Source organism: Saccopteryx bilineata, chromosome 6, assembly GCF_036850765.1.
Source record: "Saccopteryx bilineata isolate mSacBil1 chromosome 6, mSacBil1_pri_phased_curated, whole genome shotgun sequence".
NCBI lineage: Eukaryota > Metazoa > Chordata > Mammalia > Chiroptera > Emballonuridae > Saccopteryx > Saccopteryx bilineata.
The window spans coordinates 61117482-61261660 of NC_089495.1; positions in this window are offsets into that span (position 1 = coordinate 61117482).

A 144179-nucleotide genomic window follows, 5' to 3' on the forward strand; every position below is an offset into this window, starting at 1 on the left:
TCTTATCTTCATTCTTGATACTTTTTTTTCCTCCTCCAATTTGGCCGATTAACTCTCTACCGGACTTACTTTCTCCTCTCCTTGAACTACACTACCCATAAGTGTTACATCTCCCATTATCTTTTCTCTTCTCTTCCTTTCTCTCTATGAGGGTTGCACTCCAAAACCCTTAACTCTCTCTATCTCTCTCTCCTTTCTTTTTTCTTCTTTTAGTGGTTACCTCTTTTTTTCTCTCTCTTTCTTTTCTCCCTCTATATTAGTTTCTTCCTTCCTCCTTTACATCTCCTCTCATTCAAACCTCAATAACAAACAAATTATCTTATCTGGGACTCAAACCTATGTTTGTGGCATTTTGGGGGGTTTTTACTTCACCTTTTTAACTCACTAGCAGTGCTCTCATCCCTGGCTCTCCATATTATCTAGTTCTTGTTCCACTAAATACAATAGTAATTTTTTAATTTGTCCCCCCATTTTTCCGTTTTCCTCTTATTCCTCTCATCATAACTCTTACACAACCAACACCTAAAAGCAAATAATTTCATTCTTTTTTTTTTTTTAAGATTTTCTTTTTTTTTTTTTTTTAATTTTTTTTAATTTATTTATTCATTTTTAGGAAGGAGGGAGAGGGAGAGAGAGAGAGGGAGAGAGAGAGGAGAGAGACAGAGAGAGAAGGAGGGAGGAGCAGGAAGCATCAACTCCCATATTTGCCTTGACCAGGCAAGCCCAGGGTTTTGAACCGGCGACCTCGGCATTTCCAGGTCGACGCTTTACCCACTGCGCCACCACAGGTCAGGCCATTTCATTCTTGACCAAAATTTTTTCCTTATTTGCTTTTTGTGGGTCCATACGCTCTTTTTTTTTCTTTTTTCTTTCCTTTTTTTTTTTTATCTTTTTTTTTTTTTTTTTTGCCCCTTTATTACTTTTCCCCAATTCAGGCCCTCCATCACAGGCACTGTTTGTTATAATACACAGTCCACCACAAGATTTTCTCAAAAAAGAGGGGAGAGGAGAGGAGAGGAAAAAAGGAGGGGGGGAATAATTTCCTTTTTTTTTAATTTTTATTTTATTTTTCTTTATTTCATTATTAATTTTTTTTTTAAAAAAACAACTCTTTTCGATTTTTTATTTTTTTATTGTTATTTTTTTTAACTTTTTATTCTTTATTAAATCTCATTAATACTATCAACAAAACCACCCTCAGATGCCATTAAGGAAGAGAAAATCGAATATCATGGATACAAAAGAAAGAGAGGTAACACAGCTAGATGAGGAAAAATCTATGGAGAAAAAATTTAATATATTGGAAACCTTGGAGCTAAATGAGAGAGAATTCAAGATAGAAATCCTAAAAATCCTCCGAGATATACAAGAAAACACAGAAAGGCAATTTAGGGAGCTCAGAAAACAACTCAATGAACACAAAGAATATATGTCCAAGGAAATTGAAACTATAAAAACAAATCAAACAGAGATGAAAAACTCAATTCACGAGCTGAAAAACGAAGTAACAAGCTTAGCTAATAGAATAGGTCAGATAGAAGAGAGGATTAGTGAAATAGAAGACAAGCAACTTGAGGCACAAGAGAGAGAAGAAGAAAGAGACTCAAAAATTAAAAAAAATGAAATAGCCCTACAAGAATTATCTGACTCCATCAAAAAGAATAACATAAGAATAATAGGTATATCAGAGGGAGAAGAGAGAGAAAATGGAATGGAGAACATACTCAAACAAATAATAGATGAGAACTTCCCAAGCCTGTGGAAAGAACTAAAGCCTCAAGTTCAAGAAGCAAACAGAATTCCGAGTTTTCTTAACCCCAACAAACCTACTCCAAGGCATATCATAATGAAATTGACACAAACAAACAGCAAAGAAAAAATTCTCAAGGCAGCCAGGGAAAAGAAGAATACAACATATAAAGGAAGGCCCATTAGATTATCATCAGATTTCTCAGCAGAAACTCTACAAGCTAGAAGAGAGTGGACCCCAATATTTAAAGTCCTGAAAGAGAGGAACTTTCAGCCATGAATACTATACCCATCAAAGCTATCCTTCAAATATGAAGGAGAAATAAAAACATTCACAGATACAGAAAAGATGAGGGAATTTATCATCAGAAAACCCCCACTCCAGGAATTACTAAAGGGGGTTCTCCAATCAGATACAAAGAACAAAAAAAAAAAACAGAGCCACAAGTAAAAGCTCCAAGAAGAACACAATAAAACCAAATTTAAACTGTGACAACAACAAAAAGAAAGAGGGGGAGAAGATGGAGATTAACAGTAGCAAAGGGCGATGGAGTGCAAAAGTACTCACAAAATAGTTCGCTACAATGAACAGGGTAGGGACCCTTTTCATTACTCAAAGGTAACAACCATTGAAAAAACCACCACAGAAGCACATGAGATAAAAAAGATAGCAACAGAGGAAAGATGTTTGGAATACAACCAAATAAAAACAAAAGATAGAAAAATGAAAGAGAAGGATCAAACAAGACACAAAACTAACAGAACGCAAGATATAAAATGGCAATAGGGAACTCAAAAGTATCAATAATTACACTAAATGTAAACGAATTAAACTCACCAATAAAAAGGCACAGAGTAGCAGAATGGATTAAAAAAGAAAAGAAAATCCAACTGTATGCTGCCTACAGGAAACTCATCTAAGTAACAAGGATAAAAACAAATTCAAAGTGAAAGGCTGGAAAACAATACTCCAAGCAAATAACATCCAAAAAAAAGCAGGTGTAGCAATACTTATATCGGATAATGCAGATTACAAGACAGGAAAAGTACTCAGAGACAAAAATGGCCATTTCATAATGGCTAAGGGGACACTGAATCAAGAAGACATAACAATTCTTAATATATATGCACCAAACCAAGGAGCACCAAAATATATAAGACAGCTACTTATTGACCTTAAAACAAAAACTGACAAAAATACAATCATACTTGGAGACCTCAATACACCGCTGACGGCTCTAGATCGGTCATCCAAACAGAGAATCAACAAAGACATAGTGGCCTTAAACAAAACACTAGAGCACCTGGATATGATAGACATCTACAGGACATTTCATCCCAAAGTGACTGAGTATACATTTTTCTCCAGTTTATATGGATCATTCTCAAGAATTGACCATATGTTGGGCCACAAAAACAACATAAGCAAATTCAGAAAAATTGAAGTTGTACCAAGCATATTTTCTGATCATAAAGCCTTGAAACTAGAATTCAACTGCAAAAAAGAGGAAAAAAATCCCACAAAAATGTGGAAACTAAACAACATACTTTTAAAAAATGAATGGGTCAAAGAAGAAATAAGTGCAGAGATCAAAAGATATATACAGACTAATGAAAATGACAATACGACATATCAGAATCTATGGGATGCAGCAAAAGCAGTGATAAGAGGGAAGTTCATATCGCTTCAGGCATATATGAACAAACAAGAGAGAGCCCAAGTGAACAACTTAACTTCTCACCTTAAGGAACTAGAAAAAGAAGAACAAAGACAACCCAAAACCAGCCGAAGAAAGGAGATAATAAAAATCAGAGCAGAAATAAATGAATTAGAGAACAGAAAAACTATAGAAAAAATTAATAGAACAAGGAGCTGGTTCTTTGAAAAGATCAACAAAATTGACAAACCCTTGGCAAGACTTACCAAGGAAAAAAGAGAAAGAACTCATAAACAAAATCCAAAATGAAAGAGGAGAAATCACCACGGACACCGTAGATATACAAAGAATTATTGTAGAATACTATGAAAAACTTTATGCCACTAAATTCAACAACCTAGAAGAAATGGATAAATTCCTAGAAAAATACAACCTTCCTAGACTGAGTCAAGAAGAAGCAGAAAGCCTAAACAGACCTATCAGTAGAGAAGAAATAGAAAAAAACCATTAAAAACCTCCCCCAAAATAAAAGTCCAGGCCCTGACGGCTATACCAGCGAATTTTATCAAACATTCAAAGAAGACTTGGTTCCTATTCTACTCAAAGTCTTCCAAAAAATTGAAGAAGAAGCAATACTTCCAAACACATTTTATGAGGCCAACATAACCCTCATACCAAAACCAGGCAAGGATGGCACAAAAAAAGAAAACTACAGACCAATATCTCTAATGAATACTGATGCTAAAATACTAAACAAAATACTAGCAAATCGAATACAACAACATATTAAAAAAATAATACATCATGATCAAGTGGGATTCATCCCAGAATCTCAAGGATGGTTCAACATACGTAAAACGGTTAATGTAATACACCATATCAACAAAACAAAGAACAAAAACCACATGATCTTATCAATAGATGCAGAAAAGGCTTTCGATAAAATACAACACAATTTTATGTTTAAGACTCTCAACAAAATAGGTATAGAAGGAAAATATCTCAACATGATAAAGGCCATATATGATAAACCATCAGCTAACATCATATTAAATGGCACTAAACTGAAGGCTTTCCCCCTTAAATCAGGAACAAGACAGGGTTGTCCACTCTCTCCACTCTTATTTAATATGGTACTAGAGGTTCTAGCCAGAGCAATCAGACAGGACAAAGAAATAAAAGGCATCCATATCGGAAAAGAAGAAGTAAAGGTATCACTTTTTGCAGATGATATGATCCTATACATCGAAAACCCCAAAGAATCCACAAAAAGACTACTAGAAACAATAAGCCAATACAGTAAGGTCGCAGGATACAAAATTAACATACAGAAGTCAATAGCCTTTCTATATGCCAACAATGAAACAACTGAGAAGGAACTCAAAAGAATAATCCCCTTCACGATTGCAACAAAAAAAATAAAATACTTAGGAATAAACATAACAAAGAATGTAAAGGACTTATATAATGAAAACTATAAACCATTGTTAAGGGAAATTGAAAAAGATATAATGAGATGGAAGAATATACCTTGTTCTTGGCTAGGAAGAATAAATATAATCAAGATGGCTATATTACCCAAAGCAATATACAAATTCAATGCAATTCCCATCAAACTTCCAATGACATTTTTTAAAGAAATAGAGCAAAAAATCATCAGATTTATATGAAACTATAAAAAACCCCGAATAGCCAAAGCAATTCTAAGGAAAAAGAATGAAGCTGGAGGCATAACAATACCTGACTTCAAACTCTATTATAGGGTCACGATAATCAAAACAGCATGGTATTGGCAGAAAAATAGACACTCAGACCAATGGAACAGAATAGAAAATCCAGAAATAAAACCACATATATATAGTCAAATAATTTTTGATAAAGGGGCCAACAACACACAATGGAGAAAAGAAAGCCTCTTCAATAAATGGTGCTGGGAAAACTGGAAAGCCACATGCAAAAGAATGAAACTGGACTACAGTCTCTCCCCCTGTACAAAAGTTAACTCAAAATGGATCAAAGATCTAAACATAAGACCTGAAACAATTAAGTACATAGAAGAAGACATAGGTACTCAACTCATGGACCTGGGTTTTAAAGAGCATTTTATGAATTTGACTCCAATGGCAAGAGAAGTGAAGGCAAAAATTAATGAATGGGACTACATCAGACTAAGAAGTTTTTGCTCAGCAAGAGAAACTGATAACAAAATAAACAGAAAGCCAACTAAATGGGAAATGATATTTTCAAACAACAGCTCAGATAAGGGCTTAATATCCAAAATATACAAAGAACTCATAAAACTCAACAACAAACAAACAAACAAACAATCCAATAAAAAAATGGGAAGAGGATATGAATAGACACTTCTCCCCGGAAGAAATACAAATGGCCAACAGATATATGAAAAGATGCTCATCTTCTTTAGCTATTAGAGAAATGCAAATCAAAACGGCAATGAGATACCACCTCACACCTGTTCGATTAGCTGTTATTAGCAAGTCAGGTAATAGCAAATGTTGGAGAGGCTGTGGAGAAAAAGGAACCCTCATCCACTGTTGGTGGGAATGTAAAGTAGTACAACCATTATGGAAGAAAGTATGGTGGTTCCTCAAAAAACTGAAAATAGAACTACCTTATGACCCAGCAATTCCTCTACTGGGTATATATCCCCAAAACTCAGAAACATTGATACGTAAAGACACATGCAGCCCCATGTTTATTGCAGCATTGTTCACAGTGGCCAGGACATGGAAACAACCAAAAAGCCCATCAATAGATGACTGGATAAAGAAGATGTGGCACATATACACTATGGAATACTACTCAGCCATAAGAAATGATGACATCGGAACATTTACAGCCAAATGGTGGGATCTTGATAACATGATACGAAGCGAAATAAGTAAATCAGAAAAAAAACAGGAATTGTATTATTCCATACGTAGGTGGGACATAATAGTGAAACTAAGAGACATTGATAAGGGTGTGGTGGTTACGGGGGGAGGGGGGAATGGGGGAGGGAAAGGGGGAGGGGGAGGGGCACAGAGAGAACAAGATAGAGGGTGACGGAGGACAATCTGACTTTGGGTGGTGGGTATGCAACATAATTGAACGACAAGATAACCTGGACTTGTTATCTTTGAATATATGTATCCTGATTTATTGATGTCACCCCATTAAAAAAATAAAATTATAAATAAAAAAAAAAGATATTGGGTTTATATAGCTTTAATAATTTAATCCTATTTATAAATTACTTTTTAAAAAACCATGTTGTTATGAACATTACCATTCCCCATATTCAATGAATCACACAATTCTACTCATATCTAATGTTCAAATAATTTACTACAATTGATACATGTACATTTCTGGGAGATATACTGTTAAAAATTACCTTCCCATGTTCATTCAAGTAAATGCCACATATTTTTTAGTTGTTTGGATTATAAATTGGAGACAACTAATCTTAACGAAGGCAATATAGGACTGTAAATTAAACACAACTTATTATAGTGTAAAACATATTGAAGATGCCAACAAAAATACACACAAAACACTGAATTAGACCAGAAACCAAAATGAAAAATGAGAAATAGAAACTCTAGAACCCTCAACATATATTAAGCAGGATTAACAGGGATAGATCAAAGCAATACAAAATAAAGGAAATAAAAATCATCTTTTATTTAATGCTATAGTAAGCTCATAACTCAAAAATACAGAAGGATAAGTGAAAAAGACATATCATGTCTTTCCTTTCTAATCTATCTAATCAAAGACTTGGGTCCTGCACCAGAAAATTAGATCTTAGTCTTTTCTAAAACATCCAAAAAATACAGAGTGAAAGAATAAGGAAGACAGTCATTTTAGCTCTGATTTCTATTCTTGAAGATGAAGACTCCATGAGAAATAGAAGTAGTAATGGGAAGAGAAGTGCAAAAAGACTTTCAGCTCTACAAACTGTAGTTTATTTGTTGATGTTTTCCATCAGTTCAAATTGCTTGATAACAATGCAGTGAGACTCTAAGAAACCATTACCGTGTGTGTGTGTGTGTGTGTGTGTGTGTGTGTGTGTGTGTGTGTGTGTGTGTAAGTACATGGAGTGAGGGCATCAGGAAAATAAGAGTTTGAATGGAAGTTTTAGGTACCAGTCTGACATCTACCTCAACTGGAACTGTTAAATACAATACTATATGGATGCTTGGAGTGATATGTTCAAGATGCAGTGTGCAGATGTTTTATTGAGTTGTACACTTGAAACCTTTATGATTTTCAAACCAACATTATCACAATGAAGTCAACTAATTAATAAAAAATAAAATTAAAATTAAAATTTAAAATATGTAGTATCAGGGAAAGGGTAATTCATTCATATGAGCCATTATAAATACCTTGAAGTTTGACCAGTACTCAATATGGTATGATGTTGGTTTAGGAAACAAATAAAACATGAGACATACTCATTGAATTCAACACATTTCACAGGAGTGTTTAATAAAGGAAAGAAAGAAACATAAATGTAAACAAACAAAATGATATCTGAAAAGATGCAGAATGCAGAAGAAAATTCCACAAATCTTAATTAAACTTCAGCCATAGAATGTAAAAAGAATTGGTCAATATGAAACAGGAATATACAGAGATAAGAACAATGTTCAGATAACAAAATAAAAAAATAAAAAGAGAATAGTTTACAATGAAAATAAAATAAAAGATAAATGGGTAAAATATGGCAGGTTTACAAGGGAATTAAATTTGTGCTGCATAAATCTGAGTGAAATAAACAACAGATTTAATTATTCTGAGGAAAAGGCAGAAGGTATTAATAGAGATGACAGATAATAAAGAAACAATAAACCACAGACTTGTTTACTTGAAAAAGAGAAAACTAGTAGATCAGAAGCAAGAATTTCATTAAGGAAAAACCTCTGAGGGAAAAAAGACCAACGTGTATGTAGATGAAATGCAATTGCCACATTGATGGCAAATTTTAATTTTTCTAAACTGAGCTGTAAAATCTTTAAAAAAGGTTTTAAAAACTAAGAATAATATTTTTACTAAGTAATAAAGTTTTCCTTAGAGATTTATCTATTTTTTTTTATTGGAATCTATGTGCCTCTCACAGTCCAAAATTCTGGTGGAAAATGGCTAAAACTTGAGTAAGTACACTATGTGCAGGACACAAAGAAGATGCATAAATTACTATAAGATATTACAGTCATGTTAATTAATTTTGAATTTGTTAATTATATCCCAATCATTGTAGTAAGATACGTACTCCTTTCATAGAAAATTTGTAAACAATGACATATGTAGTTCTTCATGAATATTACTGAAATAAAAAATATGACATTTAAAATAAAATACTTCCAAAAGTAATTAATATTATTAAATTAAATTAAAATGATATGTTTTATTAAAATAAGTTTATATTTTTTGAGTGATATTGTTTTTCTGTCTGATTTCAGGTTACATTAAAATAATTTGTTGAATTTTTTCTTCTACTCTTCCAGGCAGGGCTGCTCATAGGCATGAGGTCTATTCAATCAAATAGGATTCACTTCTTTGTTGTTGGCATTGTACAGTTCTTAATAAATTGGGGCCCTGTGTTTTCATTGTGCATTCCCTGGGCCTTGTAAACAATGCCATCAGTACTAGTGCTGCATTTAGGTTCTCTAATTATGTTTATTTACTTCCCTCTCTTCCTTCTTTATTCTTTTTCTTTCTTTAATGATACGGTTATAATTATTTGAGAAGGCAGATATTTTGATCAACTGGAAAAATGTAGCAAATAATAAGATGAACACACATATACTCACACCCCAGCAAGTATTAAATAACCACATAATCTCATGAAAGGAAGCAGACAGAACAAAGTAAGTAGAAGGATATTAATTAAAAAGATTTTTATAAAGATGTATAAAGGAGAATTTCTTCAAAAACTATTGTTAAAATGCTGTGTACATCTACTCTTTTTACCATAATGTAGATAAGTGCACCTCACCTCAAGCCTAGAGACTGTGTTAAGAGATAAATGGTTATTTCTTCCTGGGTACAAATGGCCAACAGATATATGAAAAGATGCTCATCTTCTTTAGCTATTAGAGAAATGCAAATCAAAACTGCAATGAGATACCACCTCATACCTGTTAGATTAGCTATTATTAACAAGACAGGTAATAGCAAATGTTGGAGAGGCTGTGGAGAAAAAGGAACCCTCATACACTGTTGGTGGGAATGTAAAGTAGTACAACCATTATGGAAGAAAGTATGGTGGTTCCTCAAAAAACTGAAAATAGAACTACCTTATGACCCAGCAATTCCTCTACTGGGTATATATCCCCAAAACTCAGAAACATTGATACGTAAAGACACATGCAGCCCCATGTTCATTGCAGCATTGTTCACAGTGGCCACGACATGGAAACAACCAAAAAGCCCATCAATAGATGACTGGATAAAGAAGATGTGGTACATATACACTATGGAATACTACTCAGCCATAAGAACTGATGACATCGGATCATTTACAGCAAAATGGTGGGATCTTGATAACATAATACAAAGCGAAATAAGTAAATCAGAAAAAACCAGGAACTGCATTATTCCATACGTAGGTGGGACATAAAAGTGAAACTAAGAGACATTGATAAGAGTGTGGTGGTTATGGGGGGAGGGGGAAAGGATGAGGGAAAGGGGGAGGGGGAGGGGCACAAAGAAAACTAGATAGAAGGTGACAGAGGACAATCTGACTTTGGGTGATGGGTATGCAACATAATTGAACGACAAGATAACCTGGACTTGTTATCTTTGAATATATGTATCCTGATTTATTGATGTCGCCCTATTAAAAAAATAAAATTATTTTAAAAAAGAGAGATAAATGGTTAGAGAGTTTGACTGTGTCCATTGTTCTTTAAAACAGTGGTCCCCAACCTTTTTGGGGTCATGAGCCGGTTTAATGACAGAAAATATTTTCACGGACCGGCCTTTAGGGTGGGACAGATAAATGTATCACGTGACCAAGACGAGCGTCAAGAGTAAGTCCTAGATGGATGTAACAGAGGGAATCTGGTCATTTTTTTTTTTAATAAAACATAGTTCAGACTTAAATATAAATAAAACGGAAATAATGTAAGTTAGTTACTCTTTCTCTGTGGACCGGTTCCAAATGGCCCACGGACCTGTACCGGTCCATGGCCTGGGGGTTGGGGACCACTGCTTTAAGAGATACAAATTTGGTGTCTTGACCTCATTTGAAAGAACAAGATATGAAAGAGTGGCCTGACCAACCCTGTAACTATAAGCAGAGAGGAAAGCATGCATACTTAAGGTAAGGATAGGGATTTTTCTTATGCTTAGTGATTCTGTAAAAAATCTTACCCTAGATTTTTCTCTCAGTGGTAAGACTACCCAACAAGCACAACATATAAAACTTGAAAGGCAACAAAGGACACAAAGGGTAGGTTAGCTTTGAGGGAGCAGATCACCTCACCATTGCCAGAGAGCTCAGCAGTTGTCCCTAGCAGAGAGAATTCCTTATAGAATCCATAAATTTCGTACACTGGTTATTTGAATCTTTCTCAAATGTCTCCATGTTCTTGCTAATTTTTTTGAGTTTACAGTGCTTAGCAATAATATTTTTATTATTTTTCTTAATTTATGTTTTTATTTTCTGTTGTTATTTATAAGTTTAAGGGGGAGGAAACTCTTTGACATCCCAGTCTCTGGCTTACAGCCCTTCAATTATAGGGAACAAAATCATAAATTAGACTCTGCAGCACTGAATTCCTAACATCAACTTTCTAACCTGGGACAGTCCAATTTAGTGCAAATATGTAGAAGAGGAAACATCAATTATCTGAATTGCTGGTACAAGAAAGGAAAGAGCATGACCAGGATGTGGCACAGTACATAGTGTTTGGGACATGGAAGACACAGGTTCAAAACCCGAAGTTGCCAGCTTGAGCATGCAATCATAGACATGACTCCATGATCACTGGCTTGAGCCCAGGGTTGCAGGCCTGAGCAAGGAGTCACTGGTTTTGTTGTAGTCTCCCAGTCAAGGCAAGGCACATATGAGAAAACAACTGATGAACAACTAAGGTACTGCAATAAAGAATAGATGTTTCCCATTTCTCTCCCTTCCTCTCTGTCTGTCTTCTTTATCCCTCTCTCTGACTCTCTCTCTGTTTCTATATATAAAAAAAAAATAAGTAAAAAGACTAGGACATAGTAAATTGATTTCAAATGTACTTCTTTAATATCCTAAGCATATATTATTTTTAAAAAGTCTTTTGAGACATAAAATTGAAGAACAGGGCTGTGCATACTTCCTAGATTACATGCATTATGTTTTTTAAGACTGCAGAATCACTGTTCATCTCCCATCCAAACTATGTGGTGAAGATAATGATGGTAGGGTATGTAAAATGTAGTAGTTCATTGCTGTTTGCCCCACCCCCAGAAATTACTGTATATCTTGCTTTATATCTTTTAGTCTATTTTTCAAAATCCTTATTCTACCTTTCTCTTAATCAGTGTATTTTCTCTACTGGCTTCCTTCTTCTGCTACCATTATATGACCCCTAGCCTTTCCTTCCTCTGTGTTCGAAGGTTTCAAATTTTTTGAAAGAGAGTATGCATATAATCATGCCTGGTGTTGGGCCACTTCACCAAATCCAAAAGGATCAGAGTAAATACCAAGTTACAAGGTCAGAAAGTTTTCATCTCTGGAGCTGATGTGTGCATGAACAGAACTAAAGTAAGTCTTTTTTTTTTTAAAAAAAAAACCCCACACATTCTAGGTTAAAGGTTATAACAAGAAGCAAAGAATACCTACCAAATCTTTACTTTCCAGCCTTAATTCTTATACAGATTACTATTTAAATCAAAGAAACATATTATATCAAATTTGTGAGTTTAAGTTCAAAATAAGTAACTTTTTTTCCAAAAGAATTAAGTTTGTGAAAGTGATATTTACACACATCAGAAAAGATATTTTATTGAAACTAAATAATGTATTTCAAAGGAAATATTTTATTATATTCTACTTAATTTTTTTCTTAAGTTATGTGATTCTTATCTATTGTTCACTTTGTGGCTAGCAACCCTGTTAAAGAAAAAATATTCTCAAAAACATGGATTTAAGGACAGATGCACCTCCATGTTCATCATAGCATTATTCACAGTGGCCAAGACATAGAAACAACCAAAGTGTCTTCAGTAGAGAATTAGGTAAAGAAGATGTGGTACACTCATAAAATGGCATACATTCAGTCATAAGAAATGATGACATGGTGACATTTATGACTGCATGGATGGACCTTGAGAACATTAGACTGGGTGAAATAAGTAAATCAGAAAAAGCTAAGAACTGTATGATTTCACACTTAGGTGGGATATAAAACTGGGAATCATGGACATAGATAAAAGTGAAATGGTTGCCAGGGAGAGGGGGACATGGGAGAGAGAGATGTGGGGGACACATTTAAAGAAGGACAAATACAAGGCGACAGAAAATGATTTGACTTTGTGTGATGGGTATGCAACATAATCAAGAGTTCAAATGCTATAGAAATATTCACCTGAAATCTATGTACACATATTGATAAACGTCACCCTGTTAGATTTAATTTTCTAAATAAAATTTTTTTAAAAAGAAAAAAATATCCCAATGCTTGGTAAAACAGTAAGTCAGACTTTCTTCAGGAAGGCTTCTACAGTGGGTTTTGTAGGAGGAAAGTAGAACTCAACCTCTGTCCGTTATGACAAAATCTCATTGCAGGAATCCCTATAGAGGGTATCATAGCCACCTTTGTCCTACCAACACATTAGAAGAGAGTTCTCAAATCTGAATATATTTCAAAATGGACTCAGTCTTGAGCGTCAAAATTGATCAAAGTGTTATAATTTTATTGCTCCTTTTCTTATATCTAGCTGTTTTTAAATGATTATCATGTGAAAATCTTTATGTTCCTTTTTTATTAGACAATATTTTCTTATGCTACAATTATTACTACTACTATTATCTAATAACAATTTATAATTACTACTAGTAGTGCTTATTAATGTTAATATTAGCTAATATCTATATATTTTTAAGTAATTTAAACTCATTCTCAAATATCACCTTATTTAATTTTTAATAATATATCAGTGAAATTATTATTCCAAATTTTAGGTTAATACATGTGCTGACTGGAGGCATCAAGTAATATTTTTTCAACACCAAAATGCTACCTTGTAGGCTAAAATTCTCAACAAAATATTAGCAAACTGGATTCAGCAATACATTATAAAGATGATACATCATGATCAACTGGAATTTATTCCTGTGAGGCAGGCTGGTACAGTATTCCCAAATCAATAAATGTGATTCATCACATAAACAAAATGAAAGCTAAAAATCACATGATTATATCAATAGATACAGGAAAAGCATTTGATAAAATCCAGCACCCATTTATGATCAAAACTCTGAGCAAAGTGGAAATATGGGGAAAATACTTCAACATAATAAAAACCATCTATGACTAATTAACAGCCAACATCACATTCAATGGACAAATTAAAAACAATATCCTAAGATCAGGAAGAAGACAGGGATGCCCCCTTTCACCATTGTTATTCAACATTGCAACCAGAAATAAAAGGCATCCAAATTGGAAAAGAAGAAGTAAAACTGTCATTATTTGCTGCTGACATAATACTGCACACAAAAATCCCTTAAGTCTCAGTCAAAAAACTACTAGACCGGATAAATGAATTCGACATGGTGGCAGGATATAAAATTAATATTTAGAAATCAGTGACATTTTTATACACCAACAATAAACTGTCAGAAAGAAAAATTAAAAAAACAATCCCCTACACAAAAAAATAAAGTACCTAAGAATAAACTTATCCAAGGAGATAAAAGTCTTGTACTCAGAAAATTAGAAGACATTGAAAAAAGAAATCAAGGAAGATCCAAATGATTGGAAGCATATACTGTGCTCATGGATAAGAAGAATTAACATCATTAAAATGTCTATATTACCCAAAGAAATTTATAAATTCAGTGCAATTCTTATTAAACTACCAATGGCATACTTCAATGATGTATTAATAGAAGAAATATTCCAAAAATTTATATGGAACCAAAAAATAATGCAAATAGACTCAGTAATCTTGAAAATAAAGAACAAAGTCGGAGATATCACACTTACTGATATCAAGTTATACAACAAGGACATTGTAATCAAAATAGCTTGGTATTGGCTTAAGAAGAAGCATACAGATCAATGAAATACAACAGAGAATCCCAAAATAAACCCACACCTTTACAGTCAATTGATATTTGACAAAGAAGGCAAGAGTTTAAAGACAGTCTCGTTAATAAATGGTTTTGAAAAAATTTAACAGATACATGAAAAAAAAATAAAAGTAGACCACCAACTTACATCATTCACTAAAATAAACTCAAAATGGATAAAAAACTTAAATGTAAGTTGTGAAACCATAAAAGTCTTGGAATAAAATATGGGTAGCAAACTCTCTGATATTTCTAATAGCAATATTTTTGCCAATGTATCTCCATGGGCAAGTCAAATAAAAGGCAGAATAAACAAATGGGACTATATAAAACTAAAAAGCTTTTGCACAGCAAAAGACACCATTAAAAAAATAAAAAGGCAAACCACACAATGAGAGAACATATTCACCATTATGTCTGATAAGGGTTTAATAACCAGAATTTATAAAAAAAAAACTTCTAAAACTCAACACTAGGAAGGTAAGCAATTAAGAAATGGGAAAAGAAACTGAGTAAACACTTCACTAAAAAGGACATGCAGATGTCCAAAAAACATATGAAAAAATGTTTAATGCCACTAATATTCAGAGGAATGTAACTTAAAACCACAATGATATACCACCTCACACCTGTCAGAATGGCGCTCATTAACAAATCAACACACAACAAATGCTGGCGAGAGTGTGGAGAAAAGGGAACCCTCCTGCACTGCTGGTGGGAATGTAGACTTGTGCTGCCACTGTGGAAATCAGTATGTAACTGCTTTTTGACCCAGCTATCCCACTTTAAGGAATATATTTCAAGAATCCGAAAACACTGATTCAAACGGAGATATGCACCCACATGTTTACTGCAACATTGTTTACAATAACCAAGATCTGGAAATAGCCCAAGTGTCCATCAGTGGATGAGTGAATTAAAAAGCTATAGTACATATACACAATGGAATACTATGTGGCCATAAAAAAAGGAAATCTTACTTTTGTGATGGCATGGATGGACCCGGATATAATTATAATAAGTGAAATAAGCCAGGCAGAGAAAAACAAATATATTATTTCATTTTTATGTGAAATCTAATGAAGGTGAACTGAGAAACGGAATAGAGGCAAAGGTCAGGTTGCAGGCAGCAGAGGGGCAACTATCAGAGGAAAGGGTTTGAGGAGACAGGATCAGAGAAAGTGAAGGGATTAGTGAAATAACATATACATAACACATAGATACATATAACAGGACAACAAATCCAGATGGAAGAGGGAGAGGGAGTCCAGAGGAGGGAGGCAAAGGGCGTGTAATGTAATGGAGGCAAGTTGTTGGGGGGTGAGGGTGTTATATTGACTGAGACACTGGAATCCATGTTAATACAATAAATTTAAAATATTTAATAAAAAAATGAATTTTAAAACATGCTACCTTGTGACTAAGCCTAGACTTGAACCAATAAATTAAGAACTGTTGTTATTAGTGCATTCTATTGTTTCTTATACAAAACAATGAAAATCTTAGGTTTCAGAAATTTTTATTAGTACTAATTCTCAGACACCTCATATAGACATTTTTTTTAATGTAAACCTAAATTAGAAATGTTTTTTTATCAAGGGAATAACAAGAAATCGTATAGCAACTGAATTTCTCCTTTGTGGTAAACTCATTCTAGTTGCTTTAATAAGTATCATCTCAATTGTTTATCTTCACAAAAAAGTTTGGAGTTATGTATTATCTATTTTTTTTCATATAAGAAAACTAAGGTACAAGGAGGTTAATGGGCAATTATCTTTTTAAAAGCCTGTGATGCTTATCTAATAAGGATGATGAATAACCACTTACTTAGTGGTAAGACACAATAAATAAATGAGAGGATAAAAGGAATTTAGTTGAATAAAAAGTTCAAAATTTTATCAAAGTAATATTCTTTAGAAAATATTATAATTAGAAAACCTAATTTCTCCTTTGTTTTACCCTGGATGATTGCAATTCAATGAGAGTCTTTGATATTTCCTGTTTATTTTAGGCATTTTTAATGCAATACATAAATATTCTTTCTTTTTTGTTTATTTAATTTTTTAGTGAGAGGAAGGGAGGCAGAGAGACAGATTCTCACCCACACCCTCACCAGAATACACCCAGCAAGCCCAGCTAGGGAGGGGCCAATGCTCTGCCCTACTGGAGCCGTTGCCCAGCAACCTAGCAATTTTTTTAGCAATTTTTTTTTTTTTTTTTAGCAGCTGACGTAGAGGCCACAGAGCTATCCTCAGCACATAGGACTAAACCTGGGACATCCACACACTGGGCCAACTCTTTACCATTGACCCAGCTAGCTAGGGGTATATGTACGTTCTTTAATAATGGTGTTTTTCTTGTATCTATATTGAGTTTATTTTTTAGATTCTTACATTTTATAACATCAACTCTGTTAGATGAGAACAGGTTCCCCAAATCTAGCAATGCTTTGCAAAATGACACAAGAGTTTAAGTTATTATATATAAAATGTACTAGTATTTTATTAGTTATGTCATAACTTTATAATTTTTCAATAAAAAGTTATATCTTCAATAAAAAGTAGAGATAGAGTGTATAGTTATTTTTCAAACCATTATAGTAATCCCTCTATATCAGGGAGAAGAAAAGGTGGTGTTGGGTACAGGAGCCCAGTAGATACCAAAATTCATTAATGATCAAATCTCTTATGTAAAAATGTGGAACAATGCATGCAGTGATTCTCTGCATTTGCAGATTCCCAACCCCAGTTGAAAAATACTGTTTACCCTGGAGACAGAGAGCTGACTTTCCTTTTTTTCTTCTTCAGGTTTTAATAATTTTAGAGAGCAGAGACAGAGAGAGTGAGAGACAAGGTGGGAGAACAGGAAGCATCAACTCCCCACATGTGCCTTGAAGGTGCAAGGTCAGGGCTCTGAACCAGCCACCTCAAGTGTCCCAAGTCGATGCTTTATCCACTGTACCACCACAGGTCACTGACTTTACTTTTCATGCTATTATTTTCCCTTATATGGTTTATATGTAATTCTTACATATACATTGAAAATATCTGGTCATATATTTTTGTTGTAAGCTCTTCTAAAACTTTGTGGTTTTAGAGATGCCCACACATATTTATACATGTTTATATTAACCACGTTAACATCTCTCCTCTCTGTACAATTCTATAGTAATTACTCTTGATTCTTTTTTCCTTCATATGTTTTAATTTATAAACACTATTTTCTCTTTCATTTCTTTTTAATCTCTTGTTTCTTTATTAAAATATTATTTTAATGGTTAAGTATTAGAAAATGTGCATATTTAAAAATCAAAGCAAACAAATAATTACTATGATGGAGTTCAAAATTTACAAGTTATAGTACTAAATTAAAAAAATCTATGATGAAGCAAATGTGAGTTTCTATTTTTATTTTTTAACATTTTTATAAAAATTATTCAGTTTATGCATAAACATACATGTAAATCCAATGTATGTTTAGTAATAAGCAATGTCCAAATATCTCAGAGTTAAGAATACTTTTAAAAGGCATTATCATGCATTAAGAAAGTGTTCAACACTATCACTTATAGGCTTTGACTCATGACAGATGAAATAAACCAATCTATTTTTTAAAGACTTAGAGGGAATCAGTAATTTCTTTTTTAATTCATATATTGCTGTCTATTCTAATATGCAGTTAATTAACTAAGAAAATATTTAGACTTAACTCTTCAAAACTTTCTCAATTTATTCAAAGGTCACCAATATTGAAAGAAAAGTCATTAATTTATGTTTGTCTCCCATTCTCCTCTCTATTCCCTACCCTTTCTTCTTCCTTTTTCTCCCTATTTTCAAGAATTGTTTATAAGATTTACATACTGTCTTTATAATTGAATTATATGTAATTAAATAATTGTTACAACTTTACTGCTGAATCTAAGATCTCTTCCATATCAAGTTATGTTAAGACATATTTCAGCTGAGAGAGTTAAGTAATTTACATAAAATTCTTTCTTTCCCACATAAAATGGCCAAGGTGGGTCTTCCATCATGCGCCAACTCAGTTCCCAGTGTTACTCAAGTGACTGCTCCACCTCCAGATTTCTTTATCAACATTCCGAATAGTAGAAGGAAGTTTCCTCTTAATGGAAACTCTTGCAAATCGTATTCACACTTTTATTTATATTCCATGGCCAGTGTCACACTAAGTTTTAAAAGTGTTGGCAAAATGAGACAATTGCTGTATATAACCAAGTCCCCAACTAAACACTGGCAATTATACGTCTCTGTAAACATGTAAGACAGATTTTGTTTGACTCACCCCATCTCTATCAAAACATCAAACTGTTTAATAAATTCTAGTAAATAAAATTGTTATACAGCTTTAGTTAATCCTGATTGATAAATTACATTCTTCTAATCCTAAAGCTGTAACAGCCAGCCATTTGTTTTATAAGTTTAGCTCTAAGATAAATTTTCTAAATGTGTAATTGATTGTGCTACAGGCACACACAAAAAAATTCCTTATTTAAAAATTAACAGTTACTTCAGTAAACTAGAGTATTATCTACAATCTTAACATTTAGGTTTAGATTTCTATGTCAATAATTAATCTTTCTAAGGCCAGAAGTGTCATTAGATTTTAGTTTTTGAAAATGGTAATTTGTTTGGAAATTGCATAAGTATTTATTTTTCATTGTGATTTCTCACCAGCAACTTAATATACTGAGAAGACTATACTGTGATTTCAACATTTTAAAAACAATACATAAATCAATGTCATTGCCATCAGATAAACAAATAAAAATAAACATAATGAGTCATCATACTTTCACACTACAGTTTCTGGCTTTTCTGTAGTTATTCTGGATTTTACTATGCATTGAGTCAAAACGACTAATGCAAACAGATATAATAAATGGCAGCTTCAAACAAAAGTATAAGAAATTAGATTTGCTGTGCCTAGTGTAATCATTTTATATGAGAATTAATCTGAACATAAAAATTGGCTTGTTACTATATACTAATGGATTTTAAAAGTGTATTTTTCTGTGTAAATTTTTTTTTTATATTTTATTTATTGATTTTTAGAGAGAAAAGGGGGAGGAGCAGGAAGCGTCAACTCCCATATGTGCCTTGACCAAGCAAGCCCAAGATTTTGAACCGGCAACCTCAGTGTTCCAGGTCGACGCTTTATCCCACTGTGTCACCACAGGTCAGGCTTTCTATGTAAAATTTTACTAGTTAGAATGATAATTTATTTTCTATCATATAATTTTCCAGTATAAATAAAATAATGAGAAAAATTAAAAAATAGGGAAAAACACCTTATACTTTAAAATATATTAACTATTTCTGAGACTAATCTCTTTATGATATATTAAATATTACATATGAATATTAATACAAAGAAAACTAATTTAAATCCCCTATAGGCTAAATTATACCTGGTTGTCCTTATTAAGATGCTTTACTTCTGGTACCCGTGTGGTATAATTTCCATGGCAATCCTGCTTGAGAAGGATTTTTTTACTTTTTAATCATCATTATTACAAATTTTAATCCTGCTGCTACTTTGGACTCCACTTTGGGGATAAACATTAGGTCCCATATACTTACAAATTAGTTGTCAGTGGATATTGACAGCTATTCAACATAAACTAGATGCTACTCTTTTTCTTAGCACATAGTCTCATTTACAATGTGTTTCACCATGCTACAAAATCAAGCCAAAAGAATGTGAGACATATTTTATGAATTATCCAAACGAATATGTTGAAGAAGGTGTGCCTCCTCCACAATTTCTCTTTCTTTCTCTGAGCAGATAATTCTAAGAATAAGTTACAGTGATTGACAAAACCATAAGATGAAAAGTACTTCAATACCTAAAGTGGCCCCAACCACCACCCCATGGAGAAGATCCACCAGCTACCCTGTAGCATGATTCTCTATCAATGGAGTGGAAATGTACTTCATCATGTTCAGTGTTTATACTATATAGGTTTATTTGTCACTGCCTATTCTACTCTAGCTGTACAGAGCCAAATTTACTCTTTTTAAGGTTAATCTTTTATTTTAATTCTTTTTTTACAAACTCCTCATGTATTTATACCACTCTTAATGGACCAAAGTGTGATTTTCTAAGATAAAAAATAATATGATTAAAACAAAGTAAAAATAAAGATTTCTAGTGTAACAAATATACACTATAAAAATATGATAAATGATAAATACTTATCTACCAATTACTTGGATTAATATATAAATACATGTTAATACTGCTAATTTAATGTGGAAAATGAGTCTGTCTGCATTTTGATGTTTGATAACAGGTTTAAAGCCTACCTCTCCCCCTTTGTCTCCACATTTAAGCAAGTCAATAAAAATGTCTGGGTCCTCTCTCATTTGACACTGACAATCCTTTGACACTGATTCAGACCACACAACCATGGCCAGTGTGAGAATTGTCACCATGGCCCTACTCTTTAAACACAATAAAAGCCAAAAGCAGTTTCTCCTCTTGGGTTTTTCTAACCTTTTATAGACCATCTTGAGTTCTGCCTTGCTTTCTCCAGAAAATCTTATTATATAAATCATACAAAATTCTCTTGTGTTTGTGTATTGTAATCAGTATCAAATCTAATGTACTGACTAAAAGGAAGTCAATTTCACATCCGCAGGGTGACCACAAAACAACATGTTTTATTTTATTCATAAAAACAAATACCCATATATAACGTAGTCTTTAAATTGATTGCACGTTTTGGCTACAAGCTTACTCTTATTTTGCTTGTTCTCTTAGTTACATAAAATTTCACTTCCCAGCTTGTACAACATGAGAAAAATATAACTTATTTTGAAATAACTAAGTACAATATTTAATTTTTATCATTGTATTCATTTATTGTCAATTTTCTAAGCATGTTAAAAATGTATATTGCCACCTGACTAGGCGGTGGTGTAGTGCATAGAGCATTGCCTTGGCTTGAGCCCAAGGTTGCTGGCTTGAGCAAGGGGTCACTGGCTCATAACCCCCCCCCCCATTCTAGGCACATATGAGAAAGCAATCAATGAATAACTAAGGTGCTGCAACACGAATTGATGCTTCTCTTACCTCTCTCTTCCTATCTGTTTGTATCTTTCTGTTCTTCTCTCTTTCTTTGTCTCTGGCAAAGAAAAGACTATTACCAATATAGAGAGTCCTCAGGTTATGGCACAGTTCCATTTCAGTGTAAGTCAAAATACACCATAGCCTAGGTCACTTACCTATCATAACACAGTTGTAAAATCATAATCTAGAACATAAAAACACAACTAAGCCACAGTAAAAGGAAAAGGACATAAATATACTGTACTGTACACTGTACTGTAGTAACAGAAAAAAAATAAGTATAAAAAAATTTCCTTACCTTTATTCCTGTGGTTGGTTTGCACACTGGAAAGGGCATTGCAAGATAAGAGAAGATGACATATTGGAAGAAGGAAGCTGGAGAGGCAGGAGAACCTGCAGAAAATGCTGGAGATACTGGGTCAGGTGAATCAGGATTGTGTAAGGAACATGCAGGAGATGCTGGAAATTATTCTACCTGAACTATAGGTGTTTTGTCTTGAGAAGCAGGGCACAAGATCTGTTGCAGGCATCTCTACCTTCATGAAGAATGGTTCCAGGCTAGTTTGGAAGGATGACTTCTTCTCTTCCAAGATCTGTTTATAGCACTGCAAGGCATCCCCTACAGCTCTGTAGACCTTAATAAATCTGTCATTGCTGGAGTCCTCAGCTTGAAATTTTGCCAACCCATCCTCTACCATAGAAAAACCTACACTAACAGTGTAAGCCAAAACACTTCGTCTCAATTTTTTTTAAGTTTTTATGGGAATGAGCATCATAAACTCGAAACACTGCATGTCATGACTATCCTAACCTGAGGAACTCCTGTATACTAGAGCTTCTTTCACTAAAGTTAGATATACTTTATCTGTCATAGAAAAATACTGGCGTTACTAGCCCACTTACTCCTAAACAAGTAGTATTGACCTATACCTGTCTGCATCTCCTAAGGGCTATATAAAGTAGAAATAATAATTTCAAGTATATCTATCTGTGTTCAAACCACTTTGCAATGAAAATAGTTTTATATAAGTTAAATACAATGTAAGAGTTAATGCTCTATCAAAGGAAAAACAAAAACAAATGGAAGATGAGCTTTTCTACTAATAGTATCTAGCTAAACTATTATGCTTTGGATAAGAAACAATTTTAATGTCTTATTATTTGGGTGTTAATATATTTTATGGTCTAAATTAAGACAGTTTGAATAGTGAAATGGAATGTTAACTCTTATGCCAAGATTACATGTATAAACTAAGACATTTTTTATAAACTATTCCCTACATTCACTTTACGTACAGTAAATAGGAAGAGGTCAGCTGATCTTCAGCCAGATCTAAATGTAAAACTCAGAATTATCAATTTTCTAGAACAAAGCAAGAAAAAAGTAATTAAATAGCTACCAATAGGAAATTTAATAAGTGCAAGATATGTTTACATGATGGAGTAATTTACTTCTCTTCAGATGAATTAAGAGAATTAAATGTATCTTCAGAGGTGGATATCAAAAACATGATAATGAGTGAAAATAAGTGAATTAACAGGTTGAATAATGATAACACATATTGTATTGTATAATAACTTCATGTTTTAAAAATGTCTAAAAAATGTATATAATCATTAGGAGAAAAGAAATTTTGATAATTGTCAAATATAAGCTTGGAAATGTTATTACCAATTTAAATTACATTGATAGGTACAGACAGCCACTACCTATTTAGTTGGAAAGAGACTTTACTACACGGATAGCAATAAAGTTCAATGTTAGGTGGAAATTAGTTTTATAACTTAGTGGTGAACTCACTTTCTAAGACAGATTTTAAAACTCTTTGTAATTATTTGAACACCTCATGTTTATGTATCTGAGAATTTGCACCTAATTTTACCCCTCCTAGAATCACATTTGCAGTCTTGGTCACCTGGTAAACTAAGTGAGGTTCTAACATAACCTCATCGTTAATATTTCTAAAGCCTTTCCTGAATGGATCTTTCATTTTCTCTGCTCCTATGATAAGCACCAAGTGCCGATAATACTTGGTGCACTGTAATTACTCAGATTTTCTACTAAAACCTGAGATCTTTTGCAGAAGAATTCTGATGCATCATTTTTATGAGACAGTACAATATTTAGTATGTATTGATAAATACTGATAATAATAAATTACACTTTTATAATGAGATAAATATATTACTGATCCAGATAAAAGATTTTATGTACATCTGAATCACTAGACTTTAATAAAATGAGGTAGATAGAATCAGAACGAGCCAGAATTATGCTTTAATATACTAGTAATTTGCTGCAGAAAATGATTCTTAAGTAAACTATAAATTAGCTGTCAATGTTTATTTCATTGTATAATTTATTATTCTGTTGCACAGAATAGTGCACATTAAATATTCTCTAGGTACTATTAAAGAGTACATTCAAAATGTTCAGATAAGAAAGCCAAGAATGCATATTCTACAAATCTGAAAAAAAGAGACAGTTGTTTTCTAACTATGTAAAATTTTATAAATTTTATTTTATATTATAAAATTAATAAAATTTTATTTTATATTATAAAATTTATAAGATTTTATTTTATATTATAAAATTTATAAGATTTTATTTTATATTATAAAATTTATAAAATTTTATTTTATAAATTATAAAATTTTGTGGGAAATGTTCTTTCTACTCACTCTTATAATAATCCTATGATTCAAGCTATTCCAAATTTTAGTATCTTCTTAAATACTGGAATTAATTTTTTTCTTTTTTTACTTATTTTTTATCTTATATTTATTCATTTTAATGCAGTGACATTGATAAATCAGGGTACATATGTTCAGAGAAAACATCTTTACATTATTTTGACATTTGATTATGCTGCATTCCTATCACCCAAAGTCCAATTGTCTTCCGTCACCTTCTAACTGGTTTTCTTCATGCCCATCCCCTCCCCCAACTCCTCCCCCTCACCCATAAGCCCCACACTCTTGTCCATGTCTCTGAGTCTCATTTTTATGTACCACCTTTGTATGGAAACATACAGTTCTTAGTTTTTTCTGATATACTTATTTCGCTCAGTATAATGTTATCAAGGTCCATCCATGTTATTGTAAATGATCTGATGTCATCATTTCTTATGCCTGAGTAGTATTCCATAGTATATATGTACCAAAGCTTTTTAATCCACTTGTACACTGACGGACACTTGGGCTGTTTCTAGATCTTTGCTATTGTGAACAATGCTGCCATAAACATGGGGGTGCATTTCTTCTTTTCAAACAGTGCTATGGTGTTCTTGGGGTATATTCCTAAAAGTGGGATAGCTGGGTCAAAAGGCAGTTCGATTTTTAATTTCTTGAGGAAACTCCATACTGTTTTCCACAGTGGCTGCACAAGTCTGCATTCCCACCAGCAGTGCAGGAGGGTTCCCTTTCCTCCACATCCTCGCCAGCACTTATTCTGTGTTGTTTTTTTGATGAGAGCCATTTTGACTGGTGTGAGGTGATATCTCATTGTGGTTTTAATTTGCATTTCTCTAATGATTAGTGATGTTGAACATTTTTTATATGCCTTTTAGTCATCTGTATGTCCTTTCTGGAGAAGTTTCTATTCATTTCTTGTGCCCATTTTTTGACTGGATTGTTTGTCTTCCTGGTGTTGAGATTTACAAGTTCTTTATAAATTTTGGTTATTAACCCCGTATCAGACGTATTATCAAATATGTTCTCCCATTGTGTAGTTTGTCTTTTTATTCTGTTCTTATTGTCTTTAGCTATGCAAAAGCTTTTTAGTTTGATATAATCCCATTTGTTTATCCTGTTTTTTATTTCGTGAATCTGTAGAGATCAATCTGCAAATATATCGCTCCGAGAGATGTCAGAGAGCTTACTGCCTATGTTTTCTTCTAAGATGCTTATGGTTTCATGGCTTATATTTAAGTCCTTTATCAATTTTTAGTTTATTTTTGTGAATGGTCTAAGTTGGTGGTCTAGTTTCATTTCTTTTGCAAGTAGCTGTTCAATTTTCTCAACACAACTTATTGAAGAGGCTGTCTTTACTCCATTGTATGCCCTTACCTCCTTTGTCAAATATCAGATGTCCATACAGCTGTGGGCTTATTTCTGGGTTTTCTGTTCTGTTCCATTGATCTATATACCTGTTCTTATACCAGTACCAGGCTGTTTTGAGTACAATGGCTTTGTAATATGACTTGATATCAGAAAGTGTGATACTGCCCACTTTATTCTTATTTTTTAAGATTGCTGAGGCTATTTGTGTTCTTTTTTGGTTCCATATAAATTTTTGGAATATGTGATCTATATCTTTAAAGTATGTCATTGATATTTAATTGGTATTGCATTGAATTTATAAATTGCTTTGGGTAATATAGACATTTTAATGATGTTTATTCTTCCTAACCATGAGCACAGTATATGCTTCCACTTGTTTGTATCTTCCTTGATTTCTTTTATCAATGTTTTATAAATTTTTGAGTACAAGTCTTTAGTTTCCTTGTTAAAATACTCCTAGGTACTTTATTTTTATGGTTGTAATAGTGAAGGGAATTGTTTCCTTAATTTCTCTTTCTGACTGTTCTGACACATTGTTGGTGTATAAAAATGTCTCTGGTTTCTGAGCATTAATTTTATATCATGCCACTTTGCTGAATTCATTTATCAGGTCCAGTAGTTTTTTGACTGAGACTTTAGGTTTTTCTATATACAGTATCATATCATCTGCAAATAATGATAGTTTTACTTCTTCTTTTCCAACTAAAATGCCTTTTATTTCTTCTTCTTGTCTGATTGCTGTGGCTAGGACTTCCAGGACTATGTTGAATAAGAGTGGTGAAATGGGGCACCCCTGCCTTGTTCCTGATCTTAATGGGATTGCTTTTAATTTTTGTCCATTGAGTATAATGCTGGCTGTGGGTCTGTCATAGATGGCTTCTATTATGTTGAGGTATGCTCCCTGTATTCCCACTGTGATGAAAGTTTTGATCATGAATGGGTGCTGGATTTTATCAAATGCTTTTTCTGCATCATTGAAATTATCATGTGGTTTTTCTCCTTCCTTTTGTTTATGTAATGAATCATATTGATTGATTTGCAAATATTGTACCAGCCTTACCTCCCCAGAATAAATCCCACTTGATCGTGGTGTATGACTTTTTTCATATAGTGTTGGATCTGGTTTGCTAATATTTTGTTAAGGATGTTAGCATCTATATTCCTCAAGGATATTGGCCTATAATTTTCTTTCTTTGTGTTGTCTTTTCCTGGTTTTGGAATCAGAATTGTGCTTGCCTCATAAAATGAACTTGGAAGTCTTCCTTCCTCTTGCATTTTTTGAAATAGCTTGAGAAGGATAGGAGTTAGTTCTTCTTTGAATATTTGGTAGAATTCACTTGTGAAGCCATCAGGCCCAGGACTTTTCATTTTGGGGAGTTTTTATATCTCATTTGTTTTAATCTGTCTGTAGATTTTCTGATTCTTCCAGATTGATTTTTGGAAAATTGTATGTTTCAAGGAATTTGTCCATTTCATCTAGGTTGTCTAGTTTTTTGGCATACAGTTCTTCATAGTATTTTCTTATAATATTTTGTATTTCCATTGTGTCAGTTGTTATTTCTCTACTCCCATTTCTAATTTTATTTATTTGAGTCCTCTTTCTGTTCTTCTTGCTGAGTCTAGTTAAAGGTTCATCGATCTTGTTTACCTTTTCAAAGATTCAGCCCCTAGTTTCATTGATCCTCTGTATTGATTCTTTACCTCTATGTCATTTATTTCTGCTCTGATCTTTATTATTTCCTTCCTTCTACTTTATTTGGGCTTTACTTGTTGTTTTCTTTTTGTAGTTCTTTTAAATGCAGGGTAAAGTTGTTTGTTTGAGCATTTTCTAGCTTCTTAAAGTTTGACTGTAGTGCTTTGAACTTTCCTCTCAGCACTGCTTTTGCTGTGTCCCATAAATTTTGAGTTGATATATGTTCATTATCATTCATTTCTAGGAATATTTATTTCTTTTTTGATCTCAACCTTAATCCATTTGTTATTTAACAACCTGCTATTTACTTTCCATGTGTTTGAGAATTTTTGAGTTTCTCTGTTGTGGTTGATTTCTAGTTTCATGACATTGTGATCAGAGAAAGTGCTTGATATGATTTCAATCATCTTAAATTTGTTGAGACCACCTTTGTGCCTTAACATGTGGTCTATCCTAGAGAATGTACCATGAGCACTTAAAATGAATGTATATTCTGCTGCTTTAGGGTGAATGGTTCTGAAGATATCTATTAAATCAAGTTGATCTAGTGTGTCTTTTAAGTCTGCTGTTTCTTTGTTAATTTTCTTTCTTGAAAATATACCTAGTGATGTTAGTGGGGTATTTAAATCTCCTACTATTATAGTATAGCTGTTGATCTCACCTTTTATATCCATCATAGTCTGCTTCATATATTTAGATGCTCCTATATTAGGTGCGTAGATATTTATATAGTTATAACTTCCTGTTGGATTGCTCCCTTTATCATTATGTAGTGTCTTTTTTTTATTTATTCATTTTAGAGAGGAGGAGGGAGAGAGAGAGAGAGAGAGAGAGAGAGAGGAGAGAGAGACAGGGGGGAGGAGCTGGAAGCATCAACTCTCATATGTGCCTTGACCAGGCAAGCCCAGGGTTTCGAACCGGCGACCTCAGCATTTCTAGGTCGACGCTTTATCCACTGCGCCACCACAGGTCAGGTTGCAGTGTCTTTCTTTATATCTTACTATATCCTTTGTTTTAAAGTCCATTTTGTCTGATATAAGTATTGCTACCTCAGATTTTTTTTCATTTCTATTTGCATAAATTGTTTTTTTTTCCCATCCTTTTACCTTCAGTCTATGTGCATCTTTTGTTTTAAGGTGTATCTCTTGTAGACAGCATATGTACGAGTCCTGTTTTCTTATTCATGCAGCTACCCTATGTCTTTGGATTGGATCACTTAATCCATTTACATTTAAGGTTATTATTGATATGTAGTTGTTTATTGCCATTTTATTCTTTAAAACTGTATTCTTCTTTCGCTCTATTCTTTCCCACTTTGATCTGTCTACAACAGGCCTCTTAACATTTCCTGCAACATTGGTTTGGTTGTAATGAATTCCTTGAGTTTTTTTTTTTTTTTTTTTGTCTACAAAGCTTTTTATTTCTCCTTCAATTTTAAATGATAGCCTTGCTGGATAAAGTAGTCTTGGTTGTAGGTTCTTGTTCTGCATTACTTTGAATATTTCTTGCATTCCCTTCTGGCCTCAAGTATTTCTGTTGAGAAGACTGATATCATCCTTATGGGGGCTCCTTTGTAGGTGATAGCCTTTTCTTCTCTAGCAGCTTTTAATATTTTCTCTTTATCACTTAGCTTTGGTATTTTAATTATGATGTGTCTTGGTATATGTTTCTTTGGGTTTCTCTTCAATGGAGTTCTCTGTGCTTCTTGAACTTGTAAGAGTTTCTCCTGCATTAATTTAGCAAAGTTTTCAGCTATGATATGATTGAATAAAGTCTCTATCTCTTGTTCTTTCTCTTCTTCAGGAACCCCTATGATGTGGATGTTATTTCTCTTCATGTTGTTACAGAACTCTCTAAGAGTTTTCTCAGACTTTTTGAGTCTCTTTTCTTTTTTCTTCTCGGCTTTCATTCCTTCATTCAACTTGTTCTCCAACTCACTGATTTGATCCTCAGCTCCATCCATCCTGTTTTTCATTCCTTCCATTGTGGTGTTCATTTCTGATACTGTATTTGTCATCTCTGACTGATTCTTTTTTAATATTTCAATATCCTTTTTTATACTTGCTATTTCTTTATTTAGGTGTTTGTAATGACCATCCATTGTTGTTCTACAATTCCTAAGCATCCTTACAATCATTATTTTGTACTTCGCATCCGGAAGTTTAGTTATTTTCATATCACTCAGTTCATTTCCTGGAAGTTTCTCCTGGGGTTTTATTTGGATTGCACTTCTCTGTCTACTCATTATGTCTGTGTGTTTGGGTGTTTTGTTTGTAGAGCTGGTTGAGTCTAGGCTTGGTGTTGTCTGCCTCCAGTTTTCAATTGTGTTATTTCTAGGTCTTCTTGGGTTGGCATCAGCTATTATTTGTAATCCGCTTTTGGATTTGGGCCACTTTGAAGTCTTGATTTGTTTGTTTTCTTAACAGGTGATAGTCTTTTTACTGATCTCAGCAGGGGGCTTCTTTGAAACTGTATACAGTAATGCAGTGGCTGTAACCTGAGACTCTGAAGGCCTCTTCTACCAGTTAATCTCTCTGGGGGCAGGGTGTATTCTCAGTGTCAGTAGGGGGAGGTGTATCTCATATCTCCATGGAGACCTGAGTTACTGCCCCTCCTCTCCACTTCTTGTTTTCAACTGTGTCTTGTTGTGCTGATTGGAGCTGGAGAGATGTCTTGAGGTCTTTGATTCAGAAGCACTTAAGTATTTTGTTTTGTGGAATACTCAGCCCTTCCTCCAGCTCTGGCCACCTTCAGCACTGGAAGATTCAGCTTCTCAGGTCATCCCCTGCATTCTTCTGGCCCTCACCATCTGTTTCTCTCTCTCCCCTTCCTTTTTGGAAGACAAGCCAGTCCTTTCAATACACCTTGTTTCCTGGTCACCAGGCAAGTGGCTGTGAGCAGTATTTTCTGCTCTTTTCCTTGAAGTGAGATCCTTTCTGGGCTCTCAGCCTCAGCCCCTCTCTGTTCCTGTAAGCAGAAGAGATTCAGGTGCTCCATACCAGGTTTGTTGTGGCTTTTTCTTTGCTCATTGGTTTTTGAGAGCTGTTCTTATAGTCCAGAGCTGGTTTTTCATGCTGATTATTCATAAATTAGTTTGTAATCCAGTTTGGTAGTGTGAGCTGAGAGTCTGTGCATCTGCCTACTTCACTGCCATCTTGAGAACAATCCTGGAATTAATTTAAAGTAATATTTATCTTAAATTTCAAGTGTAGAAAGTAAAGTTTAGCAATATTAAGTCCTTTCCAAACCACACACTAAATAGGTGTAGATAAGATTAAGGGACAAGGTGAATGATTTTAATTAGGTTCAGTTTGCATTTCAAATATTGCATTGCTTCTCTTTCTTTAATACAGTAAATGTAAATGTGTACAAAAATATTGAAATATGTGCTTAAAATCAGAATAATTATACTACTGATAAGATATTTACTGAGCAATAGCCATGTGGCAGTGTGCATTCATTCAGTTCTTTCTAAAGTTTTATTAGCTATAGATATAATTATAGATATAGATATACAATTTATCAAATAGCTACTCTCAGCAGTTCTTTTCTGAGTTGCTGATTGCTTTATTCACTGAAGCTAACATCTTGATAAAACATCTGTATTATAGTTAGCATATGATCTAATTTCAAGTTTCCTGTTTTTATTTATTGGGAAACACAATAGATGAGGCCTTATTTGGTCTCTGGATGGGGTCAGAAAGATACACATGTGGAAAATCCTTATCTTTCATTGGAATTTAGAGTTCTTGTGTTATATTTGCTTTTTGTTCTTTTGGCCAACATGACCCCTGAACATAAGAAGCACAGGCCTATTGGTAGGGATCATCAGTGAAAAGCAATTAAGTAAGAAAAAGCCTAATAGAGATCGACAGGTCTTGCTAATGTTTTCTTGTGTAAGTACATGCCATGTTCTAATAATTATAATAACCTTGTTTTATAATTTTACAGTACAGTAATTCTTCATCTGTAATAGGATATCAACACAGCATCCAGTTTCCCTCACACATACTTATGCAAAATTTGTGCTGTTTCAGTATGAAGTTGCTCAAATAAGAAAAGGGAAGTGCTCCATGGAGCTGGAGTGTTAGATATGAGCTGGCAAGGCAAGTAGTGTCTTCACTGTAGCTCAGTTAGGATTTTTACAGTTTTGATAACATAAGTAACTCAGAGTGTATAAAATAGCTACATAATTTGCTTCATCTAACATACATTCACTGATAAGTAAATGTGTATAAAGCAAATCTAATTCCTGTAAATTATAAAATTTTCATAATCACTAATAATAATACAACACTAGTTATACAGAGAAGATAACACAAGAATCAAAAGTAATTTCCTCTAAGATTATATTAAAAATATTATAAAGCAAATACAAGTAGGAAATTCTAAAATCAGCAAGATACCAATGAGCATCCAGAGAAAAAAAATTGTTCACATGCAAATGGACATAAATCTGAATAATGATACTGTGGAAAATAAGGTAACAGATTAATAATTGTTTGCCATGTTAAAGATAACATGTAAGCCTAAAATTTCATGTCCAGGCAAATTGTCATTTAAAAGGAAGGGTATAATATTTTCAAACATATAATGCCTAAGAAATATTGTACAACAAAGATAAAACATTTTGGAAACATTCTTAAGAAAAAATATCATCTAGACAGATAATGCAAGAGATATGGGAAGCAAAAATGATAACTTAATATAAAAATAAAGAGGAGAGTATATCCATAACAACCAAGAATTAAAATTCTAAAGAATACCAATCCAGTTATGTGTATATGATTAAAACAGACCAACAAATAAACAGAGAAACTCAGAGATAATTAAAACACACCCACACACATACACATAGTATCAACAAAATTATTTAAGCACTCCTAACAAAACAGCTGTGAAAAGTTGAAAATCAAAGGTTGGGAAAGATATACTAGGCAAATATAGAACATAAGAATACTGGGGTAAAAATATCTAACAATTATAGGCCCAGCAACTGAGGTATGAGCAGTTCAGGCCAGAGAAAAGGACCTTGGTGAAGTCAGACAATATCTACTATAATCCTATCCAACCTCAATCCTATATTTTTACTTCCATAGTAAATTAACCTATCTGTAAATAGGATTATTGTTCATCTGTTTTTGAAAAACTTACAAGATAACAACTAATGAAACAAAATTGATCACAAGGTAATACCTGAAATTCAGCATCTCCTTATTCTATCATTTATTTTAGGTTTCTCTCACCATTAACCAGCACTTACACTGGTCTAGGTTGAACGCCTGGGCTAAGACTCAAGAATGTGTCTTTGGGGAGTACAAGACTCTGAAGAGGTTTATTTATTCCTGTCATAATTATTATATTTGTGTGTGAATTGACAATGAAAATTGGGCATGTGAGGTCAAAATATGCCCCCAGTGGATCACATGAGCAAAACATTTCTCCCTTGCCCCATTGTATAGCAACAGCCCTGCTTTTCTCTGATGGTGATAGTTATAACCCTTGTCATTATGGTGACTATATTTCTTACCAAATGGTCTTCTGGTAGGAAGAGACTGAAGTGACCAGGAAGCAGCCACAGTTCACAATTAAGTAATACTCTTAAAATGCTTTTCAGTGAGAATATTTTCTCTTTGGAAAGCAGAACATCTAGTACTTTATTGCCTAGAGTTTCAGAATAATAACTTAATCTGTTTGGACAGTTATAACAAAAATCTGGGTGATTTATAAACAAAAAAAAATTTATTTCTTATAGTTCTGGTAGCTGGGAATTAAGGCACTAGCAGTTTTGATATCTAGTGAGAGTCTGCTTTCTCTTTGAGTCACTATAACCTTACAAAATGGAAGGGACAAGTGAGCTTTCTCAATTTGATTTTATGAGGACACTAATGTAATTCTTTATGGCTCCACTCTCATGACCTATTTATGACTTAAATTTTTGAGTGGAAGAGACTCAAATAAAATTGAATTCTAACCCCAATGAGTTAATTTCAGCCAAGGTAAAAAAATTGGTAAAGATAGGTGGGATCTTTAGTCTTGTCATTAATGTACCAGAGTCCCCTGAGCATGTTAGACCCAAGGAAGAGTACACTTTGTAGTGACGGAACGTGGTGGCTCCTCATACTGAAATATACACAGGCCTTAAATAAGACAAATTCCTTATAAGACAATCTTCTCCACCTCCCTTGCTGGTAACCAGGTCAATTATAAGAGTCAAATCTTAGTTTAATTCAACTGGGGTATGAAAACGGATTATATGATATATCAAAAGAGATAAAAATTTTCTCTATATACAAGGGACATCTGAGAAAATAAGGGACTGGGCTTGAGGATGATGTATCAAGGAATAAAGAATATAAATTTGGATTAGAGAGCTTTTGACAATATACTATTTGTGATACAATATTTAACACTTTGGATAGATCTTCCCTTGGAGATAGTGCTAATAAACAGCTGAGATAATTATCAGAAGTGAGGAAAATATGATCGTCCACACTAAATGGAATAGAAATGTTAGACTTACTCATGCACAGGATAAATGGGTCTAAAGGCAATAAACAAATAAAATGTGTATGTTAATGTAGATATTCTACCAAATGTTAGAAAATCTGAGTAGTTTACAGATTTCTGTTGATGGGCCAAGAGGATAGATATTCCATTTGTCAAAGTAATAAGGAATGCACTGATGTCAAGGCAACAGTTTTATTAAGATATTAAGCTATCATTTGGGGTTGGGTGAAACAGCTGATGGGATTGATAAAAAAAGATCTTATAGATAACAGTGTGGAGATTGTAGGAGAAAAAGGATGTTGGGGAAGGTAGAGAAAAAAAGAGGGGGAAGAGAGTGATGGAAGGATAATTGACTTCAGGGTGTAAATACATAATTCAGAGTACAAATGTGTTACAGTATTATAAACCTGAAACTTGTTTAATTTTAATAATCAATGCCACCCCAATAAACTCAATAAATTTTTTTTAAAAAGAAAAATAAATTGTTATGATAGTTCTCTAAAGTTCAGTGCTAATGTTAAGAAATGCTATTACAGAATTTGGGCATTTGAATCTAAGTGCAATAATAAAACCTGGATTAAAAAAAATAAATGATGAGACTTAACTCTCAGAAGCAAAATGGGCAAAAATTTTGAAATCAATGGCAAAATCTACGTGGCGTTGAGTCCTAAACATAAATATTTATGGAGATAGTTTATAGAATATGGTCTCTCTAAGATATAATAAATGAGTAGTCACCAATGGTATTACTTAATTTATGCAATAAAAATATTACAGAGGATAATAAGGATACTAATTTTAAAAGTAATAATGCTTGATTGGTTTCCAACCTGAGCTATTTTGCATATTTATACTTACTATCTGAAGGTGGGAACTCCATTCTGTTCATCTTCTGGTTAGTGAAGGTTAGAACTTTCTGAAACACTGTCAGGGATGCTTTCTGGTTTTTACATTTTTTCTTTAAATTGATGATTTGAACATGATAATTTTCTTTTTTAGTGTATCTGCTCAAGATGAGACATCAAGTTACATAGATATAATTAAATTTCTCCATCTTGTCCATACTTAAAGATGTTTCTACAACCAATATTTGTCCTTCCTTTCATAAAAAAACTTAATAACTGTCCTGCTAGAGCATTGCAGGAACCCCTATATACTCTAGCCAAGTGATATATTCTTAAGTTCTCATTGTAAAATTTGCTTTCTAAGATCTAATATACCCCAAATGTGGTACAAATTATTTTAAAATCATTTTCTGAAAAACAGACTCTGTTGTGTGAAATACCATACAGAAGTTAAATTCAAGAGTACTCTTAGCAAATATACCTAAAGGGAAATCAGGAATGCAGGAGGAGCTAGAAAGAGAATCTGTCACATTGTGCAATGCCATGTGAAGCTGTGAAGTTTTGGTGGTTCTTCTGAGTTGACACAAATTTAGGGGAAAAGACAGACCTTTGTATCTGTCATTGGCCTTGTTGTCTCCAGAAAGCAAGAGAAGGGTTTCTCAGCTCGTAGGGTGTCTGAAGAGAACATCATAATAGCCACTACAATAGTGATATTTCTGCCTTTAATTTGTATTTTCACATTGATTTATGAATTTTACCACTTTATCAGAAATTTTACTTTTTAAAAAGATTCTCTACATTTAATTAGTTTGTTGTCTCTTTTTTCTATCACTTATATTTGAGATGTATAAAAGTATTAAACTATGATTATAAATTTATTACTTCTTAATTCTGTTAAATTTTGCTTTATATAATTTCAAGCTGTTTTGAGTGCATGAGTTTTCAATATTGTTAATATTCTTGTTGAACTGATGTTTTTATAATTTATTAATATCATATAGATACACTTAGCAATGGCCAATAATTTGCTTTATTCTTTGTTATAGAAATGATTTGAATTTTGTTGTATGTAAGTTGGAACAGAAACAAAATGATGAACATCTGGTCAACATTAATAAGACTGTGGTATTGATTCAATCATTTAAAGTCTTTAAATTAGCCTGACCAGGTAGTGGTGCAGTGGATAGAGCGTCAAACTGGGATGCAGAGGACCCAGGTTCAAAACCCCAGGGTTGCTGGCTTGAGAGCAGACTCATTTAGTTTGAATGCAGACTCACCTGCATTCAGGTGAAGGCGGAGTTGTTGTCTTGAATGGAGGCTCATCAGGGTGAGCACAGGTTGCTGGCTTGAACCCAAAGGTTGCTGGCTTGAAGACCAAGGTTGCTAGCTTGAGCAAGGGGTCACTCTGTTCTGCTGTAAACCCCTACTCGCAGTCAAGGCACATATGAGAAAGCAATTACTGAACAACTAAAGAGCTGCAATGAAGAATTGATGCTTGTCATCTATCTCCATTCCTGTCTGACTGTCCCTGTCTGGCCCTCTTTCTGTCTCTGTCTCTGTCACACACACACAAAAAGAGTGTTTTAAATTATAGTTGATTATAAGAAAGGTCACTCATAACAAAGTAAATAAAAAGATGCACTCACTTTTCCTACAAGATTATGAAAAAATATATTCAGATTAATCTTCTCAAATTGCCTCAGTTGTTAAATATATACCATAATTAACTTTTTTATTCATTTCTGAATATTTCTGAGACATATAGTTCTATAGTTTGACATCTTTGAACTGTTACAAATAGAATCAAAATAACTTTAATAATTTACTAGATAGATTCATGCATCTTTGAGTTTTTGAAAATTAGAAATGGACTGACCTGTGGTGGTGCTGTGGATAAAGCATCAACCTGGAATGCTGAGGTTGCCAGTTCAAAACCCTGAGCTTACCCTGTCAAGACACATATGAGAGTTGATGCTTCCTGCTCCTCACCCCTTATCTCTCTCTTTCTCTCTCTCCCTCCCTCTTACCTCTTTAAAGTGAATAAATAAATTTAAAAAAATGATTTTTTAAAAAATTAAAAATTTCTAGAAACTTATTAATTCAAATTAAATGAAAAATAATATAATGGCTATTTCAGAGCACCACAGAAAAGCAATAGAGGATGATAAATCTTGAAGATGTGCATTTCTACATTTTCTTCTATTTTGTAATAAATAAATAAATAAATAAATACAGAATGTTGACTACTGATCGACAGGTCATGAGTTATTTGAGTGGCAAAAATAGGTCCAGGATCCATGTCATGTGATTCCAACCCACTAAATATTTAATAAAAGTTTATTTTAATTTGATTTCTTTCACTCATCAACACTGAACTTGTTTCTCTAAAGAGAAATTGGGCATTGATATATTATGTGACAGTAAATATTCATTATATTTTCATATAATTAAATAATTAATTGAGCATAAAATTACTGAATCATGTTATGTAGTGATCGTTTAGAGTACATTGATTTGGAAATGTTTATCACTTATATTAAAAAGTAGTTGAAAGTAATCTGAATTTATTTTTGAACTGTATTTTACCCTGTAGAGCTGTACTGCATATGCAGGAGAAAATAACACTAGGAAGACTTCATATTATTTTGATCAAGGAGCAATAATTTTGAAAATATAAACATGAATTTTATATCTAGATGAAATAATTCCAACACTAAGTAGAAAACTGGAGGAGGGAAGGGCAAAGTAGACTCTCAACAGTTAAATTTAAGGGATGTAAAAACCACCAAAAACAAATAAAAGAATAGATATACTCCCTTTTGATTTCTGCCAGCAGCTAAGGTTAAATTGCCACATGTTTAAAAAATGCACAAAAGGGAGTTAAACGTTGATAAGAGCATAAGTACATAAGAAACAATTCTATACCTTAATTGAGAAACTAAACATGTTTATCTATGTTTCAGCAATAGGTACATACTGGTTCAACAAAGGTAATTTTGTATTCTTAAAGTGAATAGCTACGAGAAAAAATAAAGACTAGAAATGATGGTTTAGTGTTCAAATTAGAATGGAGGAGATAGATTTATGACTTTTATTAGTGTTCATTTGAATTATCTTGTTGAAAAATCAGTACTGTACCATTGACTTTGAATGTTTCATATTCTTCCTGTTGAAAACACATTGAAAATGTTTTCTCTACTCTCAATATCTTTGAAATCCCACACAAAAATCAAATCTTAATAAAGAGAGTAAAATCTCTGGCATTAATTAGGTTAGAATTCCAGATAGCTGGTTATATAATCTGTTCCATGGGAATTGATTCCAAATTAACTCAATTTTTTTTTAATTTTTTTTTTATTCATTTTATAGAGGAGAGGGAGAGACAGAGAGAGAGAAGGTGGGGAGGAGCTGGAAGCATCAACTCCCATATGTGCCTTAACCAGGCAAGCCCAGGGTTTCGAACCGGTGACCTCAGCATTTCCAGGTCGATGCTTTATCCACTGTGCCACCACAGGTCAGGCCTAAATTAACTCAATTTAAGGACATCCATCTCAGATATTTGTTATATTTAATAAAATTGATAACATTAAGCATCTACTCTTCTCTCTTTTAAAGAGTAGTACAAAAAGTTATAAAATATTGAACACTTTGATCTAATTGAAAACCATAGCATCAGTGTAACATCTGAAGAATTCAGAAATATATTATGGCTGAGATCTGAAAATACCTCGCTCAGTTCTCTCTCCAAGAGAAAGAATTCTGTGAAGCAGAATTAACCATCAGTTCAGCTGCTATGCCTTTGGAATTCATTGCAGCACTCAAGCGAAGGGCATGCTATCCCAGGGATGCTCCAGGCCAATGACTGAGAATGGCAGCAGTTCCAGATCTGATACTTTCCTGTCCAATGATGGACTCTTCTAACAGCCAATCTTAGTTATATACTTTGTCATTAGTCTGGCTAAACTCTCTCAGAGATATACCACAGTTTCTGAGGCTTTCAATATCGTCTTCTTCTTCCTTCCCAATTTATTTTTAGTGAAGCAAAACCTGAACCATGATCAGAGGCTTTCCTTGCCTATGTCTTTACAGAGTGCCCAATAAACCTTTTATATTCTGATTCAGCCTCATCATCTGATTTCTGGAGAATCGAAACTCTCACATACACACACACATTAGATTTAAATCAAAATTGGAAAACCTTTTAAAGCTTGCAGTGGATGCAGACACAAACAGAACCAACAGCAACAACATATGCAAACAATGAGTGAGGAACTTAAATAAACAAGGCTGCCAATAATTGCAAGACGATTAGCTTAAAAAAAAAAAAGAAAGGTGGTGGTCTTCTTGTGTGTCACTTCCTCATTTGCCAATAGTCTTCTGCATTTGAATTTGGACTAATACACTTGAGAGCAGTTTGGTAAATAATTTTTCTGGATGTTCTAGAGCAGTGGTAGTCAACCTGGTCCCTACCGCCCACTAGTGGCATTCCAGCTTTCATGGTGGGCAGTAGCAGAGCAACCAAAGTATAAATAAAAAGATAGATTTAACTATAGTAAGTTGTTTTATAAAGATTTATTCTGCCAAAATTAGCAAAAATCTGACATGAAGTACTTGGTAAGTAATTATTATTATATGCTTTATCTTGCTGTAACTCTGCTTTATAAATTATATAAAGTTACTTTTCTACTTTATAAATCACCATTACTGTAGAACCAGTGGGCGGTTAGAAAATTTTACTACTAACCGAGATACAAAACTGGGCGATAGGTATAAAAAGGTTGACTACCCCTGTTCTAGAGTAAATTTTTAATACTGAGGAAGAATTAAGAGAGTCTTAAATAAGATTGACTGCCATGATAGACAAAGAACCATTTCTTCCAAAATTATAGTGTCATACATAAACTAATACAAAGCATGCCCGGCTTCATTTCCCTTTGAATTGCATTTTTTTATTTTAATCTATTGTGTTTATGTAGATTCTAGTGTCCCTCCAAATGACTCCCCCTCAACCCTGTGTTCCCCACAACATCCCCCTTTCTCCCCTTCCCGCAATGCCTTCACCCTTTCCATTCAGGATTAGCTTTTCTGCTCTCTATAACATTGTGTTATGTGTGTATAATTTCACCAATCTCTTTCCCTTTTCTGATCCCTTCCTATCATCCCCTTTCCCTCTGTCTGCTTTTCCTCTGGACCCTTTGATACCCTCTGGATCCTGAGCTGCCATAAACATGGGGGTGCACTTATTCTTTTGAATAATTGATGTGGTACTCTTGGAATGTATTCATAAAAGTGGGATGGCTGGTTCAAAAGGCAGCTCCATTTTTAATTTTTTGAGGAATCTCTATACTGTTTTCAACAGTTGCTGTACCAATCTGCATTCCCACCAGCAGTGCAGGAGGGTTCCCTTTTCTCCACATCCTCACCAGCATTTATTATGTGTTGTTTTCTTAATGAGCACCATTCTGACTGGTATGAGGTAATATCTCATTGTGGTTTTAATTTGCATTTCTCTAAAGATTAATAATGTTGAGTATTTTTTCATATGTCTATTGGCCATCTGTATGTCCTCTTTAGAGAAATGTCTATTCATTTCTTGTGCCCATTTTTTGATTGGATTGTTTATTTTCCTGGTGTTGAGTTTTACAAATTTTTTATAAATTTTGGTTATTAATTCCTTATCAGACATATTGTCGAATATGTTTTCCCATTGTGTGGTTTGTCTTTTTATTTTGTTCATGTTGTCTTTTGCTGTGCAAAAGCTTTTTAGTTTGATAAAGTCTCATTTGTTTATCCAGTTCTTTATTACCCCTTGCTCATGGAGATAAATCAGCAAATATATTACTGTGAGTGATGTCGGAAAGCTTACTGCCTATGTTTTCTTTTAGGATACTTATGGTTACACAACTTACATTTAAGCAGAAATACAAAGGATAGTAAGAAAATACTATGAAGAAAAGTATGTCAAAAAATTAGACAATATAGGTGAAATGAACAAATTCTTTGAAATACATAATCTCTCAAAAATCAATCAGACGACCTAAATAGACTGATTGCAAATAATGAGATTGAAACAGTTATAAAAAACCTCCCAACAAACAAAAGCCCTGAGCCAGACAGTTTCACAGGTAAATGCTATTGAACATTCAAAGAAGAATTATCTCCTATTCTTCTCAAGCTATTTCAAAAAATTCAAGAGAAGGGAAGACTTCCAAGCTCCTTTTATGAGGTGAGCATAATTCTGATCCCAAAACCAGCCAAAGACAACACAAAAAAAGAAAAGTTAGTCCAATATCCCTGATGAATTTAAATGCTATAATTCTAAACCAAATATTAGCAAACTGGATCCAGCAATAAATAAAAAAAATCATACATCATGATCAAGTAAATTTATTCTGGGGAGTCAAGGCTGGTACAATATTTAGAAATCAGTCAATGTGATTCATCACATAAAATAAAGGAAGGAGAAAAACCACATGATAATATCAATAGATGCAGAAAAAGCATTTGATAAAATCCAGCACACATTTATGATCAAAACTCTCAACAAAATGGGAATACAGGGAACATACCTCAACATGATAAAAAGCCATCTATGACAGACCCACAGCCAAAATCATACTCAATGGGCAAAAGTTAAAAGCAATCCCCTTAAGATCAGGAACAAGGCAGGGGTACCCCCTTTCACCACTCTTATTCAACATATTTCTGGAAGTCCTAGCCACAGCAATCAGATAAGAAGAAGAAATAAAAGGCATCCAAATTGGAAAAGAAGAAATAAAGCTATCATTATTTGCTGATGATATAATACTGTACATAGAAAACCCTAAAGTCTCAGTCAAAAAACTACTGGACCTGATGAATGAATTCAGCAAGGTGGTAGGATATAAAATTAATATTCAGAAATCAGAGGCATTTTTATACATCGACAATGATCTGTCTGAAAGATAAATTAAAGAAACAATCCCCTTTGCTATTGCAACAACAACAAAAAATAATGTACCTAGGAGTAAATTTAACCAAAGCGGTTAATGACTTGTACTCAGAAAATTATAAAACATTGATAAAAGAAATCAAGGAAGATACAAACAAGTGGAAGCATATACCGTTCTCATGGTTAGGAAGAATAAACATCATTAAAATGTCTATATTATCCAAAGAAATTTATAAATTTAATGTAATTCCTATTAAAATACTTCAAAGATAGAGAACAAATATTCCAAAAATTCATATGGAAGCAAAGAGAAACATGAATAGCCTCAGCAATCTTGAAAAAGAAGAATAAAGTGGAAGGTATCACACTTCCTGATATCAAGTTATACTACAAGGCCATTGTACTCAAAACAGCTTGGTACTGGCATAAGAACAGGCATATAGATCAATGAAACAGAACAGATAACCCAGAAATAAACCTGCACCTTTATGGATAATTGATATTTGACAAAGGAAGTAAAGTAATAGCATCCAATGTTGGGAAAATTGGACAGTTACCTGCAAAAAAATAAAACAAGACCACCAACTTAAACCATTCACACACACACACACACACACACACACACACAAACGAATTGCATTTTATATCAGTCACTTTAAAACATCAGTCTCTCCCAAGGAAAAAGGGATTTCCACTTAATCTGTTAACTAAGAATTTAAAAATATCTCAGAAAATTACAACATAGAAAAACAAAACTAGCCTGGGTAAATAAAAGAAAAAAAGACTTAAAGACAGAGATAAGATAAATTATGTGTGCATGTTCATTTAAGTATATATGTGTATATTGCAAAATTTATTAGTTGATTAGTAAATAACATTATCTTCAGAGAGATGATAAGCTATTGCTTCAATTAATCCTAGCAACATTGCTTTGCAGTATAAAAAAAGTATATACTTTTATATATATATAACAACACCAAGTTTTGAATAGGCTAAAAATAAAACAATTTTTTTTTATAATCTATCCAGATTTCCCCAAAATCTGTAAATGATTTCCATATTAAGAAGTGATTTCTACGCAAAAATCACATTAAGCTTGCTGTCATGAGAAACATAGTAAAAAGATACCAATTATGTGAATCTAAAATCCTTGGTTGAGTTCTCAAAAAATTTACAATGGTATCTCAAAAACAATTCAAACAAAGAGCAGTTGATACACAAAGAGTGTGCCGCACAAATCTTATTTATTTATTTATTTATTTATTTATTTATTTATTTATTTTTGACTGAGACAGAGAGATAGAGAAAAGAACAGTAGGGATAGACTGACGGGAAGAGAGAGAAATATGAAGCATCAATTCTTCTTTGTGGCACCTTAGGTGTTCATTGATTGCTCTCATATATGCAATCAACCAGGGGGCTACAGCAGAGTGAATGACCCCTTGCTTAAGCCAGCAACCTTGGACTTAAACCAGTTATCTTGCATTTCAAACCAGTGATCCCGCACTCAAGCTGGTGAGCCCATGCTCCAGCCTGATGAGCCCATGCTCAATCCGGGGACTTTGGGGTTTGAACCTGGGTGCTCTGCATCTCAGTCTGATGCTCTATCCATTGTGCCACTGCCTGGTCAGGCTGCACATATCTCTATTAATATAATGTTTCTAAGAATTCTATAATTGAACAAGCTATAATGAGACATAGAATAGTCACAGAGTATTTAAGAAAGTTTCATTACTGAGAATACTGCAACTTAGACTGAAAGAGAAAGAGATAGTGCAAAATTGAAGGGTATTTTGAGTCTCCAAACTACAAGAGGCAGAAAGCAAACCAAGACAAATCACCTATAAACCTAAGTTACATTTAATACTAAAGAAAGTCTCACCTGACCAGGCAGAAGCACAGTGGATAGAGTGTCAGACTGGGATGCAGAGGATCCGGGTTCAAAACCCCGAGGTTGCCAGCTTGAGCATGGGCTCATCTTGTTTGAGCAAAGCTCACCAGCTTGGACCCAAGGTCACTGGCTCAAGCAAGGGGTTACTCGGTCTGCTGTAGCCCCACAGTCAAGGTACATATGATAAAGCAATCAATGAACAACTAAGGTGTCACAATGAAAAACTAATGATTGATGTTTCTCATCTCTCTCCGTTCCTGTCTGTCTGTCCCTATCTATCTATCATCTATCTATCTTTCCCTCTCTTTCTCTCTCTGACTCTCTCTCTGTCTCTGTATAAAAAAAGAAAGAAAAAAAGTCTAATTCAAAGGGTGGAAACCAAAGCCCTGAAGCAGAACCAACATTCATGAAAAACTCTCGCAGGCAATAGGATTGAGCACTAAGTAAGAAACTGCCAACATATGCCAGGCTGGATTTCAGAATTGCTATAGACTAGTAGTTCTCTGTGCCTTTCCCCCCCTCTCTCTTTAGAATGGAAGTGTCTATAGTAGTTTTATTAATCCTACTATTGAATGTTGAAATTGACAGGGGTCAATACCTTGACAGGACTTTTCATTAAGAATAATGATATTCAGCTTCACCAGGTGGTGGCGCAGTGGATAGAGTGTCGGACTGGGATGTGGAGGCTTAAGTATGGGCTCACCAGCTTGAGCGTGGGTTCACTGGCTTGAGTTTAGGATCATAGACGTTACCCCATGGTCACTAGCTTAAGCCCAAAGATTGCTGGCTTGAAGCCCAAGGTCACTGGCTTGAAGCCCAAGGTCACTGGCTTGAACCCAATTTCACTTTCTTGAGTAAGGGGTTACTCGCTCTGCTGCAGCCACCCCCCAACCTCCATCAACACACATATGTAAAAGCAATCAATGAACAACTAAAGAGAGTAAGGAGTCGCACAAAGAATTGGTTCTTCTCATCTCTTTCCTTTTCTGCCTGCCCCATCTGCCCTCTCTCTCTCTCTGTATCTTTCACCAAAAAATAAAAATAAAAAATAATAATAATGATATTTAAGAAGTAGTACTCTGAATATTGTACCCAGGAAACCTCATCTGTATCTGAATTTAAATTAATGACAAGACCCTAAAGCTCAAACCTGATACTAATGATGTAATAAATGAGACTTTAGAAAACATTGGGAAGTGCAAGTTGAATATGCATGTGGGAGGAAAGTGAATAATTTGTAGTCAGAAACTAACTGTGATTATTTAAAAATATTTCAGTAAATCACTTGATATACCTTTCATCAAGATCAGGGTCTAATTCCTTTTCTTGAATGTGAGCTGGCCTTGGAAACTCATTTTTAACCAATGGAAGATAGTTACTTGCGAGACTGACATGTTACTTGCGAGGTTGTGTTACCAATGGTGAGACGGATTTTACCTGGTTCCTATACTATTCGGATGTATAAATATATTTTTTATTTTCAAGTGGGCATAAATTATACACGGTGGGGCAAAAGTATGTTTATAGATGTTCATATGAAAAATAATACAATCATTCCCCTATTTCCTCATAAAATGATAATACATCATAACTCAGAACAGCCAGCAAAATCACAGGTTTTTCTGAGTATCACTCATAAATTTTTCTATTTGCATATCTGGAGATATCAAAAACAAAAAAATTAAATCAAATAAAAATATCTCCACACAAAATAGAAAATACAATCTGAGTGTTTAGCACAAGTTTCTAATTCTGACAAAGATACACTTAAAACAAGGAAGTCTTTCTTTGGAATTATATAAAAATCAAATAAAATGAGCAAACCTTTGTATATCCATTTTCTTTTTAAATGGGAACTGATTTTTCTACTTTTGATTGTTTCCCATTATGTAGAAAGAATACTACAGAGAAATGAAAAGATTTCTAGTACAAAGTACACGGCATGTGTCCATTCAACTGACCGCAGGATGCTGCTACATCTCTGCTGGATTCAAACTTCAAATCCATTAAACAGGGATGAAGTACTATAACTTCCAAAGTCAAAAGTTCAGCAGGGAGTGTTTCAGAATGCTTCCCACCTCTAATTTTCTCTAATAATCCAGATATGGTTGTCTTCTCTCAGGGCACAGTGGTCAATAACAGCAGTGGTATTCTGTCTACAGTTGGTCAGATAAGAAGCTAATTTCCCCATTAATTGGTGGAAGCAGCAGCAACTTTTAACGAAAAAAAAAAAGAAAAAAAAAGAAAAAAAGAAATAAAAACTTCTTTATAATATACTGTGATAAGTTTTCATTCTGAAGTCAGATGAGGAAGCTATGTGTGATACTGTTGCCTTTCACCCCTTACCTTTCCCCGCTGATTATAGCTTTAAAGTAAAAAAAAAAAAAAAAAAAAAAAAAGAATTAGTCCCATTTTGTGAGACTGATGCTCTCTTCTCTAACCATGTAGGAAAACTGAAGAAATAACTAGGGCATGATTTCTAATTTCCTAGCTGTGTATCTAGCAAGCAGTTTTTCTAAAGCAAGAATTTCTTAAATCCATATAATGGGCACATTTTTCTGAATAACTTTTACAGACAAAATGCTTTAGAAAAATAACAATGTTTATGTCTTCATAAAGTACTCAATTTTAATACCTCTATAATAATTTACATATATCTGTATGTTTTTATGTGTATAGTCTCTATCTAATCTAATAAAAATATACTGATTATTAATATCTGGAATTTACTGCCAAGTCCCTAAGTTTCCTACAGTTGAATTACTCAAGTAGTTTTTAGCAATGGTTTAATAGATAATTAGATAGATAGATAGATAGATAGATAGATAGATAGTTGATAGATAGATGATAGATAGGTGCATTTCAGTGAATATTGGTCCCAAACATTTGAAAACAATCTTTTTATTTTGATTTATACATAAATATATATACACATTAGGATATCTATATAACTTAAGTTTCAGAAATATTAGAAAGAATGAGTATTTTTTCATGTGTTCTGATTTTTCAGATGGTGAAAATATTTACTAATAAAATAAAATTAATTTTATAAAGTAGTTGTGTGCAAATTTTTGAAGCAAAGTGTTAGTAGTTATGTATATAAAGTATACTTTTTAAAATTTTATATTTAGATTAATAAGTTAAGGTTTTCTTAAGTAGTACATATAGATAGAATACCAAATCTAATTAAAAGGTAATAATAAATAACAGAATACCCTTTTTATCTACCACTATATTTATAAGTATTTTCCAGAGACAAGTTCAACTTTTTATTTTTAAATGCATAGACTTGCTCAATTCTTCACTGATTTTTTATTTATTATTATTTTTTTTTTTTGTATTTTTCTGAAGCTGGAAACGGGGAGAGACAGACAGACTCCTGCATGCGCCTGACCGGAATCCACCCAGCACGCCCACCAGGGGGCGACACTCTGTCCACCAGGGGGCGACGCTCTGACCCTCCGGGGCGTCGCTCTGTCACGACCAGAGCCACTCTAGCGCCTGGGTCAGAGGACAAGGAGCCATCCCCAGCGCCCGGGCCATCTTTGCTACAATGGAGCCTCGCTACGGGAGGGGAAGAGAGAAAGAGGAAGGAGAGGGGGAGGGGTGGAGAAGCAGATGGGCGTTTCTCCTGTGTGCCCTGGCCAGGAACCAAACCCGGGACCTCTATACGCCAGGCTGACTCTCTACCACTGAGCCAACTGGCCAGGGCCTTCACTGATGTTTTAATTTTAGCTTTTTTTTTCTCCTGTGGAACATATCTATTAAAAATGGAAAATTTACCTATCTGAAACCACTTCTCTTTATACTCCTCACATATTTTGAATTCTTCTAGTCTCCTCATTTTCTCCAAAACATTAACAATTAATCATATAATAACAAATACAATTATATATTTAGACACATAACTTCTATTATTCTCCAGTGAGTATGCTTTCTGGAACCATCCAGTTTGTTCTCATAATTCTCTTTTCTCTTTTTTCTTTTTGTCTGATAGTTTTCTGGAACTTCTTCCTATCTTTTCTATGACATATAACCTGTTTTATTGATTTGCTAACTTTATTGATAATAATAAATATAACATTTTCTATAACTGGTCAATGAAATCCTGACTAAATTTACATAAGTCATGACAAAAGATACATGACAAAATTTGGAGATTTTTTTTGGTTATATTTATCAGTATGTAAAGAATATGCCCTGGCCGGTTGGCTCAGCGGTAGAGCGTCGGCCTGGCGTGCGGGGGACCCGGGTTCGATTCCCGGCCAGGGCACATAGGAGAAGCGCCCATTTGCTTCTCCACCCCGACCCCCTCCTTCCTCTCTGTCTCTCTCTTCCCCTCCCGCAGCCGAGGCTCCATTGGAGCAAAAGATGGCCCGGGCACTGGGGATGGCTCCTTGGCCTCTGCCCCAGGCGCTGGAGTGGCTCTGGTCGCAGCAGAGCGACGCCCCAGAAGGGCAGAGCATCGCCCCCTGGTGGGCAGAGCGTCGCCCCTGGTGGGCGTGCCGGGTGGATCCCGGTCGGGCGTATGCGGGAGTCTGACTGTCTCTCCCCGTTTCCAGCTTAAAAAAAAAAAAAAAAAAAAAAAAAGAATAATATCACTTCAGGGTCATAAACTGGTAGATGATCCAGTTATCTTATTATTAGGCACAAGATAATGAGTTATTTGTCCCTAATATTTCTCAAAATTTATATATATATATATATATATATATATATTTTTATGTAATTCTCATACTGTTTCTGTACACTGGATAAAGTGAAAAGCACACATAGGTAAAAATATATTTCTTATATAATTACATGCATTTCTTACTTATGGAGAACATGTTTTTAAAATAAAATCAACCATCTTTAATAATGCTTAAATAGTACCAACATTCAGTCTTTTAACACAATATTAGATCTCAAAAATCAGACCATTAAATTTTCAAATGGCCTAAATGTGTATATAATGTAAATTTATATATAAATATATGTTATTATAATAATATACATAATACTTCATATGTATACATGCTTGCTATTTCATTTCAGAACTTCAACAAATGCACATTTATAATAACAGTCTTTAATGACAGTCTTTAAACAGAAATTGGCTCTGTTGAATAAATTCCATTTATAGAGCCATTCAGAGAGGTATTGCTGTATTAATTTTCCATCAGGTTTTCTTCCAATGAATTGTAATATCAATGTATTGAAAAATAATATTCGTTTCCCATATAATACCATAGCAATCCAACACTTTTAAATTATTTTCAAGTCTAATATAAATACTTCCTCAGATTTTACCAGTTCCAAATCCTGATAACTGTATTATGCTTATTATTTCACCTATAGAAGAAGGTAACACTACTACATAGTACCTTTTTCAATATATTAACTATATTTGTATGTGAAATTTAAAGAAGTCACAGATTCCAAGATGGCACAAGAGTAGGCAGACGCACTGACTGCCACCTCCAATGACCAAACTGGATTACAAATTAATTTAAGAAAAATCATCATGAAAAACTAACTCTCAACTTAAAAAACAGGACTCAAAAACCAAGGAGTACAGAAGAATCTAAACTGAGCCTGGTAGGGAGTGTGGGGGCATGGTGGGGACTCCCTTGCTCCCAGGAGTGAGGTGAGGCTAAGGCTGAAGGTCCAGAAGGTCTCTCATTGTGAGTCAAGAGACCCTGAGAGGCAAGGATCCTTAGTCCCAGGACTGGAGCCCCAGCCTAGAAACCCAGGGACTGGAGGAGACAGGCTGACAGTATTGAGTGGGGAGAAGCGAGAGTTCTGTGTGTGGGAAGCAGCTGGTGAAAGAAGTTACAGCCTTAAAGGACTAGTGCAGAAAATATTGCTCTCAGCCACTTGCTTAGGGTTTTGGGGGCAAGAAGGGCTGAGAAAACTGGTCTTGCTTGAGGAGAATGGGAAGATTGAGACACAGGGACACAAATGGCGATGGGGAAAAGAACACTTAAGCTGAGTCATTCTCCAGTTCTGAGGCGGCCATAGCTAGGGGAGAGGTCATTCCCTCCATCCTGCACAAACCTAGTGTGGAACCAGTTGACCCATCTCCAAAAAGCTCTCCAGCGCCAAACAGTGCAAAAGGTTGTTCAGAAAAAAGAAAGTAAAGGGAAGGGGCAGTAACTCAGGTTTCCAGGGAGACCTGAGCTACACCTCCTCCTTCCGATATGGAGAACACATCCTCCCCCAGAGAATCACTGGGCATACCACACGTTCAGATTTGCAGAGGTCACACCTACTGCATTTCTGGATAAGAGTTTCAACTGAGGTCAAAAAACAAGATACACCCACTTTCACCCTCCTAAACACAGACGCTCCCTGCTGGGCTCAGCAAACAAACAGCAGGGGAATTAAAACTTTTAAGTAGCTGTACTTGTTAAGGAGAATTAAAGTCTGAGCATTCAGCAGAGGCTGAGGGATAAAGTCCTGGAGGAGAAGCCATATTCCATAAACCAACCTCAGACCAACAACTCTAAAAAGCTTGCAAACCTCACACAGAAAAAACAGGAAGACAGGGGAATGTAAACTACAGGAATCAACAAGAGAAATCCCTAGAAAGAGAACTGAATGAGATGGAAGTAACCAAATTGCTGGATGCAGAGTTTAATATAATGATTGCAAGGATGCTTAAGGATCTCAGAGCTATAATGGATGGACTTGATAAGCACCTAAATAAAGAAATTGCAAGCATCAAAAAGAACACTGAAATCATAAGAAAAATTAATCAGAAGTGGCAATTATAATATCAGAAATGAAGACTATACTAGAAGGAAGCAACAGTAGGCTGAATGAAGCAGAGGACTGAATCAGTGAATTAGAGGACAAGATAAATAAAAACACAGAAATAGAGCAGCAAAAAGAAAAGAAGCTCAAAAAGGTCTGAGGAAAAGATAACAGAACTCTGTGACAATTTGAAGAGAAATAACATCTGTATCATAGGGGTTCCTCAAGAAGAAGAGAAAGAACAAGGGATAGAGAACCTGTTTGAAGAAATTATAGCTGAAAACTTTCCTAAATTAATAAAGAAAAAAGTCACACAAGTTCAAGAAGCACAGAAAGTCCCAATAAAGAAAATCCCAAATGAGGCCTATATCAAGACATTTCATAATTAAAATATCAAAGTTAAGAGATAAAGAAAAAATACTAAAAAGAGCAAGAAAAAAGAAGTCAATTACTTATAGAGGAGCCCCCATAAAGATGATATCAGACTTCTCAACAGAAACACTTGAGGCCAGAAGGTAATGGCAAGAGATATATTCAAAGTAATGCAAAATAAGAGCCTATAATCAAAACTTCTTGCCTGACCAAGGCAGTGGCACAGTGGATAGAGCATCAAACTGAGATGTGGAGGGCCCAGGTTCGAGACCCTGAAGTCAACAGCTTGAGTGCGAGCTTATCTGGTTTGAGCAAATCTCACCAGCTTGAGCCCAAGGTTGCACGCTCAAGCAAGGGGTCACTTGGTCTGCTGTAGCACCTCATTCAAATCACATATGAGAAATCAATCAATGAACAACTAAGGAACTGTAACAAAGAATTGATGTTTCTCATCTCTCTCCCTTCCCTTCTATCTGTCCCTATCTGTCCCTCTCTTTGACTCTCTCTGTCTCTCCTACAAAAATAAATAAATAAATAAAAAGAAAAAGAAAAAAGACTTCTTTATCCAGCAGGATTATTGTTTAAAATTGAAGGAGAAATAAAAAGCTTCCCAGAAAAAAACAAAACTAAACAAAACTCAAGTAATTCATTGCAACCAAACAAATACTGCAGGAAATGTTAAGGAGCTTGATGTAAAAAGAGCAAAAGAAAACAAAATTGAGAAAAAGAGGATTATAATGTAAAGAATAAAATGGCAGTAAACAACTACATATCAATAATACCCTTAAATGTAAACAATTAAATTCTCCAATCAAAAGACATAGGGTAGCTGCATGGATAAGAAAACAGGACCTGTACATATGCTGTCTCCAAGAGACCCACCTCAGAACAAAAGATACACATAGACTGAGAGTATAGCAATTGAAAAAAATATTTCACACAAAGAGAAATGAAAAAAAAAAAAGCTGGGGTAGCAATACTAATATCTGACAAAATTAACTTTAAAACAAAGACTATAGTAAGGCATAGAAAAGGTCACTATATAATGAAAAAAGGAGCATTGCAATAGGAAGCTATAACTATTATAAATATATATGTGCCTAATATAGGAGCAACTAAATATGTAAAACAGATTTTGATGGACAAAAGGGTGAGATCAACAGCAATACTATAATATTAGGGAATTTTAATAACCCACTAACATCAATGGATAGAACTTCCAGGTAAAAAATCAACAAAGAAACAGCAGACTTGAAGGACATAGTAGATCAATTGAATTTAATAGATATCTTCAAAACCTTTCACCACAAAGCAGCAGAATATAAATTTTTTTCAAGTGCTCATGGTACATTCTTTAGGATAGACCACATGATATTGCATAAAGCAAGTCTTAATAAATTGAAGAATAAAATCATATCAAGCACTTTCTCTGACCACAATGCATAAAACTATAAATCAACTACAATAGAAAAACTAAAAAACATTCAAACCCTTGGAGACTAAATAGCATACCATTAAACAATGAATGGTTTAACAATGAAATCAAGGAAGAAATAAAAAAACTTCCTTGAAACAAATGAAAATGAACATACAACAACTCAAAATTTATGGGACACAGCTAAAGCAGTCCTAAGAGGGAAGTTCATAGTATTACAGGCATACCATGAGACACAAGGAAAATCTCTAATTAACAAATTAACCTTGCACCTAAAAGAACTAGAAAAAGAACAGCAAGTAAAGCCCACAGGAAGTTGAAGGAAAGAAATAATAAAAATCAGAGTGGAAATAAATGGCATAAAGGCAAGAAAAAATATACAGATCAATGAAACCAAGAGCTGGTTCCTTGAAAAGGTAAAAAAAAAATTGATGAACCTTTAACCAGAGTCACTAAGAAAAAAAGAGAGAGGGCTCAAATAAATAAAATTAGAAATGAGAGAGGAGAATAACAACTGACACAGTAGAAATTCAAAGAATTGTAAAAAAATACTATGGAAAACTGTATGCCCCAAAATGGGACAACCTAGATGAAATAGATAAATTACTTAAAAACTTTAATCATTCAAAAATCAATTTGGAAGAATTAGAAAACGTAATTTGACTGATTACACCAAAAGAGATTGCAACAGTTATCAAAAAATTCCCCAAAAAACAAAAGTTCTGGGCCTCATGGTTTCACAGGCAAAATTTACCAAATATTCAAATAAGAACTAACGCCTATTCTTCTCAAGCTATTTCAAAAAATTCAAGAGAAGGGAAAACATCCAAACTCTTTTTATGAAGCGGACATAATCCTCATTCCAAAACCAGGCAGAGACACTACAATGAAAGAAAACTATAGGCCAATATCCCTGATGAATGTAGATGCTAAAATTCTAAACAAAATTTAGCAAATCAGTTCCAGCAATATATGAAAAAATCATGCATCATGATCAACTGGGATTTATTCTGGGGAGGCAAGGCTGGTACAATATTTGCAAATCAATCAATGTGATTTATCACATTTTATAAAATCCAGTGCCCATTCATGATCAAAACTCTCAGCAAAGTGGAAATACAGAGAACATATCTCAATATGATAAAGGTCATCTATGACTAACATAAGAGAACATCATACTCAATGGGCAAAAATTAAAAGCAATTCCCTTAAAAACAGGAAAAGGAAGGAGTGTCCCCTTTTACCACTCTTATTCAACATAGTTATAAAGTCCTAGCTACAGCAATCAGACAAGAAGAAATAAAGGGCATTCAAGTTAGAAAAGAAGAAGTAAAACTATCATTATTTGCTGATAACTTGATCCTGTACATAGAAAACCCAAAATCTCAGTCAAAAAACTACTAGAACTGATAAATGAATTCAGCAAGGTGGTAGGGTATAAAATCAATATTCAGAAATCAGTGGCATTTATATACACCAACAATGAACTGTCAAAAGAGAAATTTAAAAAAATCTCCTTCACTATTACAACAACAAAAAAATAAAGTACTTAGAAGTGAATTTAACCAAGGACGTTAAAACTATAAAACATTGATAAAAAAAAATCAAGGAAGATACAAACAACTGGAAGCACATACCGTGTTCATGGACAGGAAAAATAAATATAATTAAAATGTCTAAACTACTCAAAGCAATATATAAATTCAATGCAATTCCTATTAAATTACCAATGGAATACTTCAAATTTATAGAATATATATTTCAAAAACTTATATGGAACTGAAAGAAAAACATGAATAGCCTCAGCAAACTTGAAAAAAAAATGAAATGGCGGGTATCACACTTGCTGATATCAAGTTATACTACAAGGTCATTGACTTAAAACAACTTGTTACTGGCATAAGAACAGGCATATAGATCAATGGAACAGAACAGAGAACCCAGAAATAAACCCACACCTTTATGGTCAATTGATATTTGACTAAGGAGATAAAAGCATACAATGGAGTGAAGACAGTCTCTTTAACAAATGGTGCTGGAAAAATTAGATAAATAAATGCAAAAAATTTAAAGTAGACTACCAACTTACACAATTAACAAAAATAAACTCAAAATGGATAAAAGACTTGAATGTAAGTTATGAAACCATGATAATCTTGGAAGAAAACAGTCAGTAAGCTCTCCGACATCTCTCACAGCAATATATTTGGTGATTTAATTTTACAGGTAAGTGAAATAAAGGACAGGATGAACAAATGGGACTATATCAAACCAAAAAGCTTTTGCACAGCAAAAGACAACATGAACAAAATAAAAAGACAACCCACACAATGGGAGCACATATTCCCCAATACATCTGATAAGGGGTTAATAACCAAAATCTATACAGAAGTTGTAAAACTCAAGACCAAAAAAATAAACAATTCAATAAAAAATTGTGCAAAAGAACTGAATAGGCACTTCTCCAAAGTGGACATACAGATTGCCAATGGGCAGATGAAAAAAGGCTCAACATCGCTAATCATTAGAGAAACTCAGATTAAAACCACAATGAGATACCACCTCACACCAGTCAGAATGGCGCTCGTTAACAAAACAACACATAATAAGTGCTGGCATGGATATGGAGAAAAGGGAACCCTCCTGCACTGCTGGTGGGAATACAGACTGGTGCAGCCATGTGGAAAAACAATATGGAGATTCCTCAAAAAATTAAAACTGGAACTGCCTTTTGACCCAGCTATCCCACTTCCAGAAATATATCCTAAGAATAACAAATCACTCATTCAAAATTAGAAATGCATCCCCATGTTTATTGCAGCATTGTTTACAATAGCCAAGATCTGGAAACGCCCAAGTGTTCATCAGTAGATGAATGTATTAAAAAGCAGTGGTACATATACAGAATGGACTACCATGTGGCTGTGGAAAAAAAAAAAAGGAAATCTTACCCTTTGCAACAACATGGATAAACCTGGAGTCTATTACCTAAGCGAAATAAGCCAGGCAGAGAAAGAAAAATATCATATGACTTCAGTCATATGAGGAATGCAAAGAACAATGTGAACTGAGGAATGGAAGAGAGGCAGAGAATGGGTCAAAGAGTCCAGAGGGAAACGGGATGAGTGGAGGGGATCAAAGAAAGGAAAGACATTAGTGAAAGTATATAAACAGAACACAGAGAGATAGAGGGCAGGATAGTTAATTATAGAGGAAACAAGGGAAGGCGGTGGGGGGAAGGGGCAAAGGAGGTATCAAGGAGAACAAGGGGGGGGATGGAGAGAGATATATTCAGGGGTACACTTTTAACTATGCAAACATAATAAATTAAAATCGATTAAAAAATTAAAGAAAACACTGCTAATAAACTAAAAATGTACAAAAATTACCAGAAAAGCTCTGGAATATATTGAAAAAATTCATATTAAATAATTGCTCTGGTGTGTGCATTTTCACAAGCTCTGAAAGTCCACTAAAATTATAGTAAAAAATAAAAAAGAATATTAATGTATAAAGGCAGATATCATGAGACAAAAGATAATAATGAATTAGTGAGACTGACAATTTTTTAGAAGATGGAAAGAAGTAAAATTGGACAAATTACTTCACCAAATGTAGAACTTGAAAAGGCTAATGGCTAAGAGGCCCAAGAGTATAGGGTGAGTAACAACATCTGGCATTAATTATGTTTAAAGCTATTTAAAGAGCTAGGATCCTCAGGTTTGTATTACGTCCTCCTTATCTTGAAAGTAAAAAGAGCATTTGTTCCTGAGAAACTGAAGAGCCTTCCACTCAATTTATAGCAGAAAGTGAATATGCATGTCATTTCATAGAAACCCATATGTATCATTCTTTCTCTCTTCTATCTAGAATTCTGATAGCCAAGTTCACAAAAGTACTTGTGCACATCCACCTATACACAAACACATGTCTAGGAAGAGACTGGAGTACCTTCTCATCCAGGGAGAATCTGAATTATCCTTGAAAAAAGATCTAGAATTATTGGCATGAAGTTCTTTTAACAATAAAAGTAGCTTGTTACACAGTCATTTTGCAAAGACCAATCACTCTATAATTTTCAATATTTCACATAAATTTTCCAATCTCCTTGTAATGAATTTTCGTTAATGTATACTAGGGAAGCAGCAGGTCATCAAATGTTACAGGACAAATTAATACTTGAAAAAGAGGACAAAATAAATAAAACAGAAATCAGGCAAAAAACTTAGATGATTCAGGAAGCAGGCAAAAATATATTTTAAAACATTATGAGTAAACCAGAGCTATGAAAGGAAGTATATATATGAAACAAGAACATAAACTTATTTTTTTCTTATTTTCAAAGAAAAAATGTTAAAGATCCACTTGAAAGATTCAAATAAGATAAAAATGGAGGTGGGAAATAGAGCTAAAATTATTTTTTCTTAGAAAGTAGAACAAAATAACAAATAATGAAGAATATAGAAAAAAATTAAAGATTTATTCAGAAAATTCTAATTATCAAGAACTGAAGTTTAGAATATAGGAAAAGGTTAAATAAACAATCTAAGAACATTTTCCTCAGGTGAAAGCATGGATTTCAAAAATAAAACGGCATGAGATCCTAGCATGCTGAAAGAAATTTGACATGAAATGAGGTATATCAGTCTAATGGAGCACTGCTCATGTCAATCCTCCCTTCAAGACTGAATTATACACTCCCCCAGTGGCTGTAAGGTTTGACAGCTGACAGTTTATATAATCTCAATATTTGGCAATTGCCCTTGGCAGAAGAGAATCATCATACGAAAATATACTCTATTCTCACTTTCTGCCACTTCCTGGTGGCAGCTGGCATTCAAGCATAGTCAATATAGGAGTTATAAAGACTTGTCCCTATTGCCACAGCTTGGGACCACTATGTAGGTCCAATTGTTGTAAAGAGAACTTCTTCCCCCTTTTCTGCTTTCATTTTCCAACAGGTATTGGATCAGAGAGTGTTCCTCAATACCTCTGCATATAAATACTATTCTCAGAGTTCATTTCCTAAAGAATTTATCCTGTGATAATCATCATCTGATTTTAGTAACATATGATCGACATTGATTTTTTTTAGCCTAACACATGACTTAACCAGTTAGAAAAGATCAAGTTTCTTAATAAAAAAATAAAAAAATAAGGCCCTCCGCTGGGGGTGGCTCCTTGGCCTCTGCCCCGGGCGCTAGAGTGGCTCTGGTCGTGGCAGAGCTTCGCACCTGGTGGGCGTGCAGGGTGGATCCCGGTCGGGCGCATGCGGAAGTCTGTCTGACTGTCTCTCCCTGTTTCCAGCTTCATAAAAATACAAAAAAAAAATAATAAATAAGGCCCTCAAAATTTTAAAGTGAGAATGACTTTCAAACTAGAAATCTAGACTCAGCTTATATATAAAGTGAAAATATAAAGTAAAAATAGTTTCAAATCAATATTTAAAAATAACATTTCATACATTTTTGTTAGAAAATTAACATACATATGAATAAAATAAAGAAGATAAAAATTCAAGATAACAAAGAATCTATCATAGAAGAGTAGAAAATAGATTCCTATATTCAGTAGTTTTCCAGTAAAGGTAATTGCTGAATTTTAAGCTGTTTGAGGCTAGTATGATGACTTTCAAGCAGAAAAACAAATATAAAATAAAAAACACAAACAAATAGACAAACTGCAGAACAGATTAAGTAGCTTTCAGAAATGCTTTTCAACATAAAAATATAAGATAAGATTCAAAGTAAGAGAAAATATTTTTAGAAAAAGAAGTGAAGAAGACTGGTGTTATACACCCATACATACAAACACACATAATATTCCAATCTCGATAGTCAGTAAACAAGTAACATAATAAAAAATGGGAAAGAGGTACTGACACTTTACTAAAGAGAATATATGGACAGCAAATAAGCACATAAAAAGTCAGAAAGAGCATGACCAGGCGGTGGCACAGTGGAGAGAGCATTGGACTGGGATATGGAGAACCCAGGTTCAAGACCCCCAAGCTCGCCAGCTTGTGTGTGGACTCATCTAGTTTGAGCAAGGCTCACCAGCTTGAGCCCAAGGTTGCTGGCTCGAGTAAGGGATTACTCAGTCTGCTGTAGCCTCCGGTCAAGGAACATATGAGAAATCAATCAATGAACAACTAAGGAACCACAACAAAGAATTGATGTTTCTCATTCCCCTCCCTTCCTGTCTGTCTGTCCCTATCTATCCCTCTCTCTGACTTTCTCTATGTCTCTGCCACAAAAAAAACGTCAGAAAGAAATAAAGATGCCAAATAAACACATTAAAAGATACTCTATGTTAAATGGTATCAGAATAATGTAAATTAAAGCAACAATGAGACACCACTACATATCTATTAGAATGTTCAAAAACATTTAGCAAGAATGAACCGTAAGGTAAACTGCATAATTTGAGTGGTAATGATGTATGAGTGTAGGTTCAAATTTTAATATATGTACAATCTAAATGTTCTTCATTGGCTAAATAGATATATGTTGTTAATTCGTTCAATGGAATACTACTCAGCACAAAAAAGAATAAACAACCAATGCACACATTAACTTGAGTGTATCATAAAGGCATGACAATGAGGAAGCCAGTCTAAAAATAAATTACAAATTTATAATTCTATTTATGTAGAATTTTCAACATACTCAAAATAACCAAACCAGAGTGATAAAAAAACATACCAGTGGTTTGGCTTGGATTAGAAATTCAGGAATATGTTACTTATAAAGTGGGGACATGACAGGGATATGTGGAATGGTGAAATTCTTTTATATTCTGATTGAATCAGCAGTTATACATATCTACTCATAATCTAAAATGTGTAGAATTGTAAACTAAAAAGTCAACATCAATAGAATTAGTTAAGATTATATTCACTTCACACCTGTCAGAATGGTTATCATCATTAAATCAACAAAAAACAAGTGTTGGTAAGGGTGTGCAGAAAAGGGAACCATGGTCACTGTTGGTGGCAGTGTGGATCAATGCAGCCCCAGTAAACAGTAGTATGGAGTTATTTCAGAAAATTGAAAATGTGACTGACTTTTGACCCAGCAACCTCACTTCTGGCAATATATCTTAAGAATACTGATGCTAATTAAATATATATATATATATATATATATATATATATATATATATATATATATATATATTTGCAGCACTATGTTCATTACAGTGTTATTTACAATAGATAAATTTGAAAGCAGCCCTTGAGCCCATCAGTAGATGAATCGATAAAAAAGCTGTGGTACAGCCTGACCATGCAGTGGTGCAGTGAATAGAGAATTTTTCTGGGATGCAGAGGACCCAGTTTCGAAACCCTGGTCACCAGTTTGAGAATGGGCTCATCTAGCTTGAGCATGGGTTCAACAGCTTGAGCATAGGGTAACTCACTTGAGCATGGGATCATAGACATGACCCCATGGCATTGGCTTGAGCCCAAAGGTTGCTGGCTTGAGCAAGGGGTCACTCACTCTGAAGTAGCCCTCCATACCACCCCCAATTAAGAAACATATAAGAAAGCAATTAATGAACAACTAAGGTGCAGCAACAAAAAATTGATGCTCACATCTCTTTCCCTTCCTGTCTGATTGTCGCTATCTTTCCCTCTCTCTGACTCTCTCTCTCTGTTTCTGTCAAAAAAAAAAAAAAAAAAAAGCTGTGGTACTTTTACAAAATGTAATACTACTTTCGGTCATAGAGAAGAAGGAAATCTTACCATCTGCAACAGCATGGGTGGACCTGGAGAGTATTATGCTAAGTGAAATATGCAGGTCAAAGAAAGGTAGTATATGGTTTCACTTTTATGTAGAATCTAAAGAACAAAATGAACTAACAAGTAAAATAGAACAGACTCATACATAAAGAGTAGCTGACAGCTTTTAGGAAGTTGGACTGGCTGGAAGAAGGAAATGGAGGAATTGAGAAAAAAGGACAAAAAATACCTCATGGACATGGACAACAGTGTGGTGATTGCAGGGGATGGGGAGGTGGAATAGAGAAAAAGGAGAATAAATTTTGATGGATGAAGACTTGACTTCGGGGTTGTGAACAAACAATACGATGTACAGAGATATGTCGTAGAACTGGGCACCTGGAACCTCTATAATTGTTAACAAATTTCACTCATATAAAATTCAATTAAAATAAAATTTATTTTATTTTTTAAGTATAAGGTTTATTTTATTATTGTGTGTAGCATAGATACAATTATTTAAAGTTAATAAATTTTCATTTAAGGAATTTCATGTGTTGTGAGTCCTTCCTTTGCCTTAGTTCCTCCCAAGTTTGAGTCTTAGCTCCTTATTTGCTCTAAAACAAGGTCAAAAGAGGAACAAAAAGACATAGAAGTACACAAATAAAATAAAAATCAAGTAGCAAGATGATAGGCTGAATCTAAAGCATTAATGTTATGCTACGAGATAATGAAATAAACACTGTCATTTTTGGATAGAAAAAAAGACCAAATATATACTCCTTAGAAAACATGCCCCTAATATATACATATAACTAAAAAGTTTAAAGTAAAAAATGGAAAACTAGACATCATTAAGCACAGACAGAAAAGCTGGTATAGCCTGACCAGGCAGTGGTGCAGTGTATAGAGCATCAGACTGGGACCTGGAGAACCCAGGTTCGAGACCCCGAGGTTACCAGCTTGAGCGCGGGCTCATTTGGTTTGAGTGAAAGCTCACCAGCTTGGACCCAAGGTTGCTGGCTTGAGCAAGGGGTTACTTGGTCTGCTGAAGGCCTGCGGTCAGGGCACATATGAGAAAGCAATCAATGAACAACTAAGGTGTCAAAATGAAAAACTGATGATTGATGCTTCTCATCTCTCTCGTTCCTGTCTGTCCCTATCTATCCCTCTCGCTGACTCTATCTCTGTTCCTGTATGTGTGTGTGTATATCTATATCATATATATACTATTATATATATATAAAAGCTGGTATGTATTTTGGTACACCATATGTACTTGAAGGCATAACTAGAAGTGAAGGATTCATAAAGATTAAAGGGTAATTTGACCAAAAGGTATAATTTGACCTCTACTTTACTTATAACTCAAAACACATAAATAAATTTAACAATAATTTAAAGTAGTAATATATATACTTATAGTTATATTGGTGAGATAAGGCTTTGCCAATGACTGATTAATCAAAAGATCAGTAAAATAAATAAAACATCTGCATGATGCAATTAACAAATTTGTCCTGATTAACATACAGTTATCATTATATCAAATGAAAAAATGCACATTGTTTCCAAGTTTGCTAGGCATCATATACAAAAATGACCACAACATAAGACAGAACACAAGTCTCAGCAAATTACAAAGTATGGTAATTAACTAGAGAAAATTGTCCACAGTGGAATTAGTCTAGCAGCCATTAACAGACAAGTAATATAAAAATTAATAAATACTTGCAATAAAACTATATGTCAAAATAATCTAAGGGACAAAGAAAAACCCATGATGAAAAATTGAAAATATTTTGAACTGAATAATAATAAAAATATAGTATTTCAAAATTTATTATTTATGAATAAAAGAAAATTTATAGCCTTGCATGCCTATATCAGGAAAAAAGAAAAGTTAAATATTAACATACATACGTGTGTGTGTGTGTGTGTGTGTCTTAAGATGTTGCAAAAGGCAAATTAAACAGGAAAAAATGTTTTGAAAAAATAAAAACATAGAAATATGTTTATAACCTTCTGACCACTCCTCATAACAATCAACAACATAAAAACCAAATATTTATCTAGGATATATAATAAATTGTGGTATATTCCTGCACTGAGTTATAAAGAACAATAACAACAGATGGCTTCTATACACAATGAAGAGTTGAACCATACAAAGATAACGTTGATTCAAACATAAAACTTACTCAAATTCTTCCATTTTAACTTGTATAATATTCTGGTGTGGCCAAAATTAACGCACGGTAAGAGAAATCAGAGTATTAATTAGCTATTTTGGCTTAATAACTGGGAAGGTAGGCAAGCTTCTGTTGGGTTGGAAATATAATTCTGGATCTGTGTCATATATATATATGAAATATTTATGAGGTTGTGCAATTAGAAATTATTTATGTACTCTTGCATATATATTATTTCTCAATCAAATAATTGTACATATTTCATAATTCATAATTCAATAAAAATCTTTACTTAAAGTGGAAAACCTATCAATGTTTTTCATTATTGTTATGAATGAGCATTTGTTGATTTGAAATACTCTTTAAGGGTCTCTCCAAATGAGTTTTGCATATGTTTAATACTATATTTTAAGGCAGATAATGTTAATAGACCTTCCAAAATGTGGGGGAAATTTCTCTAGCTACATTTGATAATATGATTAAAAACAGAAACTAAGCGGTTATGTAAGCTATTTATGTAGTGTACACAAAATAATGACTATATAATATTACTGAACTACATTAAAATAAAATTACAGATTATATCAATATAATGCATTTTCAATTAGATCCCAAACAACCAATTAAAATAATTTGTCCTGTTAATGTGAAAAATATAAGTATAATTTCTGAGATTCAGATTGTTTCTTCCTAGTAAAAAGAAACAGTATTGTTTTAACGGTAGGAAAACACTTAATTCTCTAATACTCCATGCCAAACAAACAATAAAAAAAAAAAAGAAAAAAGTATAAAATGTGTCTCTAAGAGTAAACATTTTCAAGGGCCACACAACAGGCTATTTCATCATCGCCTATGCTTTCACAGCCCTTGTGGGTCAAGTAAGTGGAGCACGCTGTTTGCACTGGTCTGTTCTCGCATAAGGAGAGGTGGTTTCCAGCTGATGTGTTTGATTGCTTCTCTGTATACAATTTTTACCCTGGAATTTTGGAGCTTTTAAATAGCAACATAAAATAGATTATGTCTTCCCCAGTAAGACTGCCTATTTCAGTCTTTTTGAGAGGATAAGAGATAAGAGGTAGGGGCAAAAGCTAAGGGAAATCATCAAAGGAATGTAAAAGAGCCACAGCACAGAAAGAAGAGTGAAAAATAGAGATCCCAAGAAAAATAGTCTTCTTATGCATCAGCTGTTTCCAAAATGGGTACATTTTCAACTTCAAATCATATATGAAATTTAATATTTTTTTCAGAGTTCTGTTTCCTGCTATGATATTCTTATTTCACTCTCCTGTTCCTGCTGAGTAAATTTTACATTTTTAATGCGGTCTAATTATAAAATGAGTGACCTTAGATCCATTGCTACCAAGATAATCCTGCTAATGGGTTTAGTCTGAATTGCAGTAGTAATAAGATATATCCATTCAGTCATGTGTTTACACTTTTCTTCATTTCACTTTACATCTTATTGATAAAATTAAATTAAGTTGTTAGGCTACACAGTAAATGACCTGGTGATCAGGTTTCTCTACTTCTAAATATTAATACCCTACATTTCAGAAGTATATTATTTTTCAGACTAAATGAAATATGTTCAAAAGCATAAATCTTTTCAGAATATATGGAATTATTTTTCCCTAAAGTTCTCAGATAAAAAAATTAAATGTTTTTCATTGTTGATATATTCTCTTAAATCTGCTCCTTATATCTAAAGAAGATATCACATAACACAGTGATGTATGAATTTGCTGAGATGCTAACTTAATCAAATACTTGATCAAAATAGTAAAGGAAGCACAATGAACTATGTGAGGTTTAAGGTAGGTAATCAATACAATTTTGGTCATTTTCTGAGTGGCGACTGCATATGCCAATCTTTTGTTACATATTAATCTTATATTTGTTTGTTTTCAGCAATATATTGTTATTAATGGTGAGAAACATCAGTTCAAATTGTGCTATATTATAACCAAGACACCCTTTAAGAAAAATAGACAGGATATTTTAGTGTCTTCCTTTCCTCAGGTTTCAGCAGATAAAATATTATAAGGCACACTGTAGACTAAATGTTCTTTCTAGCTTTCTAAATTTCAAATCTTAATATGAAAACTCAGAGATTCCCCTATTGCTGTATTCTTGACCATAGCATAACTTCAGCTTTTTGAGCTGATAAATTTCCGTAAACACTGTTTCATATTTGGCTCAAGTGTATCCTCTCATGTAAATAATGCCCCCCCTTTTTTTTACTTAATATTTGTATGTACTTTAACCATTGCATTGTTTTTATTCTGTCCTTTCTGAAATATCTTGTACTACATCTTTTGACATTAGTATAAATTGCCTATGTATGTAAGTAAATATTTCTCAAATCTTTTTATTGTTTCATTGGTACATTTATTTGGACTTTATTTATTGAACTTTTATAATTATTCCATTATTTTTGCAAGAGTGCACTTATTGAAACCAATACTGTATTTTATGACAAGTGCTTTTATCTGGTAGTGAAATGTAGACTAGAAAGGCTCTTAGCATAAATAACTTTTGGCAGAACTTACATTCTCTAAAACAAAGAGACTTTCAGTAGAAGTTACTTTTTAAAAAAGACTCATTACCACTAGCCTTGAGGCAAGGTCCCCGGGCTGTGGCCTTGGATATTTCCACAAGGTTGAAGATGTTTCCAGAATGTTTCTTCCTGAATTAACTTTATTGATAAATATTGTAAGAGAGCTTGTTTCACTGCTTTGTTTTACTGCTATGCTTCCTCTCCTCCCCATTCTTCAATCACTATGTAATTTTGTCTTTAAAGCTAACCCTCAACTGTGTTCGGAGCCACATTGATTTGAATGACTTAGGTTTCTGTGTGGTCGCCAGCTTTGAATAAAACTCAGGTTTGCTACTTAATTGTGTGAGTGGCAAGACTTCTGTTTCTCGCTGTTTTTTTGTTTGTTTGTTTTTTGTTTGTTTCTTTTTTGCATTTTTCTGAAGTTGTAAATGGGGAGGCAGTCAGACAGACTCCTGCATGCACCCGACCGGTATCCACTGGGCTTGCCCACCAAGGGGCAATGCTCTGCCCATCTGGGGCATTGCTCTGTTGCAACCAGAGACATCCTAGCACCTGAGGCAGAGGCCACAGAGCCATTCTCAGTGCCCGGGCAAACTTTTGCTCCAATGGAGCCTTGGCTGCAGGAGGGGAAGAGAGAGACAGAGAGGAAGGAGATGGGGAGGGGTGGAGAAGCAGATGGATGCTTCTCCTGTGTGCCCTGGCTGGGAATTGAACCCAGGACTCCTGCACACCAGGCCGACACTCTGCCACTGAGCTAACTGGCCAGGGCCTTCGCTGTTTTGATATAACATTTTGGAGGCCCCAACGAGATTTATGTCCACTGGACACATTTGTCTTTGCCAAACACACAAGTGGGGCTGCCGGCCTTATCCTGACTGCCAGAAATGGAAACCCAGCAGGGGACGTGCCTCCTGAGACAGTCCAGGACCCTGCTGGCCTTTTCTGTCTGGCCAACAGTCAGCCATTGACAATCAGCATGCCCATTCATCCATTTGGAGTCAGCATAAAAGCCTCTGGAGGTGAGTAGAGCAAATTTGCAATTTGCTCAATCTGGAATCTGACTGTGGCTAGCCATCTGTAACTATTGTGATTGAGGATCGGACACAATTGTACTCACACAATAGGCTCTCCAGGGCCAAGACATTGGCAGAGAGTAATCTGAAGTCTGTTTTAGTAGAAGAGTTTTGGGACACATTTAGGTTTACTCTCTTATGTGTTTAACCTCTGCTTGTTTTGTTGCTTTTGTTTATTTTTACAAGCTATCTAAGAGGACCTTTATTCTCAAAGGGTCCCTCTTTGATTTTGCTCCTGCCAAGATCTCGTTCTTTGCTTTTAATTTGTTACTCTGTCTCTACACTGAATAAGGAGTGCAGGTGCCAGTGATTGAGTTTCCAGTTTGTAGCTTCTCATGGGGCATCTCCTTCCCTTGTATGTCAAACTTTGTCTGAAAGCTCTCTGTCCTTTGGTTCTTCAGGGTCCAACCCAGCAGGGAATATTTTAGAAATTGGTACAAACTTCAGTTTTTAATTCCTTTCGTGATCTTGGAAAGGACATTTGTACTCATATTGTTTGTATCAATGGGGGAAGGGCAAAGCAATAGTCAAACCTCTCTCAAGTGTATGCTTAAGAATTTCAAAATTAAATTTTCTGATGATTATAGTGTAAAACTAAGCAGAGAGAGACTTCAAACTCTTTGTGAAATAGAGTGTCCTTCCTTTGGGGCAAAAAAGGTCTCATTAGATCCTAGAGATATTAGAGCTTTAAAGAAGGTAGTAACTGGGAAAAAAAAGATGGAAGCGGAGTAGGCGGATGCACAGACACCCAGCTCTCACCACCAAACTGGAATACAAATCAATTTAGGAAAAATCAGCATGAAAAACCAACTCTGAACTGCAAGAACAGCTCTCAAAACCCAAGGAGCAAAGAAGAAACCACAACAATCCTGGTAGGGAGTGCCTGAACCTCCTCTGCTTACCAGAACGGAGGAGAGGGGTGAGGCTGAGAGCCCAGAGAGGATCTCAGAGGGAAAAGTGCAGAAACTACTGCTCACAGCCACTTGCCTGGTGACCAGGGAGCGAGGTGCATTGAAAAGACCAGTTTATCTCCCAAGTGGAAAGGACAGGGAGAGGAACAGACTGTGAGGGGCTAAGGAATGCAGGAAATGAACTAAAAAAGCTGACTCATCCATGCTGGAGGCAGCCATAGCTGGGGGAGGGACTGAACCTTTCACAAAACAGAGCTGAAGTGCTTCTGGATCAGAGATCTCTAGACATCTCTCCAGCTCCAATCAGGACAAGAAGACACAGCTGAAAACAAGAAGTGGGGAAGAGGGGCAGTAACTCAGGTCTCCATGGAGATCTGAGATACACCTCCCCCTACTGAAGCTGAGAAAACACCCTGCCCCCAGTGAGATTAGCTGGCTAAAGAGACCTTCAGAGTCTCAGGTTACACCCATTGCATTCCTGGATACAGTTTCAAGGAAGCCCCCTGCTGAGATTAGTAAACAAGACTATCACCTGTTAAGAAAACAAACAAATCAAGACTTCAAAGCTGCCCAAATCCGAAAGTGGATTACAGATAACAGCTGATACCAACCCAAGAAGACCTAGAAATAACACAACTGAAAACTGGAGGCAGACAACACCAAGCCTAGACTCAACCAACTCTACAAATGAAACACCCAAAAAAGAGGATGAGAAGACAAAGGAGTGCAATCCAAATGAAACCACAAGAGACACTTTCGAGAGATGAACTGAGTGATATGGAAATAATCAAACTTCCAGATGCGGAGTTCAAAATAATGATTGTAAGGATGCTTAGGGATCTTAGAACAACAATGGATGGTCATTATGAAAACCTAAATAAAGAAATAGCAAGTATAAAAAAGAATCAGAGATGACAAATACAATATCAGAAATAAAGACCACAATGGAAGGAATTAAAAACAGGATAGATAGAGCAGAGGATCGAATCAGCGAGTTAGAGGACAACTGGAATGAAGAGCAGAGAAGATGATCTATGATCTATTCAGGAAGATTCAGAATTGCCCTCTCCATATCTTCCTCCTCTGTTTTCTCCACCCACCTCATAAAGCCAAGAGCCATTATCAAGATGGAGTAGGAGGCAAGAAAATGAAAAGGAAGCAGATCCCCTCTTAACCTTAAGAGAAGCACCATTAACACAGGGAAGGGAAAGGAAAGAGCCATATTTTGTTTACATTCCTTTTTTCTCTAATGACTTGAATAATTAGAAGGCTCAGAAACTCCCTTTCACAGAGAAGCCTCGGGCTCTAACAGAACTCTTAGATTCTGTGCTGTGGACATACCTTCCCACTTGGGATGATTGCCAGCAGCTGTAGTCACCTTGTTCACTACTGAGGAAAGATGAAGAATTAAATCAGAGGCAAGAAAGCTGTCATGCTAGGAAAAACAGCTTGAAGAGGACAATCGGGACCACCTTGAGAAGATGGTCCCTATTATCCAGCCTAAATAGGACCCCAACACCACAGCAGAATGGGAAGCTCTGAACACTTTTCACCAGTTTCTGTTAGCTGGGATCAGGGGAGCTACTAAGAAACCCATGAATTTGTCTAAGGTGTCAGAAGTTATCCAAGGTCCTCAGAAGACTTCTGAAGCTTTCTTAGAGAGGCGGCAGGAAACTTACAGAGTTTATATATCTCTAGACACAGAGGCACCAGAAAGTGCTAGCGCACTTAACTTAGCTTTTGTGTCCCTGTCAGCTCCAGATCATAGGGGGAAGCTACAAAAATTAAAAGACTTCCTGGAGATGGTAATTTCCAAATTGTTAGAAGTAGCTCAGAAAGTCTATAATAATAGAGACACCCTAGAGGAGAAACAGACTAAGAAGGTGACTAAGGTAGTTGTAGCTGTTTTAGAACATCAGAATAAAAGGAAAGGGAACCAAAAAGGAGGAAAGCCTGAGTTAAGAAAAAATAAGAGTGCTTATTGTAAAGAAGGACATTGGAGGGAAGACTGTCCAAAGATAAAAGAGAAGTCATAGCAGACCCCAAAAGTCCTTAATCTACAGGAGGACTGATGGGGTCGGGGCTCCATACCCATTAGCCCCCAGGAGCCCAAGGTAACTTTATAAGTAGGGGGCTACCCAGTAGACTTCCTCATTAACAATGGAGCTTCTCACTCTGTTCTCACTACTCTCCTTGGATCACTCTCAGGGGAGCAAGTACTCATAAAAGGTGCTACTAGGAATTTGATTCTTTGTCCATGGACTTCATGGCAAACTGTCAATTTAGAAAACAATACTGTCACCCATTTCTTTTTGGTCATTTCAGACTGTCCTTATCCTTTACTTGGAAGAGACTTGTTAAGAAAACTAAAGGCTACCATCACTTTTAGTCATAACTCTGCAGAATTCCACATTGAGGCTAATGGCCAGGTGTGGCTTATGGCTACTTACCCCTTTGTCAGAGGAATATCTATTAAACTTAGATACTAAGAAAGAAAAAGAAGTTTCAAATGACAATTTAACAGACTTACTGCATATATTCCCTTAAGTTTGGGTGAAAACCAACCCCCAAGGCTTGCAAAGCATCAAGCCCCAGTAGTTGTTCAGTTTACTGCAAGTGCCGCCCCCATAGAGGTGAAACAATACCCAATGTCAAAGGAAGTTAAAAGGGAATAACTCTCCATATTAAAAGACTGTCAGAAGCTGGTATTCTTGTTCCTTGTCAGTCCCCATGGAATGCTGCTTTACTACCTGTCCAGAAGCCAGGCAGCAAAGACTATTATCCAGTCCAGGACTTACGGGAAGTAAATACAGGTTGAGACAATACAGCCAACTGCGCCTAACCCCTACACACTTTTAAGCCTGTTGTCTCCAGACTTAAAATTTTACAGTCTTAGATTTGAAAGGTTCCTTCTTCAGTATTCCCCTGGCCCCTGTAAGTCAGCCCATCTTTGCCTTTGAGTGAAATGACCCAGAGGTAGGCATTTCAGGACAACTAACCTGGACTAGATTACCACAGGACTTGAAGAATTCTCTGATTAATGAGGCATTATATGAGGACCTGCTCGCCTTCCACCAGGAACGTCCAGAATACACACTGCTGCAGTACATAGATGATTTACTTCTAGCTGCGGAAACAGAGGTAAGCTATCAGACAGCGACTAAAGTTCTTTTACAAACACTGCAGACTCTAGGGTACTGAGTGTCAGCTAAAAAGGCACAACTTTGCCCCTCCAAGATGACCTATCTAGGATAACACATTTAGGCGGGGATGTGTACTCTGTCTTCCAGTTGTATAGAGGCAATCCTTCAAATCCCAACCCCCAGTAGCAAGAGACAAGTCCCCTACTGGGCAGATTCACCCATATAAAATTATACTAGGCAAAGCAACACCTCTTCTCTCTAAGCTCTCTTGAAGACTCCCTCATGCACAGTGCAGATGGATCCCTCCAATCCCTGTAAGTTGACCCTAAGAAGGACAGCATGCCCTGATCCAGCCACAAACTGGAAGCTGGCTGGTCTACATATGACTGAAGGCTGAGAAACCTTGCTGTGGGACTCCTTGTAAATGAACTTTGGAAGAAAGGGAGAAAGCTAGATTTGGGGGAAAGCCAGAGTAAGTCATTTTAAGGTTTAATGCATGTGCTGCTGTAGGTCATGCAGAAGGGAGGTATAGGTTTCTTGACTAGGAGAAAAGCTGCAAGGTAAATAGTAAAATATATATATATATTTAGTATATATACACTAAAAGCAACCCTTGTAGATTTTTAGAAATTAAGAGTTCTAATTAATTAGAAAGGAATTAGTTTTAATATTAACAAGTATAAAGTATAGAAATACTTTTGAAAGAAAAAAAGGAGAAAGTTGTTATAAAAGCTAGTTATTTCTGAATAGTAAAGCAGGTTTAAGTAAGTTGCAGAAGATTTGTGCAGGTTGTAGGAGGTTTGTACAAAGGAAAAATACATGTTTAGGGAACAAAATAAGCCTCTATTATATATTTTAATATATGTTATGCTTCAATTTTATTTATATAGAGGAAATAGTTTTAAAAATAGAAAAGGCTTAGATTTACTTTTTCTTCAACAAGGTGGTTTATGTGCAGCATTAGGATGTTTAATTAGTCACCATGGCTAAATACCCCATTGTCTGCTGTAATCGGTCCTTTTACATTAATTTTATCCTGTCTAATATTACTACCATGTTTAATTAATTTTATAACAAGGTTTGTTCGAGAAAGGATAAATTCCATCAAATTTATAGTAATCAGAAATAAATATATACCTATACAAGAAAATAGCAATGAAAATGAATCAATGATTTGATTAAAATTTAATTAACACCAGTAGGGAATAAAATGCAGAGAAAAAGGCTCTTAACATAAATAACTTTGGCAGAACTTACTTTCTCTAAAACAAAGAGACTTTTAGTAGAACTTACTTTTTCTAAAAAGATTTCCTACCCCTAGCCTCGAGGTGGGGTTCCCAGGCTGTGGCCTTGGATAGTTCCAGAAGGTTGCAAATGTTCCCAGAATGTTTCTCCCTGAATTAACCTTATAGATGAACATTGTGAAAGAGCTTGTTTCACTGCTTTGTTTTACTGTTATGCTCCCTCTCCTCCCCATTCCTCAATCAATATGTAATTTTGTCTTTAAAAGCTAGCCCCAAATTGTGTTCAGGGCCACATTGATTTGAATGACTTAGGTCTCTGTGTGGTCACCAGCTTTGAAGAAAAACTCAATTAGGGTACTGAATTGTGTGTGTGACAAGATATCTGTTTCTCACTGTTCTGATACAACAGTAGAATTAATTTTGCCAGTTTGTTGTTCTTCATGCTTTCATAGTTCCTCTTAGCTAACCCTTTGCATTTCTTTTTTTTTTGTTTATTTTTTTCTTTATTTTATTTTAAAATTTTTATTTATTCATTTTTAAAAAGAGAGGAGGGGGGGAGGAGCAGGAAGCATCAACTCTCATTGGTGCCTTGACCAGGCAAGCCCAAGGCTTCAAACCAGCAACCTGAGAGTTTCAGGTTGATGCTTTATCCACTGCACCACCACAGGTCAGGCTACATTTCTATATATGTTTTAGAAACAATTTCCATTTCCTAAACTATATGTTTATATTTTCTTTGGGATTATATTGAATCTCTAGATGAATCTGAAGAAAACTGAAGTTTTTGCAGTATTGCATTTTTTAAGCCATTAAGGTAGAAAATTTACCTCTGTATTTGAAGCATCCATTTTTCTCTTAATAAAACTGCATAAGTTTAGTATAGTGGTCTGCATATTTCTTAGACATATTTTATGAGTACGTTTTTTATTTTTCATATATATATATTTTTGCTTTTAATTCATTTTAATACTATGATAGTTATATCAACTTCTTTAGTTTGGGTATAATATAACCAATGATATGTTCAGTATTCTTACATTTAAATATGTTGCTTATAACCAGAAGATTTGTTAATGTACCAGCCAACCTACAAACAACACTGAGGTTAAGGGTACCCAGTCAAAAGGGCACTCAGTCAAAAATTCGCATATAACATTTGAATTCCTCAAAGTTTAACTACTAATAGCCTAATGTTGACCAAAAGCCTTATAGATCATATAAACAGGCAATTAACACACATTTTGTCTATTATGTATATTTTATACTGTACTTTATAATAAGTTACAGAAAGAAAATGACATTAAGGAAGTCATAAAGAGAAAATACACTTACAGTAAGTGAACATGCACATTAAAACTTCTGTTAAGAGTCAACTTTAATATAAAAATTTTCTTTTAATTGAATACTTAGTACTTATCTTTAATTTATATTTTTTACATATTGGCATTTAAATCTACGATTTAGTATTTTATTTCTATTATTCCTTTTTGCCTTATATATCATTCTTTTATTTATTACTTTCTTTTCATGACCTTATTTTATTATTCCATCTACCCCCATAGTAATTTTATTTAGTGGTTATATGGTGAATACCATGTGCTTGCTCTATTTACTAAAACACAATATAAATTATTACTTTTACCATTTCTCTAACATTTCAAAAATAATAGAACAATTTTACTTACATACTTTCCTTCAACTAATGTGCTGCAATTATTCTTATTTTGATAAAAATTACATAATTTTAATTTATCATTATAATTTTTTAAGTTTAAAGTTCAATAGTGCTCACACTAATGTGCTAAAAATACCTAGAACTTTTTTATTCTGCAATATTGTAGCAATATATACAATAAACAACTCTTCTTTCTCCTCCTCCCTGTCCTAGTGGACTCAACTTACTACTTTTTGTTTCTGTGATTTTGACTTCTTCAGATACTCAGTATGGGTGAAAGCATATAGTATTTTTCTTTTGGTTACTAATCAATTTTACTTTGCAAAATGTTGTAGCATGTGACAGGATTTTCTCCTGTCATGGCTGCATAATATTCTAATTGTAAATATATACCATATTTTCTTTATCTACTCATTTTTCAATTAAAATTTGAGTTGCTTGAACTTCTTGACTATTATAAATCACATTTCTATAAACGCAGGTATACATGTGTATGTGTGTGTGTGTGTGTGTGTGTGTGTGTGTGTGTGTGTATATATATATATATATATATATATATATATATATATCCAGAAGAGGAGCAGTTAAATCATCAGGTAATTCCTTTTAATATATAGATATTTACTATTTTCCATAATGGCTTTACCATTTCACATTCCCACCAAGAGTGCACAGGGTTCCAACTTCTCTGCATCCTCACCAACACTTTATAGTTTTTGTTTTTTTTGATAGTGGCCATCTTGATAAGCATGAGATAATATCTCATTTTGGTTTTGACTTATTATTTCCCTAATGATTAGTATTTAGTTGTTTTTTGTGTATGCTTATTGACAATTTGTATATTTTTGAAACTATGCTTAATCAAGTTCTTTGCCCTTATATAAATCTTAGTAGTTTTCCTTTTGTTGAGTTGTAAAACTTCCTTCTACATGCTAGATATTAACTCCTGACACATATATGATTTACAATTATTTTCTCTCATTCTGTATATTGCCTATTTACACTGTTGATTTTTTCCTTTGATGCAGAGAAGTTTTTTAATTTGATGCAGTTTTTTTGTTGTTGTTGTTTATTTTTGTTTTTGTTGTCTATGTTTTTGGTGTCCTATCCAAGAACTCATTGTCTAATGTAATGTCCTGAAGCTTTCCCTATCTTTTCTTTCAGGAATTTTATAGTTTTTCATCATTTATTTAGGTCTTTAATGCACATTGAATTGATTTTTGTAGATGGTGTAAGGTAAGGTTTCAATTCCCTTCTAATTTTATTTATTGAAGTCACTATCCTTCCTCCTTTTGGTAGTCTTAGCACCCTTTACAAAGGTCATTTAGCAGTATATAGGTTTACTTCTGCACTCTCTATTTTATTCTGCTAGTATATATCTCTATCTTTATGACAGTACTTATACACTGCTTTTGACATATATTTTTCTATATGTGTTTTATATCTAAAATACGTTATTTTAATTATTTTTGTCATTATTTTATAAAATCAGTTTTTATTTAGATGTAGCCTCTATTTATGTTTTTTTCTTGTTCTTTCTTTTTTTCTGTTACATATAAGATTCCAGTTTTTTTATCCTTTCACTGAAAATATATTCTTAGCTCTTTTCTTTAACATAAATCTGAAGAACAATGTACTGTTCTTATTTGTTAAAATATATTTCTAAGCATATTTTTCAACATTTTGAATTTTAAAAAACAGTTATTTTCTTTCAACATTTTAAGGTTTTTATTAACTGGTCTTCTGGATTTCCATATTTCTGCTGAGAGATCAGATATCAGTTCTTCTCTATTTTATATATAGATGCTTTAATAACTTAATTTTTTTTCTGTTTTCTCACCCTGTGCTTATAAAGTAATATGTTAAGATGTTGCTTTTTTTCGTTTTCTTTTTCTGCTTCAGTTTTTATTTTTCCTTTTTTTTTTTTTTTAATAAATTTTTATTAATGTTAATGGGATGACATTAATATTTCAGGGTACATATATTCAAAGAAAACATGTCTAGGTTATCTTGTCATTAAATTATGTTGCATACCCCTCACCCAGAGTCAGATTGTCCTCCATCACCCTCTATCTAGTTTTCTCTGTGCCCCTCCCCCTCCCCCTAACTCTCTCCCTTCCTCCCTCCTGCGTCCTCCCTCCCCCCACCCCTGGTAACCACCACTCTCTTGTCCATGTCTCTTAGTCTCGTTTTTATATTCCACCAATGTATGGAATCATGTAGTTCTTGTTTTTTTCTGATTTACTTATTTCACTCCGTATGATGTTATCAAGATCCCACCATTTTGCTGTAAATGATCTGATGTCATCATTTCTTATGGCTGAGTAGTATTTCATAGTGTATATGTGCCACATCTTCTTTATCCAGTCTTCTATTGAAGGGCTTTTTGGTTGTTTCCATGTCTTGGCCACTGTGAACAGTGCTACAATGAACATAGGGCTACATGTGTCCTTACGTATCAATGATTCTGAGGTTTTGGGGTATATACCCAGTAGAGGGATTGCTGGGTCATAAGGTAGTTCTGTTTGCAGTTTTTTGAGGAACCACCATACTTTCCTCCATAATGGTTGTACTACTTTACATTCCCACCAACAGTGTATGAGGGTTGCTTTTTCTCCGCAGCCTCTCCAACACTTGCTATTACCCGTCTTGTTGATAATAGCTAATCTAACAGGGGTGAGGTGGTATCTCATTGTAGTTTTGATTTGCATTTCTCTAATAACTAATGAAGCTGAGCATCTTTTCATATATCTGTTGGCCATTTGTATTTCTTCCTGGGAGAAGTGTCTGTTCATGTCCTCTTCCCATTTTTTTATTGGATTGTTTGTTTGTTTGTTGTTGAGTTTTATGAATTCTTTGTAAATTTTGGATATTAGGCCCTTATCTGAGCTATTGTTTGAAAATATCAGTTCCCATTTAGTTGGCTGTCTGTTTATTTTGGTATCGGTTTCTCTTGCTGAGCAAAAACTTTTAATTCTGATGTAGTCCCATTCATTTATCTTTGCCTTCACTTCTCTTGCCATTGGAGTCAAGTTCATAAAATGTTCTTTAAAACCCAGGCCATGAGTTTAGTACCTATGTCTTTTTCTATGTACTTTATTGTTTCAGATCTTATATTTAGGTCTTTGATCCATTTTGAATTAATTTTAGTACACGGGGACAGGCTGTAGTCGAGTTTCATTCTTTTGCATGTGGCTTTCCAGTTTTCCCAACACCATTTGTTGAAGAGGCTTTCTTTTCTCCATTTTGCATTGTTGGCCCCCTTATCAAAGATTATTTGACCATATATATGTGGTTTTATTTCTGGGCTTTCTATTCTGTTCCATTGGTCTGAGTGTCTATTTTTCCGCCAGTACCATACAGTTTTGATTATTGTGGCCCTATAATATAGTTTAAAGTCAGGTATTGTAATGCCCCCAGCTTTATTCTTTTTCCTTAGGATTGCTTTAGCTATTCGGGGTTTTTTATAGTTCCATATAAATCTTATGATTTTTTGTTCCATTTCTTTAAAAAATGTCATAGGAATTTTGATGGGAATTGTATTAAATTTATATATTACTTTGGGTAATATGGCCATTTTAATTATATTTATTCTTCCTATCCAAGAACAAGGAATATTTTTCCATCTCATTGTGTCTTTTTCTATTTCTCTTAGCAATGTCTTCTAGTTTTCGTTATATAGGTCCTTTACATTCTTTGTTATGTTTATTCCTAGGTATTTTATTTTTTTTGTTGCAATCGTGAAGGGGATTATTTTTTTGAGTTCGTTTTCTAATATTTCATTGTTGGCATATAGAAAGGCTATGGACTTTTGTATGTTGATTTTGTATCCTGCGACCTTACTGTATTGGTTTATTGTTTCTAGTAATTTTTTTGTGGAGTCCTTTGGGTTTTCGATGTATAGGATCATACCATCAGCAAAAAGTGATACCTTTACTTCTTCTTTTCCGATATGGATGCCTTTTATTTCTTTGTCTTGTCTGATTGCTCTGGCCAGAACTTCTAGCACCACGTTAAATAAGAGTGGAGAGAGTGGACAACCCTGTCTTGTTCCTGATTTAAGGGGGAAAGTCCTCAGTTTTACGCCATTTAATATGATGTTGGCTGATGGTTTATCATATATGGCCTTTATCATGTTGAGATATTTTCCTTCTATACTCATTTTGTTGAGAGTCTTAAACATAAAATTGTGTTGTATTTTATCGAAAGCCTTTTCTGCGTCTATTGATAAGATCATGTGGTTTTTGTTCTTTGTTTTGTTGATATGGTGTATTACATTAACCGTTTTATGTATGTTGAACCATCCTTGAGATTCTGGGATGAATCCCACTTGATCATGATGTATTATTTTTTTAATATATTGTTGTATTCGATTTGCCAGTATTTTGTTTAGTATTTTAGCATCTGTATTCATTAGAGATATTGGTCTGTAGTTTTCTTTCTTTGTGCCATCCTTGCTTGGTTTTGGTATGAGGGTTATGTTGGCCTCATAAAATGTGTTTGGAAGTATTGCTTCTTCTTCAATTTTTTGGAAGACTTTGAGTAGAATAGGAACCAAGTCTTCTTTGAATGTTTGATAGAATTCACTAGTATAACCGTCTGGGCCTGGACTTTTATTTTTGGGGAGGTTTTTAATAGTTTTTCCTATTTCCTCCCTGCTGATTGGTCTGTTTAGGCTTTCTGCTTCTTCATGACTCAGTCTAGGAAGGTTGTATTGTTCTAGGAATTTATCCATTTCTTCTAGATTGTTGTATTTGGTGGCATATAGTTTTTCATAGTATTTTACAATAATTCTTTGTATATCTATGATGTCTGTGGTGATTTCTCCTCTTTCATTTTGGATTTTATTTATTTGAGTCCTGTGTCTTTTTTCCTTGGTGAGTCTTGCCCAGGGTTTGTCGATTTTGTTGATCTTTTCAAAGAACCAGCTCCTTGTTTTATTGATTTTTTCTATAGTCTTTCTGTTCTCTATTTCGTTTATTTCTGCTCTGATTTTTATTATCTCCTTTCTTCGACTGGTTTTGGGTTGTCTTTGTTCTTCTTTTTCTAGCTCCTTAAGGTGTGATTTAAGTGGTTTACTTCGGCTCTCTCTTGTTTGTTCATATAGGCCTGAAGTGATATGAACTTTCCTCTTATTACTCCTTTTGCTGCATCCCAGAGATTCTGATATGTCGTATTTTCATTTTCATTTGTCTGTATATATCTTTTGATTTCTGTGCTTATTTCTTCTTTGACCCATTCATTTTTTAGAAGTATGTTGTTTAGTTTCCACATTTTTGTGGGTTTTTCCCCCTCTTTATTGCAGTTGAATTCTAGTTTCAAGGCTTTATGATCAGAAAATATGCTTGGTACAATTTCAAGTTTTCTAAATTTTCTGATATTGTCTTTGTGGCCCAACATATGGTCAATTCTTGAGAATGTTCCATGTACACTAGAGAAAAATGTATACTCTGTCGCTTTGGGATGAAGTGTCCTGTAGATGTCTATCATATCCAGGTGTTGTAGTATTTCGTTTAAGGCCACTATATTTTTATTGATTCTCTGTTTGGATGACCGATCTAGAGCCGTCAGCGGTGTATTGAGGTCTCCAAGTATGATTGTATTTTTGTCAGTTTTTGTTTTAAGGTCAATAAGTAGCTGTCTTATATATTTTGGTGCTCCTTGGTTTGGTGCATATATATTAAGGATTGTTATGTCTTCTTGATTCAGTGTCCCCTTAATCATTATGAAATGACCATTTTTGTCTCTGAGTACTTTTTTTGTCTTATAGTCAGCATTATCAGATATGAGTATTGCTACACCTGCTTTTTTTTGGGTGTTGTTTGCTTGGAGTATTGTTTTCCAGCCTTTCACTTTGAATTTGTTTTTATCCTTGTTGCTTAGATGAGTTTCTTGTAGGCAGCATACAGTTGGATTTTCTTTTTTAATTCATTCTGCTACTCTGTGTCTTTTTATTGGTAAGTTTAATCCATTTACATTTAGTGTAATTATTGACACTTGTGGGTTCCCTGTTGCCATTTTATAAATTGCTTTCTGTTAGTTTTGTATCTAGTTTGATTCTTCTCTTTTGTTTTTCTATCATTTGTTTTTGTTTTTTTGTATTCCATATTTCTTTCTTCTGTTGCTACCTTTTTTAAGTCAAGTGTTTTTGTGGTGGTTTTTTCAAGGGTGGTTACCATTAAGTAATGAAAAGGGTACCTACCATATTCATTGTAGTACCCTTTCTTATGAGTATTTCTGTGCTTCATCGTCCTTTACTACTGTTAATCTTCATCCTTTCTCCCCCTTTTTTTCTTTTGTTGTCACAGTTTAAGTTTGGTTTTATTGTTTTCTTGGTGGAGCTGTTACTTGTGGTTTTGTTTTCTTTTGTTCTTTGAATCTGGTTGGAAAACCCCCTTTAGTATTTCCTGGAGTGGGGGCTTTCTGATGATAAATTCTCTCATCTTTTCTGTATTTTTGAATATTTTTATATCTCCTTCGTACTTGAAGGATAGCTTTGATGGGTATAGTATTCTTGGCTGAAAGTTTCTCTCTTTCAGGGCTTTGAATATTGGGGTCCACTCTCTTCTAGCTTGTAGAGTTTCTGCTGAGAAGTCTGATGATAATCTAATATGTCTTCCTTTATATGTTGTATTCTTCTTTTCCCTGGCTGCCTTGAGAATTTTTTCTTTGTCATTGTTTTGTGTCATCTTCATTATGATGTGCCTTGGAGTGGGTTTGTTGGGGTTAAGAAAACTCGGTGTTCTGTTTGCTTCTTGAATTTGAGGCTTTAGTTCTTTCCACAGGCTTGGGAAGTTCTCATCTATTATTTGTTTGAGTATATTCTCCATTCCATTTTCTTTCTCTTCTCCCTCTGATATACCTATTATTCTTATGTTATTCTTTCTGATGGATTCAGACAATTCCTGTAAGGCTTTCTCATTTTTTATTATTTTTGAGTCTCTTTCTTGTTCTCTCTGTTGTGCCTCAAGTTGCTTGTCTTCTATTTCACTAATCCTATCTTCTATCTGGGCTGTTCTATTAGCTAAGCTTGTTATCTTGTTTTTCAGTTCGTGAATTGAGTTTTTCATTTCTGTTTGATTTGTTTTTATAGTTTCAATTTCCTTGGTAATATATTCTTTTTGATCATTGAGTTGTTTTCTGATTTCCGTAAATTGCCTTTCTGTGTTTTCTTGTATATCTCTGAGTATTTTTAAGATTTCTATTTTAAATTCTCTGTCATTTGGCTCCAAGGCTTCCAGTATGTTAAATCTTTTCTCCATAGATCTTTCCACATCTATTTGTGTTACCTCTCTATCTTTTGTATCCATAATATTCTATTTCCTTTTTCTTATTGGCATCTGAAGGTGGTCTTGTTGATATTGTTAATTAGAATTAATAAAGAATAAAAAGGGGGGGAAAAAAAAAGAAAAACACTCCACACTCAAAAAAAGTAATGATTTATTATTTTCCCCTTTTTCCTTTCTTCTCCTCCCCTCCTCTCACCTCTTTAGGTAAATATTGTGATGACCTGTGAATTATATTATGCTAAATGGAACAAAAACTGCCTATAACAGAGGGCCTGATTTGGGGTGAAGAGTTCAAGGGGCAAAAAATGGAGTAGGGACCTACTAAATGCAAAAAAAACAAAAAAAAAAAAAAAGGAGGATATCTTAGACAAGCATAAAATGATTTGCTTGTAAGTGATGGTCGACTAAGAGATATAGTGAGAGGGATAAGAGGGAAACTGAAAAAAGGAGAGAAAAAATAATATTTAAAGAAGAAAAAAATAAAAATAATAAGTAAAAATCTGTTGTATTAAGTGGAGTGAAGACTAAATACAATGGAGACTTTGGGTTGGGAGGAATGCTAGTGAGTTAAAAAGCAATGTAAAAAGTACCCAAAATGCCACAAAAACAAACAAACAATGGAAAACCAAAAACAAAAGCAGAAAATAAAATAAAAATAAAAAAGAACAAACAACAACAACAAAAAAAAAAACTTGAGTCCCAAATTAAATAATTTGTTCGTGATTGAGGATTAAATGAGAGGAAAAGTAAAAGGAGAAAAGAAGGAACGAATAGAAAGGAAAAAATAAGAAAAAGAGAGAAACGAAGGAAGAAAAAAAGGAAAGGGGAAAAAAACAAAAAAGAACAAAAAGAAGTCAAAAGGGGAGAGAGTGAGAGTTAAGGGTTTTGGAGTGTAACCCTAAGGGAGAGTAAGGATGAAGAAAAGAAATAAAATGTAACACTCATGGGTAGTGTAGTTCAAGAAAAGGGTAGCATAAGATGGGCAGAGAATAAAAGGACCGAGATGGAGGAAATACAAATAAAGGCAATAAGAAAGAAGAGAGAAACAACAACAACAAAGAATTAGTGGAACAAGTTATAAAGTCTGTGGATTTTTCTTGATATTGAGAGGTTAACTTCTTCCTTTTTCTTTTCTCTCCCTCTTCCTGGTCGGTGACTCTGTACCCCAGGTTCTGCCCCTGTGTCACACTTAGGTAGGGATTTGCAGTTGATGGGATTCTATGGCAATGTCATATAATTGGCTTTAGTCTCGCTGGTAGTCAAGGCTTGTTGGCGTTTGTAGAGTCCAACAATGAGAGAGAGTTTGCTTTCCTGGAGTTTCTCTCCTAGTCTCCCCTTTCTGAAATAGCAGCCTGGTGATCCAGCTATGAGGCTGCCACTGCTTCTGTCTGGGGAGTAAGAGGCTCAAAGAGCTGGGAAATCCCCACTCTATCCTCACTCAGCCGAAGGCTCTGGGTAAGGCTCTGGCAGTCAGAGCCTCCAGCGTAATCAGGTGGGGCTGGGAGTCAATTGTTGTCAAGGTGACTGTTCAGCGCCTATCATTCAGTTGGACCACTCAACCCAGGCTTTCCACACTTTGTAGCCTGTTTTGGCTGGAAAGAAGATGCACTATTCGCTGCTTGCTATATAGATCTTAATATCTGCCAAGTCCCTCTTGTTAGGTATATCCCTGAATATGGAGGCTCTGTCAATCAGACATTGCCCCCGCCCCTTTAGCGAAAGGCACTGAAAAATATTATGCCTCTTGTCTTGGCTCACTGAACTGGGAGAGATCTTATCAATTAGAGCCCCTTGGGTGCGTAGATTTCGTGGGTTAAGCTAATTTCAGTGATTGGATCCGCAGCTGTGCTCCAGAGAGTATTTCAGGCTGCCTACGCGCCCCTCGCCCAACGCTTGATTGTTAGCTCGAATGGCTGGGTGAGGTGCCCCGTCCACGGAGAGAATCTCCTGACTAGGAAAGACAGGTTTGGCGCCCCTCCCAGACTATGGCACGGGCCCGCGGCTTCTCAGAGCATGCCGGTGGTTGCCGGCACGGACGTGGCGGCTCGGGGCGTGCGCGCACGCTCGGCTTCTCAGAACACGCCGGTGGTTGCCGGCACGGACGTGGGGGCTTAGGGCGCGCCCGCGGCTTTTCAGAGCACGCCGGTGGTTGCCGGCACTCCCCGGGACGCCGCGGCTCGGGGCTTCTCAGAGCACGCCGGTGGTTGCCGGCACGGATGTGGCCGCTCGGGGCGTGCGCGCGGCTTCTCAGAGCACGCCGGTGGTTGCCGGCACTCCCCGGGACGCGGCTGGGGGGGGCACGGCTTCCCAGAGCACTCCGGTGGTTGCCGGCACGGATGTGGCCGCTCGGGGCGTGCGCGCGGCTTCTCAGAGCACGCCGGTGGTTGCCGGCACTCCCCGGGACGCGGCTGGGGGGGGGCACGGCTTCCCAGAGCACTCCGGTGGTTGCCGGCACGGATGTGGCCGCTCGGGGCGCGCGCGCGGCTTCTCAGAGCACGCCGGTGGTTGCCGGCACTCCCCGGGACGCGGCTGGGGGGGGCGCGGCCTCTCAGAGCACGCCGGTGGTTGCCGGCACTCCCCGGGACTCGGCGGCTCGGGGCGCGCGCGGCTTCTCAGAACGCGGTTGGGGGGGGGGGCGCGTGGCCTCTCAGAGCACGCCGGCGGTTGTGGGCACTCCCTGGGACGCGGCAAGTGGGGGGGGCGTGCGGCTTCTCAGAGCACGCTGGTGGTTGCCGGCACTCCCCGGGACGCGGCGCGGGCAGCTGCACGCGTGGGTTGACTCACCACAGGCGTATTCCCTCCTCAGCAACAGTCCTTTTGCTTTCCGTGTGTGTGTGTGTGTGGAACTCTAGGATGCTCCGAAGATAAATTTTTCTGTTTCTAGTTGACAAATTTGTTGAGATTTTGGGGAGATCTGTCGGACGCGCTGCTCACGGCGCCATCTTCGTGATGTCACTGCTTCAGGTTAATAGTTATTCTTGACTCTGTAGCTGAAAATTATCTAGCTGCTATTTTTAAATATTTTTCCCTATTCTCTTTCAATTTTTATTATGGTAATACCTTAATGTAACATCTATTCTTTTGAACATAGAGGTTTCAATGTGGATAATTTCTTCTAGGTTATCTTCTAGGTCATTTATTGTCTCTTTAATTGTGTTTACTCTCTTGCTTCATACATATTATTTCTCATCAGTTTTTCTGTGTTTTAATTCCAAAACTTCAGTGTGATTTTTATTGTAATTTACAGTTATTGACAAGATACTATGTGACACATAATTATTTGTACAATTAAGTAACTTATAATGACTTTATATTATTTTTAAATTTATGTCTAATAACTGTATTACCTGCTCTTTCATGCATACATTCCATTGTTTGATTTTTGCTTTCTTTTAAAAGTTATATCATACAATTCATTTTTATTTAAACAAGTACTGGGTATTTCATATAATATATATATATTGGGGAGATTATTTTTTGAGACTAAATAATGTTATCTCCATTTAACTATGGTTTATTTCTCTTTTTGATAGGAAGCTATGCTATACTTGGTTCTTGGAGCCCAGTGTGTTTGTTTTTATTTGCTTGCTGAGTGTGAGTTTAAAATAAAGGAAAATAGACCACCAGCTTTTCACTCAATTGTTTCTTTACAATCGATCCGAATCAAATCTGAACCTGCGTTGGCCAGGTGACTTTGATGGCAGCCGCAAATACTGGCTTTACTCCTTGTGTCAAAAGTATAAAGCAGAGACTTGGTTTTCTTGCTCTTTCCTCAAATGGTGGTAGTGCTATAATCCTTCTAAACTCAGATTACAGATTTCTCAGTTTCTTTGTTTTTTCAAGGGTTTCTGTTCTACTACACATCAAAACTTATAATATATTATAATAGAGTTATGTTGGGAGATGAACTATAAGTTCATATAGTGACTTAAGTGTAACAGTTTTGGTTTTGACAGGCTGTTTCCTGATCCATGAAAGCTGTTCAAATCTACCAACTATGAAATTAAAATTCAACTGAGAAAAATCTTCACCAGGAGGTTAATTTATGATTCTCTGCAATGAATTGCTACTGTTATAATAACAAGAACAAATTAAAAAAAAATCTTTTAAAAAGTTAATTATGGCACCAATTTGTAACATCTTGGATGGAGGAGCTATTGTCTATGTAACTCAGATAAGTCAGTGGCTTTGGCAGCCCTGAATGGAAAGGGAAGTGTCTTCCCACTGTTTTCTCACCCGCATGGTGTGAGGTAGGATTAAAGCTAATGGCCCACCAGTTCTTGGTTCCATTGTTTCATTAACGTCTGTCTGAATCAAATGAGAACCTGAATGGGCCAGGCAGCTGTGATGATGGCTGTGGCTTCTGACCATACACCTCACCATTTCTTTTCTTTCTTTCTTTCTTTCTTTCTTTCTTTCTTTCTTTCTTTCTTTCTTTCTTTCTTTCTTTCTTTCTTTCTTTCTTTCTCTCTCTCTCTCTCTCTCTCTCTCTCTCTTTCTCTCTCTCTCTTTATTTCTTTTTCTTTTAGTGAGAGAAGAGGAGATAGACTCTTGCATGTACCCTGATGAGAATCCACTCAGCTTCCTGGGGCCAACACACTTGAATCAATTGAAACGTGAGTACAGGAAAGGAAGAGAGAGAGAGAGAGAGAGAAGGGGGAGGAAAAATGAGAGAGAAGCAGATGGGCACTTCTCTTATGCACCCTGATCAGGAATCAAACCCAGGACTTCTTTATACCAGGTTGATACTGTACCACTGAGCCAACTGGCCAGGGCCCCTTTCTCTTTCAAAATACTGCAGACACCAAATGTATTCCTTTTGTCACCACTTTTCTTATTTCATGCAGGAATGATTCTTTCATCTGAATTGATATGTTAGTCACTCAGCCCTAGATGAGAAACATGATCAAGTGAAAGTGTCCCTGAGAGAACAAGTCCAATACTTTTCAATAGTTCAAAAGCTGAAACAATTTAGGTTAAAGTAAACATTATCTTATTTCAAAAGTGTTTTCTTATCCCCAGTAAAACCAGATTCTCATTGTTTCACTTTAACCTAACAGGTCTATAAATACATTTAGGCATAGTAACCTTGACTAAGCCCTAACTGACTAAGGTCATGATGGCTAATATTAAAAAACAGTCTTTCTAGATAGCATCTTCTCTAAATACATGCCACATTTGCTTGTGGATTGATAGATAACATTACCACTAGAGGACTTTGCACAATGCATTTGAACTATGTCTTTCAATGTGGGGATTGAAATTGATTACTGTAGGTAATCAATATATACTTCCATTTATATTGTCCTGTATGAACTGGCATCCACATGAAAGCCCTTGTGTAAAAATATATCCTTTTCTGTAAACTGTAACAAAATGCTAGTTATGTAACTTGTGTAAAAAAAATTAATTAAGATTCTGAATCTTTGATTTAAATATTTCTAACCAGCTAGCCACATAGAAGCAAAGAAAATGAATAATTCTGTCCAATTAAAAATAATATAAATAAAATTTAAATACAAATAAAAGTAAATACAATTAAAATAACATATAGTTAAAAATTTACAGCTAAATATATTTAGTTTCCAAAATTTAGTACTTAGAAAACTCAAATTTTAGAATGAAAAAACTTTCTTATTAACAATTATTATTTATTACTTTCCTTTAAGTATATAGTATTATTATATACCTTGAAAATAACATGCAAATTTTATTTTTAATTTTTTAACTTTTCTTTGTCTGGTAAATGGAATTTATTAGTAACACTCATGCAGAAAGATATAACCTATGTTGAAATAAATGAATAGTCATTTTAAAAAGATAATCACTATGGATGATTTATAGCAATTAAAGATGTTCACCACCTTTTTTAACCTTGTACACTTTTCATTTTCATTTGTGATATTACAGACTGCATAATTCTGGATAAGCATATTAAAATGTTAAAAATACAAATAATATTAGTAATTTGTCCTTGATTACAACTGCATGCCGTCCACTGACTTCAATTGATGATAAACTGTTTAGTACATGCTGTACGTTATTACTTGTATGTACAGGTTGAAAAACTATTTACACAAATAGGCTTTTACTTGCTGAAAATGTTGGCTTAATTTACACTTTAAGGCCTAGCCTACTTTGTAGAAAATGCGTCATTGAATTTTTCTGTAAGGAATAACTTGTGCAGCCCTGAGTTTATTGGCATTCTGTATATAAATTATTCAAGTGATGCATAGATTGCATGCTAGACAGCCACCTGACTGGTTGCCCTGCATCCAGCACTGCTACATTAGCACTATCTTCCTTGCTGGTCTTCAGGGAAGACTACTCAATATTAATAGCTCAACAATTCTACACATTTGTATTTGCATTCCTGTTCAAGAACCCAGCTAGTTGTTAGGAGTTAAAATAAATTGTTTGGCCTAAATTAACAGCAGTCCTGATAATATGTTTTATTGTATTTACCTTAGAATCCACTATACTTTATAAACTGGAGAGGACTGACTTTGGGGCAGAGAGGAATGAAGCTGAAGAAGATCACATGCTCCAAGTAAAAGTTCTCATGAAAGCCCAAGGGTGAGGATACTAACCATACTCTCAGAAATGCTTGGTTTACTTCTTTATGTGTTTCAAGATGTTTTCTATTTCATATGCATTATTATATGAGAAAAGAACTCTTGAAAAAAAGAAGCCAAGGTTTAATGGTTTTGAAAAGTCCAACTCCAGAGAACAAATTAAACTGAAATATTTAATGGCATCGAAGCAAAGAACAAATCTAAAATACTACCCAGAGAATGTGTCCTGAAAGAAAACTGAGTGTGACTATAAAATTTTTGAAAATTATTTTGCCCCTTGCCAATTTGCTCAGTGGTAGAGCATCACCCAGCATGTGGAAGTCTCAGGATTGATTCCTGGTCAGGGCACACAGCAGAAGCGACCATCTGCTTCTCCTCTCCTCCCTCTTCCTCTTCTCTTTCTCTCTCTCGCTTCCCCTCTTTCAGCCATGGCTGGATTGGTTTGACTGTATCACCTTGGGCACTGAGAATGGCTCCACCAAGCCTCTGCCTCACTTTCTAAAAATACCTTGGTTGCTATATGCCTCAGAGGGGCAGAGCTTTGGCCACAGACAAGGGTTGCTGGTTGGATCTGGATCTGGACATATGTAGGAGTTTGTCTCTCTAGCTCCCTTCCTCTCACTTAAAAAAAATTATTTCAGAATAATTAAAGATGGTGACTCAGAATATCATTCAGGATCATATAAGACCCATTAAAGCCTGACCAGGCAGTGGCACAGTGGATAGAGCGTCAGACTGGGATGCAGAGGACCCAGGTTCGAGACCTCGAGGTCGCCAGCTTGAGAACGGGCTCATCTGGTTTGAGCAAAAGCCCACCAGCTTGAACCCAAGGTCGCTGGCTCCAGCAAGTAGTTACTTGATCTGCTGAAAGACCGCGGTCAAGGCACATTTGAGAAAGCAATCAATGAACAACTAAGGTGTTGTAACGCGCAATGAAAAACTAATGATTGATGCATCTCATCTCTCTCCGTTCCTGTCTGTCTGTCCCTGTCTATCCCTTTCTCTGACTCACTCTCTGTCTCTGTAAAAAATAAAAAAAAAAAGACCCATTAAAAAGAAAGATGTGCCTCATAAATCACAATAAGCAGCAAGCTTGAGAAAGGTTTATCTTGAAGTACTTTGTGGTTGTGGCTTTTGTATAACAGAGGGCTATTCAAGATTTTCAGGAAAGTCATGAAGTTCTTAAAAATGCTTTGTATTTGCAGGAACATTTCCAGCTTTCCTAAGCAATACTAGAGTCAATTTAAAATGAGGAAATGCCTTTGGACCACCGTGATTCTGAAGGCAGGAAGTTCCTGAGGCTGCTTCTTTATTATTAAAGGTACAGATCAAGAAGACCTGTTGTCACTGTGCTATATAATAAAAGAACTACAGCAGAGGAGGTCTATTCACATTAAATCTGATCTAGATGGCAAGATGCTGACCTTTGATTTAATGCTGTAATGAAAGAAACTTTGGGGCTGCCCTGGTTGAGTAGCTATGCTGGTTAGAGTATCATCTTCATATGCTGAGGATATAAAGGGAGACTTGACTTGGGGTGGTGAGCACACATGCAATATACAGATGATGTGTTATAAAATTATACACCCGAAACCTTTTATTAACCAATGTCACTCCAATAAGCTTGATAAAAACTTTAAAAATTAATAAAAATCAATAATAAATAAATAAATTGTTTGTTTGTTTGTTATGTACTTTTCCGAAGTGAGAAGCAGGGTGCAGCAGACAGACAGACTCCGCATGCACCCGACGGGGATCCACCTTGCATGGCCACCAGGAGGAGATGCTCGGCCCATCTGGGGCATTGCTCCTCTGCAACCAGGCCATTCTAGTGCCTGAGGCGGAGGCCATGGAGCTATCCTCAGTGCCCGGGCCAACTTTGCTCCAATGGAGCCTTGGCTGTGGGAGGGGAAGTGAGAAATAGAGGGAAAGGAGAGGGGGAAGGGTGGAGAAGCAGATGGGTGCTTCTCCTGTATGCCCTGGCCAGGAATTGAACCTGGGATTTCCAAACGCTGGGCTGATGCTCTACCATTGAGCCAAACAGCCAGGACCAATACATTGTTTTTTAAAGGGAACCCGAAGTAGAGTTATATGTAATTTGCATGCATAAAGAATGTATATCATTGGAAGCCAGAAGGAGAACTATAGTAAGTTGTTTTTCACATGGTCCAAATGATCCTTGCCTCCTGGCCCTCATGTGATCTAATCTTACCCCTTAAAGAATGGACTAAAATTTTTGCTTTGCTTTTATGAAATAGAAATAAGACAAAAATTATAGGTTTTACTCTCAAGATTATATATATAAATAACTAAAGAAAAGAAACTGTGGTTATAGCCTTGCCCACATTCTTTTACTTTTTTTTTTTTTTAATTGCTTGCCCTGATGGAAGCTAGTTACCATAGTACATGCATTCTTGTGCTGTGGAGAATTACAGATGTGAAGGACTGAGGTGTTGGGGACCAACTAAATAAATGGTATTTTTGCAATCTGGACAGAAGTGCTAGGCCCAAACCCCACCTCATTTGCCTAGTTAACAAAGAGTTATACCTGAATCTCCTTTGTCTCACCCATGTTCTCTGGAGGAGGCTGGAAGCTAATTTTTTTATTAGTGTAAAGTAGATTTAGATGGTATATTGGGGGGTTGTCTTTAAATTGCTTTGGAAACTTAATTGAATTGCTGATGGACCACATTTTTTCTATGAATAAAAGTGGATGTGTTTCTGGGAGCACGGATATTACGGCTAAGAAACAGTAAAGACTGTTTGCTGTGGTGTCCTCCTGAACCCGTGTGTGTGTGTGTGTGTGTGTGTGTGTGTGTATCTTTAAGTTCCTGTCTATCTTTTATTTCAATTCTATACCTTTTCCCATTCGAAGATACCGTAATAGACTCATCATGGCTGGACTGCGACACTGAGGCTTGATAACCACACAATATTTTTGGTGGTGGATTTCACCTCCTATCCACACTCAAATCTTTAGATGACGACACATGCAGCCCTGGTCTTGAATGCAACCTCCTAATGACATGGACCCAGAGACACCCAACTATGCCAGATCTGAATTCCCACATATAGAAATGTATGGTAGTAAAAGTTTGTTATTTTTAGCCACTAAGTTTGGAAAAATTATATTATTCATGAATTAATATCTACTGTATACTGTATCTTATTTTGTTTTTTTAATTATTCTTAATACTAATTTCACATACACAAGGGGGAGAGTATGCATTAGAAGAGGAGATCTTGAGTCTTAGCTTTCAATATTTGCAAGATTTGATACCAGCAGTTCTCATGAATGTGGACTAAGAAACACCTGTGGTGTGTGTGTGTATGTGCATTCCATGTGTACCTGCATGAGAGATAAACAGATGTTGTCTTTGGTTGGGTTCTCTATAAACTGGCCTTAAATAAGAAATTTTTTTCTAGGGATTTGTTAGTCAAATAAGTTTGTAAATATGACATATAGGTTTGCTCACTTATAGTTTGCATTAGGTGTGAGGGACAGGCTGTAAGCAGGCAGGGTCGTTATACCACTAAGGCTTAGTTTTAAGACTAAGCCTTTCCCACCCTAAGTGACTTTGTATCAGAGACTTCCTTGTTTGTATATTGGATTAAGGGTTTTGATTTCTACACTGTAAAATGGGACAGACCGGGAGCTTGCTCTCTCTTAGTTCCTGAGATTAGCATTAGAGGGAAGATCAGAGAAAGGCCACGTGGAGAAGAGGAGAAGCAGCCAAGATGGTGGAATGCTGAAGGAGAATCTAGTTAGTGCAGAGTTTGTGCAGAGAGAAGGAGATGGGGAACAGAGGTGAATAAGGCTGGTGAGGTACAAACCTTTGATCTTAGAAAAACCTCGGATAGGTCAGTGGCTTTGGGAGCCCTGCATGGAAGGGGAAGTGTTTTCCCACTGTGTGTATTTCTTGCCCACTGGGTGCAAGCTAGGATTAAAACTATGGCCTACCAGTTCTTGGTTTCGTTGTTTCATTACCATCTATCCGAATCAAATGCAAACCTCTGTGGGCCAGGCAGCTGTGATGGTGGCCGAGGCTACGGGCTTTACAGGACTTCTTATGGAAGTGGGTGGACAACAGTGTGGTGATTGCCAGCAGGAGGAGAAGATGGGGGAACCTGAGGAGTACACAAAGAAGATAAATGATAATGGATGGAGATTTGACTTGGGGAAGTGAACACACAATCAGAGCAAAGAAGATGTGTTGTAGAATTGTGCACTTGAAACCTATATAATTTTATTCACCAGTGTAACCCCAATATATTTACTAAGGAGAAAAAAAATTAAAAAGACTGATAAGGAAGTGAAGCATGATACAGGAAGTAGCTAAACACACTTGTGACTTGACAGAGTCCCAAAACAAGCTCACTGCACTTGCCACCACAACAGCTGTGTACCTCAAGGGCTGTTCTCAACAAGGAGTCACAGATAGACGGTAATAAAGTACTCAGAAATCATAGGGTGTATACATAAAGAGAGTGAGAGGGATTGATTTGAATTTGGGTGGAGCATTGGTACATCCAATCACACTGTAGGTGACAATAGAGAAACTGGCCTCCTTCATTTAAAAATCACATTTAACTATTTACTGTTTATGCTATTTTTAACAAGGCTACATCTTTTATTACTCGAATATAGATAAAAAAAAACTTAAATGCAAATATCCTTGAAAAAGATAAGAAACAATTAAATTATTCACTCAAATGGCCTTCAATCATATTCTTTTAAATTATTTTCACAGACATAAAAGATGAAGACAGAAAGAAAAGAACATTAAAGAAGTATTGCATCCCAGAGCACGGATGCTTTCATCATTTTCTCAGTGTCTACTTGGTCTCAAGTACTGTTAACTATGGGCATGAATGTTTTTTGTGTGTGTAGATTTTGTCTTTGCTTTTACATGCAACAATAGGCAATTAAAACACACTTTTATTGAAATTCTTCACTTATAATGATTGTATAGAAAGTTTAATACAAATATAAATGATCATATTACTCATAATATGACCAGTGATTATAGTGACTATGAAGTAGATTGTGTTCCTAAATTATCTTTGCAATTTTTTTAAAACATTTTTCTGAGGTTGGAAATGGGGAGGCAGTCAGACTCCCGCATGCGCCAGACCAGGATCCACCCAGCATGCCCACCAGGGGGCGATGCTCTGCTCACCTAGGGCATCGCTCTGCCACAATCAGAGCCACTCTAGCGCCTGAGGCAGAGGCCACAGAGCCATCCCCAGCGCCCGGGCAAACTTTGCTCCAATGGAGCCTTGGCTGCGGGAGGGAAAGAGAGAGACAGAGAGGAAGGAGAGGGGGAGGGGTGGAGAAGCAGATGGGCGCTTCTCCTGTGTGCCCTGGCCGGGAATCAAACCCAGGACTCCCGCACTCCAGGCCGACGCTCTACCACTGAGCCAACCAGCCAGGGCCATCTTTGCAATTTATATGCTAAATTCAATAAGATGTCCTCAGTTGTTTTTATTTTTCAAAAAGTATTTATTGTCTGACAAATATAGAAAAAAATACAGGTTATTTACTAAGTCAAGAATATATATCCAACAAATTTTTAGTTATATATTCAAATAGTGTATTCAATATGTTTCTTCCCAACCTTTAAATACCATTTTGTTGGAAGGAAATATAAAATAATAGGCTAAATTTTAATCTAAAAATGAAATGCATTTTTTATTTTTAATATTTGTGTACTTGGTATACTTGAATTTAGTAGAAATTATATTGTGACTCAGTAAGTGAAATTATTCTAGTTACAGAACTAGAGAAACGTCTTAATGTTCTAGTTAAATATATTTTGGTTGATATAAACTGAAATTCACTCAAGTTTGTTCAGAAAAGAGAATGTTCAATATATGTATCAGCTAAATTCATGGGTTTCAAAGTGCAATTCTCAGATATTAGAGCTGGAAAGTCAGAAATTTACAACTATGTCTTTGAGGGTGTACACTGTTTCTCTTACCTTAATTCTCTCTTCATCAATTTTGTATGTAGCCCAATATTATCTCTTGTCCTGACATTTTTATAGTCAAGGTTTACTTGCAAGAGTCATTAGTTAACTATTAACGGTAGTATTCTGTAAAAAAAGTTGAAGAATGAGAAACATTATGTTTTGACCACCTTTTGTTATCAATTCAGATGCCTATTACTGGTTGTTTCATGTGGACTGGAGACATAGATTTGACCACAAAGCCCTAGTTAACTGGAATAATTTATTTCCTTCTCCTCCATACATAAAATGTGAAAGATTGCCTTTCATCAGAAATCATATAAGGTGATAGACTCATTTCTGAGCCAGAAAGAACTGAAAGATACATCTAGTTACTGAATTCAAAGTAAGGTTTAAAGAGCCAATATTTTCTAATATAAAGGCCAAATTGCAGTTTTCCATAATGTGCCCTTTTACATTTCAGTTTTTAAATAAGATGGGAATTATAGAGAATGATTAAAATAAATTTTTAGAAAAAGTTATAATGTTTCCATCTTATTAGTATAAGAATTCTAATTCCTTTCTCTACCTACACATATCTCTTCAATTTAATCCAAGGAGAGAGGTCCATGTTAACAACTAGGTGGATATCTTTCCAGACTTTTGTTTATGCATACAAACACAAAATTCTATTTAATATCAAATTACATCCTATGTTTTATAATATATATATAAAACTATGTCATTCTTCTTTATTGTTTCTAAGACATCCATGGATATAAACTACTTTATTTAGAAATATTTCAGTTATTTTACTTTTTTTTTTTTTTTTTTGTATTTTTCTGAAGCTGGAAACAGGGAGAAACAGTCAGACAGATTCCTGCATGCGCCCGACCGGGATCCACCCGGCACGCCCACCAGGGGCGATGCTCTGCCCCTCCAGGGCGTCGCTCTGCCGCAACCAGAGCCACTCTAGCGCCTGGGGCAGAGGCCAAGGAGCCATCCCCAGCCCCTGGGCCATCTTTGCTCCAATGGAGCCTTGGCTGCGGGAGGGGAAGAGAGAGACAGAGAGGAAGGAGAAGGTGGGGGTGGAGAAGCAAATGGGCGCTTCTCCTGTGTGCCCTGGCCGGGAATCGAACCCGGGTCCCCTACACGCCAGGCCGACACTCTACCGCTGAGCCAACCGGCCAGGGCTATTTTACTATTTTTTAATAGAAAAGAGCCATATAATTACATATTTCTATGTGTATTTACCCACTTGAAATTATTTTTTTCTTATCGTAATTTCTTAAAAGTGGGAGAGAATAATTGTGGATAATTCATACATATAATATTGGCTTTGTGTTTCCAATTTATACATTTCATATATGATATACTCAATCTAAATGTACAAATCTGTGCAGTAAACAACAGTGAACTGTGAATAGGAGTCACCCCATATTTTCTCCAGAAGTAAAAATTATACATCTTATATTTTTCATATAGTGCAGACAAATATGGTAATTCACTGACTTGATTTCCTGTTAACAGTGAAATTTATTATATTTTCTTAAGGAGTTTCTTAAATTGTATAATTGTTTGAACAAATGCCTGTGCCAGCATTTTCACTAGGTTTTTTTTTATCTTTTATATATTTGTGATTTTTAGATATTCTTAGTATAGTTTTGATAATGTAATCTATAGTCATTGTTATTTTGGGAAGAAGCATAGTCTTTGCATTTTTGCTTTCCAGAAAATATTTTCCATAATTTTGTAATTATTAGTACCTTTGAGGTTGCATTTTGCTGTCATTTTTGTGTTTGATTTTTAGAAACCGTTATATTTTTCCCCTGGTAAGTCACTTTCAGTATCATTTTTTAAAGCATTCATTTTATTTAGAATTTCAAATTTTGAGACCTAAAAATATTCATTTACTTTGAAATCATTCCACTATGCAAAATTGTCAAATAAAACTTCTGGGCTAATGACAATAACATGGTTGAAGCAGAATACAGAAAAAAATAATTTTTAATTTATGCATATTACTAAAGTTATTATTTCATTATTTTGGTATTGGTTAAGTTGTTTTCATAAACATCAACTTAACAGTGGCTTAAAAATATTAGTTTATGTTCATGTCTTCAAAGTTGGAATGTAGAAGATAGAGTTCTCAAGAAACAGGACTGCAGAGAGCTCTTTGATACCAAGTTATTCAGGGGCTGTTCTTTTTTCTTCCTGTTGTTTTCCATCCCTTATGATGTCATTCAGTCAGATTTGGCTTGTTATCATTAAGTCTCAGTCCTAGAAAGATAGTAGAAGAAAATAAAATACTTCTCCTTTTGTTTAAGGACACAGTCTAAAATTTGTAAATAATACTACCATTTGTATCACATTTGCAAGAATCAACATAGTCAAAATAGTCATATTACCCAAAGCAATACACACATTTAATGCAATTCCCATTAAAATCTCAATGATATTTTTCAAAGAAATAGAATAAAAGTCACCAGTTTGTATGAAACCATAAAAAAGCTTGACTAGCCAAAGCAATCCTGAGAAAAAAATGAATGAAGCCAGAGTTATTACACTATCTGACTTCAAAAGATAGTAAAAGCTGCAATAATCAGAACAGTATGGTATTAGCTGAAAAGCAGACAAACCGAGCAAAGAAACAGAATACAGAGCCCAGAAATAAAACCACATACATATGGATAAATAATCTTCAACAAAGGAGCCAAAATCACACAATGGAGAAAAGAAAGGCTCTTCAATAAATGGTGCTGGGAAAACTGGAGAGCCACATGCAAAAAAAATGAAATTTGACTACAGTTTGTCTTCTTGTACAAAAATTAATTCAAAATGGGTCAAAGACTTAAATATGAGAGCTGAAACAATAAATTACACAAAAGAAAACAGGTAATAAATTTATGGACCTTGGCTGTAGAGAACATTTAATGAATTTGACCTCAAAAGCAAGGGAACTAAAAGCAAAAATAAATAAATGGGACTATCAAACTAAAAAAAACTTATGTACAGCAAAAGAAACCAATAACAAAACAAAAAGGTAGTCAACCAAATGGGAGATGATATTTACAAACACCAGTTCTAATAAAGAGTTAATATCCAAAATATATCAATACAAACAACTCATAGAGTTCGGCAACAAACAAGCATACAGTCTAATTAAAAAATAGGGGGATAGCCTTAGCCAGTTGGCTCTATGTTAGAGCATGGACCTGGTGTGTGGAAGTGCAAGGTTTGATTCCCGGTTAGGGCACAGAGGAGAATCAACCACCAGCTTCTCCACACCTCCCCCTCCCTCTTGACTCTGTCTCTTCCCTTCCTGCAGCCATGACTCGAATGGTTCAGGCAAAGTTGTCCCCAAGCACTGAGGATGGCTCCACGGTCTCACTTCAGGCGCTAAAGTAGTTCAGTTGAAGAGCAACAGAGCAGTGGCCCAGATGGGCAGAACATCACCTGGTAGGGTCCTGTTAAAATATTTTTACATCTTATCTTTATTTAAAATTGCTGATTTCCCCCCATATTCTATTATTCAATTAGTTTTCTGCAAAGTATTATGCATTGTTAATGGTGACACTTTGTGTTTTATAGCACTATGTTGTAAGTCAGGTGGAAATAAAACTGATAATAACTATATCTATCATATTCCTAAAACTTTAATTGTTGGAAACTATTGCAATATTATTTTCTATTTTCAATCTTTGTCCCTTGGATTATGAAATTAAGATGCTGGCTTACAGTATTTATCTTTGTTCTCTTTCTCTCTTTACTACCTTATTCCCCATTTTGTGGAAAAGTAGATTTGTAGATCATGAGAATATTTAGGTAGCTCACTGCCAATTGGACATAGCAACATGTAATTAATTAATTAATGAGTTAGCACCAATTTCTAACAGTAAGTAAACATCCTATGCTAGATATTTTTTTTCTTTTTTTTTCAGAGAAAGAGAATTAGAGAGAGGGCCAGATAGGGCCAGATAGACAGGGACAGAGAGAGATGAGAAGCATCAATCATCAGTTTTTCATTTCAACACTTTAGTTGTTCATTGATTACTTTCTCATATGTGCTTTGACCGGAGGCTACAGCAGACCGAGTAACCCCTTGCTCAAGCCAGCAACCTTGGGCTGGTGAGCTTTTGCTCAAACCAGATGAGCCCACGCTTAAGCTGGCAAGCTCGGGGTCTCGAACCTGGGTCCTCCACATCCTAGTCCAACGCTCTATCCACTGTGCCACTGCCTGGTCAGGCTAGATATTTTCTCAAGTGAGTGCTTATGGTCTAGAAGAGAATGTAACAGATTAATGAGAGACTAATGAGGTTTAGGCCACAAGCATCCAATGTAAATTTAGAACACATGAACACCTCATATATTATAGACTAAATTTTACATTTACAAAAAAATATTTTTTATTTTTAATTGTTTTGTTTTTTAAGACAAAATCCTGATTTTTACAAAACTTGTTCTTTAAATTGGAATATTTAAAACAATTCAAAATAACAAAACTCTAGCCCAGGAAAAAGAAAGACGACTTGGCTAAGACTGAATAGTGCCTAACTCTGTGATGTTCGTAACATTGAAAATCTTCCAGATGTTGCTCCAATGGCATTTATTTTCCTTACCCTGACTATATTCTGTATGTACTAAAATAGTGTGGGTCTGCTATAATGCAATAGTGGTATGTGTCCCTAAAAGGTCCTAACCTTTGCAAAATTCACACTGAAGCATTAAGGTTTATGGGGAAAATGACTTTGGGGCACAAAAGTAAAAAATTTCATCAGTGACACATAAAAAATTAAAAGATAAAATTCTAAAGACAGTGTAGTACAGCTTTAGACATGTTAGTCTGTAAAAAAATAAACCACAGAATGCTATAATATTATATTGCATCTTACTTTGAATAAAAACTGAAGTTTGTAGTAATTGGCCTCTGAAAGCTTGTACTTTGTCAGTTATGATGAAATGATAGTAAAATTGTTCATCTGAACTTTGACAAAGTTGTAACAGTATATATTGAAGGATATGACCCAAAACACATATGGTGAACCCACATACCTAGGAGATGTATAGTGTGCGCTGGTGTGACCATTTTGTGTTTCTTCCTCCTCAAATCAGCTAAGTGCATTTGTTACATCAGTTCAACATTTACATGGATGAAATCATGCATAAACATATTGTGTTATTCTTAAATAGTTCTCTAATATAGCAATTACTTTGGAACAAATTAACATTTTTTTCATTTTTTAAATAAGCATTATAAAGAAGCTTACTGTATTTTTCTTTTTATTTTATTTATTTATTTATGTATTTATTTATTTTTTGAGACAGAGCGAGAGTCAGAGAGAGGGATAGATAGGGACAAACATACAGGAACGGAGAGAGATCAGAAGCATCAATCATCAGTTTTTCGTTGTGACATCTTAGTTGTTCATTGATTGTTTTCTGATATGTGCCTTGACCACGGGCCTTTAGCAGACTGAGTAACCCCTTGCTCAAACCAGCGACCTAGGGTCTAAGCTGGTAAGCTTTGCTCACACCAGATGAACCTGCACTCAAGCTGGCGAGCTCGGGGTCTCAAACCTGGGTCCTCCACATCCCAGTCCGATGCTCTATCCACTGCACCACCACCTTGTCAGGCTGTATTTTTTTCTTCAGTTGGTATATAAGATGCATAAAGGCATATTTGTGTAATCAATCCTCTGATTTTTATCAAAATATGAAAAAAATCAGCAAAAGGAAATTTTGGGGTACAGGGTTGTGTGGTAAGAATTTTCAGTGCTTAACGCCTGTCTCTGAGAAACTGAGCATAATTATGCAAAGCTTAAATAATAATTAACTTATTTATGTTAAATGCATAAGTTTATGAAGAATCATTAAATGTAAAATTAGTATTTTTATAACAGGTTTCTGTCATTAGAGTTTTGAGTTCATGGGTCAAGAAACTAAAATAATTGACAGGGATAAGTTAGCAACCCAGAAAACCTATTTTATCTCTCCCTTGTTCTCGTTAATACTAATTTATGCTGATCTACAACTGTAATGAACAAGGTAGTACTTCACTAAAATATAAATTATGATTTTTAAATATCTGTTTTATCTGGTAAATGCTACCTCATAAGACTATGAAAGTACATTTCCTTTTTAATTTTTTAGATATACTTGTGTTTTTAAAAAATTATAGACACAATTTCTGAGAGATTAGTATTTTAAATTTTGTGTCCTATTTGGAAAGTGACACAACTGATCATTTTGGAGCTGACATAGATCAGTTTTAGATATGCTGAAAGTATTTTTTAATAAAGTAAAAATCTATGATGAGACCGAGAACAACTAGTCTCCCAAACAAAATTATTCCAATAAATAACCAATTTAAAGATGAACTGATAAATGACTGCAACTTAAAATTTTAGAATGAATTGGATTATCAATTACTTTCAACCATTTGTGGAAATATTTCCAGCTCCAATAAAATTAATATCATTTTATCACTGTTTTTATATTTAAGTTTTTGACTTGGCCTTTATAAAGTTATCATGTTTGAATTTAATTCTACTGAGGCAAAAAGCAGGTGTCTGTATATTTAATAGAAACACTCAAGTTGAGTTTCTTTGTAATTTAGGACTGATTGATGCAGTGTACTGAGTTCGCTTTCTATTTTAAATTCTTTTTTTTTTTTTTTTTTTTTAATAGGGACAGAGAGAGAGAGTCAGATAGAGGGATAGATAGGGACAGACAGACAGGAATGGAGAGAGATGAGAAGCATCAATCATCAGTTTTTCGTTGCGACACCATAGTTGTTCATTGATTGCTTTCTCATATGTGCCATGACCGCGGCCTTCAGCAGACTGAGTAACCCCCTGCTCGAGCCAGCGACCTTGGGTTCATGCTAGTGAGCTTTTCTGCTCAAGCCAGATGAGCCCATGCCCAAGCTGGCTATCCTGGGGTCTCAAACCTGGATCCTTCCACATCCCAGTCTGACGCTCCATCCACTGTGCCACCACCTGGTCAGGTTATTTTAAATTCTTATATTGAGTACCTAGCACTTGGTATTAGTGCATTACATTCTAACTTCACTGAGAACCAAAGAACTTCAATTTGTTATAGCTTTCTTCAATATCGGTCTCATCTCAGCCTGATGGGGTATAAAGTTGCATCTTGAAATATTTTTTTAAGACAAGTGCTAAGGAACTAAAGACATAAAGTATAACTGAAACACTAATGAGGTTTTCATTCTTTTTATATATATTTTTTGTTAATGTAAAAAGGCATGAGTTGACATGACTTTTCCCCCAGCTGTTTTGAGATATAAATAACAAAAAGTGTGTAAATTTAAGATGCACAATGTGATGATTTGATATATGTATATATTGTGTAGCAAAGAAAACCATCAAACAAAATGAAAAAGCAACCTATTGAATGGAAGAAATAATAACTGATGTGCTTTTTTAACTAAAGGATATATGACATTATCTCCTAGAAATGGGAGGACATTTTTACTTATTTCAAATTTAAATTTTAGCTGGCAATTTAATGTTTAGCTGGATGATCAGATATCTTTGTGGTGAGTTTTAATTATATATTATTAATTAAATATAGATTCATTGATTTCATTTAATTCATAGTTTCATAAACTATGGATTAAAAAGCAGTTAGTTTTTTGTAAGCAAGCTGTTTTTTTTGTCTCAAAATTTTCTTCAGAAGGTTGTGTGATATAAGCAGAAAGTTTTTAAATTACATATAATAATTTTTCCTCTTTTAAGTATATCGACTGACATAATAAATGCTTGAAAAATAAAGCGATTTGTCTTCTTTTTTGCTAAGATGTAATAAAATCATATTGCTTTTTCTTGGCACAGGACCAGATTTAATACTGTTCACTTTATAAAAGTTTTAGCTCAAAGATAATATCAACAACAAAGAAATATTTTATTTCTCAGAGAAAATATTTTAACTCAATGAGATAGATGATCATATTCTCTGATAATCAGCATAATTCTAACTGTCCTTCCTTTATGGGCCTGAAAAACTGTGTGAAGAGCTGTATTTCACAAATGGAAATTTGGATAAATGCCTATTTTAACCAGCCAATATCTTGTTTTACATAGAATATATTGCTTCTATGACTGTTGGCCATTTTCTTTCTTGTAAATTTCTGCTCTGATACAATTTTATTAGTGTAATTTAAGCATGTTGTAATATTTATCTTTTTATGTACATTTTTATTGGAAGTTGCAATGCTCTTTTACCTACTTCTAATTAGTAATGATTTTCTCTTGAAATTTACACATAAGAGTTACTAAGTGATTAATTGTTATTTTCTCTGAAGGAATAACTGTGCTGATTAAATGGGGAAAAATTTACTACTCTGACCTCAGTAAAAAGTTTTTTTTCTTTTCCTTAGATTTAAATATTTACTTACGAGGCAGGTTTTATAAGAGTGTGATGTCATATAAAGCCAAATACCTCAAAGAGACGTACAGTTGGGAATTTCTCAGATTCAATTTATACAAGAAAATAAACACAGGCTATATATTGAATTCTCTGAAAGTTATAATGCAGCTCAGATAAAAACTATATGTTGCTACTATTTTTTTATTTTTCCTGAGTCAGCTTCTACTGAAATTTTAACAAGCTGTTCTACTAGCCTTTATCTAGAACTTGGCAGGAGTTAAGTTAGCAGCGAGAGCAGCTGAAGTCATTTCTCTTTGACAGATTCCATAAAGGCAAACACTGTAATAACTTCTCTGATGGAATTTTAGTGGTGAAACTCTTTCTCTTGTTACCATTGCCATTCACACTCAAACTGGGCTTCCACCTGCGGGGAATGATTATGATGCCCTGTGGTCACTGTTTCCACCTGTGACCCCTGATCAACTGGAGAGTGGCAATTTTTCTTCAAAATGAATTTGATACTGGGCAAATTATGCTGTCAGAGAAAGTTCTCACTCTCCAAAGACCTCTCTGAGTTGCCACAGTGGCCTTCTAAAGTTAACAGGAGACAAACTCATAAGTTACTGCATGCTTTTTTCCCTCTAACCTTTAACATAGACAATTGAAAAGGATTGTCTGCTCTGGCCACCTACAACTTCAGGCTAAGATGATATTCCTAACTTTTCGCCCTACTTCACACTGAATCTCATTAAGAAAGAATGATGATGAGAAGAAAAAAAATGATGAGCATAATTTCAATAATATTGGTAATTTTAATAATGATGAAAATCTCTCTCCTGATATGATTATTTCTATACTCCTTACACATGACCTGCAATCACCCCTCCTTGTATCTCACAGAAAATGATATTTCAAAAGCTTCTTATTCTTCTGTTGAGTTACTTAAAACCAAACTTGCACCCTCTCTATCTTCCCAAATCCCAGGAACATATTAATAAACACATTTCAATAATTACTTGATAACATCCCACTTCTTTGTAACTTAAGAATCTCCATTCTGAATTTTGTTAGATATAGAACATGCCCCATTTCTCTCTTCTACAATATTTTGAGATTTAAAGAAAAAAAAATCCTGAATTTGCCCTTTAATTTATAGAAGTAGGCTACTATAGTATTCTCCCATTTAATCCAAATTAACTTCATTCTTAATAAAAATTTATATATGTTAGCTAAGTTGCATTTATGAAGCTGTTATTAAACTTTCATTATTTTGAACACTAAATATAGAGAAAGCCCCTCTGTATTGCTGACTTAAAGAAGAAGTGGAAAGTGTTCATGGATATTTTTTCTCTGGATTTTTTCAAGATTCTTTTTTATTTTATTTTATTTTAATTTTATTTAGTGAGAGGTAGGGAGGCAGAAACAGACTCCATCATGCATCTGACTAGTATCCACCGGGCAAGCCCACCAGGTGGTGAAGTTCTGCCCATCTTGGACCCTTGCTCCGTTACAACAGAGCTATTTTTTAGCGCTGGAGGTAGAGACCTTGGAGCCATCCTCAAGACCTGGAGATAACTCGCTCCACTTGAGCCATGGCTGCAGGAGGACAGAATAAGTGAGAGAGAGAGAGAGAGAGAGAGAGAGATAAAAGGGCAGGGGTCGAGAAGCAAATGGGCACTTCTGTGTGCCCTGACCAGAATTGAACCTGGGGCATTCATGTGCTACTGAGCCAAACTGCCAGGGCCTCAAGATTATTTTTTTTAACATTTTTAAAAATGGTTGACTATAATATGCTTTGTGGTGCTTTGCTTTGAATTTAAATCTTTTGGGGTTTCCTAAACTCAATCTATAAATTTAAGGATTGCACTCAATTTGAAAAAATTTCAGCCACTATTTCTTACATTATTATTTTTATTTATTCTGTCCTACGCTCTGGGACTTGATATCTTTATATGTTAAGTGAGTTGAAACTACCCCACACATTTTTTGAAGTTCTGTGAATTTTTATTCAATTTTTCTTCTTCATTTTCTTCAGATTGCATATCTATGTTGACATATCTAGAAGCTTACTCTCTTTCTTCTATCTTCTCCATTCTGCACTTAAGCTTATCCAATAATATATATTATATTATATTATATTATTATATTATATATATTTATTTCAGATGTTATACTTTTTAGGTTCAGAATTTCCTTCTATTTATTTTATTGTACTGTTGTGTTTATATAAATGCCTCTATTAGCTCAATTATTTTTTCTTTAATTTATTATGAGAGTAATTTCTTCACCTCATTGAGCACAGGTTTAAAACTCTTTACACATTCTAACTGAAATTGATGTTCTAGATAATGAGAAATCCTGTGGTAGCCTTCACTAATTTTTTATTTTTATTTTTATTTTTTTGGTACAGAAGTAATTGGTCACATTTTCCTATCTCTTTATAGCAGGGGTCGGGAAACTTTTTGTCTGAGAGAGCCATGAACGCCACATATTTTAAAATGTAATTTCGTGAGAGCCATACAACGACCCATGTACATTATGCACTATCCAATAAAAATTTGGTGTTGTCCCCGAGGACAGCTGTGATTGGCTCTAACCACCTGCAACCATGAACATGAGTGGTAGGAAATGAATGGATTGTAATGCATGAGAATGTTTTATATTTTTAACATTATTTTTTTTTATTAAAGATTTGTCTGTAAGCCAGATGCAGCCATCAAAAGAGCCACATATGGCTCGTGAGCCATAGGTTCCCGACCCCTGCTTTTTGGTTAAATTTTTTTGGTTTGTATTGTGGATACTGTAAATATTCTGTTGTGTCATCTCAGAACTCTGTATTTGTCCTTTCATACATTGTTGAAATTTTGTTTTAACAGTCACTTAAACTTGGTTAGTCTTAACTTTCAGACTACTGTACCTGAGGTGGGCACTGGTTCATATCACATCATTGTTTTTTAACTTAGCTCCTAGCTGCTTTCAGTTTGTTTTGCACACATGTAAATCAGGGCCCAAAGAAATGGGGTGGGTTTATAAATTTATCAAGTTGCTTTTTTCTGGCTCTATCTTTTTTGAATTATGTTTTCTGATTTTTTGGAGGCCCTAAGTTACCCAGGGTTTTCTTCCTGCTTTCCTCTAAGAGAAAGAGAGTGTTTTTGAAGTTTTGTTTTTTTTTAGAGTTTTGGGTGGAGCATTTTTTTAGAGGTTTTTTAGAGCATTGCTTGTCTTCTGGGATTATTTTGTTTTATCTTGGTCTTTTATACTGTGTATATAGCTGACTTTTGTCTTGTAAACCAAATAGAAACTCCCTTTCTTTTAATAGATTAAATAAACTATGACTTTTACTAAAGGTCACCATTCTCTCATAATAGTTTTTTTATCATAATTAATGTGTTTTACATAAAATTAGCTTTGTTTTTTTCAAAAAAAAACCAAACCCGTTTTCTCTTTTACATTATTTAATTTGGTTTCTTGTTTCTCTTAGTATTTATTTTTTCACTTGTTACATTTTGTAATATTTCTTTTTTATATTTTACTTAACATTCTATGTATATATTTTCAGTTTTTTTAATTGATATTAATTTATTGTGTTTACATGGATTCTAGTGTTGGCCCGAATGCATCCCCCTGCCCCCGTATTCCTCTCAACATTTCCCTTGCCCCCCTCTCCATAACGCACTCCCCCCTTCCCTTCAGGTTTATCCCATCCTATCATCCCCTTTCCCTCTGGTCCCTTTTCCTCTGGTCCCTTTGATCTCTCTTCTGTCTCAATTCTGTTCCTCAGTTCACATTGTTCATTGGATTCCTCAAATGATTAAAGTCATATGATATTTTTCTTTTTCTGCCTGGCTTATTTCACTTAACATAATAGTTAACATGTCCATCCATGTTGTCACAGAAGGTAAGATTTCCTTCTTTTTCATGGTCTCATAGCATTCCATTGTATGATATATATGTACCATTGCTTTTTAATCTGTTCATCCACTGAGAGACACTTGGGCTATTGCCATATCTTTGCTATTGTGAACAATGCTGCCATAAACATGGGGGTACATTTCTCCTTTTGAAATATATATTTATTTCTTAGTTTTTAATAAAATTTATGTATAAGCTATGTAACTATAAATAAACTTATTCTCCTTTACTCTTTCCTTTCCACCATCTTATTTTTTACTTTTATCATTTATATATATATATATATTTCTGAACATAAAACATTTATAGTGCTTTTAAATTTTGAAAATGCAGCTACATAATTGTTTTTATTTATATACTTTTGAGAAATCTGCCTATATGTAATCTGTTTCTTTTCTAGCAGGTTTGGAGCATTTAATTTACCTCTTTAATCTAACAGTTTGACTTAATTTGCTTTACACTGATAGATGCAAGAAAATTTTCTCAGGTACAAACTAAATAAATTCACTTTCTGAATTCAAGTTTGCTACTCCCTCTTGATGTTCATCTTTATCTTTTTTTAATTCATTTTTTGTAATGAGATGTTCTCTGGGATTATAATTTTGATTATTATTTATTTCGCATTTTTTGTTCAGTGCTTCTGTTTTTTTGTTTTTTATTTCATTTTTATTAATTTTAATGGATGACATGAATAAATCAGGGTACATATGTTCAAAAAAAATGTCCAGGTTATCTTGTCATTCAATTATGTTGCATACCCATCAACCAAAGTCAAATTGTCCTCCGTCACCTTCTATCTAGTTTTCTTTGTGCCCCTCCCCCTCTCCCTTCCCCTCTCCCTCCCTCTCCCCCAACCCTGCCCGGTAATCACCACACTCTTGTCCATGTCTCTCAGTTTCGTTTTTTATGTCCCACCTACGTATGGAATAATGCTGTTCTTGTTTTTTTCTGATTTACATATTTCACTTCATATAATGTTATTAAGATCCCACTATTTTGCTGTAAATGATCCGATGTCATCATTTCTTATGGCTGATTAGTATTCCATAGTGTATATGTGCCACATTTTCTTAATCCAATCATCTATTGAAGAGCTTTTTGGTTGTTTCCATGTCTTGGCCACTGTGAACAATGCTGCAATGAACATGGGGCTGCATGTATCTTTACATATCAATGTTTCTGAGTTTTTGGGGTATATACCTAGTAGAGGGATAGCTGGGTCATAAGGTAGTTCTATTTTCAGTTTTATGAGGAATGACCATACTTTCTTCCATAATGGTTGTACTACTTTACATTCCCACCAACAGTGAATGAGGGTTTCTTTTTCTCCACAGCCTCTCCAAAATTTGCTATTACCTGTCTTGTTAATAGTAGCTAATTGAACAGGTGTGAGGTGGTATCTCATTGCAGTTTTGATTTGCATTTCTCTAATAACTAATGAAGATGAGCATCTTTTCATATATCTGTTGGCCATTTGTATTTCTTCCTGGGAGAAGTGTCTGTTCATGTCCTCTTCCCATTTTTTTTTAATTTAAATTTTTTTTAAATTTTATTTCTTCATTTTAGAGAGGAGAGAGAGAAGGAAAGAGAGAGGGGGGGGAGGAGCTGGAAGCATCAACTCCCATATATGCCTTGACCAGGCAAGCCCAAGGTTTCGAACCGGCGACCTCAGCATTTCCAGGTTGACACTTTATCCACTGCGCCACCACAGATCAGGCCTCTTCCCATTTTTTTATTGGATTGTTTGTTTGGTTGTTGTGGAGTTTTATGAGTTCATTGTATATTTTGGATATTAGGCCCTTTTCTGAGCTGTTGTTTAAAAATATTATCTCCCATTTAGTTGGCTGTCTGTTTATTTTGTTGTCTGTTTCTCTTGCTGTGCAAAAACTTCTTAGTCTGATGTGGTCTCATTCATTTATCTTTGCCTTCACTTCTCTTGCCTTTGGAGTCAAATTCATAAAGTGCACTTTAAAACCAATGTCCATGAGTTTAGTACCTATGTTTTCCTCTATGTACTTTATTGTTTCAGGTCTTATATTAAGGCCTTTGATCTATTTTGAATTAATTTTAGTACAAGGGTACAAACTGTAGTCAAGTTTTATTCTTTTGCAGGTGGCCTTCCAGTTTTCCCAGCACCATTTTTTGAAAAGGCTTTCTTTTCTCCATTGTGTGTTGTTGGCCCTTTTTTCAAAAATTACTTGACCATATATATGTGGTTTTATTTACGGGATTTCTCTTCTGTTCCATTGGTCTGAGTGTCTATTTTTCTTCCAATACCATGCTGTTTTGATTGTCATGGCTCTATAATATAATTTGAAGTCAGGTATTGTAATGCCCCCAACTTCATTCTTTTTCCTTAGGATTGTTTTGGCTATTCAGGGTTTTTATAGTTCCATATAAATCTGATGATTTTTGTTTCATTTCTTTAAAAAATGTCATTGGAAATTTGATGAGAATTGTATTAAATTTGTATATTGTTTTGGGTAATATGGTCATTTTGATTATATTTATTCTTCCTATCCAAGAACAAGGGCTAATTTTTCATTTCATTGTATCTTTTTCGATTTCCCTTAACAATGCTTTGTAGTGTTCATTATGTAGGTCCTTTATATTCCTTGTTATGTTTATTCCTAGGTATTTTTTTGTTGTTGTTGCAACGGTAAAGAGGATTATTATTTTTTAGTTCATTTTCTAATGTTTTGTAATTGGTATATAGAAAGGCTATGGACTTTTGTATATTAATTTTGTATCCTGAGACCTTACTGTGTTGGTTTATTGTTTCTAGTAATCTTTTTGTGGAGTCCTTGGGGTTTTTGATGTATAAGATCATATCATGTGCAAAAAGTAAAACCTTTACTTCTTCTTTTCCGATATGAATGCCTTTTATTTATCTTGTCTGATAGCTCTAACTAGAACTTTCAGCACCACGTTAAATAAGAGTGGAGAGAGTAGACAACCCTGTCTTGTTCCTGATTTAAGGAAAAAAGTCCTCAGTTTATTATGCCATTTAATATGATGTTAGCTGATGTTTTATCGTTTATGGCCTTTATCATGTTGACATAGTTTCCTTCTATACCCATTTTGTTGAGTGTTTTAAACATAAAATTGTGTTGTATTTTATCAAATGCCTTTTCTGCATTTATTGATAGGATCATGTGGTTTTTGTTCTTTGTTTTGTTGATATGGCGTATTAGGTTACCCGTTTTATATACGTGAACCATCCTTGAGATTCTGGGATGAATCCCACTTGATCTTATACATTATTTGTTAATATGTTGTTGTATTTGATTTGCCAGTATTTTATTTAGTATTTTAGCATCTGTATTTATTAGAGATATTGGCCTGTAGTTTTCTTTTTTTGTGCTGCCCTTGCCAGGTTTTGGTATGAGGGTTATGTTGCCCTCATAAAATGTGTTTGGAAATATTGCTTTTTCTTCAATTTTTTGGAAGACTTTGAGTAGAAGAGAAACCAAGTCTTCTTTGAATGTTTGCTAGAATTCACTAGTAGAGCTGTCTGGGCCTGAACTATTATTTTAGGGGAGATTTTTAATAGATTTTTTTTTATTTTCTCCCTAATTATTGGTCTGTTTAGGCTTTCTATTTCTTCCTGACTCAGTCTAAGAAGATTGTATTTTTCTAGGAATTTATCCATTTCTTCTAGATTGTTGAATTTGGTGGCATATAGTTTTTCATAGTATTCTACAACAATTCTTTGTATATCTATGATATCTGTGGTGATTTCTCCTCTTTTATTTTGGATTTTGTTTATATGAGTCCTTTCTCTTTTTTCCTTGGTGAGTCTTGCCAAGGGTTTGCCAATTTTGTTGATCTTTTCAATGAACCAGCTCCTTGTTTTATTATTTTTTTCTATAGTTTTTCTGTTCTCTATTTCATTTATTTCTACTCTGATTTTTATTATTTCCTTTCTTCAGCTGGTTTTGGGTTGTCTTTGTTCTTTTTCTAGTTCCTTAAGATCTGAAGTTAAGTGGTTTACTTGGGCTCTCTCTTGTTTGTTCATATAGGCCTAAAGTTATATGAACTTCCCTCTTATTACTGTTTTTCTGCATACCAGAGATTCTGATATGTCATATTGTTATTTTTATTTGTCTTTTGATCTCTGTGCTTATTTCTTCCTTGACCCACTCATTTTTAAAAGTATGTTGTTTAGTTTCCACATCTTTGTGAGTTTTTTAACTCTTTTTTTTGCAGTTGAATTCTAGTTTCAAGGCTTTATGATCAGAAAATATGCTTGGTACAATTTCAATTTTTTTGAATTTGCTGATGTTAATTTTGTGGCCCAACATATGGTTGATGCTTGAGAATGATCTGTGTATACTGGAGAAAAATGTATACTCTGTCACTTTGGGATGAAATGTCCTGTAGATGTCTATCATATCCAATTGCTCTATTGTTTCATTTAAGGTCAATATTTCTTTATTGATTTTCTGTTTGGATGAATTTTTTAGAGCCATCAGTAGGGTATTGAGGTCTCCAAGTATGATTGTATTTTTGTCAGTTTTTGTTTTTAGGTTAATAAGTAACTGTCTTATATATTTTGGTGCTCCTTGGTTTGGTGCATATATATTAAGAAGTGTTATGTCTACTTGATTCAATGTCCCCTTAATCATTATGAAATGACTGTTTTTGTCTCTGATTACCATTGCTGTCTTGTAGTCAGCATTGTTAGATATGAGTATTGCTACACTTGCTTTTTTTTGGATGTTATTTTCTTGGAGTATTGTTTCCAGCCTTTCACTTTGAATTTGTTTTTATCTTTGTGGCTTAGATGTGTTTCTTGTAGGCAGCATATAGTTGGATTTCCTCTTTTAATCCATTCTGCTACTCTGTGTCTTTTTATTAGTGAGTTCAATCCACTTACATTTAGTTAAATTATTGATACTTGAGGGTTTTCTTTTGCTATTTTATATCTTGGTTTCTGTTAGTTTTATATCTTGTTTGATTCTTCTCTTTTGGTTTTTATCATTTGTTTTTGTTTGGTTGTAATCCACACTTTTTTCCCCTGTTACTTCTTTTTTCAAGTCATGTGCTTCTGTGGTGCTTTTTTCAGGGGTGTTACCATTAAGTAATGGAAAGGGTACCTACCATGTTCATTGTAGTACACTATTTTATGAGTGCTTCTGAACTCCATTGTTCTTTGCTACGGTTAATCTTCGTCCTGTCCCCTTTTTTGTTGTTGTCGTCACAGTTTAAATTTGATTTTTATTGTGTTCTTGGTGGAGCTTTTACTTGTTGGTTTTGTTTTGTTTTGTTTTTTGTATCTGGTTGGAAAACACCCTTTAGTATTCCCTGGAGTGGGCATTTTCTGATGATAAATTACCTCCTCTTTTCTGTATCTGTGACTGTTTTTATTTCTCCTTTGTATTTGAAGGATACTTTTGATGGGTATAGTATTCTTGGCTGGAAGTTTATTTCTTTCAGAACTTTAAATATTGGGGTCCAGTCTCTTCTAGCTTGTAGAATTTCTGCTGAGAATTCTGGTGATAATCTAATAGGCCTTCCTTTATTTGTTGTATTCTTCTTTTCCCTGGGATCCTTGAGAATTTTTTTTTTTTTTGTCATTGGTTTGTGCCAATTTCATTATGATGTGCCTTGGAGTAGGTTTGTTGGGCTTAAGATAACTCAGTGTTCTGTTTGCTTCTTTAATTTGAGGCTTTAGTTCTTTCCACAGGCTTGGGAAGTTCTCATCTATTATTTGTTTGAATATGTTTTCCATTCCATTTTCTCTTTCTTCTCCTTCTGATATACCTATTATTCTTACGTTACTCTTTTTGATGGAGTCAGGCAATTCCTGTAGGGCTTTCTCATATTTTTAATTTGTGAGTCTCTCTACTTTCTGCTGTGCCTCAAGTTGCCTGTGTTCTATGTCACCAGTCCTCTCTTTTATCTGGCTATTCTATTAGCTAAGCTTGTTACCTCATTTTTCAGTTCATGAATTGAGTTTTTCATCTCTGTTTTATTTGTTTTTATAGTTTCAATTTCCTTGGTAATATATATATATTCTTTGTGTTCATTGAGTTGTTTTTTAAGCTCCTTAAATTGCCTTTCTGTGTTTTTTGTATATCTCAGTATTTTTAGGATTTCTATTTTAAATTTTCTGTCATTTAACTCCAAGGTTTCCAATCTATTAAAATTTTTTTTGTATAGATTTTTGCTCATCTACCTGTGCTATATCTCCGTCTTCTGTATCCATGATATTCTAATTCCTTTTCCTTAATGGCATCTGAGGGTTGTTTTATTAATAACAAAGTGAGAATTAATAAGAAATATAAAGGAATAAAAAATAGACAATAAAAAATAATTAAAAATAATTATTATTTCTTTTTTTGTTCTTTGAGAAAATACCATGAAAAATTGAGAATTATATTGTGCTAAATGGAACAAAAACTACCTATAATGGAGGACCTGAGTTTGCGAGATGTGACAAAGTGGCAAAAATGAGGTAGGGACCCACAAAATTCAAAAAAGAAAAAAATTTGGATCAAGAATAAAATAATTTGCTTGTAAATGATGGTCAAATGAGAGATATAGTGAAAGAGATAAGAAGGAAACAAGAAAAAAATACTATTGTATTAAGTGGAACAAAAACTAATAGAATGGAGAGCCAAAGTTGGAGGGAATGCTAATGAGTTAAAAAGTGAAGTAAAAAGCACACAAAATGCCACAATAAAAAAAAGTTCAATGCAAAATAAAATAATTTGTTTGTGAGTGAGGATTGAATGCGAGGAAAAGTGAAAGAGGAAAGAGGAAACTAAGAGAGAGGGAGAAAAAAGAAAAAGAAAAGAAAGAAGAAAAGAAAAAAGATGGAGAGAGTTAAGGGTTTTGGAGTATAACCCTTGTAGAGAGAAAAAAAAAGAAAAGAAAAAAATGGGAAATGTCACACCTATAGGTAATGTAGTTCAAGATAAAGAGAAAAGAATAAGACAAGCAGTGGATAAAAGGACCTAGGTGGAAGAAAAAAAATAAAGATAAGAAAATGAAAGATAAAAAAGTGGGAAAAATTAAAAGACTGTGGATTACTCTTGATTTTGACATGTTATCCTCTCTCCTAGTCTCTCCTTCCTCAATTAGCAGCCTGGTGACCCAGCTATGAAGTTGCCCCTGCCACTGCCTGGAGAGTAAGAGGCTCAAAGAGCTGGCAAATCTTCACTCTATCCCCCACTTAGCTCAGGGCTCTGGGTAAGGCTCGGTCAGAGCCGCCAGCGTAATCAGGCAGGGCTGAGAGCCAATTGCTCTCAAGGTGTTTTTCTGTGAGCCTCTAGGCGTGTCTAATATGCCTCAGCACTCTGTGGGACCACTCTCCCCAGGCTTTTTGCACTTTGTAACCTGTGTTGGCTGGCAGGAAGATGCCCTAGTCACTGCCTGTAGAACAGGAGGACTTAAAACCTGCCAAGTCCCTCCTTTTACTGCACAGCCCTGAGTAGGAAAGCTCTGCCTATCAAAACCACCAGCTTAAGCAGGCAGGGGGCATGTTAATTTCTGTTCAGGCTCCTTTCTAAGTTTCCCCAGGTATATCTAGTTAAATTTGCCTTAGCGTTCTGTGGGATTGCTCTCTGCAGGCTTCTTCCTTGTTAAAAAGTCTACAGCGTAGCCTGTCCAACTTCTGTAGTGTTCTCTGAGGTCTGTTCCATAGAAATTTGTTTTTCACCCTGTATCAGATGGCAGGAAGTTGCCCCCGCCACTACATGCAGAGCAAGAGGCACTAAAAAATATATCATGTCTCTTGTCTTAGATCACTGACCTGAGAAAAAGACCTTGTCAGCCAGAGCCACTGCTGGAATAAGCCAGTTGGGCAGTGAGCAGACTGTGGGTTAAGCTAATATTAGTGATTGGATCTGCGGATCTGCTCTAGAGACTGTCTGCAAGCTGCCTGTGCACCCCTACTCCTAGCACTTTCATATTTTTTCTTCCCCAAGAATGTTCTTTGTTAGCCAGTATGGCTGGCACCCAAAGAGGTCCAGGTGCAGAGAAGTCCGCTTTCATGCACTTTCCACGCGCTGTTGCTCAGGGAGCAAGGGTTACACTGAGACTCTGGTTGCAGCCCACGCAGCAGTCTCTGACCCTGCCCTTCTGTCCAGAAATATGGGCACCCACACCCGTGCTCGTGGACCAGGATGTGGGGGGGGGAGGCTAATGAAGGCCACCACTCGCCCACCTTTGCCGGGTCTGGTGCGGCGTTAGCTCCACGTGGGCTGAGTCACTGTGGGCACACTTTTCCTTGGCTTGAAAATCTGTGCCCCCAGCCTCACTTTCTCTCAGTTCCAAGTGAAAGCAGCCCTTGCTCAGGTCAGTGAGGAAGGCGGAGTGTTCCGTTCCCTGGCTTATTTCCTTCAAGGTTGATTATATATTTAGCCACCTTTTCGCCCAATCATACCTTTTTGTTCAATGTGTGGGACTTACAGACGCTCCTGGGATCGTTTTTTCTGTTTCTAGTTGTAAAACTTGTTGAAATTTTGAGGAGAGGTATCAGGAGCAATCCTCATGGCGCCATTTCTCAGATGTCACCCTCCAAAATCCTATACTACTTTTTATATAAGTACTTGTTTGTGTATATTTAATTTATTTTATAGAGTTTATTATTCCTATATGTATGCCTTTTGGATCTCTGTAGTCAGCTAAAGTGTTTTCATTTTAATGTTTTCCACTTTTTTTACAGAAGTTTATAGATACATGTTTATATGAGGGTTTCTGGCACTTTGGAGTAATTTTTAACATTCTTATGTCAAGGATATTCTCTTTTCTTTGTGTTTTAAAGTTTGATATCTTTAATAGTTGGTTTTTGGCAGTGTAATAGTGTATGCTCTATTTTTTTTCAAAACAGTAAGTTATTGCTCTTCCTTCAGTTTCCCTTCACTGTTTACTTTCTAAGTAGCTATCTCCTTTTTAGTAAACATTTTCTCCAAAATGTCACCTTAACAGGACTGGTATTTGAGTCTTGTTTTAATTCTTTTCTTTGAAGTAAGGGTTTTGTTTTACAAGGACTATTTTTGTTTTCAATAATTTTGTATGCAGTGTGACCTTTCTCTTTTAGGGTCATTTTTACTCAATAGTAGGCATTCTGCTGCCTTATTTCCTCTTCTATGTTGTTTTCCACAACCTAATTTTTGCTACATAAAATTTGAAGCAAGAGTTAAGAAATCTCACTGGTTGAAATTGGTTACTAGTTTTTTGTACTTATAGGATTTAAAGTATATTGTGGTCTCTGTTTTGTGCTTATACTAATACAGAGATTTGTATAATATAACTGGTAGTTTTTGTGATTTATATAATTTTTCATTATGATCAAATTTATTCTTTACATATATCATTACCTTGGTTACTTACAATTTTGTTTAATTTTTTAAGTGTGAAGTTTATGATGAAATTGTGTACTTATATAAGAATTTTGAAAGTGCTTGTTGTAAACATGGAATCTTAGAAAAAAATCCCATTTAAAAGTGGCAGAAATAGTCACCAAACTGGGCTCAGAATAAAATAAAGCAGTGTGGCAAAAACTAGAGGTCAGTAAATTAAAAAATAAAGCATTTCTGCTTGCTTAAATCTCAATAGCACATAATTTAATTACATATAATATTCACTAAATTTGTAAGAACAGTTTACTATAAATATCTATTAAAACTTTCCTAAGTATCTTAGTAAAGTGAACAACTTTATTGGTTGAGCCTATATAATGCTTTAACTCTAATCTGGTATGACATAATGTAAAATAGGCAGTAATCCTTAAAATAATATTTTTTTATATCTGCATTTTATTGGTAATTTTCCAAATGACAAGGTGGCAGCCTTTAAGCATTGTTATGTAAGCAATATTTGTGCTTGTCTTAAAGCTCTTCAATGAAAATCAATGCTAATATAATAATTAAACTATTTTATACATATTTTTAAAAGGAACTAATATTCACATTAAAAATTATAGTTCTAATAATATATTGATGAAGCTATACATATTCAATTTATTTGTCATCCCTATTGGTGAGAAATTTAATTATGGCTTTGGTAAAAATATATTTCTGTTCCAAGAAGTATGGACATCATCTAAAGATTATGGTGGCATATAAAAAAACAAAGGGAGGCCCTGGCCAGTTGGCTCAGTGGTAGAGCGTCGGCCTGGTGTGCAGAGGTCCCAGGTTCAATACCCGGACAGAGCACACAGGAGAGGCGCCCATCTGCCTCTCCACCCCTCCCCCTCTCCTTCCTCTCTGTCTCTCCCTTCCCTTCCCGCAGCGAGGCTCCATTGGAGCAAAGATGGCCCGGGCGCTGGGGATGGCTTCTTGGCCACTGCCTCAGGCGCTATAGTGGCTCTGGTCCCCGCTGAGCGACGCCCCAGAGCGACGCCCCAGAGGGGCAGAGCATCGCCCCCTGGTGGGCGTGCCGGGTGGATCCCGGTCGGGTGCATGCGAGAGTCTGTCTGACAGTCTCTCCCCATTTCCAGCTTCAGAAAAATACAAAAAACAACAACAAAAAAAAAAAACAAAACAAACAAACAAAAAAAACAAAGGCACTTGCTGAAGAAGCTTCTACTGACCAATTTGGTAAAAATTTGAGCATCAGTCTAAACAAAGACATTGGTAGGTTAATACCTGTTAATAGTAAAATGCCACAGATTCATATTGTTGCACAGAAGTACAGGTAACAAGAAGTTATTTACAAATTGTACATGAAAAGTTTAGCCAGTAAAAGCTTAATAGCCATATAAACATAAAAAATTCTAGCATTTTGGTTTTAGCAATATAAAAGTCATCTTGAAAATCATAACAGGCCTGACCTGTGGTGGCACAGTGGATAAAGCGTAGAACTGGAAATGCTGAGGTCGCCAGTTCGAAACCCTGGGCTTGCCTGGTCAAGGCACAAATGGGAGTTGATGCTTCCTGCTCCTCCCCCCTTCTCTCTCTCTGTCACTCTCTCCTCTCTCTCCCTCTCTGTCTCTCTCTCCTCTCTAAAAATGAATAAATAAATAAAAATTAAAAAAAATCATAACAGACCACTCTGTGCAGTTTGCTTCCTTCCTTTGTGAGCAGATTATTTTCATGAATATAAATTATAAAATTACAGTGTAATATATATATCATATAAAAACATATATAATATATGTTAACATCTATATCATCACAGAACAAGTTGTCTTATTTCTCTACATTATTTTTTTATTTGAAGAAATCCTATCAACAGATTTAAAAGATGGTAAAAAAATTCCAGTATACCAATAATTATTGAATTCTTCACTATTTCCTATGGTATAGGTCAAAAGTCAATCAGTATATTTTATTCTCAAAGAATTTCAATTAGCCTATTTATAATTTGTAAAACATTGAAGTATTAGCAATTTCATAGAAGTGGTCAAGATATGCAAGCAAAGATCTTAACCTTGATAACACCACAAAAGTTAAAATAATGATACTGTTTAAATAAGGCCAAAGGTAAAAGTGAACATTCACCTTGATAACATTATACTGAGAGAAATAAGTAAATCAGAAAAAACTAAGAACTATATGATTCCATACATAGATGGGACATAAAAATGAGACTCAAAGACATGGACAAGATTGTGGTGGTTACGTAGGGGGAAGGAGAGGGAGGGGTTGCAGGGAGGGGAGGAGCACAAAGAAAACCAGATAGAAGTTGACAGAAGACAATTTGACTTTGGGTGATGACTATGCAACATAATCAAATGTCAAATAACCTGGAGATGTTTTCTCTGAACATATGTACCCTGATTTATCAATGTCACCCCATTAAAATTAATAATAAAAAAGTATACGGTCTGAATTTATCTGCCAGAGACTGCTTTACTTATTGCACATATGCACATATAGCAAAAGGTGATTTTTTTCTTTCATTATATACAGAAGCTGTACTTCAATTAATAAAATATAGTTTTGATGGATATATTTTAATGTAGAAGGTCTATTACATACTTGTCTTTTAATGGATTACTTTGTCTCCCAAAGTATTACCATATGGAGAAATAATGAATTAACAGTAAAATTTCTAACTAGTTTTGTAAGTACTGACACATTGATGCTTTCTGTTCAGTATTACTAAATTTATGTTGATGAGATGTGGCTTTGTATGTTTAGTTTTTGTAATGATGTTGTTAGATTTTGTTACCAGTTTTATGATAATGAACTGTCAAGTCAAGATGTTCTTTTATTACCCAAAAGATTTTGTATGAAAATGATGGTATTTTTTCCTTAAATATTTGGCAGAATTCATGAAGAAACATACCTAGTTCTAGAGATTTCAAAAAATGTGTTTTGATTAAAAAAATTTATCTTTGTTTATATATTTGTGTGTATATGTATTATTTTGTTTTGTTCTAAATGTATCAGTATTTTAATAAATTATTTCCCCCCTCCTTTTTCCCCCTTCCCCCCTTAACCACTACACTCTTGTCCATGTCCCTGAGTCTCATTTTTATGTCCCACCTATGTATGAAATCATATAGTTCTTAGTTTTTTTCTGATTTACTTATTTCACTCAATATAATGTTATTAAGGTCCATCCAATTTGTTGTAAATGGTCCAATGTCATCATTTCTTATGGCTGAGTAGTCTTCCATAGTATATATGTATGAAATCTTCTTTATCCAATCATCTATTGAAGGGCTTCTTGGTTGTTTCCGAGTCTTGGCCACTGTGAACAATGCTGCAATGAACATGGAGCTGTATATGTCTTTAAATTATATTTTCTGAAAAAATTGTTTATTTAATCTAATTTGTCAAGCTTGCTGGCATAACTTTATTCATAATATTCTATCACTCTTTCTACTTCTTTAGGACCTGTAGCAATAATCTTTTTTTTTTTTATAATTTGTGATGTTCTTTCTCTATTTCTCTTGAATATAGGTCCTTGCTTTTCATCACTTTGAATATTTCATGCCATCTGTTCTATTTAAAATGTTTCTGTTGAGAAAGCAGCTTAAAAAATCTTAGAAGAGCCCTGGCTGGTTGGCTCAGCGGTAGAGCTTCGGCCTAGCGTGCAGAGGACCCGGGTTCAGTTCCCGGCCAGGGCACACAGGAGAAGCGCCCATTTGCTTCTCCACCCCTCCAGCGTGCTTTCCTCTCTGTCTCTCTCTTCCCCTCCCGCAGCCAAGGCTCCACTGGAGCAAAGATGGCCCGGGCGCTGGGGATGGCTCTGTGGCCTCTGCCTCAGGCGCTAGAGTGGCTCTGGTCGCAGCATGGCGACGCCCAGGAGGGGCAGAGCATTGCCCCCTGGTGGGCAGAGCATCGCCCCTGGTGGGCGTGCCGGGTGGATCCCGGTCGGGCGCATGCGGGAGTCTGTCTGACTGTCTCTCCCTGTTTCCAGCTTCAGAAAAATGAAAAAAAAAAAAATCTTAGAAGAAAGCAAAGGCAGTAAATCTTGGACATTTCTAATAACAATAGTTTTCCTGATACATTATCTTGGGCAAGGAAAGCTGAAATAAAGAAATGGGACTATATAAAACTAAAGTTTTGAATAGGAAATAATCATCAAAAATAGAAATACAACTCATTGAATGAGAGAAAATATTCAGCAATGATAGATCTGATAAAGGGTTAGTATAAAAAGTTTATGAAGAATTTACAAAACTAAACACCAAATATAGAAATAATTTGATTAAAAAATGGGCAAAGGATCTAAATAGACACTTCTCCAAAAAGGACATACAAATAATCAATAAACAAATGAAAAGATTCTTCATGTCACTAATCATCAGAAAGTTCAATTTAAAACCAAAATAAGATATCACCTCACACCTGTCAGAATTGCTATAATCAATAAATCAACAAATAACAAGTGTTTTTAGGGGTGTGAAGAAAAGGGAACCCTCATGCACTGTTGGAGGGAATGCAAATTGATGCTTCCACTGTGGAAAGTAATACAGAGTTACTTCAAAAAGTTTAAAATGAAGCTGCCTTATAACCCAGAACCTCCTCTTCTGGGAATACATCTGAAGAAATCCAAAACTCTAATTCAAAAGAATATATGCATCCATATATTCATTGCAGTGTTATTTACAATAGACATGATTTGGAAATAGCCTAAATGCCCATTCGTAGATGAGTGTATAAAATGTTGTACTACATTTATTTAATAGAATACTACATATAGAGCAATAAAAAGAGACTTGACTTGGGGTGATGAACACATAGTACAATATACATATGATCTGTTATGGAATTGTACTCCTGAAATGTATATAATTTTATTAACTAATGTCACCCCAACAAATTCAATAAAAAAGTTAAAAAAAATAAAGAAAATATGCATAGAAAAATAAAAAAACATATCTTTTATTCACTTAACTATATTTAAATAATTTATTCCTCTGTTAACTTTTATAAATAATTTATTTACAATCTTTAATATTTTGCAAAATAAATTATAATTTTATAATATAGCACAATTATAACAAAATTGAATATATGAATTACTATCCTTTTCAAAGTTAACCATTGATGAAAATTTTTTCTGTACATTCTTACACAATTAAAAGTCCTATTAGTTTTAGGCATCTGAAGTTGAAAATTAAATATTTGTTGCCTATGACCAACTGCTCAGTTGGTTAGAGTACTTTCCTGATATGTTAAGGTTGTGGGTTCAATCCCCAGTCAAAGCACATACAAGAACCAACTAATAAATGCATATATAAGTGAAACAACAAAAAATGTTTGTCTCTCCCTCTCTCTCTCTCTCTCTTTCTCATTCATTTTTGAAAATAAATAAATTAAAAAAATAAAAACAGACAAAAAAAGAAAATCAAATATGTGTGAATTTAATATTTAATTTAACAAATTGATATGAGGCTAGCAACTGTCTTGTGTTGTTTGCTGGGTGTTAAAAATAAAACACAAATGAAGAATTTTTTTTGTATAAAGATTTTTCAAGACAGTAGGAATAATAGTTGAGTATAAAATCATTCATTTTTATATAGAAAAAAGTTACACACCAATGGTTGTATAAGCTACATTGAAGAGACAAGAATATTTCATATTATCTTTACAACTTTTGGTAAAGATATATGAGTAGTTGAATAAATTACATGGACAAATACTAATATCATGTCCTGTATAATGAACTTCAAACAGGTGAAGACATTTTTCAAAGTATTAATATTCAGTGAGAGTTTAAGACTCAAAAAATTCATTATTTTAAAAAAAATTTGTTCAGAAAGGATATTATTGTTTTTGTAAATAAATGAGACATTTCTTATTTGGATTATGCAAGAAAATTGAAGAAAACTATATTCTTAACACAAAGAGAAAAAAACAGATTGCATTTTTGTGTTTATATTTAATTGAACATTCATTTAAAATATTTATTGTTTTGATTAGTTTTGTAAATAGATTCAGTATATGAACAAAAATTGGGTATATTAACATATAACAACATAAACACATTTCCTCCACTAGGGATTATGTTTTATCATGCTGAGAGATCTAATTTATATTATTTTATTTAGTGTTTTAAGTTTGAAATTGAGCATTTTTTGCTTCTGTTGGCTCTTCTTGTTTATTTTGTTTTATTGATACTTATTAAGCATTTTAGATAAGCTCATCTAGCATTTTTTAATCTTTTTTAACTAGAAAACATTTTAAAATAAATTATATTCTCAAATCTGCTTTGAAAGTCATTTTGTGTTATTTAAATGTTCATAGACCTTATTCCTCCCTGGTTATGATTATATGACACCCTCAGATCTTTTCTGCAAAATTTTGCTAAGTTGAATTTTGAAGAAAAAGTGACATTTTCTAAGAGATGGAAATAACATATGTTGGATTATGATTCTTTTTCACCATTAGTTTTAATAAAACTGTGTTCCATTTTTATCAGAACATTTTTATCTATTATGTAAGTAAATGGACACCAACTGATTTACACCTTATTTAGCAGCTTAAAACCATTTATTATGTGATTTGGATAGGTTTTTTGTAGATTATTCAACCATAAGTGATTCTTTTTTAAAAGAAAATAATTTCAAAGAGTGAGGAAGGCAGAGAGAGAGAGGAACACTGAACTGTACTTGTATGTACCCCAACTGGGGTTATGGGCAACTTCTATGCTTTGGGACAATGCTCTAATGAACTGAGCTCTATGACCAGGGCCTTAGGCTTTTCTTTTGTAACTGCTTTTATCCTCTACATCAGTGATTCTCAAACCCTTTGAGCCAATGTTTCCTCCTAAATATAAAGACTATGTATTATTTTTTACTTAAAGCATTTATTTACTAATTTTAGAGAGGGGAGAGAGAGAGAAAGAGATATATCAATTTATTCCTGTGTGTGCCATTACTGAGGATCAAACTAGCAATGTCTGTTTTCTGAGACCAAGCTCTAATTAATCTATTAGTGTTTATATTTGAATTCTTTTTATTTAGCCTAGTCATTTAATTTTTCTGGGTTATTCATTTTCACATGTTTAAAAGGACATAGAAGCAGATAGTAAACCTGTGGTTACTAGGAGTGGGGAGGTAGGGGAAATCAAGAGATGTTCATCAAAGGTTGTTTCATTTATATGAGTTGAGTAATTCTAAAGATTTAATGTACATCAGGATGATTATATTTCATAATATTTTTCTGTACACTGAAATATACTGGAAGAGCAGATTTAAGATAACTTCACTGCATACACAGAAACAGTAACTATAGAAAAAGATGCATATGTTATTTAGCTTGACTATAGTAATCATTTAATTATGTATATGTATATGAAAACTTCATATTTTACTAGAGTATATAAAAATTTTATTAACAAAAAATGTAAAAATAAAAGAAATAGTGAAAGACATAGCTACTATAGTCTCATTCAGTTCTAATAATGCATTGCTTCCTGAATTGATGCATATAGTTTAATAATGTGTTAGTCACTATACTCCTAAACCCAGGGAGTGCTAATGTATAAGAAAAAAGCTGAAAACTGGAGTTTCTAAAGACATAATGTTAGGTAGTGAGGGAATCATTATCTCCTTAGTTCTGAGTTAGACATGGTAAGGGTAGGGTTGGGTTCTCATTGAAAGTTTGGCAAAATATTTATATTTAAAAACAAAATACAAATGAATTTATTGAGTTTTGACACAGGATCAATGAAAAAATAAAATAAAAAAATATTTATTACCTTATTTCCCCTTGTATAAGATGCACATTTTTATGAAAAATTTGGGATCTAAAAACTGGGCCCATCTTATACAGTGGTTGGAGATTTTTTTTACTTTCATTTCCCACTTTTCTTGCACTTGTTTTTGTGCTCATTGTTGAAGACAGTGATTCGTCATCAGACACAGATGAGGACAAGCTAATGAATGGGAGTTTTGACAGGGATGAGGAGTTGTATAAATTTTATGATGAATAAAATTTGAGTTCAATAACTTTATGTAATACAGTTTTTTTCAAATTTCAGGCCTCAAAATTAAAGTGCATCTTATACATGGAAGCATCTTATACATAGGGAAATACTTGAGATTTAGAGTATTTTTATTTTAATTAGAATTCTGTGTCATATAAAAGTTGGTTTTGCATGGTATAATATTGCATGTACAAATCACATATTTTTATCTTTCGTAAAAATGATGTGACTTTTACTTTCTTAAGATTCTTAGTATGCACTGTGAAATGTCTGCATTTGTATTTTATGTCTGATATGTGATCTTACAATTTTTTTAAGAAAGTCCATTCAATATTTTTGTTAGCCTTGAGAATTAAATAATGTTCTGTGTACTCATTGTCAAAATATTATTATATATTATTCAGAAAGCTATCAATGAAAATAATTAATAAATACTTATAAAAAGTATTTTATATTTAATTTAGATTAATTAAAATGTTTTGGAAAATAATATATATTATACAAAGTATACATGTATGAAAGTATGTTTATATGTATGTATAGATAAAAGTTATTTTTAAACTATATCCTTATTTTTCTTATATTTTAAGTCTATGATCCAAATAAATATTTATTGAAAAGAAGTAGTGTAATAAAGTTATTAAATTTTTCTTAATATTGGTTAATAATTTGAACATATTTGTATATTCTTGGTAATTTATTCATTGAGAATATTTTTCTTTATTTAAATAATTACATTTTCCTCCCTTACCTTGTTATAAAATAAAAGTCAGGATTTCCTCAGAGTAAATCTAACTTTTATATGCTTATATACATAAAATATAGCACTTAGGGAAAAAAAGTATAGCAATTACATTTGATTAAAATTGTCTTCAAATGGACTCCCAAAACAACCAAAGCAAATTTCTTCTTTTCCTAGGCAACTGATTTTCTAAAAGTATTCTGAAAAGAATACATTAAGACATTTTGCATTTTGAGAAAGTATACTTACATAAGAGATCATATAAGTACAGTGCTTGATTAATTGATTCAAACTGAACATCTCCTGCACTCAGATTAATAATATGTTTCTGGATTCACCCATATTTATATAAGTAGTTGTATTTTTTATTTTTGTTGTTTTATGGTATTCCATTATGTAAATGTATCAATGTTTTTCAATTCTACTATTTAAGTGCATTTTGGTAATTTTCAACTTTAATCTATTACAATAATGCTATTTGTGAGTATTCTGGAACATTTATTTGGTAAAAGCTAGTCACATTTATCAAACCAGAATTGATGTTAGATGAACATGGACAGGAGATTAAATATTAAGAAGCATGATTCACTAAAAGATACCAAAATACCAACATTTACTGTGCTTTTTATAGAAAAGAGAAAGAACAATAAAATATACATACTAGCACTTCTTAATTAAAAATATAAAAAATTGATTTATTATAGGAACAACCATTAATAAATAGAGATTAATTTAAAACACATACATAAGGCACTTCATAATATATAAATATGTAAAATATATAAAATATAAAACACAAAACATTTTGTATGTGGGCCCATATATATATATATATTAGATACTACATATATATCCAACTTTAAAACTATTAACAGTAATTTCTATTTTAAATATTACATTGATATCAAATAGCAATAGTTTTCTGTCCAATATCAATATATTTATTTTATTTTTAAATTCTCTTCTTATTGGATTGATAAAATATTCATTACAGAGATATCTTTTACTCTAAATACAAGTACCATATGATCCCACTCATATATTGAATCTAAGGCACAAAACTAACTAACAAGTGCATAGAGAAGTACTCATAGATAGAAAGCAGGCTGACAGCTGTTGGGGGGAGGAGTTTGGGAGGTGTGGAAGAACTAAGCCAAAAAAGGAGAAACTCATCAATATGACAACAGTATACAGATTATCGAGGTGATGAGTACATGGAGGAGAAGTGGAGGAAGGTAGCAAGGGAATAATGGTAATGGATGGAAACTTGATTTGGGGTGGTTAACACACAATACAGTGCACATATGATGTGAGAGACTGCAAGTGGCAAAGCCTTTGTAAGTTTGAAGCTTAACAAAAGGCTAAGTTCTCCTCCCTGCTCTACCATATTGGCCATAAAGCTGAGTATTTGTACTCATCCCATCCTCCCACCTCACTTGCTTGGTCAAGTTGCTAAAGGCTATGTTTTTCTCCATACTTCTATGTTGGCTGTGATGCTGGATTGTTTCTACTTGTCCTATGCCCCATTATTCCTTGGAGATACTGCAGGCTGTTTTCTTTTTATCCCTTGTTTTGTGAAGTTAAGATGTAATATATGGTGGGGATTTTCTGCACTTGGGAGAATTCTTAGGTTGCCTTGGAAATGTGACTTTGTTTTAATGATCTCTTTGACTTGCCAATGGCCTTACTTTGCCCTATAAATAAAGCAGGTAGGGGGGTGGAGATTTGGTTTTTGCAAGTTATTTTTTGCATTGCAGAGAGTCCTCCCAAGCCCATCCTTTTTTCTCTTTAAGCCTATTTTCTTAATTCTGCACCATTCGCACTCAGAACCTGGAATTATTGGTTTGTGGCAACACGATGTGATTTTTTTTCCAAACAGTATTGATTACTGAAGAGTCAGACTCCTTGTTAAAGGCTTATGTTTGATTTTTCAGGTCTAGTCAAAGGCAATAAAAAAAGATTTACTTAACAAGTCTGAAGGGAGAGGGTGCCTTCTCCACATCAGGCTGAGTGCATAGCTAGTGCATTGCAGTCATTGAAGGCGGCTACAGTTAAGTACTCAGTCACACCACTCCCATTCTGGGCATTCATAGAGCACCATTAATTCGCAGGTCTCTTTACTGAGACTTTGCATAGAGATCTTCCCCAGAAACCTTTACTGAAACTTCCTTATAAAGGGAATCAGGAAGACTTTGAACATGAAACCAGACACATTTCCCAATTCCGACTCAGTTTCCAGTACTTTTCCAGGGCTAGCCCTCCCCCTACACCATGGTCTATAAAGCTGCAATAGCCTTGTTGTTCAAAATCCAGTTCCAACAGAAGTGAGACAGTCCCATATCTTTTATGATCAACCTGACCATCCCCTGGTACACTGTTTTATGGCAGGAAAGGAGACAGGGTTATCAGTGTTTGTTTCTGTTTTAATTTCTTGCTAATATCTGCAGTAGATGATTCAAGGCTTAACTTTTTTATTTTTGGCCTATGGTTTTAATTGGTCACACTGACAGCTGACAATTCAGCTTTCTCTTCAATTTCAGCTGAGCACCTGACATTCACTTATAGCCTTTACTATATTTTATTCACCAGAAGATATATTGACTTTTCCCAAAATGCTTACTACCCAGTACCAAGTGATCATGCCCCTGTCGACTTAGATTTCTGAATATTGTATATATGAAATATAGCCTTTGCTCTTAAGCATTTAAAAAACAACTTAATTTTCATAAGTCTTCACCTTTATTATCTGGATCATGAAAAAGATACTAAAATTTAGTCAGAAGTATCTATAAGTGTTTTTACTATAGCCATGGTCACATAATTCAAAGTGCAAAACCAACCATCCCTTTTCCCACTCATTCAAAGCACTGCAATCGGAAAATTTTAGTTTATCATAATGGGTGCTGACATTTTTAGTCTTTCTGCCTCCTAACTCACCAGTCTCTTCCATTTACTTGGTTCTTTAGAAGCATTAAATGGCTACCATAGTCATATGTACTTTTATATTAATGTATTTATTTTGTTTGATCTCCGTGGCTATACTCATGCTATCCTTATTGCTTAGGATATTTGATGTCCTTTTTAATCTAAGGATGTAATTTTACATGTTAGATCCAGAAAGAAAACTTTCATTGTTTCTCTTGTATAAAACAAACCAGAATGATCACTAGCAAGAGGCTCTTGGTGTAAGATAGTACTTGCTGGCAGAAGGAACCGCAAGGTCAGGTAAGGAACCCATCATATGCAGGGGAGCGCTGTGTACAGGAATTAAAGCAAGTGCCAGCAGGTACCAGAAGGGAGAGGAGAAAAGAAAAGATTCTTTTTTCAAGACTCTGGAGAAAATAAAGCCCCAACAATACCTTGAAATTTATTTTAAATTTTGGGCTTCCACAATTGTGAGAGAATACATTTCTGTTGTTTTAAGCACTGTATTTATAACTTACTATAATTATAATAAGAAAATAATACTCTTATTGGCTGAATTTAGCCAACTATTTGATTTTGCATAACCAAGAAGCTAAGTATATTTTTAATATTTTAATTTTTATTTTCTTATTACATATTAAAATAATTAGAGAAATCAAATAAATAATAATATTCTATGACATGTAAACATTGTCTGAATTTAAATTTGTATATGGACATTGCCCTGGCCTGATGGCTTGGTTGGTTAGATCTTTGTCCCCAAGCACAGAGGATGCTAGCTTGATCCCAGGCCAAGTCACATACAGGCACAGATTGATGCACCAGTCTCTCTCTCCCTTCTTCTTTCACTAAAATAAATAAATAAAAGTTTGAAAAATTTGTATATAGACATATTTATTAGAACGCATTCACATTTCCTCATTTACATATTGTCTATGGCTGCTTTTATGCTTAGCAGCAGGGTTGAGCAGCAATAAACTGAGATTATATGACCTGCAAATCTGAAAATATTTTTTATCTGACCCTTAACAGGAAAATCTTGCTGTCCCTTGTACTGGATTGTTTTTATAATTCTTTCTAATTATGTCTGGCTCTTCCATTAAATTATGAATTCTTTACCAATTTAAAGATATCTTTAAGGATTCAGAAATTAATTTTTTTTTTCTGAAGCTGGAAACGGGGAGAGGCAGTCTGACAGACTCCCGCATATGCCCGACCGGGATCCGCCCGGCACGCCCACCAGGGGCGACGCTCTGCCCACCAAGGGGCGATGCTCTGCCCCTCTGGGGCGTCGCTCTGCCACGACTAGAGCCACTCTAGCGCCTGGGGCAGAGGCCAAGGAGCCATCCCCAGCGCCCGGGCCATCTTTGCTCCAGTGGAGCCTTGGCTGCGGGAGGGGAAGAGAGAGACAGAGAGGAAGGAGGGGGTAGGGTTGGAGAAGCAAATGGGCGCTTCTCCCATGTGCCCTGGCCGGGAATCGAACTCAGGTCCCCCGCACGCCAGGCCGACGCTCTACCGCTGAGCCAACCGGCCAGGGTCCAGAAATTAATTTTTTGCTGTCTCTTAACTAAAACATTACATAAAACATTGCAAAACAATTATTCTTGTATCTACATATTACTTAGCTATAATTTTCCTAATGTCTAGCCTTTGTCTTTTTTATTTTTCATAAATGATAGAGGTAATGAAAAATGAAATTATTTCAGTTCTGGCTGGCTGGTTCCATGGTAAAGTGTTGGCCCCCGTATGCAGAAGTCCTGGGTTTGATTGGAGCAAAGTTGACCCGGATGCTGAGGATGGCTCTGTGGCCTCCACCTTAGGTGCTAGAATGGCTCCTGTTGCAATGGAGCAATGCTTCAAATGGGCAGAGCATCATTCCCTGGTGGGCATGCTGGGTGGATCCCAGTCAGATTCATGCAGGAGTCTCTCTGCTTCCCCTCTTCTCACTTCAGAAAAATGCAAAAAAGAAAAATTATTTCAACTAAAAATTTAATATAATACAAAATATCTTGCAATAGGTAAAATCTGAGATTATTAAAAATAGCACTATAATCATAATGATTAAATAAATAGAAATAAGAAAATAAATGTGGAATCTTTAAAAAACAGCATCAGTAAGAAAAGTGCTATTGTTTCTATATATTAAGAAAATTGTTAAAATTATAAATAAGTTACTGTATTTCCCCATGTATAAGCACAGCCGTTTTGGAAATATTGGAGGTCTATAAACTGGGTGTGTCTTATACAGTGGTTGTGAATTTTTTTACTTGCATTTCCTGTTTTTTCACGCTTGTTTTTGCGCTCATTGTTGAAGACAGTGATTTGTCATCAGACACAGATGAGAACAAGCTAATAGATAGGAGTTTTGACAATGATGAAGAGTTGTATGAATTTTATGATGAATAAAACTTGAGTTCAATAACTTTATGTAATACATTTTTTTTCAAATTTTAGGCCCCAAATTTAAGATGCATCTTATACATGGGAGAGTCTTATACATGGGGAAATACAAGTATGTTTAAAATCTACAACTTTTTATAAAATGCTGATTTTAAATTTCAATTGAGGATATCTGAGAGTTAAATATTTATATTTTAAAATGTGGAGAGATGTATGCTAATTAAAGAAGAAAGAGAATTAAATATTACCTAACATATAATATTATAATTTAATATATGATTGAAGACTTTAAAATTTACATTCTTGTTATACATGTTTAATTACTAATTGACTTTTCTTAAATATCAAACTTGTAATTGGTAGCTACTGAAGCACATATTTTTAAAGGTTGTAAAATCCTAAAGTATGCTGAGTGAGAGGAATTTTTCATAAGATACAGCTCTTTCTGAGGTCAGCATAAAACCAAGCTTTGTACTTTACCAACATGTGAAGTTTAAAAGTTATCTGTTTATACAAGAAGGATATTTATTTTTATAAAAGACTTCTGAAGAGAAAGAGTAGTTAAACTCTGACTCATCAAAATAATAAGAAATTTTAAAACTTTAAATAAATATCATCTTGTAGTTCTTAAGTTTAAAAGTAATATTAAACTATTCAATTTAGGGAACCATAAAAATAATTTTGTTGTTCATCTGCTTAAAGTATGGGGTAAATTCCATATGAGAATAGGTATTGAATTACAAATTAACTTTGTAATGTAATACCTCCTCCTTTACAAGAATACAAAATCTGTTCTTGTTATAGGAAGAATGAATTATATTTTGACTTGAAAAGAAGATGGCTATTTTGTTTTTAGTCAAAGCCATTTGTTCAAGAATAAAGGCTTTATCACCAACTTTAGATAACTTAGAAGCTTAAAAAGACACTATGTCCCTTTCTCTGTTCATTGTAATGTCACACTCCCCATTTTCTTTGTTATCTCTACTCGATCATATTTTATTAACTTACAATTAATTTATACAAAGTTAAATCTGTTTATCTATACTGCTCACAAAAATTAAGGGATATTCCAAAATGAATATAAAGCAATAAAAAGGCATTTTTTTTTATAAAACAAGAACATCAGAAAAGCAAACAACAAATTAAAGAAAGTTCGATTATGTAAATAAGATACAAAACCAACTTTTATTTTATTGGTAAAAATGCTCTCTATACAAAAGGCTGAAAGTGCTGGAGTATCTGAACATTTTCTGATCCCCTAATTTTTGTGAGCAGTGTATTTCTTAAGAAACATGTGACATAATTGTTATGCTATCAACAATCTTAATGATCCAATTTAGATTACAAATAAGACCATAACTTATTGTGGGAAATAAGAACATATTAAATATTTAGAATGGAATCCAGTTTTTAAAAACTTATGAATATTTATAGATTTTAATAATGTACTAAATTAGGAAGTAACAATGGGTCATTATTTGAGTAAGACAACCTGATTCAAATCCCAGCTATAACAGTTCAAACTCTGTGGTCAGAGACAAGATATGTAAAATCTGATCTTCAGATTCCTCACTGAATTATCAGTCTCTTGTACAAACTGAGAACACTAGTCCGTACCTCATATTGTTATTATCAGGATCAAAATTAAATGAAAAATTAGCTCAATTTTACATTAATTTAAAATTTTATTTACATGGAAAATAATCATCACTTACATTAGTATACTTTGTCTTTTTTGGAGTGTAGAAAATGATCAACTTTTTATTTTTACTTATCTTGTTGTACTCTATGACAATACATATCACCAAACTTATATTGAAAAAACTTGTACATTATTTCATATACAATATTTAAAAATGATTGCCAATTACTACTGAATGCTAATGAGAATCAAAATATGGTTCCACCTCAACTTTCTTGGCTTTTCAGGGAGACTATTTTATAAAAATAACACTTTCAGTTAAAAAATTAACTCAAAAAATGTGTGCCTTTTGTTACGAACACTGGGGACACAAAGTTTAAAACTTTCACATTATATAAATAAAAATAAAGTGATATATTCTACTCTTGGTCATAGATAAATTACAGCAGCTTTTTCAAAAGATACTGTCTGTTACATTGTTACATGGTTGCTGATTAAAATGTACATGTATTTATATAAAATAGCAAATCATTCTATAGTGTTTTTATTTTAGAATTTCTAAATATAATGTAGAAAATTTGTAAATGTTCTCAATGGCACAGCATAGAATAGTGAGGAGTATACGTATACTTCAACCACAGACACTTGATATCAATCTCTTATGTTTTATATCTTCTTAAACATTGTATGATATTGTGTAAACTATTAAATATCCTTGACCTTTGTTTTTCATCTATTAAAGGATGATATATTTTAATCTATAGTATTTTTCTAAATATTAACTGAGATAATATATAAAAGTGACTGACACAAAATCAGGACTCAAAAACAATCATGTTTTCTGTATCAAATATATGCAGTATGACTTTTAAATGATAAGAAATATTTGAAATGTTCAAACAAGAAATGTATAATGTTGATTAAGGGGGGAAGCATCAAAGTTAGCTAGAAGTCAAAATAGGAAATGTGTCAGTTTAAACGTTTGACTTGTCAGCATGACATTGTTAAAAAGAGTGAAATAATAAGAGGGAAAATTAGTAACATAATTACACAACAAAACATGCTATCTTCTTTTTATCATGAAAATAAGGAAAGACAAGAATTTGGCAGCAGCACTCTGGGTTAGCAAGAATGAAGGATTTTGTCAAGTGAACATTTCTCAGACTATTCAGGGTGCTCTGGGAATGGGACCAATTCCCCTTACAATTTATTATGACATAGTAATGAGAAAAAATATATATAAATAGCTTAAGCCACAATTAGCTCCACCATTGATGTAGTTAGTTCTACATTGAGGGAATTTCTGGAAAATGGTCAAAAGGTGTTTGGTCCTTCAGACGATGAATGGAGCTAGTAAAGGGCTGACTCTGAATTAAGAATAAGGATTAAGTGATCTGCTCTGAGTACTGCAATCCTGTTGCTTCTCCTAATAACGCTGAATTGATTTTTATAGATAATAACAATTACCTCTGTTTTTGCCATGTTGTAATGCTTACCATCATTCTTTGGAAGGAACCATGTTCTAGGAAAAACTGAACTCATTACTCTGATCCCACATTAAAGTGTCTCAATGAAGTATCGTAGTCCCCACCTAGCCACATTTCCACTTTACCTGATTTCAGTGACCTGCTATCAACTGTATTTCAAAATATTAAATAATTTTTTTCACAAATAAATAATTCATGAGTTATAAATTGCACATTGTTCTGAGTAGTGTGATGAAATTTTTGACCACCTTGAACAAGACAGGACTCTAGCTTTGTCCAAGCTCATCTATGCTGTATATGTTCCCTGCCTCTTTGTAACTTAGTAGCAGTCTAGGTTAGCAAATTGATAGTCATAGTATCTTAGTGCTTCTATTCCGTAACCACTACTTTACTTAGTAATGGCCCAAAATAAAAGAGTCATGATGTTGGCAATTCAGATATGTCAAAGAGAAGCAGTAAAATGCTTTCTTTAAGTGAAAATATTAATGTTCTTAATATATGGTAATAAGGAAAGAATATATAAATTATATGCTGAGGCTACTAAGACCTAAAGTAAGAAATTGCCATCCATGAAATTGCTTAATAAACTAAACATTGTCATAGATATGTATGTATAGATAAAAGAAGAGTATATAGAGATAGGGTTTGATACTACCTATAGTTTCAAGTATCCATTGAGGGTCTTGGAACATATCCCCTACAGATAAGAAAGACTACTATAAAATGGTTGAAAATATGCTGTTTAGATAGCTCTATCATTTTTTACTTAATTTTACTTATTTATATTTTTATTTAAGTGAGAGCAGGGGAGATAGACAGAATCCTGCATGTATCCCAACTGGGATCCACACAGCAACCTCTGTTGGGGGTCAATGCTTTGTCCATCTGGGACCATGCTCCCAACTGAGCTATTTTTAGAGCCTGATGCAAAGGCTCCAAAGAGTCATTCTAGGCACCTGGGCCAACGCACTCCAATCAGTTGAGCAATGGATGTGGGAGGGAGAGAGAGAGAGAAGGGGGAGGGGAGGAGAAGCAAGTGATCACTTCTCCTGTGTGCATTGACCAGAAATTTAACCCAGGACTTCCACATGCCAGGTCGATGTTCTACCACTGAGAAAACCAGCCAGGGCCAGCTAGATGTATCTTTACTAGCATTCAGAGGGTTTTTTCTGCCAGTGAAGGGAGTAGAAAAGGATTCATTATTACTAACATTATTACTAACAATAGGGAGGTGAGTAACATTATTACTCACCTCCATGACATAAAGATTATTTATGAATGAACAAATGTAGTACTCTTCTCTTATAATTTAATATAAGGACTAAAATTGTAAAAGTATCTCTAAGTAGTCATTAACTGTTTTAATTATCTCCTTATACAATTAACATCATTTTTCATTGAAGTAAAACATATCTACAATAATTACTATCATGGTATTTTAATAATTAAAATATAATTTTAGCTATAAAATGGTCTTAGTGTCTGTCTTTTTAAAAAATTACTACTAATTATAATTTTAAATTTTTGATTGATTTGTTTTAGGGAGAGAAGGAGAGAGAGAAAGAGAAAGAAGAGAGAGAGAAACTTCAATTTGTTGTTTCACTTACTTATTCATTCATTGGTTGATTCTTGCATGTGCTTTGACCAGGGACCTAACCCACAACTTTGGCATATGGGGATGATGCTTTATTCAACTGAGCTACTTGGCCAGGCTAATTATGTTTTATTTACATTAATTTTTTTTTCAACTTTGACACCTCACAATATAATATATAGTATTAAAGCTGGAACAACTTCTCTTTTCAAAATATCTATTGTATCATTTTATGAAAGTCATGCTGGAATGCAAGTAATGATTAAGGTAGAACATGAGTTTTTCTTCAACAATAGCTGTTGTCAATGCTCTTCAACCAAAGAGCACCAGGAACACAGCTGTAGTTAAATGCGGTTTATTACTTTTTGCTCAAGGGTAAATGCTTGCTATAGGAAACCAACAGGTATCTCAGTAACAGGATCTTAGAACCTATTAAATGATTCAATGTTAAATTGGATAATTTTGTAGAAGATGTAAGAAAGCAGGAATTTATTCAAGACTGGATGATGTGAGAAGTCATGGGCAATTTATAATTGAGTAAAAAAGAAGTAGCTGTCAATTGTTTAGTAAGAAGGCTGTATATTTTCTATTTCATGGGTGGTACAGTGGACCAGCTTTTGCTTGTAGTTAGACAAATGTGTAAAGCATCTTTGCTGGTCTCATTTTTGTCATTATCTTAGATTTTTGTCTGAGGTCGGTATACTGTGAGATTATGTGTCACAGGAGAGTCACACGGCTTAGCTATGAGAACTGCTGAGTTCAGCTTCTGATCCTCTAGACCTGCTCTTTGTTTTGTTTTGTTATTCTCTATTAAGAATATAAGGATAAGAATTAAAAAATATATCTTTAAAAGGAGCCTTGGATAATATTCAATTTTTTAAATTGATTTTAAATTATGAAGTCTTTTTTTAAAAAAAGTCAATAATTTCTCCGATAGTATTCAAATGACTTGAAAACGCTTTTCAAAAATTATACCTGAAGAAAATTAATAAAGAAGAAATTGTCACTTGAATAAGATTTCTCCTGACAGATAAGACAGAAATGAATATAAAATTTATATATACATATTCATTATGTAAAAGGAAGATACAACATTTTGTTGATTATATTTTTTTTTCCCAGAACTATTCTTTATCCTTGTCCACCCTGCTCCATGTCCCCAGGATACAGGCTATATTTTCCTCTCTGCTGTCCGTCTTTCAGGAAATATTGGCAATGGTCAGCCCCAGAGGGAGATCAGTGGGAGATGATGAGTGAAGTTGGAACATTTATTTAACCATCATTTTCTGCGTTCTCTGAATGTGTCCCTGAACAAAAAGGAAAAGCTCTTTGCAGACTACCTTCCTACTGTGCTCCTCTTCTGATTTCCTATATCTGCTCCCACTCTTGGTCCTTTTGGGCCTGGAATCTAACAACACAAATTCTTACCAATCCCAGGATATTACACTGCTCTCTGTGGTTTACCACAGAATTGCTTGTTCCTGGGTGATTACCTTGCTCATTAAACTCTCCTTAAAGTATTCTCTTTTAGGTTGTTATGCTAATTCTATTATGCTATTATGTTTATGCTATTTCTGTTACAGTGGAAATTGATACAAAAATATTTTTTATAATATATTTCAAAGAAAATTTATTGATTTACATCTGTTGGTTGATGTAAAGTATATGTTTTTATTAGGTCTATGGCATCATTTACCACACAAACACACACACACACACACACACACACACACAAACACAAAAATATGGAAGATGCATGTGGCTTCCAAAAAGACATTTTGAAATAATTTCTTATTTAAAATGCCTATTATTTATTTTATTTGCTAACATGGTTAGTAGTGTGTGTTTTTATGTTTATCTGGTAATAATTATGAGAATTATTTACATTAAATATTTCAGAAATAATCAATTATATTTTATTTTGTCTTCTACACATCCAGTTTAACATTTGTCAAATACTTTTCACATTTTACAAAATATTTCATTTATATTTTGCATTAAAAAAGTTGAGAGGATTTTGCCACCTGTCCCATTTTTACTTTCAGATTCTAATATGGTGTCATCTATCAGTGGATAAGATGCATGTGCATTAAAAATACTCCCATGAAAATACATCATTAACTCTGAAGTAAAGAAACAAAACTTATCCTTCCTTTTATTGATCTTCTCCAGAAACATCAATATATAACCTCTCTTTACACGACAAGCTACAGGGTGTGCAGTGATATATAATGTGTACTAAAACACAAGCCAGTGTGTTTGTGTTGATGAGACCACAGAAGTTTGATGTTCTTATGCCTTGTCAGGGACTTGTGTTTTCTGGTAGGTGGTAGTCAATCAGGTTATTTGAAAACCAGGAAACTTATGTACAAGAAATTTGTTCAAGAAATAAAAATAGAACATCATTATGTAGAATACATAAACTAGTCCAAAAGTTTACAAGAGTAGTTTTGTCTTTTACTTTTTTATTTATTTTTATTTATTTTTTTTAGTGAGAGAGACAGAGGCAGAGAGAGAGACAGAGAGAGGGACAGACAGGGGCAGACAGACAGGATGGGAGAGAGATGAGAGACATCACTTCTTCATGGGGCCCCTTAGTTATTCATTGATTGCTTTCTCATAAGTGTCATGCCCAGGGGGCTCTAGCTCGCACACTAACTTGCTCAAGCCAGGGACCTTGGGCTCAAGTCAATGACCTTGGGTTTAAGCCAGCAATCCTGGGCTGAAGCCAGTAAATTTAGGGCTCAAGCCAGTGACCATGAGTCATGTCTATGATCCCACAACTAAGCCAGCGAAACTGTGCTCAAGCTGGTGAGCGGGCCTTCAGGCCAGAAGAGCTCATCCTTAAGTTGGTGACCTCGGAGTTTTGAATCTGGGTCCCCTGTAACCCAGGCTGGCACTCTATCTATTGTACCACTGAGGTCAGGCATGTCTTTTGTTATATAATAAAATAAAAATTCTTGTATATAACTTATTAAGAGTGCTTTTTATGGACAATAATTATTTTAGTCAGCAAAATGTTCAAAAAGTTAAACTGAAAGAAATAATAAATGTCAAGCACAACATAAGGAATATAGTCAATAACATTGTAATAACTATGTATGTTGTCAGATGGGTACAAAAATGTAGAAGGGAGCACTTTGCAAATTAAGTGTATGATTGTCTGACCATTATGCTGTATACCAGAAACTAACGCAAAATAATATTGAGGGTAAATTGTAATGAAAAAATCAAATCTGCCTGACCAGGCGGTGGCTCAGTGGACAAAACGTCGGAATGGAATGCGGAGGACCCAGGTTTGAGACCCTGAGGTCGCCAGCTTGAGCGCGGGCTCATCTGGTTTGAGCAAAAAGCTCACCAGCTTGGACTCAAAGTCGCTGGCTCAAGCAAGGGGTTACTCAGTCTGCTGAAGGCCCGCAGTCAAGGCACATATGAGAAAGCAATCAATGAACAACTAAGGTGTCACAACGAAAAACTGACGATTGATGCTTCTCATCTCTCTCCGTTCCTGTCTGTCCCTATCTATTCCTCTCTCTCTCTCTCTCTCTCTCTCTCTCTCTGTTCCTGTAAAAAAAAAAAAAAAAAAAAAAAAAAAAAAAATCAAGTCAATAAATAAATGTGTGGTAGAATCCTCCACTGGAGGAAATATGTGAAAAGTAATGAACACTGAAGTGCAAGTTCTCATTTACTTAAGATATTTTTCACGAATTTGTAAATGAAAACAAAACATTTGAGAAAGGTATTATTTACTCTAGGGCAGTGGTTCTCAACCTTTCTAATGCCGTGACCCCACAATATAATTCCTCATGTTGCGGTGACCCCAAACCAAAAAATAATTTTGGTGGCTACTTAATAACTGTAATTTTGCTACAGTTATGATTTGGAATGTAAATACCTGATATGCATTCTCATTGCCTCTCCGCCTCCTAGGCTTCTGTCCTCCGGAGTTTGCTGCACCCACCCACTAATGATGTCAGCAAGCGCCGGACACATGTAATGCGCTGCTATGGACTGTGGAGCATCCCCGCCCCCTGCTTCCCCCACCCCTTAGGCCCCGGACAGATGATGCAATCACGTCTGCGCATGACTGCAGGCATTCAGTTTGGAACGCACGTCCATAACGGTGTGTGTTCAAGCTGAATAGCGCTGCTGCAGACGGTAGCGCGGCTTCTCAGCGGCTAAAGCCATCAGAAATATGTATTTTCCAATGGCTTTAGGCGACCCCTGTGTTTTGGTCATTCGAACCCCGCTGGGGTCACGACCCACAGGTTGAGAACTGCTGTAGGGGCTGTATTAATAATCCTGACAAGCCTGACCTGTGGTGGCGCAGTGGATAAAGTGTCAACCTGGAAACACTGAGGTTGCCGGTTCAAATCCCTGGCTTGCCTGGTCAAGGCACATATGGGAGTTGATGCTTCCTGCTCCTCCCCCTTCTCTCTCTCTATCTCTATCTCTCTATCTCCCTCCCTCCTCTCTAAAATAAATAAATAAATAAATAAAATTAAAAAATAAAAAAATAAAAAAATAATAATCCTGACAAGATGAAAACTAAGTAGATGAAAACTAGTGACATTAAGCTAATTAATAAATGTCATCATCTATCTCAAAAGAAACATGTATTTAAGAAAATATGCTCAAAGATGATAAGTTAATGTGTGCAGCAGCAGAAGATGCATTTATTTTTTGTGAACCATGCTTTTTATCTAAATATAGTAACTGTTCTACATTAGTATTGTTCAACTTCTAAGTTTTCCTTTACATCTATGCAAACTGAAGTAATAATTTTTAATGTATTAGATTCATTATCAGAAGACCTTCACAAATAGTGATATGGCTTCAGTTTTATATCCATATTATCAGTGACATCAATGTGAAAATAATTTTAATAATGTTTTGAATTTTTAATCTGATTTGTGTAATCAAAGTGAAGTTTTTGAAAGTTTATTTATCAAAGCCAGAAATATTTATTATAAATATGTGCTTTTCATTCAGTTAACATTTTAATAATGTATATAAATTATTTGTTTTGCAATAATTATATTAATGCAAGATTTTATATAGCATAGTATTGTGCTTTAAAAAAATTCTTAAGAACCTGTGTTCTTCTTAAGTAATAAACCTACATATATGGGGCAGAAATATATGTGGAATTGATTTTCAAGTGCTTCTCATTTATATTTACATAAAGAAATTAATTATTATATTATATAATTAAAATTAGAAGATATAATTTTAAAAAATATGTATGCAGATAATTTATACATTATACATTTGCATATACAATTTATAAATAATACATTCATTAATTTCACACATATAAACATGTATATAGAAATCAAAGTGCAAAAGCTGCTGTTGACAACAAAAACAGCAGGGTATAGCTAGCATGAATTAACCTGAAACTAAAAAGAAATACAAAAAAGGAATAAAGTATTTTAAAAATCACAGAAGGCATCTATAAAACAACAAAGGCTGACAGAACTTGAGGGTCAAAATCCTAGAGGGAGAGTAAGACATTTATAAGCCCTGAGTTCTCTTTGCTATTTTTCCTTTTGAGGCTTTAGGTGATTTTCAGTACAGGACATACAGGCCAACAGAGAGCAACAACCCTCGATTTGCAACAGTTCCTGGCTAAGAAAGCAATCACTAAAATTTATGGCTTCCAAACAGTCAGGAAGGCAGGACAATATCCTGGGAGAAAAGAAAACCAAATAGAAATGACCCAAACATTCTGAGTACAGTATTGCTTTTAGACATTTTTCAATTCTTACACTATTTAAGCAGATAAAGAAAATATAAAATAGCTGCTAAGAACCTAAAATGCTAAGCAGAAATTCAACAGTCTCAATGCTCAGGAGTGACAAATACGATGTTCAGGGATCACCCATAGAAGGGTCCTTTGTAAACACCCCAGTCCTTTAGATTGGAAACTTGAAAGAGTTAAGTCCTAGGTATAAGCATAGTCAAGCAAGGTAAGTCAACTGGATCAAGGAATTTTCCTGTTCTCTACAGGATGATGATGAATAAGTAAGTCTTCTTCTTCTTCTTCTTCTTTTTTTTTTTTTTTGTATTTTTCTGAAGTGAGAAGTGGGGAGGCAGACTCCCACATGCGCCTGACCGGGATCCACAGGGCATGCCCATTAGGTGGCGATGCTCTGCCCATTTGAGCTGTTGCTCCGATGTGACCTGAGCCATTCTAGAGCCTGAGGCAGAGACTATGGAGCCATCCTCAGCACCCAGGCCAACTTTGCTCCAATGGAGTCTTGGCAGCGGGAGAGGAAGAGAAAGATAGAGAGAAAGGAGAGGGAGAAGGGTGGAAAAGCAGATGGGCACTTCTCCTGTGTGCCCTGACTGGGAATTGAACCTGGGACTTCCACATGCTGGGCCAATGATCTACCACTGAGCCAACCAGCCAGGGCCAAGTAAGTCTTCTGTAGAGAAAAATAACAGTATCCAAATTCTCTGAGAGTTCATTTAAATACAAAAGGCATGACAAGAAAGAAGATCAAATGACCAAAATTCAGAGTAAATGGAAAAAGTAATAAACCCTACCCACAACTAATGCACATACTGAGGCTATCAGAAACATAGTTTAAAATTATTATAATTTAGATATTCAAGAATATTGACAAAAACTGTATCAATAAATACATCATAAAATAAATCAAATGGAAATTTTAGGACTGAATAATGAAATGTAATAATTTATAAATTTAATTGACTTATTTAAAAATGAATAAAACAGTAGAAAAAAAGAACAAGTACACTGAAAGTTCAATGAAGATAAACTGGATTAATGTGTTAAAATAGGTTAAAAATGCACAATAGTGTTTAAAAGACATACAGTTCATGATGACAAGACTTAATCAAGTTTCAGAAAGTAAAAAGAAAGGGAAAAGCTCAGAGCCAAAGTTTTTTGTTGTTTTTTTAAAAAGACAATATATTATTTTCTAAAATTGATGAAAACTTGTATAAATCTACTTTAAGACTTTGTTTTTGTAAAAGATTGACAGTTAATTTCCAAACAGAAGTAATCTAAATTAAGTGACTAACAAGGAAGTTCCCATAAGACTATCAGCTGATTTTAACAAAAACTTTGCAGGCCAATAGGGTTAGCAAGAAATATTTAAAATAATGAAAAGCAAGGACTTACAACCAAGATTATTATCCCCAGCAGAGCTATTATTTAGAATAAAAAGGACATATAAAATGCTTCCTAGACTAGAAAGAGATAAAAAACTTTAATACCACCAAACCAGTATTACATGAAATGCTAAAGGGTTTTCTGTAAGGAAAAAAAAAAGACAAAAAGTTTAAACAATAAAATGGCAATAAATATATATCTATGAAAAATTGAATCTAAAAGTCAAAATAAATGAACAAGCAGAAGAGAAACAGACTCATAGATATAGAGAACATTTTGACAGTTAAAAGATGGAAGGCAAGGAGTGAGGGTGGGTGGAAAAGGTGAAGAGATTAAGAAATACAAATTGATTATTACAGAATAGTTACAGGAATATAAATTATAACATAGGGGATAGAGTCAATAATAATTATGGTGTCAGATGGGCATGAGATTTACTTGGATGATCACTTAGTAAGTTATATAGTGTCAAATGATGGGTGTACACCTGAAACTAATATAATATTGTATACCAACTATAATAGAAAAACAAAGAAAATAGTAAAATAAAAAAAGAGAACAATGAAATTATGTTAAAAGTAGTGATGAGAGAAAATAATTGCTCAATAAGAATTTTTAATGTAAGAAAAATCTTCCAGAAATGAAGGTTAAAAATATTTTTATATAAACAAGTAGAAGAAAAAAAAATTCTAAATGAGAATATTTTTGCACAAGAAATATCTTCCCAAAATGAAAGTTTAAAATATATTCTTAGACAAAAGAGAGATGTAATCACCAGTAGAACTTTATCAAAGAAAGTTTTAAAGGTGTATAGGTCCTGGTTGGAAAGCTCAGTTGGATGGAGTGTAGTCCTTATGTGCCAGGGTCAGGGCACGTACAAGAAGCAACCAATGAAAGCATAAATGAATGGAAAAACAAAATTATACTCTTCTCTCTCACTCTTTTTCTTTCTTTCTTTTTCTCTTTCTCTCTCCCTTCCTCTTTGTCTAAAATAAATACATACATTATTTTTTTAAAAAAGTGTATAAACTTCTTTAGGTAAAAAGACCATGTGTCCAGGTAGAATCATGTTAATATAGAAAGAAATGAAAAGGAAAAGAGCTGATAAATACATGAATAAATCTAAAATAATATTTGTTGCTGAAAGAAATAATAGCAATGTGCAATATATATGTTTTAAAATATATGCAGAAATAAAATGCACAAAAATAGTATTAGGGACAGAATATAAAAATTAATTTGGTCCCTGAAAGTTTTATGAAATAAAAACATTAACTTAATATAAGATTTTAAAAATCAAGAACAGATTTGTAACATGGAGGTCATTAAACATTAGTAAAAACATTTTAACTAATATATCAACAAAGAATAAAAAATAAACATACACTTGACTATTTTATAAAAAGATAAATATTCTATAATAATAGAAATATACCACCTTACTATTTATTTATGTTTTCATATTTGACATTGGAAAACACAAAACACTATGGTGGCATATTAAAATCAAACTGCCACAATTACATAAAATGTAAAGGAATTAAAAGCAAAGAATGCTAAAATAGTTCATCTCAATGGAAAAGATTATTAACTAAAGATTCCCCAAATTTATATGATGAAAAATACCTTAATTTCTTCTATGGCTGAAAATTCATGGTTACCATTTATAACTACTTTGTGCTGAAGCATTTGCCATTCTCAACCCCGAAAGATTTCAAATTATGGAACTCAAGGTTAAAATAGACTGTAAACCACAGATTGAGAGAAATTTCCTTAGTAATACAATATTTTGTTCCATTTGTTCTTATAGGCCATTTATCTATAATCAGAGCTCATTTTTCATAAGAGTTCATAAAATAAGCAATAAGGAAGAAATAAGCATTAATATTCTAAACATCTCCTTATTACAATTTCCTTAATACTGTTACCCCATTAAGCAGGTTATCTGACTTACAAAAATCATCCTATAAGAATTTAACTAATTTGACCACCAAATTGTAGGGGTTTCTAAATTTTCAACATATAAACTCTGGGTATTCAAATCTTGAATATTTGCTTCCTACATTAACGCAAACTACCTTTAATATTCTGTTGCTTTTAGAACCCAACTTCCAGGTTCCTTAGGTCCTCAAATCTGTGCCAATTAAGAATTGCATTCTGCTTCTAGCAACTATAACAATTGCAATGACTTAAACATGATAGACTTTTACTTCCCTGTACAAAAATTAATTATTGATGTAGGTCTCCTGAAAGAGTGCTATGGCTTCATATTTTATCATTAACTTGAGATCTTTATATTATAATATCTATTTTTCTGAAGCACCTGTTTTTTTTGATGTTCATTCATAAGGAGGAAAGGCAGAAAGGCACATTCTAACACTTTTTTTCCTCTTTTTATTTTTTTATTATTATTATTTTCATTTTTCCGAAGCTGGAAACGGGGAGATAGTCAGACAGACTCCCGCATGCGCACGACCGGGATCCACCGGCATGCCCACCAGGGGGCGATGTTCTGCCCCTCTGGGGCGTCTCTCTGTTGCGTCCAGAGCCATTCTAGTGCCTGAGGCAGAGGCCGCAGAGCCATTCCCAGTGCCCGGGCCATCTTTGCTCCAATGGAGGCTCACTGCAGGAGGGGAAGAGACAGACAGAAAGGAAGGAGAGGGGGAGGGGTGGAGAAGCAAATGGGCGCCTTTCCTGTGTGCCCTGGCCGGGAATCAAACCCAGGACTCCTGCACGCCAGGCCGACGCTCTACCGCTGAGCCAACTGGCCAGGGCCTTTTTTCCTCTTTTTAGATGAGAGGAGGGAAGATAGGAAGGTAGACCTCCACATGCACATAGACTGGGCAACCCCATTTTAAGGCGATGCCCAAGCATTGAGCTATTTTAGTGCATTAGGCTGATGTGCTCCAACAGAGCTATCCTCAGTACCAGAGGCTGAAACTCAGACCAACCAAACTATACTCAGCTCCTGGGTCAATGGTCAAACCAGTGAAGCCACTGGCTGTGGTAGGGGAAGTGGGAGAACAAAAGGTGATCGAAGCAGATAGTTGCTTCTTCTATGTGCTCTGACCAGGGATCAAACCCAAGATTTCTGTACACCTGGCTGACTGTCTATTGAGCCACCAGCTAGGGCCACATGCTCACATTTTTATTTTATTTTATTTTTTAAAGAGAGAGAGAGAAAGGAAAGAGAGGGACAGAGACAGACAGATTGGGAGAGAGATGAGAAGCATCAGTTCTTTGTTGTAGCACCTTAGTTGTTCATTGATTGCTTTCTTATGTGCCTGACTAGGGATCTCTACCTGAGCCACCAATGCCTTGCTCAAGCCAGTGACCTGGGGTTCAAGCCAGCAACCTTGGGCTTCATTCAAGCCAGTGATCTTTGGGCTCAAGCCAGCCACCATGGGTTTATGTCTATGTTCTCACATTCAAGCTAGCAACCCTGCGATCAAGCTGATGAGCCCATATTTAAGCTGAATGAACCTGCACCCCAGCTGGCAACCTTAGGGTTTCAAATCTGGATCCTATGCATCCCAGGCTCCAGGTAGATGGTCTACCCACTGCACTACTTCTTGGTCAGGCCATTTTCACACTTTTTAAGAGGCTGTACAGAAGTCCCATACTATACTTAAATTGACATCTCATTGTCCAAACCTGGACAGATATAACTGAAGAGGATACTTGTAATTAATTATGTTCTTTATTTCAGTTATATAATGCCCCCTCCAAATATTCAGGATTTTTTTTTACTGTTTCATTTTTTTTAATTTATTTGTAATTTGTTTAGTTGACGTGGGTTCAAGTGTCCCATTCAATATAACATCATGGCTCAACACGCTGCCTCGTACCCCATCTCCATGTTCCATTCAAAGTCCAGGTTATTTTTAAAGAAAAAAATATATATATATAGGTAGGAAATTAGAAACTGTTGTCACTATTTGCTGTCATGTTTTGATATAGAGTTTCAACTATTTTTCTTTATTGCTCTGCCTATCATAAAGTA